Here is a 144179-nt window from a genome sequence, read left to right on the forward strand (position 1 = left end):
TAGCGAGGTTATAGAGATAAAGGATCACTTATACACCACTGTTTGGAGTGTAAATTAGTTCACTCATTGGGGAAGACAGTGTGGCAATTCCTCGAAGAGCGAAAGACAGAAATAATATTTGACTCAGCAATCCCATTCCTGGGTATATACCCGAAGGCGTAAAAATCATTCTGTTATAAGGACACATGCACACATATGCTCATTGCATCACTGTTTACAATAGCAAAGACATGGAATCAGCCTAAATGCTCATCAATAATAAACTGGATAAAGAAAATTTGGTACATATACATCATGGAATACTATGCAACCATAAAAAAGAACAAGATCATGCCCTTTGGAGGGACATGGAAGGAGCTGGAGGCCATTATCCTTAGCAAACTAATGCAGGAACAGAAGACTAAATACATGTTTTCACATATAAGTGGGAGCTAAATAATAAGAACACATGGGTACATAGAGGGAAACAACACATACTGGGGTCTATTGGATAGTGGAGGGTAGAAGGGTGAGAGGAGAGAGATCAGGAAAAATAACTAACAGGTACTAGGCTTAATACCTGGGTGATGAAATAATCTGTACAGCAGTCTTCCATGACACAAGTTTATCTGTGTAACAAATCTGCACATGTAACCCCAAACTTAAAAGATTAAAAAAAATAATAGGAGAAAAGGGTCACATACCAAAAAATGCAGGTAGCCTCTAGAAGCTGGAAAAGGCAAGGAACTACATTCCCCACAGATGCTCCAGAAGTGCAGTCCTGTTGGTTTTAGTCCAGTGAAGGCCATTTTCAATTTCTGGCTTTCAGAATTCTAAGAAAGACTGTGCTATAGTAAGCCACTACGTTTGTAGTATTTTGTTACAACACAATAGAAAATAATACAATATAGCCTCCTTTTCTGGTCTCTCTTAATATTGGAACATTTTAATAATCTATTAATTTTGCTTCCCTTCTCTTCCTTTTTCTCTCCTCTCTTCTATCCTCCCCTTCCTTGCCCTCCTCTCCTTCATTTTCATTCACTCTCTTGATGGCTGTGGGAAGTATCTAAGTGTCAATGACTTCTAAACCTCTATTCTCTGGCAGAATGCCACTCCTGCTCTTCAAATTTATATCTCCACCTGGTTGTAATACTCATCATAAAAATCAGAAATTTAAAAAATATTTAACCTCTTCCCATACACAGTCTTCCGTGTGTCCATTAATGGTATCTTTATTCTTTTAGTTCCTCAATCCAAAAACTCTGTAGTCATCTATGAACCTTTTCCTTTCTCACATCCCACATGCAACCTGTCAATAAATCCTGTTGGTTCTACCCTCAAAATATTTCTAAAATCACACTGTTCTCAACCAACATTGAAGCAATTTTCCCCCTACTATCAGATTTCCTGGATTTTTGCAAAAGTCTTCTACACTGATCTTCATGGCAATTCCTTTTTAATCTGAAGTTTAATTTCAACATTGTTGCCAGAGTGATTACTAAAACAAGCCACAAGCCTCCAAATGGCATTCTCCTGCTTTCTATAAAGTCCCATACTGACATGATGATGTACACACATCTATGTATCTACCTCCCCATCGTTTCTCAGATGTCATCTTCTTTTATTTTCATATTTGCTTTTATTAATTACAGGAAAAGGAACCCTCTTGCTTTTCCATGCTTTCTGGAGAAATGGTGCTAGAAAAGAACACTCTGCTGAGATTGCCCTTCTGTCAAACATCTATGGGACTTACTCCCGGACCTCCATTAAGTCTTTTTTCCAAAGACCAGCTCTTTCAGTGAGGCTCTTCTGTACCTTCACAGTATAAATCATAATGTTCTCAACCAGTCACTTCCTATCTACTTTTTCTACTTTATTTTCCTTGATAGTTGTTATCCTCATGTCATATTTTCTATAGTTTATGTGTGTGTTTGCTTCTTGTCTACTGCCATCCACTAGGATGCAACCTTCATTAGGCTTTAGATTTATCTGTAATTTCCTGCTATTTATTCAATGTCAAGAACAGTGTCTGGCACATAGTAGGGGCTTGATAAGTAATATTTGCTCATATTTAAATAAATACACTTTCTCTGTATAGCCTTCCAAGCACAAACATACTGAGAATAAGATGAAGCAGTATGTCTTCTTATAGATCAAGTTTCTATATCTTTTAGTAATAGATACATATTCTTTCATACATTTTTCATTCAAAAAGCATTTATTCAATATTCATTGTCATCAGGTTCCTCTGACAGGTATCATGAGAAACGCAACAAAGAGTAAGGCTCAATTTGAATTTTGAAAGATTATTCTCAAGTAGAGAGTTAAGAAAATCACAAAATGATGACAATACAGGGAAGACTGTGGTAAGAACCACAATAGATGCAAAAATGTGAGGAAATTTTTAGGTTGCGAATAATTTATTGAAAACACTTTAATCATAAAAATTATTCAAAAAATTAACATTGAACTCCTGTCTGAGTTACTGTAGAATCGGTCTCTAAATTAAGGGTTATGTTTACTCTCCACTTCTTTCCAAGGACAGTCTCATGGATAATATATTAGTTACTATTAGCTCCAGGAAAATTAGATTGTTCATGACCTTAAACATACACAAGGCATGCCAATTTATTTATATTTAACCATGATATAGATTAATCTTATTCCCTATAGTAAGGCAAGATGTGTCAAACACTGTACAACATAATTGTATTGTTATGTGGGTCTAAAAGCACTTTTTTTCTCCCAACAGATTAAATCACTTTCACATAATATTTTCTGTTGTTCCCCTAAGATAGATAGAGGCTGCTCACATCATAGATTTATCTTAGACTCATCAGGGCCAAAAATAATACTGCTTACTTAGACATCCCTCTTGTAAATATTCATCATCATGCCACAAGTTAAATCCAGGGACAGAGAGTACATGGACCGGGACAAATCCATCACTTTTACTCAAAGCAGCATACATCCTGTGTACTGCAAGTAGCAGCATTTTGTTTAGATATGAAGGTTGGCATTAGTATTATTGAAGCTCTCAGGATTATTGGAAGCATAATTTAACGTGGTTTATGTAGATTTCTTTTATAGTTTTTATGCCCCAAACTTCTAAATATCACATAAAATATATGGGTAATAGAAAAACATGCATTAAGTTAATAGTGAGAGTCTATAATTACCAGTAAAAGCAAATCAGTTACATTAAATGGTTACAATATAGTCATACAGAAAATTAATTCCAATAGTGATAATCATTATTATCTGAAATTCATCATCAGTGGAGAGGCATGTTGGAATATTAACAAAAATTCTGCATTATGTTCAAACTCAGTCTTCCCTATTTTCACCCCTATTACCCTAGTCCACCCTTAATGTGCTTCATCTTGCAGAGTGAAAGAGGTAATTGTCATAATTCCCATTAGTTAAGTGCACAAAGTAGGAAAATACTATGTTCTATTAAGCAGTATAGTAGAAACCGCATTGGGTTAGGAATATGACTCAGGTGTTTGTCCCATTTCTGTCATTTACTAGCTGTAAGATCTCTGGCAAATCTTTAAAGTTGATAGAGATTTTATTTCCTTGAACAGCAAATGATAAATATATTTTTCCTGTCCACCTTAAAAGATTGCAAAAATTCAATGAAATCAGATATTTAAAATTTGTTTTTACAGTCATAAAACTATTGAAATGTGAAGCATCTTTTATTACATCATTCTAAAATTTACTATTACCTGCCATTACTTTTCATATTAATGCAGTGTAGCTTAAAGGCTGCTACCAAAACCAACTTAGCAAATAGCTCTGATTCAGGGTCACATCTGAACACCCTCAATGAAATGCTGGTAGCCTAACAGCACAGTTACTTCTTCCTCATATTGACCCTTCATTAAAAATGACACCTTAATTTTGACTTTTAATACTTGAATTTCTGTTGTACTTTCTCTAATCCTCTTCTTGGGGATTTCATGTATGTCCGTATCTTCCACTATCAAATCTTATAAGGCAGCATTATAATCACCAATGTTTGACCTATGCAAAGCCAAATTCATTATTTTCCACTAATTTTGTCGTTTCTTTTTTTTGCTCAACATTACGAAATAAATTTGGCATTTCTTTCTCTATCACCTCTTCTACTTCACCAATCTCGTACACCCCTCATCGTATCCAGGTCTTACTCCCACAGTGGTACACTCTGGAAAGCACACTGGGATTACCTCCATCAATAAAATATATTGTCCAATTATAAATATGTGGCTTTACTTGCCTGTCTATTGGACTCTTCTTAACTAAAGAGAACTTTGTTTCTCCTGATGTTAGCACAAGGCTTGGTACAAGGTATCTACTCAGATGCCTGTTGAATTAGTGCACAAATGACTTGTTTCCTTCTAGTTTCTTTTTTAATAACTCATACATTTATCCGTCTTTCTTGTTTTTTTTTCTGTTTTGATTAAATCTTAGTTTTGCAGCCAAACTTTAGTTTGAATCTAGTGCAAGTGACAAATTCATTTTCCCCCTCAACCTTGCACTTTCTTTTTTCTTCTAGAAATACAACATCATGGAATGTTTTTCACAATCTCTTTTCCTCAGAGCTGATAGAATGTGCTTTGTTTGTGTTGGGGGAAAGCATAAAGTATCTATGTCAGATGATTTTTTCAATGTTAGAGAGTCAACTGTGAATCAAATCCAGGTCTTCTGAAACACACTCTAAAGTTCCATTCATTTGTCCACACACTCTATGTTTATTTTTAAATAAATTGTTTTAAGGTGTCATTTATACAAAATGAAATGCATACAACTTAGGTAAACAGTTTTATGAGCTTTGACACTTTTGTACAACCATGTAATCACCCTAATTCAATATATAGAACATTTTTATTACCCTGTAGTTTCTTTCACCACTTTGCAGTCAGTTCTATCCCCATTTTTGCCCCCAAGTAATCTGTGATCTATAGACAGACCCTTACCTTCTACTCAGGTGCAAGTGGGAAATTTCAAGAACCCTAGGTTCTTACAGTGTTTTACCAGCACTCTCTACTGAGAAAACTTGACATTGTACACACTTTAAAGGAAAAATCTTTAACAGTATCCAATTGTTTATCATAGAACATACATTGAAGGGTGCATTCAGAGCTGAGAAGTAATACATTGAATAAATGGCATACATGATATGTCTTTATAAGAAGCTGACAAATTATATGAGAGATCAAGTTTCAAACACATTCCATTCAACACTTAGTATGACAATTACTATAATTCTAGCCATTCTTATGTCTCTGTAGTGGTATCTCATTGTGTTTATAATTTGGATTTCTCTGATGTCTAATGCTAAACGTCTTTACATATTTCTGTGACCATTTGTCTATCTTATTTTGTTAAATGCCTTCTCAAGTATTTTGCTCAATTTTTAATCAGCTGTTTGTCTTATGCTTGAGTTTTAAGATTCAGATATTCTGGATATACCAAAAGTATTAGGTATAAATGTGCTTATTGAGTTTCAAAATCATTAAGGTTTTATCAACCACTTCTCAGAGAAAAAATTATGTGTGTGTATTTTATATATTTGTGTATATATAAGTACATAAACATACATACACACACACAAACCCATATATTTTGCCCAAGATGCAGAACCTGATTAATATGTATTTGCAGGAAATGAGAACGCATGTGCCAAAGTGGATGTTGATGTGCTGGACTGGGCTGAAGGAATGACTGAGACATACAGGACTGGTGTGGGGAGATTTTAATCACATGGAGCACTCACGTGTTACATAGGATTAAATATATTTGCAACAACACTTGCAGCCAGACCTAAAAGTCAGCTGGGATCACTACTGGAAATCTGAAAATAAAAATTACTTACAGCAAAAGAAATGGAAAAGTTTTTGATATAGTACTGAACAAGGGATCAGAAAACTCAGAAAAGTGGGACTATTGAGATGGATTATTTTTTCTTTGTAAGCACTAAAAATGCACCACCTGAACATGTTGCTCAGCAAGACCTTTCACTAGGCCAGTAAGAAATTAACTGATGAAGACAAAAGAATCTTTGAGAATTTTGATGGCAGCTATCCTTTGCAGGACAAGGTTTACAGTAGGAGATGCTTCTGTGGAACCAGGCTCCTTAATATATAAACTGGAGATGAGGAGATCCCAGAATGCCGGAAGCTAGATGTCAACACTTAATCCATGTATGCAGGTAGATACGATCATCATAAAAGGCAGCAAGTTTAGAGTGATAATAAAGATGCCTCACCACACAGGCATATATTGAAGAGCTATTAATGTTCCTCAGGAAGACAGACATATAAGATGTTGCTCATCTTGCAAAAAAAGAAATCCATTTTCAGCAATCAGAAAACTATCATCAAAAGCTACAATAGAAATTGTTCTCCCTCACTGAGTTTCAAGACCTAATTCTATTCACTGACTCAGAATTCCTTGAGAAGGGAACTGTCCTGCTAATGTAACATGTTTTAAAAAAATGCCTACAATTTTCCCCTGTATTTTGACTTGAACCAATTTCCATGGCACCTGTGCCCTAGAGAATGGGAAATATTTTGACTTTTCAAAGACAGGACATATAAGGTCTGAACCAAGCTTCATACTATGGAATGCAATAGTCCATGATTTCTGATTAGACTGGGGCTAATAGGTCAGATGATAAATGATTTGTTTGGCCAAAATGTGTAACACAGCATTTCCAGTGGATCCATAGACCCAGCCTGCAGTGAGTTGTCTGTTCTCCAGATATATAATGTGCAGATATACTTGATAACTTGGAAAATCCTTATTTACGTTTCATGACCTGTGAAGTAAGATGCAACATTCTAAGAAGGACCAAGTATAAGTACCCCTGGGTTCTGGAATAATTTTACCTGTTCTGCAACGGAACACTAGTCAATGTTTGAAACTCCGACAACAAATTATATTGTGACTGAAGCTGCTCATCATGAGGTGGCTATAATCAGTTTCCCCAAACAGAAAAATAGGCACAACTAAAACCATTTTATTTGAATGGCACATTTAAGTTACCAACAGAGCAGGTTCAAAAGGCATGAATTAAAAGGTGACCCAAATAGCCATGATACCTATATGTCTCACCAAAACCTCTTCAACTCATACCTGTGGTCTCATGTAATGATCTGTTCAACAGTCTTAATGAAAAAGAAATAATTTGAACTCAGTTCACAAATGTGACGGTGCTATCTATAACAAGACTGCATTCATTACTGTACCATTCCATTGTATACATACCTGGGCAAAAATGACATTAGTGTAAAGAAATATGATAAGCAGAGCATGAAGCAATATATCCATTCAGTTCATATAGAGGGAGAAGTACCTCATGTAGAAATGTGCGTGGACTTCTGAGCAGTGAAAACCACCGTGTCTGGCTGGTAAGGAGCTAGACATAAACTGATCTAGAGGATAAAAGACAAGGATGGGTGGGTAAGAATTATGTGGCTGGAATAATGAAATTGAACAGAAATCTTACAAATAGTCTAGCATTAATGTCCTCAGAGAGCATCCACTTCAGAGGGAATTCTCCAAAGCTGGATGGATAGAATCGCTGGTTCTGTGGATGCCAGTTAGCCTCTCTTCTTGGCCATACAAGTGTTGGCTCAATAGGGCAATGAACGTATATGTCATTGTAGCAGAATGGAAGTTACACATTTGTTTAACAGCCTGAGTTCCATCTTATCAAGGCTGATCTAGCTATTGCCGCTGCCAGCAGTTGAAAGAAAGATTGAGCCCTAGATGTGGCATAATTTGAGAAGACTTGTTATTTACCTGAAGATGTGACTCACCAGATCCCTTCCAACCTGGAGGGTGTAGGAATTCACTCTCACTCTGAAGTGCTACTTAGAGCAAAATGAGTTTTCCTTCCACCAGCAGAACATGTGGCTTTTTATAATAATTCATCTGTTGACATGTTATCCCATGCAATGTTGCCTCAGCCCAAAGGACAATTTCACAGCAAAGAAAATATTTCAATAGTTCCAAGTATTTGATTGTATACCTTATATTTAAGAAACAGGATGAATGATATGCCACAATGGTCTGTTAAAGTTCACTTAGGGTGTCAGCTTGAGGACAGCAATGTTTCAGAGTCAGGGTTTTATTCTTCAAGACGTGTTAAATATGCTGAAATACCAGCTAATGTGTGGTACTATGTCCTCAATAGCCAGGATTCACAGGTTTTTAAATTAAGAGGTAAAAGTTAGAGTGGCCTTCTCTAGTAGTTGCTGTTGGTGTATGTAATGAAGAGACTGAATTCATTTTTAATGTTTCATTCTTGTTAAAAGTTGTTTTGTCCAGAAATGCCTGGAAGGCTATGCTCTGTTCTTGAACTGTCCCCTCACCAATGACTGAATGAAATGGGGTTCAGAAGTCCAGCCTCATTTCTTCCAAGTGAGACAAAGTTGTGGTACCATAGAGTTTCTAATGGAGTCAGGCTAAGGCTAGACTTAAGCTAAACACACATCTTTTCCTAGCTTCTTTGACATACTCTTACTCCTTTACAGATTCTACACTAAGAGTATACATTCCAGAAATCTATCACATGATCATCTCATCTCAGGCTCTGCTTATTCAGGCTCTGAACTAAAACAGTTAATAACACAAAGGATCTTAAGAAACAGACTCCAAGAAGAGGATCCTAGAATTGATTCACTCTCTGGCCATGTAACAGTGAGGACCCCATTACTGGTGAAAGGTAAAATATTGATGATCCCTGGCATGACAAAGTACAGTTGCTAAAATGTTCACATTTAGGAACTGGAAGGGGATGCACAGTTTGATGCTGTAGCTCAGGCACTTGAGAAGTCGAGGAGAAAGAACAATTAGAGAGGCTGTGCCTGCTGCTGAGCATCATAAATGCTTTCCATAGAGAAAATACCTGACTCATATCAACTGTTGTGCTATATAATGTTCTTTGATAAAATTTGAAGAGATTCTTATTTCCTGGAGCCAGATGGCAGGATGAGCTGAATTTGGGGTGCATAATTAATTTGCAAGAATGGCTGAATTAAGAGGAGGTTAGGTTTTCAGCCAACGTTCACCCTGATATTACAAATGATTTAAATGAGTAGTCTCAAGAACACTGAAAGCTCTGATTACACTGAATTTCCTGGGTTTTCAGAAGGTTCCTACTCTCTTTGTTAGATGATAGTAGCCCCTGTTTTGATTGAAGACTAGACAGGTACCTTACAGACAATACTTTTCTCCCTTATAATTGACATCTCTCTTTTCTATTGGCCACTATCAAGCTGGCTAACAGTGCACTGGTTACTAACTTATCTGATATCAGTGACACAGAACATCTATTCATGCAGTAAGTTATATAAACTGGATGTATTATTTATACATAGGCAACAAGCAACAATGGAAGCATACGATTCTTATGAACTGGTCCCCCAGGCTCAGGTCAACTGCCCAGGCTGTCCCCTACTTTGTATACTCTACTTGCACCACTACTGAGGAATTCCAAAATGCATCCCACCCAGGTTATTTACCTCAGAGGAAACAAGACATGCTGGGTGAATGTATTGAAGGACATGCTGTTTCTAAGAGAGCAGAAAACAGCCCTGAGCTATTCTGACTAGTCCCTCCCCAATCTCAGGATGGGGTATTCCCAGCACAGTCAAGTTATTCTTGAAAACTGCGAGCAAGAAACAGGAGAGAATTGTGTCAGTTCAAGTATTAAGCCACCTGGAGAACTGTCCTGTAGCCACTAAACAAACAAATTGAGTCAAATCCAATCAAGTCCCAAGAAGGAAGCACCAAAGTTGCTAAGGGAGGAGAATAATTATATTCCACAAGTCATGCCAGGTTGTGGTTAACAACTACTGGGGGAAAAAAATGGGAGTTTGCCTACAAATAGATCCTGAGGGTGCTACAGAAGGGAGATTTTTTAGTGTGGGAGAACTCTCCCTTGCCACAAGATTTAACATCATTTTAAGGGCTCTGGGAGATAGTTCTAATGCCCTTCTCATATGACTGATGGAAGCTTGGAAAATGGCTAGTACTCTCATTAGATTAGATGCTAAAATTCTCATGGTAAACCACAAAAGATGAGACTAAGGGCTCAGAGAAGTGGGTACACTAAAATGGATTTATTATGAAAGAACAAGATATCAGAAGCTGACAGTATTCTTCAGGAGGGCTGGGAGGTTTTTTTGTTTACCAAGTGATAAGGTGCTGATATAGGCAGAACCAACTATGTTGAAAAATCTAGCGCCCGCTGTCCTCTATAGCAAATTGAATGCAATTTCTGCCTTTTTAAAATTTCCATAGCATTTGATTACACACTGTTCATATGAACCTAGCTAAATCAAACATGTTTTATTATTTGTGTTCTTGTCTTCCTTATTCTCCCATTCTCACCTGTTTGACGCTGAGTACCTAGCAGTATCGCTGTTACACAGTAACTATTAAACCCATCTTGGTCAAACTTTTAAACACAAAGTCAAATTACATCACCTGAAGCACTTAGCATATCATCATAAAAATGGTAGGTACTTTATAAATAATTGTGAGACTGGACTGAGGTTACATTACCAAATTAATCTTCCTATAATACATTATAACATGAGTATCCTACACAAATGTCTAAAACAGTTTTCTATTAAGTTAGAGAATAAAATTAAACTCGTGTTATAATCAGAGCCTTACAACATCTGTTCCTAACTTCTACATCTGCTACCAAACATTATATCTAGTCTCACTGTTTAATTCTACTCTACATTAACTTTGTACTTGAACCAATGAAACCTTTTTTACTCTCTCCCCACTCGTTCCCTGCCCTTTTCCCTTTCTTCAATTTTGTGCATATTTCTATTTTATTTTCATAACCAGTATCTAGTCTTGAAAAACAGTCAAGCAGGGAAATATTAGTAAAATACTTATTTTGTGCCACATACACAGTAAATTATCTCATGTGGCTCTATTGTGTGAGTGCATGTGTGTGTGTATGTTCCAAGGAGTTGGGAGGTAGGAAGAAGGAGCTGACAATTCCTACAGCATTTCATGGCTATAATCTTTGTCTTTATTCTCATTCCTACTTGATCTCTTGAGACTGTTCTAATGAAATGCCTCTCTGTCTCACTGCTGTGTCATTGGCTGAAAAATTCCAGAGGCACTGTAAGAACATACTCCATTCTCCATATTCACTAACTATGCTTCTGTTTCACTATACACTGGCAATTTTTATCTGAGTTATATTAGGCTATGCATTTCTAATGTTCTACATGGATATGGTTAATTATTCAATTTATAATATAAAAATATAAATATAAAAAATTTGAAATACACATTCAAAATATGTGTCATTCTTGCAACAATAATTAGACAAGAATTTCTCCTAGACATCCTTCTAATAAAGATACCACATGATGTAAGTAAAATGTCCATGAACATTATTCTTTAAAAATAAGCAGTGAGTTACCTCGAGTTGATAATTTAAATAAATATCAACATATCAGACTAATAATATTGCACCAAAATATAGTTTAGAATATGTAGCTCTTTTGGGGCCCAATGGAATGCATTCCAATTACCAGTTTTCTGTTCATCTAATTACACTTGGTACTCATACCTTTGTTGTTTATCCCTTAACCTCCTCCTGTGGTGTTACTGAAGTATCTATTACTGCCCATCTACTTGATATATTTAATTTCCAATAACATTTTTAGTTGAGTTTGGTAACTGCTTTTACAATGACTTTTCTTCAGGATCAACTCGAATCATCCATCATGATTCAGCCTAAATCTAATTTCTTTGGCAACTTTTCTTCTTCCAGGTATATTAATATATTTTTTTTAATTGTAATTAGGTCCGGCGCGGTGGCTCACACCTGTAATCCCAGCACTTTTGAGGCCGAGGCAGGCAGATCACGAGCTCAGGAGATCGAGACCATCGTGGCTAACACTGTGAAATCCCATCTCTACTAAAAATACAAAAAATTAGCCGGGCATGGTGGCAGGCGCCTGTAGTCCCAGCTACTCGGGAGACTGAGGCTGGAGAATGGCATGAGTTCGGGAGGCCGAGCTTGCAGTGAGCCGAGATCACGCCACTGTACTCGAGCCTGGGTGACAGAGTGAGACTCCATCTCAAAAAAAAAAAGAAAAAAAAATTTTTTAATTAGTATATACTATCTTAAGTCCTGAAAATTTGAAGTAGCAATTATTTATTGTCTTCTGAATTTCATTTTTTCAGTACCTTTTTCTCATTAAAATATTTTTATGCATGTCTGTATAACCCTATCTGTTTTTGAAAGTATATTTTAAGCCTTTACAGAGATAAATATTAATAACACTATTTTGATTGATTAGGGAAAGGTATGCATTTCCTCAAAAAGCAGCATATCACTAGGGAAATCTTCTTCCAACTATTATGCCTTTGGTGTTTTCAAACATTTTTATAAAAGTTTTTAAGACTTTACTTCTACTGCTAGTATTACCAGTAGTAGTAACAATACAGCATTAATAACATCTGCATTTAATACCTGCAAAGCGTCAGCACTATACTAAGAACTTTACATACATTATTTCATTTAATGTTTCAATAACTATTAGTTTTCTAATCTGATTTAATGCACCATTTTATAACTATGCCATATATAATATAAAAATAGAATTATTCAAAATATATATCATTCTTGGAATAATTAGACAAAAATTTCTCCTAGACATCCTTGTAATAAAGGATGCTTAATGCTCACTCATATAAGCCCCATAACAAACAGATGAGGTATCATCTCTCTTTTCCAGATGGGGACAACTAAGTCACAGAGAGGCTAAGTAACTTGCCTGACATCACATTTCTAAATATGAAATTAGACATATATATTATGTATAGCATAGTTATAAAATGGTGCATTCTATATTATATGCGTTAATATTATCTATAATATATAGACATGAATATATATGAACACCAAAATCTATTACTCCAGTTAAATATATATATATAGTCCAGTTGAGTATATATTTTCTATTTGAATAACATAAAGCTGAAATATACTATAGATTTACCTACTTTTATGTATTTTTTCTTAATTTTGGCTGTAATGAACACCATAGAAATTCACTCTCTTTTTTCTTTCTCTTTTTCCTTGTTTCATACTTCTCTTCCTTTTCTTCTCTCTTGCTTTTGGGGAAAAACTCACATCATCTCATTACTCAGAAAATAACCTACTGGAGTAAATTCTAAAAACTGTATACTACATCAGGATCATTTTTAATCACAGTTAAGGCACCTTTTTCTATTGTATTTGGCATAATTATATTTGCACACTTTTTAATTTTTAAACTAATTATGTAACAAAAATCCCATTAAATTTTATATTATTCTTTTTCAGATGCCACCTCCAAAAAAAATTCCCTACTTGCTTGGCAAGTTAGTTTGTACATATCCAATTTTAGATGTTGAGCATCAGCCAGTTTAATATGAGAGGAGACAGATATTTACATGCATTAAAAATATTTTTCCAGATGTGCCCTGATTGACCAAAAAAGTAACATTTCATTTGGAGAAAATGTGACAGACTGTGTTCAAACTGTTGGAATCCTTACCCATACTTCAATGGTTGCTACTTATTATTTAACGTCGAAGGGTAGAGTTATAAAATTATTGCCTACAATTGACAAATTGAATATATAGTTACAGAACATGGGGAATTTTATCTATATGTTAAGACACATTTACATTCATAGACAATTATCTGACAATAGTAATAGAAATCAGTCTTAGATCCAGGCCATATTGATATAAAAGGTTATTTAACAGCAAACAAATAAAGATAAGGAACTGAAATGAGGAGACTTTCCTAATAAGAAAACCATAATAGCCAATCTCAATTTTTTGCTTCCTACAATTTATTCTACTTAAACGTTTAAAATTAAAAGATAAATAATTCAGCACAATACGAATCAGTGATTTCATCAAGTACATTAACTGCCAGACAGAATCTGAGAAAACATATGGATCAAAAGGCAGATCAAACATTAAATGCAATTTTCTTACTCTTTCATTTAATACAATTAGTGAAATAAGTGTAAGATAATAAAAAACACACCTTGGATCTAAGCTTATAGTCAGCACTTTGCCCCTCTCAGGCTGGTTTATCTATAATCTAGTCACAAACCTCCAACATTCAACTACTCCAAATACTAAGTGGGGAATTTCTTGCCACATACACAAAGGTTCTGATGCTGGGCCAGATAGCTGATGTGAAGTGTTCTAATATGTTTAGAAGAAAAACGGTATAGAACATGATAAAAAAAAATACTAGCTAATGCATATAAAACCCTTCCTAGATACAAAACTTATTCTGTGTGCTTCAACAAATGCTCACTCACTTAAGCCCCATAACAAACATATGAGGTATTATCTCTCTTTTCCCAACTGGGGGCAACTAAGTCATAGAGAGGCTAAGTAACTCGCCCGACATCACACAGAAATATCAGGATCTAAGATCTGAACCCAGGAAGGCAGACTTTGAAGCCAGTACTCTTAAGTTATGCAAGACACAATTGTGATTGACTATAGTAGTTTATAAAAACAACACTTCAGGCCGGGCGCGGTGGCTCACGCCTGTAATCCCAACACTTTGGGAGACCGAGGCGGGTGGATCACGAGGTCAGGAGATCGAGACCATCCTGGCTAACACGGTGAAACCCCGTCTCTACTAAAAATAGAAAAAATTAGCCGGGTATGGTGGCGGGTGCCTGTAGTCCCAGTTACTGGGGAGGCTGAGGTAGAAGAATGGCGTGAACCTGGGAGGCGGAGCTTGCAGTGAGCCGAGATCGTGCCACTGCACTCCAGCCTGGGCGACAGAGCAACACTCCGTCTAAAAAAACAAAACAAAGCAAAACAAAACAAAAAAAAAACTTCAAACAAGTATCATTTATTTATATGTTCAGATGCCATAGCAAGTATTAATAGTCTGTTTTTCAGAGGTCTAGTTATCATGTTACAAGGAGATAAGGCAAAATCATCTAACTTTCCTTGAAGCCTGGTAATGGAACTACATTCACATTTAGCTCTACTTTGTTAAATATGATAAAGTTATGACCGATCCATTAGTACCAACAAAACACACACATTCACACACACACACACAATTAGATTTAGTGCTATCAAAATTGTGTTTGGGGCATTGATATCACCTTCCTTATGTAAATAAATTTAAAACTTAAACCTTGCCTGGCATGTGGTCATTCATTGGTGTACAAACACTCCCAACAGGTAGAAAAAAAGAAAGCAATGTTCAACTAATTGTTTGAAGCTAGCATGTCTTGTATACCCAAACCAAAATAGATACAGTACAAACAAGGAATGTTATAAGTCAATCTCACTAGTAAATATAGATACAAATGTTCTAAATAATTATTAGCAAACCACATCTAGTAAAAGATAATACATCATGTTCTAGTTGAGTTTATCTTAGGAAAAAAATTATTCTTAGAAGAATGCATGTGTGAATGTGTGTATGTATAATTTGTGTTATTAATACAGAATCACTAACGCAGAAAATTTTAATTCATCACCCATTTATTATAAAAACTCTTAGCATACTAAGAATAGGCCCTAGATTCTTAACCTTATAAAGGGCATATAATTAGAAGTTACAGCAAATATCTTAAATAGGAAGGAGTAAGAATTAAGAAATGTATTCATTTACTATGACTGCTGTAAGAAATTCCTACAAACTAGGTGGCTTAAAACAGTAGACATTTATTTTCTCGCAGTTCTGGAGTCCCTAAATTTGCAATCTTTATTACTGGACTAATACTACAAAGTCAGCAGGGCTATGCTCACTCCAGGTGCTCTAGGAAACAATGTTTCTTAGCTCTTTCAGCTTCTCATGGCCACTGGTATTCTTTGACTTATGATTGCATCACTCCCATCTCTGCCTCTTTGGTCACACTGCATTCCCCTCTTAGGTCTACGTCAGGTCTCAGTTTGCCTCTCTTTTATAAGGACATTTATGACAGCATTGAGGGCCCATACGGATAACACAAGATAATCTACCCATCTCCAAATCTTTAACTTAACCACAACTACAAAGAACCTATTTACCAAATAACATTCAGATTATGTACATATATGACTGGAGAACGGTGAACTTTTGAGAGGCCATTTTCAGCCTGAAATGTCTGGGGGAAAAAATAGCCTTCAAAAAGTAGCTCCCTAAATTCCCTTAAGAGCCTGTTTTATACCTGAGCACATCCCAGTTAGAATGCTGTCAAAATGCTGAATCTAACTTTTTCTACACAAGCTCTTCTGAAAAGATTGCTGTCTATAGAAACAATGGAATGCGTATCTATTACATTGTAAGTACTTTAATGTTGCTATCATATTGAGTATCTTGAGGAATAACATTTTAAAATACAATAATATAAATAAATAAAACAGAATACAAGTTCCATGAGGTTGTGTCCCAGTGCCTAGGAAAATATCTTCTTTTTAAATGTTTGTTGAAGGAATGAAATAAACACACACACAAATATGGCCCAAGTTATTGCAGCACGAACTATCAAAAACAGTGATTGTACACACACACACGTTAAGGGCTACATGAATGTTAAAACTAGTAATACTGAAATTCAAGATACCTGTGAGACCTGGAAGTGAGAGAAAAATGATTCATGGGCAAGATTATTGTTAGGCTGACTCTTAAAGAGAACATAAGGTTAAAATAGCTGGGTAGTGAAAGGGCATTCCAAGTAGAGGGATCAATATGAGCAATGATAAAGGCAAAGGACCCAGAGGATTCTATAGGAATGAGTAAGTTAGTCTGGCAGAAGAGATTTCATCTAAGCAATTGTAAGAAAGTAACATTGGGATGATAGACAGTATATACAATTTTCAACTGCTACTAATTGAGAATTAATGTCAAGCACCCCCATAATACTATCCTGAATTAAATTCCTATTTAATAAACATGTGATTCTCTCCCCAACTTGAGGTGTGTTTTGAGAGCAATCATACGTATTCCATGCACTCTAATGATGGTTTTTGCACTAACTTGCCTTCCTGTTATAGTCATGAAATAAGCATTCATTTTTAATTCATTTCACAAATATTTATTGAAGACTACACTGCCTGACACTATTGTAGAAAATGTTTATATGCTTAACAGAGATTATAAGTAATGAAATAATCTGTGGTCTTGACTCATCACCAAATTTATATGGCTTACACGATTTGAGGAAATATATTTTGGGTACATGACCACAAAGTGAGGCGTCGGATGCAGTAGCCAGGGGAAACACACAGCCTGAGATACATGCTGCTGCCCAGAACATCTTGCTCCCTTTTTCCCTGTAGGAATGTTGGTCACATTGTAGGGAATCCAAACAATCCTTTTAAATGGAGATCAACTAGATTAAGAATGCAACCCAATGGTTTAATACACTATTCGTGACTTTTTTCCCCTTTTTTCCTTGCTTCTTCTTTTCCTGATATAAAAGGCTCCACAGGCAGTGCATTACAAATACATAGTTCTACCTTGTCTTGCTGCCACCCAAGCTTCATCATAGGTCAGTTCCCCTTGAATAAATTTTTGACTACCTACCAACCTGGAGTGTCTGCCTCTTTGGTCTGAGCTTCTCTTTGCTTATGGAGGGTAGTTCTTAGTTCCCACAGCGATTTTCCCCAACAAACAGCAAGCCAGACAAGAGCCCACCCCAAAAAAATGGGCTTGGGGATTGAGGCATCCAAAGGGAAAATCCCAGGTTAGCTGGCAGCTTCCTTGTAGGGATCAGTGGCCCATATACTTAATACATGTAGATTTCCCTGGGAGTATGGGGACTCCCTGAAAATGTCCCAAGTTCTATTTGGGCAGGTGAAAATAGGGCATGGGGGTAAAAAAGAAAGGAAGATTGTGGTGGCTGCAGTAGGGCTGCCCCTATTGTTGGCAGTGCAAGAGCCAAAAGGCAGTTAGCAGTAGAAGCAAAAGAAAGACCCAAACCTCAGCACCACACAATATATTCAGATAATAAGCCTGCACATGTACCCCTTGAATCTAAAAGTTGAAAAATTATGATATGTAAGATAATGTATGTTAATTTGCTGATTTCATTATTCCACAATGTATACGTATTTCAAAACATACACAATAAGTACATACAATTTGTATTTGTCAATTTAAAAAATACAAAATATTTAAGTATGAAGGTGAACAATCAGAACTTGCTATACAAATTTGTGAGACTATTATAAAATTATACTCAATAAAACTCTGTAGATTAATTTTCTATGGTAATGAATATTGTCTGTTTTCTACAATATAAAAGGGTGGCTTTGAGAAGAATGTGTCCAGGTCTTTGACATCCCTCTCTGTCCCTTTCAGTATGAATATAAGAGTTCTAGGGTATGTCAGTAACACCTGCAGAGGTTGTTGTGATGGCCACTTCTAACTAGCTGGTGGAATTTGTATGGGAATGTCATCTGAAATTTGAAATAATGTCTATTGAATGTTTCTAGGTAATGTGTCTTATATCTTAGTTACATAAGAACATTGACAATAAAGTTATATTTCTGTCTAAAAAAGAGTAAGAGTAAGAAAACTGAGAAAGAAACTAAAATTACAAAAGAATATGCAAATGTCTACTACCCTGCTGGCCACAGGACTGGCCAAATAAGGTTGAGAATCAGGATAAAATATTTTAAACTGGCATGTAGGTATGTTAAATTATAGGGAAGAAAATTCCCCAAGGTGAAAGTCCATGCCCTCATAGGCAGATGGAGATGCAAAGACATGGAACCCATTAAAAAATAAAAATAAGAAAACTAAAGTAGTAATAAAAATAATTTTAAAAACATACAAGGCCCAAACTCCTATTAAGCATAAGATAAAGACTGATCAGATGTAGACACAGGTTGGAGGCCGACCACCTATATAGGTAACATGTGGTTCGCAGGAGTACACACCAGATGAACAGAGATTACAGTTCAGTTTCAACAGAAACCTAGAGAGAGCACTTCTGTGTGGCTAGTGAGGTTATAGGATAAGGGTGGAGATGACGTCTCTCTCAATGGCAAAAACAAAAAACAAAACAAAACAAAACCCTACCAGGAAAGATGAGTGACACAATCACCCATCCCAGGGGGAGAGAAGCACCTTGGGCACCTACTGACTCTTAAATTGGGTTATGAGCTCTGGTCAGATAGCAGGCACAATGAGGGGGACTTGCTGGGTGGCATATTCAACTGGAAATCTATAGCAGATCCTAAGGAATTTGAAACGCACCAAATGGCGTATGAGGCTTTCTTTGAGAGCACAAACAAGGCTACTTTTACTGCAGGAATTAGACATTGTAGTAGGTTGGTGCAAAAGTAACTGCGGTTTTTGTCATTACTTTTAAATGGCAAAGACTGTGGTTACTTTTGCGCCAACCTAACATTTGCAATCTGCTCCATCTGCTTTGTAGGAACCTTGATCACTATGCTTAGCCCTGTCCTAGGCCAGAAATTCTACGAAGTGGGACAGACTGTTATTGATCTGGGAAAAACTGACTCCAGGAAAAAGTAAATACATTAGCAAAGGAGAGTAGCTACCCCTAAAAAAGTGTGCTACTCCAGTGAAAGACGACACACAGGGACCCCATAGGGTGACACAAAAGCAAATGTGAGTGAATTTGGTAAAGGATGGGAGTCCAGTGGAAAAGATAGACACAAAACCCAACCTGTGTTGTTGGGGCTATGAATGGCCTTGAGTCTGGAACAGCTGTTCAGACTGCTTAGTGTCCCTGATTTTGTCAATCCCTCTGCCCTAACCAAGGAGACTTCCAGAATATAAACCTATGCAGGTTAAGTTCTTCTAACCCCTACGGTCTAGGATAGAGCCAAGGTCACCCTGAAATACTCATGATGGAAGGCAATTGGAGGCAACATGTTGTGGTAACAATACATTATCATCTTTAAAGAAGCAAAAAAACTTGGCTTTAGTATATTCCAGGACAGAATGTACTCTCATACATTGAAATCTTAGCTGCTTTATGGGGCCTCTCTGTGCTATAAATGGCTATGGAAGCACTGTTTAGTAAAACAAGTGGCTCTTGCTTTGCAAATTGGATGGAGTCCCTCCAAACAGTATCTGCTCTGTATCTTGCCTAACCCAGAAACGTGTTAGGTATTGACATCTTAAAAGGACACCCTGGGAAAATTTTGCCTACAGGTACAGATAATGAAACTTATCTCAGGTGGACATGTAGGCTGGGAGCCAGTCGCCCTTCCCACATCCTGCAGGGAGAACACTGACCACTAAGCATTGCACATTGCTGGTGGGGAAGGTGGAAGTTTTGGAGTTACAAAGGCCAAGGACAGTAAGACCAGCACAAAGCACCTTCAGTAGCTCTTTGTGGGCAGTAGGAAAGTGAATTCGGTCATGATAAATGACAATGGATTACAAAAAAATTGAACAAAATGGTGTCACCCATACATGCTGCTGTACTGAATAATACTTCTTTACTAGAACACTTAGTGTCTTCCTGAAGAAATTACCCATGCAAATCTGGATTTAGCTAATGCCGTTTTACTATTTTCCCAACTATGAATCACAGGATCAATTTGCTTTTATTGGAAAGGATGGAAATAGGCCTTTCAGGTGCTACTATGAGGATATATTCACAACCCTACAAATGTACCATAGGTTTCTGCCTGGGACTTGACTCTGTTTTCCACCCCCCATCACCATCTGGCCTTATATGGTCATTTTACATTGATGACACATTAATTTGTAAGGATTTTTCCCTCTTATAGATCACCGTGACCTCAATGATCAAACATCTCCATTCGCAAGGATAAGTAGTGAACCCCAACAAAGTGCAGGAACCAGTCCCATCACAAAGCTCTTAAAAGTCTTCTGGTCTGGTAAGAGTCAGGTAATGTCTAAATGGTTAATAGACAAGATTCAAGCCTACCCTGTTCCCACAACAGTGAAGGAAGTACAAGCTTCTGTGAGACTGTTAGGGTACTTAGAGAGCCTTACATCATGCCTTACTCAAGATCTTAATCCCAATATATCTCCGCAGTTGATAATATACAATATCATCTATTTTTTTTTTTTTTTTACTATTGTTAAAAAATTTGTTTCTTACAAGAGTCTACTATAGCTGTGTATGGTCTGTCATATTAGTTCTAAATTCCAATTGTTATTTAAATCTTTCAATCTAATATCACCTAATATGAATTATCTCCCCCACGAGGTTGGTTTCAAGTTATTTTTTCAATGGAGCCAGGGAGTACAAACCAGGTCTTAAACCTGTAAGTCCTAAAACAGGGTCTGCCTTAGGAAATCTAGGGCATCAAGTTCTTAGATGATAGGACCACACAAGCCAGGCAGTAGTTTCTTAGCTAAGCACCCTCTGAGCCAGTAAGCAGTTGGCTCCATTTAAATAAGTTAAAAATAGACTAACCAGCAGTTAAAATTTTCAGCACAGCAAAAAGCAGTGAGGACAAGGCTTATTCTTTGATCTCTAAAGGTTTGCTTCATTGAGTCTGATAATGGTGCATGACGTGAAGAATGTTAGCTATACTCTGGTCTCACATTACCTTGGTTTTACTTAGTCATCAGTGTAATTTATCTAAGGGCAACTTGCCGCTAAAAAAAGAGCTCAGCTTGAAGCCTTCTAGCTTACACAGCAGGAGTTTCTAGAAATTTTACCGCTGGTAAGGAAACTCTTATTTATGGAATCAGGGATCCTTGTTAACATTTTGACTGCTTGGCTTGCAGGCAGAAAACTTTTTTTTCTATTGCTAGATGTATCCTGTTTGCAAGAGGCTGAAATATATGCAGAATTAAGAATTGACCGTAAGTCCAGGAACTAAACCAAAACGAGCATTAAAAATTTTATAAATACAATTTATTTCTTGTTAATTTAAAGGCATTATGTGCTTTTTAGGAGAGATTTGTAGGTAGCAAGTATGATTAAAGATGTATAGTTTGTAGGCATGTCCATGCTGTAATATAGGAAGCTTAGTAATCATTCATGTAAGTTTCAATCACTCTAATTTTTTTAAGTTGACCAAAGAGAGTGAGTATACATACACTGTGAATAAGAACACTTGATTTTTAATGAGGTATAAATGAGAAAAAAAAGCTAAGTCCAGTATCAACTAGTAATATCTGTTTAAATAGTCCATGACTAACACGATGTGGTTTACTCTCACACATTTGATATGGGAGCTCCTAGACTGACTTAGGTACTGTCTGAAGGAAAATGGAAAATAAATGAATAGAGCTACTCCTACTGCATGGTAGCTACACAAAGAATAGTTGCCTTAATCAGTGAAGAACAGAAAGACAAAAGACGTATTGGTAAGAGGTATAGAGATCAAGAAATCAGAAACTTGAACTTAAAAATAGACTAATTTTTGAGTCCTAAGCTTATCATCTTCCTCTTCTTCTATCCACACATCCATCCATTTGCCTACCTATTAATAAGGATTTAAATATTAAACATAAATTACAAGCCAAGCACTACCTCTAAACAAAGAGGCTCACAATTTGAGAAATAAAATAAAACGTGAGAAAAATCCTCAATAAAAGATACACCACAACTCAGGAAATGCTATCACATTTAATAACATAAACAGAACAAGTGTTGTGAATTTGGAAGGGACCTCTCTGAGGATAGGCTCTTTGAGCTGGCTCTTAAAGACTCAGAGTTTGCCAGGAGAAAAACAGAAGTGAAGACATTTTAGGTAATCATAGTAGCATATAAAAGGGCTGAAAGTTGCAAAATTAAAATTAAAAATTAAAAACGACACTGATGTTGCTATGTAAAAGTAAAAGTTAAGCAGAAAGTTAGATGCATAGAAGGCACTTATGAGATAGAGTTTATGTGTGGATTTTGTGTGCTATAAATATTTTTAAATTTTTTAAACATAGGCAACGTGTAATTATAGAAAGCTTTTTGAATAAGAAAAGGGCTGGTCTTGTTCAACTCCCACTTATAAGTGAGAGCATGTGGTGTTTGGTTTTCTGTCCCTGTGTTAGTTTGCTGAGAATTATGGCTTCCAGCTTCATCCATGCCCCTACAAAGGACATGAACTAATTCTTTTTTATGGCTGCATAGTATTCCATGGTATTACATGTGCCACATTTTCTTTATCCAGTCTATCACTGATGGACATACAGGTTGGTTCCAAGTCTTTGCTATTGTGAAATGTGCTGCAAGAAACATACGTGTGCATGTGTCTTTAAAGTAGAATGATTTATAATCCTTTGGGTATACACCCAAGTAATGGGATTGCTGGGTCAAATGGTATTTCTTGTTCTAGATCCTTGAGGAATTGCCACACTGTATTCCAGAATGATTAAACTAATTTACACACCCACCAACAGTGTAAAAGTGTTCCTATTTCTCCACAGCCTCGCCAGCATCTGTTGTTTCCTGACTTAATAATTGCCATTCTAACTGGCATGAGATGGTATCTCATTGTGGTTTTGATTTGCATTTCTCCAATGACCAGTGATGATGAGCTTTTTTCATAATGTCTGTTGGCCACATAAATGTCTTCTTTTGAGAAGTGTCTGTTCATATCCTTTACCCATTTTATGATGGGGTTGTTTTTTTCCTTGTAAATTTGTTTGAGTTCCTTGTAGATTCTGGATATTAGATCTTTGTCAGATGAGTAGATTGCAAAATTTTCTCCCATTCTGTAGGTTGCCTGTTCACTCTGATGATAGTTTCTTTTGCTGTGCTCTTTAGTTTAATTAGATTCCATTTGTCAATTTTGGCTTTTGTTGCAATTGCTTTTGGTGTTTTAGTCATAAAGTCTTTGCCCATGCCTATGTCTTAAATGGTATTGCCTAGGTTTTCTTCTGGAGTTTTTACGGTTTTGGTTCTTATATTTAAGTCTTTAATTCACTTTGAGTTGAACAATGGGAACACGTGGACACAGGGAAACATCACACACAGGGGCCTGTCAGGGGATGGGTAGCAAGGTGAGGGAGAGCATTAGGACAAATACCTAATGCATGCAGGGCTAGATGATGGGTTGATGGGTGCAGCAAACCACCATGGCACATGTATACCTATGTAGCAAACCTGCACATTCTGCACATTATCCCAGAACTTAAAAAAAGAAAAAAGCAACTACACTACTCAAATTAATAATTTTTCATAAACCTTTTTTACTTTGACATCTTTCTTAAAATGGAAGAGGAAATGAGATGAGAAAAAACCCACATCAATCTGCTGTCAGCTCTTCTTGATAGCTTAATGCCTTTTACTGTTTCAGCACTTAGTAATTGATTATTTTTAATATTGATAAATACTTACAGAAAATACTGAAAAATAATTTACAGCATGCTAGGGTCAAACCTCTAATTACTTTTATCTTGCATGGAAGAATTAATGGCCTGATAAGACTTCATGTGTCATTTCCCAAAAAAAAAAAAAAAAAAAAAGGTAATACAGTAAGTTAGCCCACTTATACAGATCACCTCAGTTTCAAAGGAAATTTTACTTGACTTTTCTGTTTCACACTGGGGCTTTGTTTTACATATAGGGATTTGGCCTGAAAGCAAAAACGTACTGAAGTAGGAATCAGGACAATTGGTTCTGTTTCAAGTTCTGCCTTGGCCTAATCACCTGACTGTTCTGGGACTCAATTTCCTCAACTACAAAATGAAAATTCTGGATTGATTACTAAGGCTCCTGTCATCACTAAAATTCCATGGTTGTACAAAAAGGATAAAACATTCCCAAATTTTGAAAAGAATGAGAGTAAAACCATGACAAAATTGTGCCACTTGGATAAAATAATACAGCTTTCTAAGACATGTGCCCTAGTGTCCCAAGGCAGATGTTTTTTCAAAGGACCTACATTTACTGACCACCCACATCAATGGAAATGAGGGTGATGCTATCACAGTGTGCGCAGCTGAGAAACCCTCCCTTGTATACAGAAAGGACAGACTTAACTTGACCCAGTAAATAAGTCAAAAATGGGTACCAATTGTTACTAAACTGCAATTAACAAAACTTTGCAAACTTCTTTTTACAGTTTGATAGAAACAAGGAGAAGATTAAAAACAACAACAAGAACAACAAGAACAACAAAAACCAAAAAAAACTAGGTCTAGCAGAGAAGATTTAAACACACACACACACACAACCACCAACAAGACAATATTATCATTAGGAAGAACAGACGCCAGAACTTAACCAGAACATGAGTGACATAGAGAAGCTGAAAGAGACAATTACCAGATTCTCTTCTTTGGCCTTGCTTACCTTGTCTCCCTGGAAGGTCTGAAATCCAAAGGATAATTTTTTGAGTGTAGTTTAACTTTTTTTCCTGGTTCCGAAACAGCTAATAATTTCTATATATCTTCTCATTGTTTTTAACTACCAACTTCAAGACAGGGGCCAGATAATTTGTAAAGGCCAGTATTGTCTTCAGTGTTTCAGCAAAACTTTTAAGCTTCATTTAATTATAAAAACTAGATATATGATCATCCAGTGTTACTTAAAAACATTAATGATTCAGAATTTTTGATCATTGTGCTTTGATATCATCAATAAAGAAAGGGTTTACTAAGAAAAACAAAGAAAAAAGAAAAGAGCTAGTCTTACATTTTTATTTAAAGATAATAACTTGGAGAGAAATATTGATAATGATATAAAAGGTGACTTTAACAGCAACAGCTGAATAAAGGCATGGTGAAGTGCTGAATAAATGACCAGTAAGTCTGGAGAAAGGTGGCCCAACTTGAAAGATATACTTGAATAGCATTCTACAGGATGTTAAATGTGATATATTTAATTTTGAAAACTATCGATTTGATCATTACAATGAAATTTGAAATTTATGATATATTTGGCATTCTAGAGCACATTGTGTTTTTTTAAAGAAGACTTTTTATGTATTTTCTGTTTTATTGACATTGTTTGGTTCAGTTTCTTGTTACTCTGTCTTCCTACATGACTTGTCTTATCTATGTTTTTAAAAACTCTAGAACCCTTAACTATATTCACACTTTAATTATGACAAAGACATTTTAGATCCTGAGTAATATGATAATCCTAATAACATGTTATAATTATTTAGCACTTTTAAAATTTCTTTCATAGAACTTACTTCATGTGTTTCTCTTAACAAATCAGAGAAACATTACTTGAAAAGTATGGCACTTACAGAGTAAGTTTGGCCAATCTCATAAAAGGAAGTCAATATTCCAACACTGACCATTTGACTACAAATATGTAACCTATTATTCTACACTATACAACCTTTTTTTTTTAAAAAAATGGTAGATTTCTTAATGTTATCTGTATTTTCAAACCATATTTATTTTCTTAATTTTGGATCTCTACATTTTTACTAAAATTAATCACAGAACGATTAAAGTTACTAAAATTCTTACATAATTAAAATACTCTGGATGGAAAAAATAGAGTGCTGGGTGACCTAATCTTAAAGGGTTTATTTTTAATTCAATAAAAAAGGATCATCTGAAGTGTTCTATTCTGTAAAGTGACATTTGAGTGCTTAATAACTATAAAATATAATAACAATTACTAAATAAGCAGTGTCATGAACTAGCATTCAAAACAATTAAAATATCGTTAGGGTTATAAACTTCATGAAGTTTTACTCTTGGCTCTTTATGTAAAAGATATCACAGGTAGTCAATAAACCTAAAACTTTGCACAAAATACATTCCACAGAAATGCCTTTTTTAATACTTGTGCAAATAAAATTCTTGTGTGGTGCAGCGTCCTGCACAGATCAGCTTAAGAAACAAGTTAATTGTGAATAAAATTGTCATGGCTTAAGTACTAATCAATATTGATATGTCCTTACCAATGGCCAATGAGTCAACTCTCTAATTCAAAGTTATTCGGAACTCTTAAACTTTAGCACTAAAGGCATGTGCCCAGGTGGGCAGAACTACCATTCCCACAGCCTCCATCTCTCTTCCATTTGATTTGTATAGTCTTCTAGAGTTTTTCATATTTTCATTACTATAGACAAAATGAATCATACTGAGAATAAGACAATTCTGCTTCCCATAGGTTGCTTCCAGTCTTGACTATTGAAAACAGTGCTGCAACAAAACATAGGAATGCAGATATCTTTGAAGTCTTAGATTTAAGTCCTTAATCCATTTTGATTTCATTTTTGTGTAAGGCAGGAGACAGGGATCAAGTTCATTCTTCTGCTTATAAAAATCCAGTTTTCCCAGCACATTTAAGAGACTGTCTTTTCCTCAAGGTAAGTTCTCGGCACCTTTGTCAATAATGAGTTCACTATAGGTGTGTGGATTTGTTTCTGGGTTCTCTATTCTCTTCCATTGGTCTATTTTTCTGTTTTCATGCCAGTACCATGCTGTTCGGAACTATTTTCATGCCAGTACCATGCTGTTCAGGTTACTATAACACTGTAGAAGAACTGGAAGTCACGTAAATTGATTCCTCCATTTTTTTTTTTTTTTTTTTGCTTAGCATAGCTTGATCTACTCTGGGTCTTTTGTTGATTCATATAAATTTTGGAATTTACTTTTCTATTGTTGTGAAGAATGTTAATGGTAATTTGATAGAGATTACATTGACTCTGTAGATTGCTTTTGGTAGTATGGACATTTAAACAATATTGATTCTTCCAATTTATTAACATGGAATCTTTCAATTTTTGGTGTCCTCTTTATTTCATCAGTTTTTTATAGTTTTTATTATAGAGATCTTTCACTTATTTGGTTAATTCTTAGGTATTTAATTTTATTTGTACCTATTGTAAATGGGATTACCTTTTTGAGTTCAGGCTGTTTGCTACCGACATATAGAAATACTGACTTTTGTATGTAGATTTTGTATCTGGCACATTTACTGAATTTGTTTATCAGTTCTAATAGTTTTTTTGGTTGAGTATGCAAGTTGTTCCAAATATAAAATCTTATCACCAGATAATAAGGATAATTTCACTTCTCTCTTTCCAATATGGATGCGCTTTCTTTGTCTAGTTGCTCTAGATAACACCTCCAGTACTACATTGAATACTACTGGTGAAAGTGGGCATCTTTGTCATGTTGCAGTTCTAAGAGAAACGACTTGCAGTTTTTCCCTATTCAGTACAATACTGTTAGTCCATCATATATGGCTTTTATTATTTTGAGGTATGTTCCTTCTACATCCAGTTTTTGAGGGTTTTTTTCATGAAGGGATGTTGAAATTTACCAGATGATTTTTCAGCATTTGTTGAAATGATCATATGGTTCTTGCCCTTTATTCTGTTGGTATGTTTTACATTGACTGATTCACATGTTGAATGACCCTTGCATCCCTGGGATAAATCCCACTTGGTTATGATAAATCATCTTTCTAATATATTGTTGAATTTGGTTAGCTAGTATTTTGTTGGGAATCTTTGCATCAACATTCATCAGAGATATTGGCCCCTAGTTTTGTTTTTGTTTTTTTTTCCTTTGATGTGTCTCTGGTTTTGGTATCAGGATAATACCGGCCAGATAGAGTGAGTTTGCAAGTATTTCCACTTCTGCTATTTTTGGGGACAGTTTGAATGGGATTGGTATTAGGCGTTCTTTAAATGTTTGGTAGAATTCTGAAGTGAAGTTATTGGGTCTTGGGCTTTTCTATGTTGGGAGATTTTTATTATGGCTTTGATCTCCTTTCCTTACTTGCTCTTGGTCTGAACAGGTTTTGGATATTTTCCTGGTTCAGTCTTAGTAGGTTGTAAGTGTCTAGGAATGACCCATTTCCTCTAGATTATCCTATTTATTGGCATATACTTACCTGTGGTAGCCACTAGTGATTCTTTGAATCTCTGCAGCATCAGCTTTAATGTTTTCTTTTTACCTCTGGTTTTATTTATTTGGGTCTTTTTTTTTCTTGTCAGTCTGGCTACAAGTTTGTAATTTTGTTTATCTTTTCAGAAAACAATTTTTGCTTCATTTATTTTTTTTATTGTTTTCATTTCATTTGTTTCTGCTCTGATCTTTCTTCTTTTTTCTACTAACTTCTGTTCAGTTTGGTATTACTTTTCCAGTTCTTTAAGATGCATCATTAGGTTATTGAAGTTTGTATTCTTTTTTGATGTAGGCATTTATAGCTATAAATTTTCTTTTTAGTACTGTTTTCATTGTATTCCATAGGTTTTAGTATGTTGTGTTTCCATCATCATTTTTTTCCAAGAAATTTTTCAATTTCCTCATTAACCCACTGGTTACTCAGGATCATATTCATTTCCATATATTTGTATAGTTTCCAGAATTCTTTGTTATTGATTTGTAGCTTTATTCCATTGTGATCAGAGAAAATGCTTGATATTATTTCAATTTTTGAATATTTTATGACTTGCTTTACAATGTAACATACGGTCTGTCTTTGAGAATGAACAAAATGTATATTCTGCAACCATTTTATGAAATGTTCTGTAAATACCTATTAGGTCCATTGGTTCTATAGTGCAGATTATTTCCAATATTTCTTGATCTTCTGCCTGGAATACTTGTCCAATGCTTAAAGTAGGGTACTGAAATCTCCAGCTGTTATTGTACTGGGAGCTATCTCTCTTTTTACCTTTAATAGTATTTGCTTTATATATCTTGGTGTTCCATGGTTGTGTGGGTATATATTTATAGCTGTTATGCTGAATTGACCTTTTTATTATTATATAATTACCTTCTCTCTCTCTTCTTATAGTGTTGGTCTCAAAAATCTGTTTTCTCTGATACAAGTCCAACTACTCCTGCTGTTTTTGGTTTCCATTGTCATGTAATATTTTTTGCCATCCTTTTATTTTCAGTCTATGTACCTTTATAAGTGAAGCATGCTCCTTGTACCTTGTAGGCAAAAAAATCATTGGGCCTTGTTTTTTCATCCATTCAGCCACTCTGTCTTCTGATTGGAGAGTTTAGTACACTTACATTCAATGTTGTTATTAATAAGTAGGAACTTACTGCTGCCATTTTGTTATTTGATTTCTGATCGTTTTGTGTTCTTCTCTTGCCCTTTCCCCTTCTTTTCTGTCTTCCTTTTAGTGAAGGTAACTCTCTCTGGTAGTATGCTTGCATTTCTGGCTTTTTATTTTTTGCATATCTATCTTATGTTTTGTTTTTTTGGTTTGAGGTTACTATGCGGCTTGCAAATACTATCCTATAATGCATTATTTTCATGTTGCCACTCTTGGTTGTATGTTGGTTCTATGGTTGAAAATAAGAAATGATCCAGTAGCCTATGTTTTCAAAGTTTCCCTAGGCATTTATGGTTAGATGGCACTCATCCTTCAGTAGAATTCTCAGAAATAGTACTTGAACACAGTATACTCTGGTGTTCTTGAATATTGAAAATTGATTTTCTATGATCTTGATACTTGAAAGACAGTTTGGCTTGATCTAAAATCCCTGGCTCCTATTTTCTTCCTTTAAATTTCTTAAAAACATTGCTTCACTATTGCCTTACTTTGTGTATTTTTTTGAGAAAAATAATTAATTTTCCCTCATTAGTTATATAATCTTTTTGTCCGGAAGCCCTAAGGATTTTTTTTCATCTTTACATTTTAACAGTGTTAATAGAATATATCTCTGAATTGATTGCTCTTGTCAATATTATGAGGTACCCATGAGCCCTATCACTGCACAGCTTCTGCCTTCTTCTATTTCCAGGAAGCTTCCTTGGATTACACTTTGGACAGTTTCCCCCCCCCCCCTTTATTTATAGTTTGTTCTTCTATTCGGGCACTCCAATATTTGAATGCTGGATCTTCTTTATATGTCTGCTATTTCAACTTACTCCCTTTTAATCATTTCTTGAATTATTTTCATTCTTGTGTATTACTTATTAAATGTTCAGGCAAATGTATACTTCCTTGGACATCTTGGACTTTAATCTTCATTTCTCATATGATTTTGCCCTGTTGAAAACATTTTCTTCCTGTGTTTAACAACTATTACCTTTCTTCATATTTTTTACCACACAATTTTAATTTGTGAATTTCTAATTCAAGATTTCTTTTCATATCTAAAGTGGCTTCTATTACATGATACAATTCCATCTGAAGTGTTACTCTTTCTGACTAATAGTTGTTTCTTGAATAAAAACTATTAGCTGTAATATTTCTATCCATATTTTTAAAATTTTCTTTTTACAATAACTCTGTTAAGTATTAATTAATTTGTATCCCTATATTTAAGCATTTGTGAAAAAATTTCTAACTTACCTGTGCCTTCTTCCTTTGCTTAAAGGAACCATTTTCTTTAATGAAAGATATTTGGTGGGGACAGAATTAGGTATGTTTTCTTTTTAGTTTGTCCTTTGATCTCTTTAGAATTCTGATTTTTATTTTACCTTATTTCCTTATTTCCCTACAATGCTATGTCTCTAAGCCTACTTGTTTACAAGATTATATACAGAACCCATGCCTCCCTCAAAGACAATGCTTCTATTCCCCCTCAATTTCGAACCATCTCCTAATTATAAAAAGTGTGCTCATTAGGTTTATACTATTAGATTTTTGTTTCTAGTATTAAGAGTTTTATCCTTTGTTCCATGTCCCCCTCCTCTTTTTATTGGAGTCTTATATCCCTTCTTATGCTCTCCAGACACATTGGCTTGAAATGGTGGTGGCCACTTTGTTGTAATTAGTTGTATTTCTTTCTCTACTTTATAGGTAGTTTGAAGGTAGTAGTATTTCTCTGATTTCTAGGAGTGCTCCAGCTGTAGTTCATATATTTTTGTTTTTCTTATTGTGCAGCTTATGAATTCTAAAATCTATCAACAGAGCTCTTAGAATTTTTCTTTTTCTTGCTTCATGAAAATGTATTTCTGTTTCTCCAAGGCTTTAGAATAATTTGGCTTATTACATATTGATGTTGTATATATTTGAGGAATTAAGGAATAGGACTTATCCATAGTTGGGGGGAAATGTTGAAGTAGCAGCAGCAGTAGATTAGATACATGAAGCTACAAGACCACAGATATGCTTTGCAAGGCTCTGGAACCATGGTATTGGCCATTGTGATAGATGAAAACGAGGATAGATTTTTGAAGCATAAATGTTCATTAAGAAACAAAAAGTGGTCAAATATAAACAAGTTTTTTAAATATATTCATTAGAAGTTAGAGTTCAGGCTTCTCTTATCTGTAAATCACAAGGAAATGATATTTGCAGTCTAGATAATTTGTGAATATTTGATATTCATCTTAATCAGTCAGGACTCTGTGGTTCCAAGTAATTAAACCTGACTTCAGTTAGTTGAAGCAGAAACTAAAGAAGGTATTATCTTTTAGAACCTGGACACTTAAAGAATCAATACAGGTCTGGCCTAAAGTGCTCAGTTGAATGATATTAACTCAAACACTACGTATGTGTATTTGTGTGTGTGTATGTGTATGTGTGTGTATGTGTGTGTGCATGCTGTATAAAGGTAGATTATACATGTATGTATACATCTAATATTGTAAGTGTGTGTATTACCCATTGCGTACTACAACTATCTCAGATATTCAAAATTTGCAAAAAAGTTTTACCTTTTTCTTTGAAATTCTGCAGTCAATATATAATTTTTTTTTCGCACAATATACCAAGAAGCAAAACATTTGCATTAACTCAGATAGCAAGTAGGATATTACACCATAATGTATACTATCCTCCAAATTAGGCGGTCAAATAATATATTACATGTTTACAGATATCTTATGAATATCAAACAAATATAAGGAAATTCTATTTCTGGAATGGTATTATGAGAAGCTGAATAGGCCACTCAGTGAAATGAACATAACTGGTAATAATAATTAAAAGTAATGTCTCTGGAATTATTCTAAAGGCATACAGCAAAGATGACACATTTTTTTAAGAAAACCTACTAAAACTCAGTAAGAACAATGAGACTAGCATTTGAACCATGACCTCTCTCTCTGCACTCTCAGCATAATGTGATGGAAACTTCCCTCAGGCAAATGTAGCTAAGAACACAGCTATCCCACTAATGGAAAGGTATGATATCTTCTGAGGAGGAGCAAGTCAGTGGAATTTTTTTTAAAAATACTCCATTCAGCTACTTTGCAGAGGCTAAATTCCAGGCAAGTGCACTCAAGAGGTCAGTGGCTCCCTTTATCCACTGAGCCCCTCTCATGGGTGGGGGCCTTAGCTTACGGACAACATTCTGAGAACACCAGACCCCAGTGGCTTTCATACCAACTCATTTATAAGGAGGAGTTTCCCCACCTTATCTGTAGAAAAGAAGCATGCCTAGAAAACTAGGGATGTGCATGCCTTTCCAGCAGGGGTAGCTCAGAGAAAAGTGGTCCAACGTCCTGGACTACAGCTCCAGGAACTTGGTTTAGAAATTTTGTCCAGAGGCAGAGGCAAGTCGTAACAGAGAACTCTGAAGCTTTACTGAAAAGAACTGACTTCACTTAAGTAGAGTCTGGTGAAGTTCAAGCCTAACGGTGCTTTCTAAAACATTGAAGGTGTTAGTGAAGCAATTACATGGAGATAACTTCATGAGAAGAATAAGATCAGTCATACTCAAGTCACTTTAGGAGGGACAAGAGGGGAATGAGACAGCTAAGAAAGGCAATCCCGGAGTCATAAAAACCTCTTACAGTGGCCCCAAATACTATCTGGGCAAAGGGTCCTCAATTTAATTGGAACAGTCTATAGAACAATGTATGCCCCATAGAATTTTTGATAACAGAGTACCTAATTAGCAACTTGATGTGATCAGTGTACGAAACAGTTAAAGATAGCTCTGCTGAAACTACTGTCCTCCCGGGGTGACTGTGAACGTGTCCAGAGCTATAACCTCTGAGGAGCAACTTCAGAAACTTCATACCTCAGGGCAAATAGACTTCACTAAGATATTCCAGACAGTCACTAAACAAACAGAAAACAACTACTGCTACTCAGAAAAATCAATAAGGAAATAAAAGATGTGGACAATCTTATATACCAACCAGATTTAACAGACATCTATAGAATACTACACCCAACAACAGAATAGTGCACATGAGACATTCTCCAGGGTAGAGTATGTGTTAGGCCATAAAATAAGCCTCAATAAATTAAAGTAATTGAAATTCTACAAAGCATATTCTGCAGCCACAATTGAATAAAATTAGAAGTCAATAACACAAAGAAATTTGGGAAATTCACAAATACATGAAAATTAAACAACGTACTCCTAAGTAACCAAATAATCAAAAAAGAAATCACAAGGGAAATTAGAGAGTGCTTTGATATAAATTAAATGAAGACAAAACATACCAAAGCTTATCAGATGCAGTTAAAGCAAGTACTTAGAAATCTGTAGTTGTAAGTGCCTGTATTTTAAAAAGGGAAAGATCTGAAATCAATAATGTAACACTTCACCTTAAGACACTAGGAAAAAAAGATCAAATTTGGCCCAAAGATAAAAAAGCAAATAATTTTGAAATTAATAAAATACAGACTAGAAAAACAATAAGAAATATCAACAAATCCAAAAGTTGTTTTATTGAATAGCTTAAAATAATTATAAATACTTAGCTAGACCGAAAAAAGAGAAGCAAAATGCTCAAATTACTAAAATCAGGAATGAAAGAACACTACTAGACTTAAATAAATAAAGTATTGTCAGGGAATACTATGAAAATTGTGTGCTAATAAATTAGAAAACTTAGATCAAAGAACAAAATCCTAGAAAAACAAATTGCCAACACTGACTCATAAGGAAATAGGCGTTTCATATAGACTTAACAATGTTTAAAGTAATTGAATTGATATTTAGAGAAAAATAAACTACTCACAAAGAAAATGCAAAAGCTCAGACCCGATTACTTCAATGGTGAATTTTAACATTTAAAGAATTAATACCATGTTTTTACAGACACTTACAAAAAAATAGAGCAGGAGAAGTGAATACTCCCAGTTCTCTGAGTCCAGTATTACCCTGATACAAAACCAAAAAAAGAAATAACAGGGAAAAAAACCCACAGAACTATATCTATATCTCTATCTACAGAGAGAGGCAAATTTTCTTAAAAACCTAGCTCACCAGATCCATCCATCTATAAAAGATTAGACATCATAACAAAGTAAATTTTATCCCACAAATGCAACACTGATTTAACATGTAAAAAACTATTAATGTCTGCAACATGTTAATGCAATAATGGACAAATAAAATTTTTTCAATAGAACTACGAGTAGCATTTAACAAAATCCAACACCTCTCCATTATTAAAATACTCAACAAACTATGAATATAAGCAAACTTCTTCAATTTGATTTAAGGAATCTACCAAAAATTAGTGGACAGCAACATGCTCAGTGGGAAAACTATATTTTCTTTGTAAAATCAGGAACAAGGCAATAATGTTTTCTCTTACCAGTTCTATTCAATATTATACTGAAGTTTCTAGCAAGGGTAAAACAGCAAGAAAGTGAAATAAAAGACACCCAGGTTGGAAAAGAAGTAAAACTATGTATCTTTGTAGATTTTGTATGTAACACTCTTCTAAGACATTCACCTCAAAACAAATTCTGCAAGTTTGCAGCATATAAGATTGCTATACCAGTATCATTTGTATTTCTATACACTTTCAATGAAAAATCCAAACATGTAATTAAGAAAACAATTATATTTATAATAGCAGCAAAAAATGCTTAGAAATGTAACAAGTCAAAACTAATATTCTGTATCAGATGACTTAATTAACAATTAACACTAAGATAGTAACAAGCCTATATAAATCTACAGATTCAGTGCATTCTGTCAAAATTCCAGCTATGTATTTGTAGATATTAGTAAGTTGACCCAAACACTCAAATGGACATTCAAAATATCCAGATTGCCAAAAGAATCCTGATAAAGAACAAGACTATAGTATTCACACTTTCGAAACTTAAAACACACTACAAAGTTACAGAAACTGTGATAGTGTGGTATTGGCCAAAGACTATATGTATACATATGCTATGGTTTGGATGTTTGTCCCCCTCCAAACCTCATGTTGAAATTTGATTCCCTATGTTGGAGGTGGGGCCTAATGGGAGGTATTTGGGTCATCGAGGTGGATCCCTCATGAATAGTGTCCTTTCTTGAGGATAAGTGAGTTCTAACTCTATTAGATCCCACAAAAGCTAGTTGGTATAAAGTGCTTGGCACGTCTCCCTTCTCTCTCATGTGCTTACTCTCCTGCCATGTGATCTCTGCACATGCTGGCTACCCTTCACCTTCTGCAATAAGTGGAAACCCCCTGAAACCCTCACCAGATGCAGATGCCCAATCTTCAACTTTCCATAGCAGAATCAAGAGCCAAATAGACTTATTTCTTCATAAATTACCCAGTGTCAGTTATTCCTGTACTGTAATGTAACACAGAGACAGACACATACACACATACACATGCTAAACTACTCACAAAGAAACACACACATATTTATGAATGTAATAGAATTGGGAGTTTAAAACTAAACGTTTACATTAGTAGTCTATTTTTGAGAAGGGTGACAACTAAAATCTTTGCAACAAATGGTGCCGGTCCCACTGGATATCTACATGCAAAAGATTAAAATGGTCCCCTATTTTACATAATTTACAAAAATTACCTCAGTGAATCAAAGCCCTAAATACAAGTGGTAAAGAAATAAAAGTCTTAGAATAAAATGTAAATCATTACCACCTTGGACCAGGCAAATACAAGTGGTAAAGAAATAAAAGTCTTAGAATAAAATGTAAATCATTTATTAGTTAGGACATCAAAATCACAAGCAACAAAAAAAAAATATGTAAATTGTACTTCATCAAAATTCAAAACTTGTATGCTTCAAAGGACGCTATCAAGAAAGACAATAGCCTATAGAGTGAAAGAAAATATTTACAAATCTCCTATCTTTTAATAACTTGTATCTAGACAACATAAATAGCATTGACAACTCAATAATATCACAAATTATGCAACTAAAAAGTAACCAATTAAATTAATACGTTTTTAGAAAGAAGGTTTAAATGGCCAATAAACATATGAGAAAATGCTCAATAATATTACTGTTAGGGAAATGAAAATAAAAGTCACAATGAGGAACAACTTCACACTCAGTGAGAATTATAGTCACTAAGATGACTATAATTAACATGCAGGTAATGACAAATAAGAAGGATGTGGAAAAACTGAAACCCTCATACACTACTAGTGAAAATGTAAAATGAGGCATACACGTTGACAGTCTGCCAGTTCCTCACAAGTTTAAATGTACAGTTGCTACCCCTTCTCCAGAGATAAATGAAACCATATATCCTTCATGAATATTTTTAGCAGCCTCATTCAGAAAAGTCAAAAAGTGAAAACAATCTAAATGTCTATGGATTGATGAATGGATAAACAAGATATGGTATATCCACACAAGGGAAATTATTTGACAGTAAATAAAGTGCTGATGCTTGCACACTACAGATGATCCTTGAAAACATTTTTCTAAGTAAAAGAAGCCAGTAAATAGGAAGCCAGTAAATAGGATCATATATTATATAATGCAATTTAATTTTTTATTATATTTTATGTTCTAAGGTACATGGGCACAATGTGCAGGTTCGTTACATATGTATACATGTGCCATGTTGGTGTGCTGCACCCATTAACTCGTCACTTACATTAAGTATATCTCCTAATGCTATCCTTCCCCCCTCCCTCTCCCCAACAGGTCCCAGTGTGTAATGTTCCCCTTCCCGTGTCCAAGTGATCTCACTGTTCAATTCCCACCTATGAGTGAGAACATGCGGTATTTGGTTTTCGGTTCTTGTGATAGTTTGCTGAGAATGATGGTTTCCAGCTGCATCCATGTCCCTACAAAGGACACAAACTCATCCTTTTTCATGGCTGCATAGTACTCAAAAGAAGACATTTATGCAGCCAACAGACATATGAAAAAATGCTCAGCATCACTAGCCATCAGAGAAATGCAGATCAAAACCACAATGAGGTATCATCTCACACCAGTTAGAATGGCAATCATTATATAATGCGATTTATATGAAATGTCCAGGATGTGAAAATCAATAGAGAAAGTTAAATAGTGGTTGACTAGAGATAGAGGGAATGAGGATAATAGTATGCGACTATTAAAGGGCACAATGGTGGGATTTGGGTAGGATGATGAAAATGTTCTAAAATTGTGGTGATGGTTGCACAACTCTGAATAGACTAAAAACCATGGAACTGTACATTTTAAATATGAATTTATTTGTATATAAATTATATCCCAATGAAATTATTACTAAAAAAAAAAGGTGAATTATTTCCTTCAGGCATCATGTTTGATTCTTTTGGAACCAAGGAATAAAATCTTTGGTATACTCCAAATTAGGGGATGTTTGATATAAATTTAGGCAGAAATTTTGGTCATTTTTCCTGTCCTCATCAGAAATTGGGGAAGCCAAACACTTGTATGTCATAGGGGACTCAGAAACAGTAACCAAATTGACCTTTCCAAAGCTTTAAAAGCTTACCAGAGACTTATAAATGCTGTCAGCCTTTTGAAAGTCTGTTCAGAATACTAAGTAGCCTGACAATACAGGTTAGCTTATGCTTTTGGTGATAACATTCACTTAAGAACACAGCATTCTTGTTTATTTTCCATGTGTATCTTTTTGCTTCTTATTGAAATTAATTATTCTTCATTCTCTGGACCTACTTTTCAAATTTCAGACAGAAAATATTCTGATTGAATTTCAGTTTAGTCACCAGCAGTTTTTGCTAGTCTAATGCTTGACATGTGATTTTTATGAGTCTGCATAAAGCTCTGTCTCTCATGAACCAGATATATTTATAGCATAACCATGTAACAAAGTATGGGTCAATTGAATGAAAACTGCGTAAGAAAACAGGCTGAAAAACTCATTGCTATCGTTTGAATGCGTTCCCTCCAAAATTCAGGTGTTACCAATTGTGACAATGCTAAGAGGTGGGGCCTTCAAGAAGTAATTAGGCCATGAGGGCTCCTCTAGCAGGAACAGAAGTAAAGCGCTAATGAAGAGGCTTTGCACATTGTTCAGCTAGCTTGCCCTTCCACCTTTTGCCATCTGAGAACACAGCTTTTCTCCCCTCTGGAGTGTGCAGTCGTCATTAAACAACTGAAAATGCTGGCACCTTGATCTTGGACTTCCTAGTCACCAGAACTGTAAGAAAATTTATTTTGTTTTTATACTATCTAGTCTCAGGTAATTTTTTATAGCAGAACAGACACATTAAAATAGTACTTCCAGTAAATCACTTAGATTTTTCTTTACTAGTATCCTAGCATTCAAAAGAATATGACTGTTCTGTTAAACAAATACTGAAGGGCAGAATCATCAGGGACCACTTGGATTCTGAGACAAAATATGAATATAGTCTCTCTAGTCAGAGTTTAAGACAAAGAAATATCCATTGTAAATGTGTATGTAGAATTCCCCTAGTTGACATGTGTAGTCATGTGGAAACATGATCTTCCACATGAAACTCACCCTTCCATAAAGCCTCCTGTATCACCAGCCTTTCAAAAGAGTCATTCGAGTTAAAGTCAATGCCATCATTCCTACTAGTAAATCAGTAATTTGTTCCATAGCAAATATTTCCAGTGCTATTACTCAAGAACTATAACTAGAAATTATTCAAAGTCATTAATGTGGCCATTAGTGTTCCTGAACCTTGTTTTCAATGTAGCAAAGTCCAATTTCCATTTTAAATGCAAGCCTAAAATGTCCACATTGTATCACTGAAGCAGCAGATGTCAATTTGCTAAAAGCACTTTTTAATCCATCAAAGAGCTATGCCTAGGGTAACCATGAAGTCAAACTTGACTGCCTTGATTGCTTGGAGATGAGACTTTCAGGCCCCTTTAAAATATGAGGCCATGAAATAAACAATCTTTAAAATGGTCTTCTGCCTTCCAGTTTTCTAATTTCTAAATGAAATTGCTTACCACCTCGAGGGGGTGGGAAATAAGCATTAAAATAGACACTCAAAAGAAAATTTACTTTGCAGGAAGGGGCTGTGATGACAGAAGAAACTGAAAAGATCAGTGCTAACTACCAACTCGTATGGCTTTAGATATATGCTCCTTATGAGCCAGAAGTTCTTTGGATTACAGCAGTTATAAAGTAGGAGCTTATCCTGATTATGAAGAGATAGCTTCAAATCCTCTTAGAAATACTGTCAGTCTCCTCAATATTCAGCCCTTGGCACAACACTTACCTATTCGCAGAAAGAAGAACCAAATATCAATAATTAGCTGGACTCTCGACCAGAAACTAACTGAATTTTTATCGCCAGTATTTTAACCTTCAGTGCTTGAGTTACTTTGAAAATAGATCAGGTAATGTTAAACAGATGGTATGATAAAAGTAGAGGAAAAATGCAGGGTTTCTGATCAATAAAAACAGTTCATTACTTCTTTACAATAACACTGTCAAAGAGAGAGAACTATGTAGTTTAAATTATGTACTCAATGATGCAAAAATTAATGTAAAAAAAAAGCAGCTAGAAGAACATACTAACAGAAGTGAAAAGTGAGATGGGATAGCATACCAGTGAGAAAAAGGCAGACAGTTACAAACACAAACAAAAGTAAGTAGCAGAGTTCTCTGGGACTGTTTGGAATATTTCCAAATTGACAAAACCAGAGGCATGAACTATAACATATTATGTCAGTGTATGTACTACAATAATGACATATCAATCAAATATTTCATAACTTCAATTTAGTGTTTTAGGAGATAAAAGAATGGTGATGAAGTTTGGATTGCAGTTTTTAAGAACATTTAAATTATTTCTGATGAGGTAAACTTTAATTTTCTTGAAATTCATATATAAATAATGATTCTTTATCTACCACTACAAAGATAGTGAGATGTTACTGTGTTTGTATCTCTGTGAATGTGCATGCCCACATTTATACAGTTAAGTTCACGTAGACACAGACAAGAAATTACGTTCAATTCTTCCAGATTTGTTCAGTGAGGTTTATTATCAAGTGTGTCTGCAAACAGCAGGGGCTTGTATGCTTCCTTGAAATAAATGATAATATATGTGTAATAAAAATACTTCTCACATCTATACCTGCACTATAGCCTATATAGAAGTAAATACAAATAAAAAGATCTTGTTTTACTCTGCAGGGCATTTTTTTCTTTTTTCTTTTTTTTTTTTTTTACCTTAAAACACAGGTCCTGTTTTCATAGTTATGTATAACCTGGGTCAGCTTCACAATATGCAGCCAACTACAAATCAAAACTTAAGAGTAGTGGAGAGTTTATAAGGCCTCAAAGTCTCACCATTATTGCAAATGACACTGACTAAAAATAGTTCTTTTTCAGGCTATTTCTTTGGGGTTTAACATAGTTTGGTCTAGTAAGACACTCCTTATTGGAATGAAATACTCAAGGGACAGAAGCATTTCTTAAGCTGTTATCAGTGTCCTCATTAGTGGTGTTTAATTGACAGCTAGCAGAGGTGCCTGAGGGAAGATGGGGGCTGGAAGTCAGGGTACCACAGATGAGCAACCTTGGATTCACAGTTTGGGCCCAATACTGGCCTGAACTAACTCTATACCTCTAATAATACTTAGTTTTATGCTTATCTCCTTTGACTGGTTTAGGTTAAAATTTCCACTTTGTTGGTCTTTGACCTTGAGGTTTCTGTGAGACCAATCGTGATATATTTAAATGTACCAATTTAAAAATACATGGAAAGTAACTTTTTCTAATATTTTATAGGGTATTGAGCTCCCTGTAAGCTGTAAGTATGTGTATGTATGTGTGTATAGGTATGTATATATACATATATACATGCATGTATAGATATATACATATATACATATACATGTGAATGTGTATATAGGTGTATATACACGTATATGTGTATATATACGTAATATGTATACACATGTGTGCATACGTGTATATACATGTGTTTATATATGTATATATACGTGTATATATATACACACACACACATACCCCTAACAGTTTGGAGCCAGGAAAACAACTTAAAAACAAACTGCTTTCATATATTTATTTCTTTAATTGTTGGAAGTAATATATCTACAGGACTTAAAAAGTAATATAGTATTACAAGGCTTATTATGAAAAACAATTTCTCAACTCTATCCTTCCTCCTCCCTAGCCCTGCTACTGGAATAAATTAGCCCAACATTTCAATGTTTTTGCTGTTTTTGTATTTGCTTCCAGATTTCAGTTATAGAACCACTCTTAGACCAGGTAAGCAAGAATCTAGTTCCAAGAAACTGGCTTCATTACAAGTTAACTCCTGCTGGACGATACAAGTATTTCTCTCTGAAGATTGTGTAAGATTAAAGTGTCAAAATGATGCCATCTTGCTGATTTGCAGTGACTCTCTCTCATTTGTGTCAGACCCCGGATGAGTTCAGACCCTGAGCTATCCGTGGACCATGGCTGACCTTTGGCCTAAAGCCACATATCCAGGCCTATGCACTGGATTTCACCCATTTATGTTCTGATTACCCCATCACTGCACGCCTACAGCACGCAATGGTGGGGTGTGGTGGTCCTGATAACAGGTATCCTTTACCCTGCTGCCACTAGTACCATTCACTAGCTCCATGCCACTTGTTAAGCAGTCTCCAGAAGTGGCTGTGCCATTTCCTCCAAGGTTCTGAAGACTTGTTCCACAGGACAATGAGCCCTTCTAATCATTGTTCCCTATCACCTGCAATGGATGCAAAAACATGTTCCAGGGTCAGTTTTCGTTGTGCTAGACAAAAGACAGACAATCTTTCCTTGAATGGACCCACTCTTCTTTTTTCACACATCTCCTCTCACTTATCTTCCTGCTGGTGGTTGTAGATAGAAGGAAGAGATGTGGCCAACATCAAACAAGATTATGTCCTGGGAATTCAGAGATTATAGTCTGCAGAATTCAAGATAAAGTATGATGCTTCTAAACATATGAGTATCTCTCTACTCTATATCTTCAATAAATCAAATCCCTATATTTGACATGGGTCCATGAATTTTGTTACAAATCTTAATTCAAATTGTTTATGAAACAGAGGCCCCATCCAGGTATTATCCTGAGTTCCATATAGCCTAGGGGAGGTCCTGTTTAACAAAGTGATGCTATTTCTTGATTTCATAACTTTACCCATTATCTATTAAGTTCTTGCTGTAGAAGATCAGAAATAATCTTGTATTTTACCACCTTTGTGCGCCCTACCTCAATCCTAGCATTTTCACAGTTTTAATATTTCAGTTTGAATTTTCATGTTGTTTTTCCTAGAATTTGTTCACTGTAAAATGAGGATAACAAATTACCAAGGTTCTAAGGTTGCTAAGGTTATATATATTTAAAATCTCAGGGCAGTTACCTGGCACAATTTAGCACTCCAGAAATGCTTTCTACTGTAAATGCTTAGTTTACTTAGCATTTATTCTTTTTTCCAAACCTTTGGAAAAAGTTGAAAATCTCCTCTTAACATGGTCCAGTGATCAAGCAGTTACAGTATTTTTCTTTCCTTTGACTGTAACTCTGTTAAAATTTTCTATCTGTTTGCTGGACGATATTATCAAATAGAGAAATAGCAAGAAGAGACCCGGGGACTTTCTAGACTACTGCACAGTATTATCCTGATTTTTTTCTAAAAGCCTCATGAGTATTAGCCCATTTGTTGAATTATATAACTTTATCTTACTCTCGTTTTTGTGGAAGGAACATACATCAATAAACTGTATTAATATGCATGATACGCAAAACTTGTATGTTTTACCCATCTAAAGCTATCTTCATTTTATACTGCACTGGAATAATTTGAGTGTGGAATTTTAAGCTGAGAAATACTATTCTGATTCCTAATCCTTTGATGAAATTTTGTTGTTCTCTCTCAGATGGATGGGCACATACATATATACATATCTGCATGTAGAGGTCTGTAATAGATATTGTCCCCCTCAGAATGTTTAAAGTCTTTAAGAGTACTAAAATTGCACAGTAATTTGACTTGGTTTGTGTGACTTCTTATTAATTTCAGACTCCTCAATGACTGGTTCTTTCAATCTGGAATTACATGTCACTTTTTCTCAGGGAAAGTTTATTTCAAATTTTTGATAATATCTTCCAGTCTATTTTACCTTTTCTCATATTTTGAAACTCCCAGTTTAAACCTGATTTGCATGGCTTTACTCCCCATTTCTTCTTTCTATATTTTACCTCTACTTTTGAGACAGATCCTCAACTTTCTCCAGTAAGTCTTCAAAAAATGTTTCTACTAAAATGCAGTTTTCAAATTTTCAATATCTATATAATTCCCTAAATGTTCTGTTTTTTTAAAATAGCATTTATTCTTATTATTTTTTTTAGATGGAGTCTTGCTCTATTGCCCAGGCTGGAGTGCAGTGGTGTGAGTTCAACTCACTTCAACTTCCCCCTCCCAGGTTCAAGTGATTCTCCTGCCTCAGCTTCCTGAGTAGCTGAGATTACAGGCATGCATCACTATGCCCAGATAATTTTTGTATTTTTAGTAGAGACAGGGCTTCACCATTTTGGTCAGGCTGCCCTCCAACTCCTGCCCTCAGATGATCCGCCCGCCTCTGCCTCCCAAAGTGCTACTATTACAGGTGTGAGCCACCGCATCTGGCCAAATAGCATTTATTCTTATATTATTATGCCATATCTTGTCTTGATAATATAGTTGCTGTTAATGTTGTGTTTGTTGTTTTTGAAGTTTTCTTCCCTCTAAATTGTCCATATTTCCTCAGAGTGCTTTTTGTTTTGTTACACACACACACACGGCTTGGCATCTGTCTTTAAATTTTGTACGTTTCCTCAAAAGTGTAAGCTAGCCATTCCTATGTAAGATTGACTCATTTTATCATTAATCAGAATATCTGTACTGTGAGAAGTCCCAAAATATGAATGGGTTTGACTTGTTTGTTGGACACTAAACTGTTTTATTAATATATGCATTTATACTTTTTTTGGTTCATAACGTCCCTCCTAGTTGATAGTATAAGCCTGGCTTTCAGGATGCTAGAAGCTGAGTGAGAGAAGCAGGAGGATGTCTCAGCATTTAGTGAGAAGACATTTACCTAATCCTCCTGTTTTAATATACTCATCTACCCTCAAGGCCCCTTAACTTTGCTCAATGTGTACAAATCTAGAGCTTAGTAATTTTAATTTTTCAGAGTAGATTCTTTTCCTGATAAACTAGAGGAGGAATAGTCATCTTGCTGTGTGGGTTAACGTGGGTATGTTGGCCAAAGGACAATTTAAGTGCTTTTGAAACAGTTCAAAATACTCTTCCCTGCTTTCATTCCCATTTCTTATCCCCACTTTCAAGTGAACTGGTGTCTCCTCTTCCTGTGACTGGTTTTGCAGCATAAATAAGGTTACTTATCACTGTCTTCTGCCTCATCCAACTGAGGGATTTTAGTTTTGTCTACTGTGCTGGGTAGCCATTACTGTTAATTTCCCCATATTTTAATGCCATCTCTCATTGTATCTCTTCAGCTTTTCCTTTAGGTGTCTATAACTTTAAAAAATTTATGATACTCAGAGATTTTGGATAAAGCATACAAAAACTGAGGGTATTCTGCCTATGATGTTTAATAAACATGATTTTAACATTTTATAACTGAATAACTTTCTGTGCTTGACAGAGTTTGAGACATATGGTACACATTCCATTCCATCTGTGATATTATTGCTAATGTTGTGAATTCAATTATTGTTACTGGAAGTTTTGTTGTTTCTCTCACTATTGTTCTTTTCATGGTCACCAAGTTAGAGAATGGCAGAAGTGGAATGCAAACCTTAGCTTTCCAGTCAAACCTTAGCTTTTCAGCTTCCCTTCTTCATTCATTTCAGAAATAAGGCATTCTTCAAAACCTCTGACCTTCTCTTTGATTAAAACTGTCTCCTATAGAAACTCCTGAATTCAAGGCAGAACCTATGAAAGATATCAGTATGTAGATGACTTATTCCAGGTTTTAACCTGGAATAAAAGGTTATTTTGAGTTTATTTGCAAGTTGCTCCTTTTGTCTGGAAGTGCACATCTCCTTAGATTCCTGATTCTAGTTTGAAATGATTTTTTAAATATTTTTAAGTACCCACAAGGAGGTAAGCCATTTTTTAAGGAACTAAGGATATTAATTGTAGTCTTATTTTGAAGAAGGTTCACTTATTAGAACTTAAACAGATGAATTATAACATAATCAGATAACTGAGCTAATGGTTCATGAAAAAATAATTCAGAGATCAGACAAAGTAATTACCACTTTACCTGGAGAATCAGACTTCTCTATAATGGTGTGAAATGAGTTTGTATGGACAGTAAGGAGTAGGCATTAGATTCATATTTCAGGCAAAGGTAATTGGAGGAAGAAGCAAAAACGTTGTGAAGGTATATGCAGTGCTGTTCACAAAGTATGTTCACTGTGGTTTAGAGCAGGGTTTTATAATTTTTTCAGTCCAACTCTCACATAATCCAGTCAATTCTGATCTTACTTTGGCTTGTTGACTTAAATTTTTCATGCTAGAAACCAAATACTGATTTCCACATGTTGCATAAACAATTCAGCTCAACCTGCAGTTTGAAACAAAAATTTTAATGTTTGTCAAAATGATGAAGTATTTATGATTTATCAGAGTAGTGGTGGAAAAACCACAGATCTAGAAGATATGAGGAAAGGACTACTGGAAAGTAAGATGGGAGAGATAAAATGAGGCTTGAGTTTGATAGCACTGGCTATAAAAAGCCCTGAAAAAGGCATATTTAAAGCTGATGCTATTAAGCAACTTAGCAGCATCATTACATTTTCTCCATAGCATGGTATTTCTACTGTCAAAATGGGAGATGAAGTAGACTGAGGAAAGAGTTGGAAAACAGAAACCAGTGCTTTGACCTACTGAGTCTGTTTTACAGTCTATCAGTTAACCCCCTATAATGTGTATTTCAGATTTGCCCGCACCTTAACAAGAACTGCAATCTGGTTGGCCTTACACCTGATTATCATTCTCTACACTTCTATTAAACTTGGTTCATCCTATGATGCTGGTATGGTTTTGTGAGTGTGGTCTGCCTATCCCTTACCCATTCTAATGCCTTACTCCCTCACAGCATAGTCCACAAACCACACACTTAAATAGCATCATTCACTTGACCTGTTTGGGAAAAGAGTGTTTAGAAATTGTTAGAAATTGCCATTCTGAAAGTTGACATGAAGTAATGAGCACACCAAGCAAACGATTTTCAGAACATACACTCTGCCAGAACAATCTATTTTAGACAAACAATGGGAAGCTTAAAATAGCCACAGTGTCATGGCCACTTTGAAATGAATAAAATGTTTAAGTGACAAAGGGACATGTTTGCTCTCCTTCGCAAGGTCACGAGGGAGACTGAACAAGTTTCTGTGATGTGATACTATAAAAAGGAAAAAGAATAATGTATTCATGACTTCATGCGTATGAAAGTCATATTTGTACTTTCTAGATGCTTTGGGGTGTTATTTTTTAACTAATGATAAATTCTCAGCAACATTTTCCTATAATTACTCCTCCTTTAAAAATGTATTATTTGGCTGGGCACAGTGGCTCACTTCTGTAATCCCAGAACTCTGGGAGGCCAAGGCGGGCAGATCATGAGGTCAAGAGATCGAGACCATCCTGGACAACACTGTGAAACCTGTCTCTACTAAAAATACAAAAATTAACTGGGCATGGTGGTGTGCACCTGTAGTCCCAGGTACTCAGGAGGTTGAGTCAAGAGAACCGCTCGAATCCCGGAGGCGGAGTTTGCAGTGAGCCGAGATTGTGCCACACCAGCCTGGTGACAGAGTGAGACTCCATCTTAAAAAAAAAAAAAAAAAAAAAAAAAAAGTCTTTCTTTTCTAAGGTTATTGCTTTGCATTTCTCAGTATAAAATAAATCGAAATACTATGTGTAAAACAGCTAAATATCTGCAGCATTATAAAGAATGGCAATTTAAAATCAACAGTGTAGGGCATAGAATTAAATTGTGCCATATAAATTTCTAAAACCTCATTATATTTTATATCTACACTATATGAGAATTATCTCTGACCTATAGAAACTTAAAATATAAGAGTTGGAAGAAATTACAAATCCTGTTATATCAGTCACAGTACTGACATAAATCAATGGCACACTTAAAGATCTCCATGAACAGAAGTTAATAAAGGGGCACCTCACAGGGTTTGAAATCTACAATAAATTGCGAAGCACCCAAGGACTATCAATAATGGGAAGCCATTACTACCATTATCACCACTGACCTGATGGAACAAGCACTAAAGAAGAATTGTCAATGGCAGGAGCCAGGGAAGAGAGACTGACCCATATGAGTCATAACTGTAGAGTAAATATAGCAGTTGCCCAAACTATGGCCAACTACAGAGAGGCATGAAATAGCAAAGAAGAGTCATACCTTGATCTTTACTTTTATATATTTTCAACTGTTGTTTGTCTTTTTCCAGAAATCAATGGACTATAGCATTACATGTTGCAGTCTGCAGGGATTAATCTTTCTAGGCACGAAGCTAAAAATAATACGGTCTGAAACTTATGGGTACACCACTACTTTGGCCACCCAACATTCATCACCATCAACATTCCTGTAATTCATTCATGTAAAGAAATTCCCATTTCCCCAGGAACAAAATGTAATGTCTCATCAGCCAACATATACTAGCACGGCATGATTGTATCAATAACAATTAGCCACAACTGCTACTTATTTATACATTTTTAGAATAAAAGGAAGGAAGAAAAAAATGAACACTAAACAGAGCTGCTACAGTCCCCACTTTGTAGCTGGTAATAAGCCCCATGAGTAATCATAGCTTCCTTTATATCCTACACATTCTATCTTCTCCTGCCTTCTACCAACACTGCCAATAGTTGTTAAGTTTTTGTTTGTGTTTTTCTTTCCTGGAGGAATGACTCAAACTTCTATCGTTACAACTTCTAAGTCCCTATAGGACCTTTCTTCATGAGACTACTTCTGTTTTATTATTATTATTAATTACTACTATTGAAATGGGAATACTGAGCTACACCCAAGTGATTCTCCAGGTTCCACAAATAGTCCTACATGCTATATCATGCAGCCAAAATCTAGTTTACTCTAGGTTATAGGTATCAAGCATCTTTCCCAGTATACTGATTCAGAAGCATGCCAGTTTAGTAGTATAAAATTGTCAGGGTGCACTCTCAGCTTCTAACTGATAATAATCAAAGCTATGTTTCTAGAGGAATTAGGATTCTCTGAAGCACTTTTATGTCCAAACCCACCAAGTCCAAGACTGTGGGAATAGGAAGAAAAGTAATTTTAGTAGATTATTGAGTATAATTATGAGAAGAGCCACCACACCTTAACCTTTAGGTTTCTGGACCCTTGAAAACTGGGAAATTTGCAAAAGGTCACCCTAAATTGGCTTTAAGGCATACATTATGCCCTTTGAGAAGGCACACCAATATAATTAGTTGCTATTCTGCAGCTTGCTCTGTAATTGAGACTTCAGCAAACCTTTCTATAGTTCTAACAGCCCATATGCTTTTGAGTAATGCAGCCCATGAAACAACCTGAGAATATCATCAGTGGAAGCCCATTGCAAACTGCCAAAAGAGGCTTGCTTATGTGTAAAGAAGGCGTCACATTTTTAACCTGATTGTTGATAAGCTTCTCTGCCCTGGAAACTCTTCAGTGGGAATTTACATGAAATCAGATATAGTCATAGTATACCTATTCTCTACATGCCTCCTGGAAAACTCCCTTGTAACCAGACTTCAGTCTGTCCTTTCCAAGTCCTTGGGAAATTGGGCAACCCATTAATCACTTTTCATGGGTCTGTGAGGATCCCTATACTCCAAGCCATCTCTCATTCTAGACAGTAGAAACCCAGATATTTTGCCCAAATTTCTTCTCACTGGCAAATTTCCTTTTCATACAGTTTATTAGGGCTCTCTGTGAGGTTGTAGTGCAGCACTATATACTTCCAGCAGTGCTAAATGCCATGCAGACTTATTTAGATGTCTAGCCTAGACATGGTTAACTAGCCCCGCTGTTAACATAGGAAACTCCACATGAGGCCATTTATTTAGGTGTAAAGAGAAGTAGTAAAGTGTTTAGAACAGGGAGCAGGTAACGTATGTGTATGAGCAATATTTGTATCCAACTTTCTTGTGCCTTCAAGACTTCCTTCAGTACATTCATAATACATGACTTTGACTTAATAGAAAGTTTACCTTTCTATGTCCAACGTTCTGATTGAGTGGATCAAATTCACATTTTAATATTGGGCATCTTGGGTTTCACATTCATTTAATTTTCTCTGATCAGGCACTATGGCTCTCTCTTGGTCCAATGGTAAGATAGAAACTATTTTGCTAAACTATCACAAGAAGAGAAAACCAAACACCGCATGTTCTCACTCATAGGTGGGAACTGAACAATGAGATCACTTGGACTCAGGAAGGGGAACATCACACACCGGGGCCTGTCGTGGGGAGGGGGGAGGGGGGAGGGATTGCATTGGGAGTTATACCTGATGTAAATGACGAGTTGATGGGTGCAGCACAGCAACATGGCACAAGTATACATATGTAACAAACCTGCACGTTATGCACATGTACCCTACAACTTAAAGTATAATAATAATAAATAAATTTTTAAAAAAATACCTTAAAAAAAAAAAGAAACTATTTTGCTAAATGCAAAATTTTTGTCAGCGGAATACAGAATATACCATGACCTTATTTCAACATTTTTGGGTCTTCACTGTGGTTCTCCTATTGGGAGTTGCTGAAGGCTTCAGACTATATCTCTTTATGGTACAGACTGCTGAGGCACAATTTAGGCTGTTGGAACACATGATCCAAGTGGCATAGGTGCTTTCATCACAGTCTAGATGTGATACAGATCTTTTTTTTTTTTGCTCTGGCACTGATGAAACTGGCAGTATTACAGACTATCTGGTAAATGAATTAGAGGACTGCACCCCTTTTCCCTCAAAAATCTAAACATTTCTCTTTTCGACCTAGTAAGTGGCTCAAAAAACAGCAACTTGTCTTTCACTTTAAAGGAGATCTTATGATGTGCCCAGAAAACTGGACCCCTAGAATTTCCAAATATATGGCATACCCCTGACATTTCTCACAAATTAGAGTACTCTGTTTTCCAGTGTCTGAAGGATGTTTTCAGTTTCCTGCTCGCCAGGTTCAGTTTGCATAACAGCATCAATATGTTACACAAAGCTGACATTCTGAAGGATAACAAGGTGATCAAACTTCTTCAAACTAAGTCATGACAGAAAGCATGACAGTTGATATAACCCTGAGCTAAGATAGTATTAGTATACTATTATTCTTGAAGACATAAAAGCAAACTGTTTCTGATGTCTTTACCGACTGCACAGAGTATAAATCATTTCTTAGATCAATAGCTACATACCAGTATTTTGTTGATATCAGTATGGAATAGTAGCTATGACTAGTATAATTGATTGAATGAATTTAAAATTAGCTAGTCATTTTCCAAGAGTTATTTGACTTTCTCACTGGCCCCGGAAGGGAACAGTGGATATTGTAAGTTTCACTGGGGCAATACACTATGGACTACTAGAGGGCTGAAGGAGAGAGGTGGGCATGGGTTCTAAACTACCTGTTAGATACTGTACTCACTACCTGGGTGATGTGATCTGTACCCCAAACCTCAGCATCATTCAGTATACCCATGTAACAAATTTGCACAGGTACCCCCATATGTAAAATAAAAGTTGAAATTATTTAAAAGGGTGTAAAATAATAAAAAGAAGCAAAATGAAACAAAATGAAGAACTGAAACAATGATAATAGTTGCAAAAATATCACTACCCATGCTGTTTTGACACTGCTGGTGGAAGAATGTTCTCTAAAATTCCCCCAGGGATGCATTATTGCCTTTGGTTACTATATGGCTAAAATGACAGATAAGGTATGGCAGGTGACAATTCCAGATATCCTTCCTACGATGGTACCCCAATGATACACTAAGAAATCAACTGGAGATTCTGCAATTTAATATGTATTCCTACTCTACATTCTGTGGCATAGAAAATAACGACAGGATAGGTCCCTGGATCCACTGGACTTATCTTGAGATTTATGTAGACCAAGACTCCATCTATCACCTAATTACCGTGATCACAGAGGTGATTAGACAACTCCCAGCAACTTTATATACATGAAAATCAGTTTAAGACTAACTCTGTGTTTGTGTATACGTCTCTGGAAAGTTTTAAACCAATCCTTTCAAATTTCTATTTTTCATCACTTTACATAATCAAGCACTTCAGAAGAAAATACTGCCCTAGTGGTATGTCTACTTTCCTACCTCCAGGCAAATATTTTCTTAAAATAACTGAACAATGACTCTTGCATTCTACAAAATTGTGCCTTTCTCATTAATTTGTTCAACAAATATTTATTGAGCATATACTAAGAGCTCAAAAAAACAACTAGGCCTTAAGGATAAAAACAAGACATGCACCTCGCGCCAATGAAGCTTACATTGTAAGTTGAAGATAAACATACATAAATACTTAGTTGTGGTGTGAAAATAAAGACCAAGGAAAAGTAGAGCAGCAATAACACTTGTAAGGGAGACACTATTTGATCTGAGAGGCACCACAGACTTCCTGGGAAGCAGATTTTTGAGTTAAAAGCTGAAAGATACATAAGATATTAAATCAAGTTTAGAAATGTGAGAGAGAAGAAAGGTCTATGGGACTGGGGGATCAATTCCAAAATTACAGGCAGATAGAACACTATGACAATCGTAAGGAAAGCAGATGTAATGGAAGATTCTAGAAGTTATCTATCAAAGAACAGACTCATACAAGTTTCAGGTTATCAAATAAAAGTTTAGTTTAAAATGAATAAATTTATACATACCAAAACATATTTTACATGGTAGCAGGAAATTAAAACTGAAGCCTGGAGCAAGTAGCTCCTGTATTTGCCCGGTGTTGACAGATCTAGATTTCAGCAGTTAAAATGAATTAGGTTTCCTGTAATCCAAAGAGCTGGAGTTAATTTCAAGGTGCCCTCTTCAACCCTTCCCTGTATACAAAGTACACTTGAGAGGCGAGAACAACAGGATCACCAGAGAAGAGACAGCAAGCACCAGAAGCAAGGAAAGGGCTTGAGGCAGCTTGCCTGGGACAGGGACTGACTGAGGGCCAGGAGAGATTCTTGAATACAGGCAAATAGTGAGAGAGAAATTCCCAGGGCCCCACAATCCAAAACGGGCTTCTACAATCTTGGCTACAAGAGAAACCCTCCACTCATTAGGGCCTTGTCCCTGACATACAGAACTGCCTAAAGATTGCACAGAAGTGCTGCTGCAGAAAGGGAACCCACAAGGAATCCCACAGGCATCCAAGCCTAGAGCAGCCTCAACTTGGTGCCATTTGGGGAGCCTAAATACCAGAGATCTACAGACATGGCTGTTGCTGCTAAACTGCTCCAAGGAAGGAGAGAGGAGACTGGGTGCTCCCACACACCCCCGGGAGGGTCCCTACCACCCTGCTGCAGGCTGCTGTTAAGACTGAGAACTGAATACATCACACTATTCACAGCTTCTTGCGCATGCTGCTTGCCACATGGGAGGGACCCTGCCCTCTGTGGTCTCAGTCTCAAGGCACCATTTTGAGAGTTTATGGCTGGGTTACCCCCTGCCCTCAGGCGGAGTTCAGAATGATGTAGTTGCAGCCACAGCACCTGCCCAAGGAGAGACAGGAAACCAGATTGTCCTATACACATTTAGAACAATACCTATTTCCCTGCAATGGGTTTCTGTGAGACAGACTGCACTCCCTACAGCTTCCTGCTCACACTGCCTGCCTGGGAAGGGCCCTGGCTTCCCTGGTGACAAGATCAAGGCACCATTTTGAGACTTTAGTCCTGAGCTGCACCCTGTCCTTGGGTCAAGTTTGAGTTGATATGGCTGCAGCCACTGCCAGGCCAAAGAGGGACAGAAAACCAGGCTTTCCTATGCATACCTAGGACAAAATCCACTGCTCTGCTACTGGCTACTGTGAGACCAAGACTTGAGTGAACCACACTCCCCACATGCTTGCCCATGCTGCTCATCTGAGGGGGGCTCTGCCCTCTCTGGTCACAAGCTTACAACTGTTACTGTTTTGAGAGTTTAATCCTGTTATGTGCTTACTCTTGAGCCAAGTTCTACGTAGTGTGGCTACAGGTACCACCCATACAGGGGAGGCACAGGGGAACTGAGAACACTTAGGACAATACCCACTGCTCTTCTACAGGTAACTGTGGGACTAGGACTAGCCTGCCCAATTCATTTCAGCTCCCAGGAACAGGAACAGGAACCACTTCAGTCCCAGTGGGCTGCTCCGCCACCACTACTGCCATCACCCACATCATATGAGCTGCCCAGATACTGAGAACCTGCCCAAGCACCTGCCCCGCAACTCCCACTGCTGTATTTGAAGCAGGTTACCTGGAGGTTCAAGAATCAACCTTCCAGGACTCACTAACATCAGAGCAACGTAAACTGCTCTGGGACCTAAAATCAGGCACATTTGTCCCACTGCTGCTACCACTGGGGCCTAAAGACTGGCTCAGTTTGTATCCAACTGCTGAGCAAAACTTCAATGCAACCTCAAGAAATAACTATGCTCTGAGCCACTGAGGAAATCACAGATACCACTGACCCTTTTTGCAATGTGTACTGCTGAAGACATCATACAAAGATCACACTACCAAAGGAAGCCAAAATCAAAGCCAAAGTATCCTACTCAATCAACAACATGCACACATTTTCAGAAAAAAATTCTCCCCTACAAGAGCAATTTAAAAATTGGAAAAAGCAACTGTTACGCTAGATATGCACATATCAATGAAAAGACACATTGATATTGAAGAAAAAACAGGGAAATATGACACTACCCAATAACCACAACAATTGCCCAGCAACAGACCCCAATCAAAAAGAATTCCTCAAAACGCCAGATAAGGAATTTAAAATGTTGATTTCAAAGAAGCTTTGCCTTGGTTTTCAAATTACTCTTGCAATGAGATGCAAGATTTGAAAACCAAGGTAAAGAAATTAGAAAATCAATTCAGAATATGTATGAGAAACTTACCCAGGACACAGATATAATTTTTTTAAAAAAGCAGAAATTCTGGAACTAAAAAATTATTTGAAAGCCCTACATTTGGAAGCTTCAGTAATAAACTAGACCAAGCAGAAGAAAAAAATCTCAAAACTTGAAGTATTTTGAAATAATCTAGTCAGAAAATTATTTTAAAAATAGAATAAAAATGAACGAACAAAGGTTTTGAGACACGTAGGGCTACATAAAACCTCAGAACTTATGAGTTATTGATATTTCCAGGAAGAAAGAGCAATCAAAATGTTTAGAAAACATACTTAAGGAAATAATCAACGAAAACATCCCAAATCTAGCAAGAGTATCAGATATGAAGATACTGGAGGCTCAGTAATCCCCAGGGAAATATATTGCAGAAAGGACTTCATCATGGCATATTATAATCATAATGGCTAAAGTATAAAAAAGAATGAAATTAGCAAGAGAAAAGCATCTAGTCATCTAGAAAGGAAACCCCATCATACTAAGCAGACCTTTCAGGAGAACTCTTATACTCCAGAAGAGAATGAAATGAAATTTTCAAAGTGCTGAAAGAAAAAACTGTCAATCAAAAATTATACATCCTGCAAGAATAATTGTCATAAATAAAGGAGAAATATTATCCACACAGGCAAACATGGAAAGAATTTGTCACCATTACAGTAAAGAAAATGGTCAGAGGTCTTAAACAAGGAAACAAAAGACCAATATTCACTATCAGAAAAATACACAGAATTATAAAACTCACAGTATGTGTAAAACAACTGCACAAAAGCAGAAGAGAAAGTAATTAAATGGCAATATGTCAGAATTTCATCCATCCACAAAGACAAAAAGAGGGGAAAAAAGGAAAAAAGTTATAAAACAACTGGAAAACAGCAATGTAAAACAACTTCAAAACTAATAATTTATAAAACAACTGGAAAACAATTAACTATTAATATCAATATTATGAATGTAAATTGATTAAATATGCCATTAAAAGGTACGGATTGGCAGGATGGATTTTTAAAAAATCATCCAACTATATGCTTCTCACAAGAAAATCACCTTACATGTAAAGACATAGATTGAAATTAAAGGGGTAAAAAAGATATTCCATGCAAATGGTAAGCAAAATCAAGCAGGAATAGTACTTATATCACATAAAACAGACTTTAAATCAAAAACATTAATATAATATAAAAAGATAATTATTTAATAAGGGGATCATTTCAGCAAAAGGATATAATAGTCCTAAACATATATACGCCCAATGCTGGAGCACCCAAGTTCACCAGATAAATATTACTAGACCTAAAGAGAGAGAAATATTGGACTTCAATTGGACTTTAGATCAAATGCACTTAACAGATATTTACAAAACAGTTGCCAAACAAATACAGAATACAGTCTTTTTTTTTTTTTTTTTTTTTTTTTTTGAGACAGTCTCGCTCTGTCACCATGCTGGAGTGCAGTGAAGCAATCTCAGCTCACTGCAACTTCCCACTCCCGGGTTCCAGCGATTCTCCTGCCTCAGCCTCCCAAGTAGTTGGGACTACAGGCATGCACCACCATGCCCACCTAATTTTTTATTTTTAGTAGACAAGGGGTTTCACTATGTTGTCAGGGTGGTCTTGATCTCTTGACCTTGTGATCCACCCACCTCAGCCTCCCAAAGTGCTGGGATTACAAGTGTGAGCCATCACGCCCGGCCAACACGCAGTCTTTTTATCAGCACATGGAACATTCTCCAAGATAGACCACATATTAGGCCACAAAGAAAAGTCTTAAAAATTTTTTCTTAAAAATCGAAATCATATCAAGTATTTTATCAGACTACAGTGGAATAAAACTAGAAATCAATACCAAGGGAAATTTTCACAATTATACAAATACTTGGAAATTAAACAGCATATTCCTGAACTATCACTCAGTAGATTAATATGGAAATTTTTTTAAATTAAACAAATAAAAATGAAAACATATGAAAACCTGTGAGAGACAACAAGAGCAATGTTAACAGAAATGTCTACAGCATTAAATGCCTACATCAAAACATTATAAAGATCACAAATTAACCTAGAGTTACAACTCAAGGAATTGGAAAACAAGAACAAACCAAACCTAAAGTTAGCAGAAGAAAAGAAGTAAAAATCAGAACAGCACTGAATGAAATACAGACCAAAATAAATAAATAAATAAAAGATAATACAAATGATCGTTGAAACCAAAAGTTGGTTCTTCAAAAAGACAAACAAAATTGATAAACCACTAGTTACACTAACGAAGAGAGAAGATCAAACAAATACAATCAGCAATGTAAAATGAGACATTACAATAGCTATTACAGAAACAAAAAAGATTGACGATTATGAACAACTATATTCTCACAAACAAGAAAACCTGGAAGAAATGGATAAATTCCTGCAAACACACAACCTTCTGAGAATAAACCAGGAAGAAATAGAAGTTCCTGAAGAGGCCAATAATGATTAGCAAGATTGAATTAGTAATAAAAGAATCTCCCAACACACACAAAAAAATCCAGGACCAGATGAATTCACAGCTTATTCCACCAACCATGCAAAGAACACTAATATTCTCAAAACTATATATTTTAAATCAAGGGAAGAGGGAATTCTCCCAACTGAATCTGAGGCCAGTATTACCCTGATACTAAAACCAGAGAAGGACACACCCCACGAAAGAAAGAAAGAAAAGAAAGAAAGAAAGAAAAGAAAGAAAGAAAGAAAGAAGGAAAGAAGGAAAGAAGGAAAGAAAGGAAGAAAGGAAGAAAGGAAGAAAGGAAGAAAGGAAGGAAGGAAGGAAGGAAGGAAGGGAGAGAGAGAGAGAAAGGAAGGAAGGAAGGAAGGAAGGAAGGAAGGAAGGAAGGAAGGAAGGAAGGAAAGAAAGAAAGAAAGAAAGAAAGAAAGAAAGAAAGAAAGAAGAAAGAAAGAAAGAAAGAAAGAAAGAAGAAAGAGAGAAAGAGAGAAGGAGAGAAGGAGAGAAGGAGAGAAAGAGAGGAAGGAAGGAAGGAAGAGAAAGAAAGAAAGAAAAAAAAAAGAAAGAAAAGAAAGAAGGAAGGAAGGAAGAAAGGAAGGAAAGAAGGGAGGAAGGAAGGATATACAACTATAGACCAATATCCCTGATAAACATAGATGCAAAAATTCTCAAGAAAATACTAGCAAATCAAATCCATCAGCATATGAAATAATACATCATGATCAGGTGGGAATTATCCCAGGATCCCAGGGATGCCAGCATATTTTGATATATGTGAATAAATGTGATACATCACATAAAGATAAAAATCATATAATCATTTAAATAGATGCAGAAAAAGTATTACATAAAATGTGGCATCCCTCCTGATAAAAATCCTCAACAAACTAGGTATAGCAGGAACATACATTAACATAGTAGAGGATCAATATAGGACCAACTGTCAGCCAACATCATACCTATTGGAAAAAAGTTGAATGAGAACTGGAACAAGAGAAGTATGTCAACTTTCACTACTCTTATTACTGGAAGACCTTGCCAGAGCAATTGGGCAAGAGAAGAAAATAAAATGCATCCAAATTGGAAAAGAAGAAGTCAAATTACCCCTGTTCGCTGACTATATGATCTTATATCTAGAAAAACCACTTCAGGAAAGTTCCGTAAAGTTTCAGGATAAAAAAATTAAGGAACAGAAATCAGTAACATGTATATACACAAATAATGATCCAGCTGAAGACCAAATCAAGAAGGCAGTCTCATTTGCAATAGCTACAAAAAGGCAAAATACCTAGGAATAAGTTTAACCAGGGAAGTCAAAGATCCCTATAAGGAGAACCACAAATCACTAATAAAGAAAACCATAGATGGCACAAACAAATGGAAAAATATCCCATGATCATAGATTGGAAGAATCAATATTGGCAAAATGACCACATTGCCCAATGCAATCTATAGATTCAATGCAATCCCTATAAAATTACTAATGTCACATTTCACAGAATTAGAAAAAAATAATCCTAACATTCATATGGAACCAAATATGATTTCTTGCTCCTGAATAGCAAAAGAAATCCTAAGCAAAAAGAACAAAGCTGGAGTCTTTACGTTACCTGACTTCAAATTATACTACAAGGCTATAGTAATCAAAACAGTATGGCACTTGTACAAGAAACATACATAGATCAATGAAACGGAACAGAGATCCCAGGAACAATATCCACATACCTACAACCAAGTGACCTTTGACAAAGTCATAAAAAAATATGCACTGGGAAAAGCACACCTTGTTCAACAAATGGCACTGTAAAAATTGGGAAGTCATATGCTATATGCAGAAGGATAAAATTAGTCCTATACCTCTCATTATATGCAAAAATTAACCACAAAGAACCTAAATGTAAGACCTGAAACTATAAAATTTCTAGAAGAAAATCTAGGAAAATGTCCTGGACATTGGCCTAGGCAAAGAATATTACCAAATACTCAAATGCAAATGTAACAAAAACAAAAATAGGTGAATGAAGCTTAAAGAGATTAAACACAGTAAAAAAGAATCAACAGAGTTAAACAGACAACTCACAGAATTGGAAAAAAATATTTGCAAATTATATATCCATAAGAGGTCTAATAACTAGATTCTACAAGGAACTCAACAAGCAAAAATACATACATACATACATACATACATGAATAAATACAAAATAATCCCAGTAAAAAGTAGGCACTGTCCACCACTTCAGACATAAAAGTGGTCAACATGAAAAAAATACTCAACATCACTAAGTATTGAAAAAATGCAAATTAAGACCACAAATATAAACTGTCTTGCACAAGTCAGAATAGCTATTATTTTAAAAGTCAGAAAATCACAGTTGGTGAGGTTGAAGGGAAAAGGGAAGGATTATATACTGTGGGTAGCAATGTAAATTAGTACAGCATTATGAAAAACCATATGAAGATTTCTCAAAAAACTTAAAATAGAACTATAATTTGACCCAGCAATCCCACTACTGGGTATATACTCAAAGGGGAAAAAATAATTATACCAAAAGATACCTGTACTTACATGTTTATCACACCACTATTCCCAATAGCAAAGATATAGAATCAACCTATGTCCATTGACAGATAATTGGAGATATCACATTTTCTCATATATGCACACATACCTCCAACACACGCACCATGGAATATATTGTGCCATAAAACATAAAATTATGTATTTTGTAGCAACATGATGAAAGCGTAGGCCATTATCTTAAGTGAAATAACAAAGTCAAATACCGTTTGTTCTTACTTATAAGTTGGAGATGGTAATGGGTACACATGAACATACAGAACAGAATAATATACATCTGACTCCATAAAAGGTAGAATTGGAGGAGAGGGATAAGGATTGAAAGATTACCTGTTCAGTACAATGTTCACTATTTGGGTGATGAGTGCATTAAAAGCCCAAACTTCACCACTACCCATTTATATGCTAATGAGAAGTCTGCACTCACACCCCCTAAATGCAGACAAATTTAAAAAATTAAAAAATAGAAAAATCTTAAAAGGCAAGAGTATTAAATCATGATATCATTAAAAATTTAAAAATACAGACACAAAAAGTACCCTACATATTACTATAGATTCAGTGATACTAGATAGATCTAGATAGACTGATAGATGAAAAAATACAGAACATATTGAACAGTCTTCTATTGTGGCATAAAAATGGAAGAGAAAAAACAAAAAGAAGACATATGAGAAGTAATGAAGATGTATGTCATGAACTGAAGGGTATGATTAATTCAATCTTTGCACACTCCTCCACACAGGATAAAATTGAAAATTTCATACTCAATAGGATGTATCTGAATGTGACATACATGTGATATATATTTGTAATTTTAGATGGTTTTCCTTGAGGTATTTATTATCTAGTAGTTTTTGTATGTAAACTTCTACTATAAAGTATTACACTAAGAAGAGGCCAACTTATCTTAAATGGGCATTGGCAAAGTAAAGCTTCAGAAGGAGAAGGGAGCCCAATCAAGCAAGTGTTTTAAATTTATGTTGAAGATATTGGCTGTTTTTCTAAGAACCTGGAAAGAATTGGCATGATGGTATATAAATTTTAGGGGATGCAAAGGCAAGAGTGAGAAGGCAGTAGTTCAGCTGAGAGATGAATGTGGATTTGATAAAGTTGAAGGCTATGGAGACAGAGTAATGTCGATGGATTCCAAAAATATTTTTAAGGTTTATTTCACCCTGCACTATGATCATCAACTTTCTACAGATAGAATATGTAGACATTAATGTTCACATGGTAATAATTATTATACCTTTAACAGAACATAGCCCAGGAACCACTTCCCTGTTCTTGGAACTATGGCTGGCGGCATTGAGAACATCAACTTTCTAACAAAACCTCTAAGTTTCATTAGCATGGTGTAAATTGAACACCTTAGTATTGCCATATTCCAGTGTCACATCTTTAAGAGTTAGGTAAGGAAAAAGTATAAGAAGTTAGTTTCAATTTAAATGATTATTACTTAATTTATAAAGAAATTAGTGCTAAGAGATTTTTAGACATTAATAGAACATCATTATGCAGCAGAGTCACACAACATAAAACCTGTAATACAGAAAGCCATGAATTTTTTATTTAAGTACTTGGTCCCCTTTATGCTGAGAATAACGGGGAAGCAAAACTCAGAAACGTTGAATCAACCACTTTATACGTTCAAACAACCCTAATGAATTTCTATAATGGGCATTTTTTATACACTAAATTATAGAAAGTTATATAAACCTGTGCTATTAAATGATCTGGTTCATCTACCTGGGAAATTGCTCTGGGTCTGTTATTTAAACCTTCTGGACCTCTTATGCCAGATTTCCTTTTTCCTTCAAAATATAATTATGTGCACTAAATCAAATATTACAAACTATAGATATTTTCCTATAAGCAAAATACAGTATGGGGGTAGAGGGAAAAACCCTTACTCTAAGTCTTCATCAATCAAAACCCTTCAGCTAATGTTGGCAATGAAAATCTCCACATAAGGAAATGTGGAATAATACTTCTTGCTAAGCTTCAGTTTGGGGATTGTGAGGGTCAGGATTATGTGTCAGTTTGTCTAAGCTGTAGTCCTGTTATTCAAGCAAACACTAATCTAGGTGCAGATGTAAAGGTATTTGTGGATATGATTCAAATCCATAGTTAGTTGACTCTAAGAATATTATACTAAATAATCTTGGTAGGCCTAATTTAATCAATTGAAATACACTAAGAGCAGAACCAAGGCTTTTATGAGGATTAGATTCTGAGGATAGATAGCAGGTCAAGCCCTTGCTTTAGAGTTCTAGCCTGCCCTGACAGTCTTCTCTACAAATTTCAGTTGGCCTACAAATAAATACAAGTTGCTTTGCCAGCCTTCACAAATGTAAGCCAGTTTTTTGTAATAAATCTCTTAACATGTATTTTTTTTACTGGTTCTGTTTCAGTGGTTGAACCCTAGCTGATATAAGGTTACTTTGTAAGTATCAGTGACTATCCTGCTGGTTTAAGGAGGTTTGCAAGTCGCTTAACACTCTTACCCGTGTAGGAAAGCATTAGCCTCCCTTTTCTGTACCACTCCAATGAGGCAAGTTTCTGGGACATGGGGATGGTGGAAAGAATATAAAAATTGCTTTAAAAGTTACTAAACTAAGATGCAATCCTAGATTCTGATATCTGCCCTACCTCCCCTTCCTCCACATTTTGAGGGTATCAATTTCTAATGTTGTTTTCCCCTACTACTAGATTATTAAGTTATCCTCCAGATATTTTTAGGTAGACAATTTGGCAGCTACTGCATTATCCTCATGGGTGGGAAGTAGGGGAGAACTCAGATGGAAAATGAAAATAGCTTTGAAAGAATCAGAAACGACAATGAAAAAGCTTGCAGAAAGAAATTTAATATACCATGTCATCTAGTGTACAGGTATAGTTCATTTATCTAGTTTATTCATCTAGAACATGTGGTTCTTTGTCAGGCAGACACCCTTCCGAGTTACTAATTTGTCCTCTCCTGGGAACAAGTCCTTCTCTCCTCTGATTTCCAGTACTTTCTATACCACTTTGTTCTTCAACAACCAACCCCAAAGTACAGTGAAAGACAGGAATTTCTTCTCAGTTTCAGGATTTTGTCTGAGACCCTACATCTTTCCTCAATTAATGGTACATGAAATACCCAGCCCTGGATTGAAGATTCTCCAAGACAGTCTTACCTCAGAAAAACACAGCAACGATAATAATCACCCAAGAGATATACAAAGTGGCTATTAGGAAGACTAGAGTAAAGCAGCTGTACACTGTAATAAGGAACACCATTATGTATGTTAGAAAAATAGATCTGACTGCTATTCTCAATTTCAACAGTTAGTGATGTTTTCTGCAACAAGGTTTTCTGTAGTATTCCAGCTTCCCCAGTCCGTACTATAAATAAAGGTCCTTGTGACTACCTGCTGTCTACACAGGTCAAACCAGAAATTTAAATAGAATAAGCATCATCTGCCTACAACTTTCAATTTGGTGGTAACATTAGTATCTGCCACTCAACCAGTATCGAGTGGTGTTCTTTATTGTTTTCTAGGTACAGAGAGAGCTCCAGGGGCTTCCTCTTGGCTCTTCCTACTACAACAGGTATTATTACCCCATAGGTAGTGGAGGGAGAACAATGGAGATTCTGTATGATGTTGAGATATCAATTCCAAACATACACAAAGATATTGGGATAATAAATATGGTGCTGATTTGAGCACACACTTCAAAAACCGTACAAGTATTTGGAAACACTTGTTTTGGCTGACTCCATAAACATCCATAATACTAAAATTCTGCAATAGCATTCTGGGTTCCAAGTTGTAGAAAATTAGAAAAATTCCTAAAATGAGGCTACTTTAGAGCACATTTACCTTGGTGAATAGTGATAATGCCCCCTGAAGTGAGCTGCAAGGAAGATTCATTGAATATATTTATGATGTTATGACTGGTTCTATAATATTCAATATTCCTTTTTGTAGAGAATCAGAGCATGGGGTTTTGGTGCAATGCAACTTTTTTATTATGGTGAGTCAAAGCTGTCCAGTTTTGTTTAGGGGACATGTGTCATACAAATGAGGTAAAATTTCAGTCAACTTCTTAACTACTATGGTCCTAGAGATCCTATCAATTATCCACAAGTAATGTTCCCTATGGATGAAACTATTCTGGTGTCTGTGTGGGACCTGCCATACATGCAGATAATTGTGCCACTTTACATTTGCTAACTGAATGGGTTTCCCTTATGTCTGAAACAACAGAATCCTCCCATTGCTAACGAAATCAGATCTGAAGCATCTCTAGCCAGAATTTACAGCGTACAGAGAAAAGTGAGCAAGACATTTTGAAAGCATCTCAAGACTTTCTTTCACCACTGTATTTCTAAAAAAAAATAAAGTGTCTTCTAGCTGCTCTCAGGGAAAACAAATGTGGGCTATATACAGGTTGATCACCTGTAAAACACGTTCTGTAAACATTCCTATTACCAAGCATTTGATTGATCTCAAAGTTTGATCCTCTAACCGCATAATTCTCTGAAATGCTCATTAAAATGCCATTTCTAAACCTCAGTCTATTCTTAATAAATTAGATTTTCCCTAATAGATTCTGAGAATATCTATTAACAAAGATATTCTGAGGAACACTAAAATTTGTGAAATCAGTGCTAACTTTACTGAAATATTACTGGCATTTATCTTTAGTTAGCATAGTCTCTTTACCTCTAAACTACAATCCAGTTAAATGGTTAGAATTACTCCTTGAACATAATAGCAAATTATCTTAAAATTAAATTCTTATTTTGCAAGAAAAATAAATCACTCGGTATCCATTTCTAGATATTTCTCTGATATCTGCTGATATAAACTGGAAAGGTCCTGCAATTATTTTAATGTATAAGAATTCTCTGCAAGAGTTTGACTTTGTAACTGGAAATATAAAGCATGTTGAGTCCCAAGTAATTTAGGAAAAATGAGGACTTGAGGTCTGTAACATGAGAAAAAATCTACTCTCTTTTGTAAGAAACTTGCTAAAAGAAATTATAGCATCTGCTAGAAAGGAGATAAGAATCTGATGTGATAGGAGAGAAGGTACTGCTTCATTCAATAATGGATGCTCATACTGGTTAGAAAGGGAACTGAAAGTCCTTGAAATCTTTATTTCTGTCATAACTCTCAATGATGTACTCATTTATAATCAGTGTAATATTTTCACTTTAAATATCTGTGAGTTTATTAATCAGACATTAAAATTTGAAATTTTACAGAATTAATCTGTATTTTCAATGTAATAACCAGGTAAGAGGTTTTTTCTTATATTTTTCTTGTACAGTCATAGAAAAATCCTTCAGTTCTAGTCTCTACTGTAAATTGAGAATTTAGGCTCTTGTATTTATCATTTTATCTAACTCGTTTAATGCTATTTTAAAAAGGATTCTACTGCATAGTTTTTGTACTCTTCATGCCCTCATTCTCTTCTAAGGTCAAAAGTAACTTAAACCCTGAAAGTGACACCTTCATCAGGCATTTTATTCCAGCTGAGTAGAGGTGACAGCTCAATTATATATTTCATTCCTACATGCCATGGGATGCCAGATACGCTTGTCCCTGCTCTATCAACATTTTTAATTGATTCATGCTCAAATGAGGCCAGTTAACCCTACATCTTCCTTACCCACTGATATGGTTTGGCTGTGTCCCCACCCAAATCTCATGTCTTTGTTTTACCACTAATAATTTCTGTCAATTTCAAGTTGAATAAGGTTATCTTATCTGCGAATAAACTGTTGACTCATTAGAAGACACAAAAAATTAGTGACAGTAGTTTTTACCTTCATGGAGATTGGCATCTAAATACTCTGGAAAAATCCTATAACCATCCTAGAATCTGACTTTATTACCTACCAATTTAGGTGGTTTAATTATTTTGCAAACTACTGTCTCACCTTTCTACTCCAGGCCACTGGCAGTGAAGTTGAGGAACCAAGGTTGGAAGAGGAAGGAGTTATTAATATTTGCTTTTCCTTCCATAAAAGTGTAGGAATAATAAAATCAGCAGAGCAAGCCAAAATCCAGGTAGGAAGGTAAAAACTATTAAGTCAAATGTAGAAGACTGAAATTGTTGCTAAAATGTAAAGCAGATTTCGAAGCAAGAATCGGATCCAAAATTTGAAAGGGAGGGAGGTCAGAATCATTGAAATGCCTTGGGTGAAAATAGAGAATGGCCCAGGGCAATTTTCTAAACAGGGGCTGTATACTTGGCCTTTACATAGTGTATGGATAAACTAGCCAAAAGTAAATGGCTTGAGATAAGAAAAAATAAAGATTATTTTCTGTTTAAAATATAAAAATCGAAAAAATACTGTTTCTGCCTCTAAAATTGTTGCACTCATATGTATTTTTGAAACACTGTTGACACAGGCAAAGCTCTTGGTTAAAATTTGTCATCATTACCATCATCACTTTTCTTTAAACTATAGTAGAAATCTCAGTTTGAACCTTTGCTGGGCTGGCTGGCAAGCTGGCTGAGTGAACTGGCCAGAAGTTTATTTTCATGCAATATCAGTGGGTTTTCTTAGAATAAAATCAATCGGAGAAAAGAAAGTTTGACCAGAGAATAAAGGTCTATCCTCCAGGTGAAGCTAAAAACAGCCTGATGATTCTCAAGAGATTTATCTGACAAAATGCAGAGAAGTAGGAATGCAGACACAGAAATGAAGTGAAAACAAAAATCAAACTGAGGTTTTCCAAAACTTTAATATTTATTGTGGAACAAGCAGTACTTATTGATTAGCTCCCTAACTGAAGTGAAAGAAATTATGAGAGAGGAATTTCTGCCTACCTCATACTGGAACACAGTTCACCTTTAACATTTTGAAAGCTTCATGGCCTATGGTATAGCAAGAGAGGAAGGTGACAGGAGGACATGGAGATTTCACGTGGGTCCCCAGAGGAAGACAGGGAATCTGCAGCTGCAACCTGCAAGACATAAGATGCTTCCATGTACATGGAAGACACCCTCCAAGGCCTTTATAAATATTTGACATTCTACAAGAGCCACATAGGGAAATAACCAGTGGGATTTGCATTTTTATAATTACTGTAGCTTCATTTTTACCCATGACTACTTTACATGACCTCTAAAATTTAGAATTTGAAATATCCAGGAAACAAGGCATTGTGAATTTTTTTGTGAATGGGCATGTTTTCAAATAAGAGTGACTTAAGAGAAGTTGAGAGTAGCATGCTAAAATGTGTACCATTAATTGGCATACTTAAGACTCACAAAATACTTGATGCTAATTACAAGTCATACTTTAATCAATGTTAGATTTCTAAAAAATTCCAGATTCAAAATACATTTTAAAAGAGATTCCAAAATTAAATATTGAGTGACCTTTATTCAACAATTGCTAGCAGCATTTTTCTCAGGTAACCATTAAACTAAAAATACCAATTGATTCTAGGTCACATTTTTTATTTTAGGAATTCTCATCAGTGTCTTTGATAAGAGTCTTTACCTTCTCTTGCCCTCATTCTGCCATTTCCCTTTCACTCTGTTCTTTCTCTGAAATTAAACACTTTTTCACTGCTGCTTAACTCCTCATACTACTTGCTGGACTCCAGACCTTTTTAACTAACGCTAATTCCACTTTTCTGCCTTTTTCCCCTCTTGACCTTTTTCTCTTTCATCTACTTTCATAAACCTCACTCTTCTTTCTCTTTTCTATCCTGTTCTTTCTACCATACATGAGTATACCTGTGTCTTTCCTAATTCCTAAGATGCCAAAATAGTCACATTTTCTAACTCAGCTAAAGTGTTTACCCATAAAACTGGGTAAAGATACTTAGGTAAAAGCCCTTTAGAGGTGAGAGAAATTATAATAATTATATGGGACCAAGGTTCTACAATTCATTTTTCCTTTAATAGTATGGTTTCATGTGAGTATTTAAATGAATAAATGTTAAATGAATACAAATTCTCTAAACATTTAGGTTTCTATTTCTGTTCTTGTATGTTACTAAACCTTTTTGAAGTAAAATCTCATTATGACTGGTTTCTACTTCCCTCAAAAAGGAGAATATTTTGATATTTCATATGAATGGACATCACTGGCTCATCCTGCTAGTTTGTGATGCATGTTAAACAAACACAACTCTGATGCCCACCTCCATCGTTACTGCAAGCACTGAAGTGGATATTAAGTCCATATTACAGTTCCTGGCACACAGCCAACATAAAAAAAAAAAAAAAAAAAAAACACGTAACTTTTCTTCCATAATATTGGTCAAAGTTTTTAAATTATTTTATAATGTAAAACTGATGCTTAGAGAGGTTAGAAACTTAGAAAGGCTTGCTCGCAGCCAAAAAAAACTACTAAAAGCAGAAATGCCATTTAAAACCAGATGCATCCAACCTACAGCCAGTGTTCTTAACTATTATATACCTGCACTGATTTATCCACTCAATATTTTCTTTCCTCTGGGCTGCACTCTGGTTTTACTTGTCCTTCTAATGGCTAGGACAATTCTCAAGTGATATAGAAACAGAGTAAAGATGAATCAATATAATCACTTACCCTGGTTTGATTCTGCTTATAAGTCACTTATTGCTAATTAAATATTCACCTTGCATGATGGTAGAAAAATGGGTGTACTTGAGTGATTCATTTTTCCTCAGTTATGGGGTTGAAATTGGGGTGGGGGATGGCATAACTAGAGCTCTCTTTAGAGGTTACAGTGTATGGCTAGCATTTGGCGTATGGAAAATATGCATTAATATCTTCATTTTTAAATGAAGAGTGATCATATGCCTAAAGTATTATGAGTAGACTAGTTCTCAATAATTCTGTTTGGAAAGAACATCATGAGTCTTGAATATAAAGCTGAAGAATTGGAACTTTAGAACATAATCCAAAAAAGTGCTGCCAGGTGCAGCGTCTCACATCTGTAATCCAAGCACTTTGGGAGGCCAAGGCAGGTGAATCACTTGAGAGCAGGAGTTTGAGACCAGCCTTGGCAACATGACGAAACCCTGTCTCTACAAAAAGTACAAAAATTATCAGGGCATGGATAAAAACAGGCAGAGGAATGTGGAAGGACTAGACTGGCTGAGTCTTCCAGCCTTCATCTTTCTCTCACGCTGGGTGCTTCCCGCACTTGAACATTGGACTCCAAGTACTTCAGCTTTTGGACTCTTGGACTTAAAGGAGTGGTTTCCCAGGGGCTCTCGGGCCTTTCGCCACAGACTGAAGGCTGCAATGTAAGCTTCCCTGTCTTTGAGGTTTTGGTATTCGGACTGGTTTCCTTGCTCCTCAGCTTACAGATGGCCTATTGTGGGACTTCAACCTTGTGCTTGTGACAGCCAGTACTCCTTAAGAAATGCCCTTTCATATGTACCTCTATCCTATGAGTCCTATCCCTCTAGAAAACTCTGACCAATACAGTATATAAAGAGGAAGTTTTACATATTACAGTATGAATGAAAGTAGATTGCAAGAGAGGAGTGGTGAGACATAAACACGGGAATAGATCATGTGTTTAGAGCTTTCAGCCATTTTCTGTTAGCATTTGTGCCTTTGCCATTTCGCTTCCATTGCACAATATCCTCCTGTGACTTGTTTGCTAATTTGAAAATTTTCATAGCGTATACAGGAGACTTTTTTGCATAATGGGTACTTGGGAATGGTTATCAACTGACAAAGTTGAGGGTGGGTCTTCCTCTCCCAGTCCACTGACTCAAATATTAATCTCCTTTGGCAATACCCTTATAGACACCCAGGAACAATACTTTGCATCCTTCAATCCAATTAAGTTAATACTATAGATTAACCATCACATATGCCCTCTCATACTTCCACAACACTGCATATGCTTATGACTATAAATAATTTATCTTTTATTCACACTTTCTAACCCAGGCAGAGTAATTCTCCCTATAGAAACCCTCCCATTATCCTTCTCTTCACTGTAGTTGCTCCTCTGTCTTAACTCCGTTGCTTCCCTATTTAACTCTAGCAAAACTCTTGTCATACAGACTCAAAACTGTTATTCCTTCCCATTAGACCACAAACTCAAATGAGTTTGGGACCAAAATATTTCATAGTTCAGCTGCTAGCATAGTTTCTGGCATGGAATATGAGCTTTAATACTTTAATATGTTGAATTTGGAAAAAAATATGGAATTGACACTCAAAATGCACAAGCCTAAGCTCCACAAGTAATCTTAAGACAGGCAAGTCACATACCCAGTCCAAATCTGTAAGAATCACATCTAGTGTACAGATTTATAGTGTTATATAACATATGAGAAAGTGCTTTGTTAACTGTAAAATAACAGGGTATTTTAATTATTATTAATTTAACTTCAAATCTAATGAACAGATTATTTGAATTGATGCTTTGTACAACAGAAATGGAACGGACATCCTAAGTTAGAAATTAAGTAAAATAATAAACTCTTAAAATGAAAATAGATAGAAAAACGAAAATAGAGATCTCAAAGTGATTTTGTTTCAGAAAACTTACATTGGAAAAAATAAAGTTTCAGAGAACTCTTAGGAAAACGCAAGAAGCAAATCACAGTAAAAAAAAACATATTTGTCTAGACTACTATGAGATTTTAAAAGTTTCAGAGAAGAAAGGCTGCTAAATTTGGTCACAAGAAATTCACATCATAGATACATTTAATAAGATCTGTTTAACAGCTGCCATTTTACATTGAAATAGCATTTAATTTACATCAGCCACCAAGTAACTGGCCAATCCTTTTATTGGACTGATTTGAACTAAAGTCTCTAAGAAATAAGAATTCTTAATAATACCTTATAAATGTGACAGTTACAGATAGTGTAGAATGAGATCCATACCTCCTGGTCTTTGCCATTTTCCATCTCATTACTTTGGTTCAGTTACAAGATTACATTTTAAGCTCAGCTACTAAATTGTGTACACTTTACAGTCTGTTTTCCCAATCTATTTTGACCACATAAGGCAAAAATCACAGCTATCCAATTAATTCTCCTAATTAATAAACTTTATTTTCCCCTCAGCTGCTGATGGCATGCTCCATGCTGTTCATCTAACTGTCGGTCTTAAGCCTTCCCTCCGACCTACTTGCATGGATCCTTGATGATTTTGGGCGACATGCCAAGATTTTCACAGCTTTTACAAACACATTAAAAACATATTAAAACCCCTTCCGCAAATCTGTCCATATATACCACTGTGTCGCAGTTGCATCTCTGCTTAGCTTTTTATCCATACCTTTATTGCTTCTCTATTAAACTACTCAGTTCACTTTTGTAATAGCTTCTCAGGCTTGATATTTTATACATTCCACGATGTACCACATGAAGCTGATCTCAGAAGCTAGCACACCCACACCTGTACACACAACTGCCATTCCGTGCTCCTCCAGCAATCCTATTCACTATTTCTTCACTAAAGCATTTGATCCTAACATATATTTTCTTGCTTTTAAACTTGAGAGGGACTTCTTGTTGTTTTCCTGATGCAAATCTGTAATCTATAATTGTCTCTCATTCAATCCCAGCCCTCCACTAATTACTCTGATATTGGTAAATGGAATGTCTCTCCTGTAACTCCTGTTGTCTGAAATAGTCTTTCTTATTATTCTCCATCTCATTAGCTCTGTTTCCAAGCTCAACTGAAAGAAGAATATTTTTCTCATGTCTGGCTTTTATTTTCTCCTTCTCTCCTTCACTTTTATACAATTACAGAGGTAAATATCATCAATCCAATGAAAACAGTCATTTAATGTGACTCTCAAAAGACTAATAACAGATGCATCATAGCTCAAAGTGGTAAATATTGTCTGTCTCCATGTTAGACTGGCTCCAAAAGATTATTTCAAATGGAATTGTTACTACTTGCTTTGGAAATATTTGACATGCACAAATCTTTGAGAACTTTGTTATATAAAAAGGCTATCTCTCTATCTTTAATTTCTGTATCTATGACATGGTTAGCATAGCTGAGATTTCATATCAGGCAGCATTAAGCATTAAAGTATATTCATTGCCAAGACCATAGTTCAGCATATGGCAAATGCAGGATAATATTATAATTCCCTGGAATTTAATACTGTGTTGATACTTACATCTTTTCAATTTATAAGACAGAAGGCATATATGTTTTAAACTGTGGTGAAATACATTATAGTTATTCCTCATATATGTGAGGGATTGGATTCAGGTCCTTCCTTCCTATCCCTCGGGCCCCACAGATACCCAAATTGCAGAGGCTCAAGTCTTATAGTCAAGTACTATATTCAAAGTCCATAGTAGTTCCATATAACCTAGGTAATCTTCCTGTGTCCTCCAAATCATCTCTAGATTACTTATAAAATCTAATGCAATGCCTGTACATAACTTTATTCATGTGGATTCAACATATTACTCCATGTGCAGCAAATTCAAGTTTTGGTTTTTAGAACTTTGTGGAATGTTTTTCTGAATATTTTCCATGTATTGTTGGTTGAATCCACAGATGTGGAACCCATGGATATAAAAGCCTGACTTTATAGAGGAAAAAACATTCATACAACTATAATATTATTGGGCACTCATTTGGCAACCCACTCATTGCACAATATTTTAAAATACATTATCTCATGTTGTCCATGATATAATTACTACTGTTACTCTCATTTTCCTAAAAGAAAAAGATTCTGAAAGTCGAAGCAGGTTGCCCAAATTTGTACTGCTAATATAAGACCCAGCTTGATATTCAAACTTATGTCTTCTGACTTTATAATCTAAGTTCTTATTGCAAATCCATCTAATAAAGCTTCATGAGGTAATTTTAACTTGGATTAATAGAATTATGACACAAAGATAGTCAAATGTCCTTTTAAATTGGGAACAAAATGAGTGTCTCTTTAAAGGAAAAGGGAGAGTCCAAAGATATGCATCACCAGACTTCAAAGAGAATGTCTGTTACATTTTTCAGAAATGGTACAATTCTCAAAAAAAACAAACAATGGGGAAAGGACATCATATTTAATAAATGGCATTGAGAAAACTGGATAGCCATATGAAGAAAAATGAAACTGGACTCCAACCTCTCACCTTATACAAAAATTGACTCAAGATGGATTCAAGACTTCAACTTAAGACCCGAAACTTTACAAATCATAGAAGAAAACCTAGGAAAAACTCTTCTGGGAATTGGCCTAGAAAAAAAGTTTATGGAAAACAGTGTGGCGATTCCTCAAGGATCTAGAACTAGATGTACCATATGACCCAGCCATCCCATTACTGGGGATATACCCAGAGGATTATAAATCATGCTGCTATAAAGACACAGGCACACATGTTTATTGCGGCACTATTCACAATAGCAAAGACTTGGAATCAACCGAAATGTCCATCAGTGACAGACTGGATTAAGAAAATGTGGCACATATACACCATGGAATACTATGCAGCCATAAAAAAGGATGAGTTTGTGTCCTTTGTAGGGACATGGATGCAGCTGGAAACCATCATTCTTAGCAAACTATCACAAGAACAGAAAACCAAACACCGCATGTTCTCACTCATAGGTGGGAAGTGAACAATGAGATCACTTGGACTCGGGAAGGGGAACATCACACACCGGGGCCTATCACGGGGAGGGGGGAGGGGGGAGGGGGGAGGGATTGCATTGGGAGTTATATCTGATGTAAATGACGAGTTGATGGGTGCAGCACAGCAACATGGCACAAGTATACATATGTAACAAACCTGCACGTTATGCACATGTACCCTAGAACTTAAAGTATAATAATAATAAAAAAAGAAAAAGAAAAAGAAAAGAAAAAAAGTTTATGATTAAAACTTCAAAAGCAAATGCAACAGAAACAAAATTAGACAAATGAGCATTAACTAAACTACAGAGCTTGTACATAGTGAAAGAAACAGAGTAAATAGGCAACCACGCAGAATGGGAGAAAATAATTGCAAACTTTGCATCTGACAAAGGTCTAATACTCAGAATCGATAAGGAACTTAATTCAACAAGAGTAAAACAAAGTGATCAAAAGACATTAAAAAGTGGCCAACAGACATTAATGGATACTTGTCAAAAGATGACATATGAGCAGCCAAGAAACATATGAAAAAATGCTCAATATCATTAATCAAAGAAATACAAATTGAAATCACAATCAGATATATTTCACACCTTTCAGAATGGCTATTTTTTTAAAAATCAAAGAGAAATACCAACTGATGACAAAAATGATAAGAGGGAACGCCTATACACTGTTAATGGGAATGTAAATTAGTTCAACCCCTATGGAAAACAGCACAGAGATTTCTCACAAAACTAAAAATGTAACTACCATTTGACCCAGCAATCCTACTACAGGATATCCACCCAAAGGAAAAATAAAAGCATTTTTCCAATAGTCATCTGCACCTATGATGTTTATCATAGCACTATTTATAATATCAAAATCATGGAAACAACCTAAGCCTCCAACAGTGGATTAAAGAAAATGTGGTGTGTCTATACACACACACATAAATGGAATAGTATGCAACCATTAAAAGAAATGAAAACACATTTTTACAACCAAATGAATGCAGCTAGAGATCATTATCTTAAGTGAAATAATACAAACAGAAAATCAACTACAACATATTCTCACTTTCAAGTGGGAGCTCAACGATGTGTACCCACGGCTATAAAGATAGAAACAATAGACAATGTGCACTCAAAAAGGTGGAGGGAGGGAAGCAGGGAGAGAACCAAGGATTTAAAAACTATGTATTAGGTACTAAGTTCACTATTTGGGCAACTTATTTACTAGAAGCCCAAACCCTACCATTACTCAATATACCCATGTAACAAACCTGAATATGTACCCCCTGAAACTATAATAAACAAAAAAATTAGCTCAATTCCACAAAATATAAAGGCTAAAAAAATATAGAGATGAAGGAACAATGAGAACACATGGACATAGGGAGGGGAACATCACACACTGGGGCCTGTCAGCGGGCTGGGGACAAGGGCAGGGAGAGCATTTGGACAAATACCTAATGCATGTGGGGCTTAAAACCTAGATGACGGTTTGATAGGTACAGCAAACCACTATGGCACATGTATACCTGTATAACAAACCTGCACGCTCTGCACATGTATCCCAGAACTTTAAAATAAACAATAAAACATTCCTACAAAAGGAAAATATGTAGTCCATTGTTTTTACGGAGAATATAAAAGTAAGGGATGTTTTAAACTGAAGTTCAACAAACTATGTTAAGCACTATTTTGAGCACAACATAAACACAGGGAAAATGAAAGACGGTTGATTCATGACTAGATTAATAGATTGACAAAGAAAAAAAGTAGCTCTTTTGCTTGCAAAAATATTGAAAATGAGCTGGGACACATAATTTACAATAATTCCAAATATGTTTAAGTACAGCATTTTATGACTTATAAAATTTATAAACAATGAGGAAATACAGAGCCATTTTAGTAATTATCTCCGTTTCTGGAGGAGAAACTAAAGCTGAGAGTGACTTCCCTCAGTGAGTCAGTGACAGTCTGGGATGTGAGATCTGGTCATTTGATGCAAAGAGAAGTGTAACAGTAATACCATAATATGTGTGGAGATTACTATCTCTCACTGAAGGATATGCACTCATCATTTCCTTACAGCCAGTTCGTGCTCTGCAAGGGCCTAGGCAGAACTGTGCCCCACACAAAACTGTCTATCGTAAACTGGTCCTTTGGAACACAGGTTTACCAGGTCACATCCTGAAACATTCCAGATCATGCCCTTTTTTGCTCTTTTCTAACAACTTGAGAACCAATTGGCTCACTGAGGATGAGAGATGTGAAATTACCTAGCTAATGTACATTGTGCTGGCTCACATTCTCACACACAATCTGAAGTACAAAACACATTCATAACTAGGGAGACTTGAAAATCTCAGTAAGAAAAGACTTTCTACTGCTCCCTCCCCTTATCATGTGCCTTTTTTAGTTTTAGAGAAAGAATCTTGCTTTCTCGATTCTGTGGCTTACAATGCTAATAGCTATGAAGGGAAGGTTATGAAAATGAGACAATATGGAAACAAAGCCTGGGAGAAGCAAACTGAGGCTAGAGCCAGGTCTTGTACTCCTGAATGTCACTCCCTGGTCCATTTCATTGTACTTTGCCCTTTTCATTTCAGTCCTAACCACTGATCTCAGGATAGTCTGCATTCAGTCGGGACATAGCAATTACCCTTTATGAGACCCACATTCAGTTATTCAAGTCTTAATGTTCTGGACACCTTTAGGAGATCTTTTCATTACAGGCACACAGTATCGAAGCAAGAGAATAAAGAATTTCTTCTGTACAAAATGCTGTGCTAAAGGTTTCAAAACTTCAGAGACCTGCAAACTGTGGCTTAAATAATACTAAGGGTAAGCTCTTACAGGCATCTGAACCCTTGCTTCTGCCTAGGGAAAGGGCTCCTTTGTGTCTAACTCTTCTGTTAGTCATGCCATTCCTGTTGAGACTTTTTTATTAAATCAATGCCTTTTCCCTATGACTTTGATACAGACAGTGTCTCGTTATCTACACCTGAAGTCTCCAGAACTATTAATCACTTTAATTTGCTAACTAGGGTAGAGTACAGGATAAGTGGTTTGAGGGCTTCTGATTTGCAGTGATTACCTAGGCTAAAACAAAACTTTTTAGTCTCTTTTTCAAGCATTATTCCATTGCACTATAGAATATGCTATAGGGAACAATCCTCTACTGGCAGGCAATGAATGAGATGACCTTAATGGAGCTCTTTTCCATCTAATGTCTGTGACTCTTTAATTCAGTTATCCTTCAGGCATGGGAAGAGCTTTCCATCATTACCCCTAATTTGTCTAACTATCAACATTACTTCAAAAAAAAGCCTCCCAAGATATGTTCCACTTTTCTGTCTTGCTTGAACTTCTGTTTCATGTCACTGGCTGCCTCTGTTGATATAGGATTTCAGCCCTGCCAAAATCACTTTCTGGTTGTTCCTCCAGATTGTTATTGAGATACTTGATAAAATGTCTCTTTCCATGACAGATGTGAAAGCATTTGTCTCCCATTTTATGACAGGTACATTTCTAGCATCACTCATTGCTGCATATTTATATAGGTGAGTATTCCAGAGATAGACACCAAACAGTTTATATGTATAATTTATACACAATCTTCTGCTTCTCCTGTTGTTTGAAATTCAAGGTACTGTCTTATGAATGTTTATAATCTTGAATAAGCAGAGCTCTAGGCAAAACATACCCTGATGCTGTCTTCTCTGAATCAGTGGAGACTTGCCAGACAAGTGATTTTAGATAAAAGGAAAAGATTTAAAGAAACAAGGAAAGAATAAATACACTCATACAAGTATGCCTGTGACTAGTGGAGTATAGGTGGTATTAATATCTAGAATTTTGTATGTAGAGTTTACAATCTATACATGTGCGGTGAGGGACTTTACTGAGTTTATTTTTTAAAATTAGTTATTCTTTACATGGCAACTGGCTTCAGGAGTAAATCACCTGGCTTCAAAATACAATTCAACATGAGTGGATGGATTTTAAATAAAACTGAGTACAAATACAGAGGAAGATGCATATATTACAAAATTATTTTTAAAAATACTCTGAACAGGGCATTTCCAGGCTAGCTTACTAAAACATTCTTGAGGATGTTATGTTTTCCAGGGATATGTAATCAGCAAGTACTGATTTTCTCTCCAATCCTTCATCTTGTTAATGTGATGCTTTAATAAAAGATGTGGCCACTGATCCAGTAGGAAATGTGCATCTGGTTTCCATCACCAATTGATATGTATGGAACTGCATGATTCCATCAATTCCCTGTCTTGGTATTCCCACCCAAGGGCTCAAGATCACTCTCAAGTAACCAGCATACTCAAAAAAGCAGTTTCAATTTTCTCTTATAGATTATATTATGGAAGGAATATACTTGCTCAGTGTAAGAAGCACTATTTTAGTGTAATTCTAAGAACATAAATATAGACATTGATATAGGTTCAGCTGTTGATGTAGGCAGAGGCAGAGATGGCTTTGAAGTAGATTTTCTCCTTATGAGTCCCTCTCTTGTTTCCTACAAATTCTGTGACTTCAGTTAACTGATCTTGATAAATGTCCTCGTGGTAAAATGGAATTATATTAGACCCAGCCTCATAGGATTCTCCTCAGTAATAAATAGGTTCATGAAAGTGGGATCACTGGCAAAGAGTAACATACATGATTAATATTAATTATTGTTAAATAAGACACATTAATGGAAAGTGTAATCTTAGAATTAAACTTTTCATTTCTCTTCTTCTGAAAACCTTAATACAGATACAAATTCTCTTCCCCTGCCCACCTCTCAATACACACAAATACACCAAATTCAATGAATCCAGCATTTGTAAGTTACTTATCCACTCAGTCTTTATCACCAAACCATCACCACCACCACCACACCATAGGCACCACCACGTACCTTTGCTTATGTGTCTTTCTGAAATGCCTTCCTCTCCTTACTCATTACTTAGCTGGCTAATTCCTGTTATTCTCTGTGATTTACCTTAGGTATGACCTTCATTAGAGAACCTTCATATCATCTTGCCCTGCATGAAATGTATTAGAAGCCTTTTCTCTGGTCCTTCCTGATATTTTAAAAGGATATTATCATTTACAAAATGGAATTCCAATGGCTTTTCACAAGTGGTCTATCAACTAAGCATGTACTTATGTAAATATTTCCAGAGGATTTCATTAACCTCTGAGTGAATAGTTGAAAAAAAAATGAATGAAACAGATATATATAAGTCCATGTTTTTATTTGTAAATAAATGTATTGCCAAAAAGTTACATACAAATAATGTCTCGAATGACATGCAATAATCAAAATCCTCAAAAGAATACTAACATACTTTTCCGTTTAGTAGAGATTTTAATAAATGAACTACAATTTAAGGAGACTGTTGTATTTCTTTTGAGATAACCCCATAAGTTTTACATTCTGTATCAAGGCATCCATTTGCAGTAATAAAGATTCAAGGCTTATCCCTAAAAGGCAATGCCTATTCTTTACAGTCAATATGATCCTGCTAGCAAATAAAGCCTGAAGAAATAACAGATACTAGATTTAAAATCACTTTATTAAAATCAATCCATGGTGAAAATATGGAAGAAAACCACAAGAGTCTTGAGAAAATAAACTAGCTACTGTCTGGTTGATACCAGAAATAGAGACTGGTATAAGGAGAAGAATAAAAGAAGGAAGTATCACAAGAATGACTGATACTCATTAGAAACACATCTGGAAATAGATGGTTAGGAATATTAAAAATAAGAATGAAGAGGTATATATGATGCCACTGAAGAAACAAGCAAAATTCAAATGAGTAAAAGGTAAACAAGAAATCAGGAAATAAAAGTTTAATAAAATCTGAAAAGGGAAGAACGCACAAAGTAAGTATCAATAAAGAAACTATAATATGATTACTGCAAAGTAAGAGCTCAAAACATCATGGCTATAGAAACATTAAGGAGACTTTTTAAAATATATAATTTCTAAGAGGCCACAATATACAATAAGTTACAAATATAAAAATGTTTTAATATTTACAATTTAACATAGACATAGACAAAGTTATGGGTAAAGAAACAAAAGACAACAAAAGTAACATCCCTACTTATATACACTTAATATGCTTTCAGGGTACATACTTTTACTTTCCCAACCCTAACAATTACATAGCATTTCACACAATAAAATTTTATATAGCATACCTGAATTACTTCAAAGCTTAATGCGGATTTAAATAAAACTTTACTATTGGATCATAAATTAAGCAAATGGAACTACAATGACATTTTATTTTCAACTTAATGATTATTTAATAATCACTGCACTCCTTGGGTGTTAACATTGTAGAACTTGACAAATTAACAAGGTAGTTCTAGGTTGACTCTATTTTCTCTCAAATATTAAATTTATGATTTGTTAAAAACCTCTAATAAGGACACACGACTTAGAGTTTGCCAGTTTTGTGTTACAAGACCTTTCTAAACTGAGGCAGATATGAACACTAGTTATCACACTCCAAACGCTCTGCTTCCTGCACATACCATCTCCTGCATTGCCTATTTTTTCTAGCAAAGCATTTAAGAATCAATTGCATATGTTTAACTGTGGAAGTCTTAAAGCTGTAATAATTTATATTGTGTAAAATAGAAAGGAAGTCAATTCAGTACATCAAGGATGGAAAATGTGCTCTTACTCATTCTCCTGTGGTTGAGGTAGAAATCAGTAATATATATGTAAACCTTTTTTTCCTGAGTCTCAAAATTCCTCTCAATGCCCAGTTCCAGGCAACCATTATCAATTGCTAAGAGTTAGCATATGGGTGAAAATTGATGTGACATCTCTAGTTAAGAATATGAAATGCTGGCGTATAAATTATAGGTGAAGTGATCACTGGTATCTGGATAAGCAATATCATTCAGTTACAGAAGAAATGGTGGGCAGCGTTAATGTGAAATCTGAGAACTACTTAAGCCATTTGTCTGATATTAAAGCCATAATATAGCTACAATGTAGCCAAAACTGGCTGTGGAACTTAGAGAACATATAAGTGTTACTGTCTTAGATAGCTGGAACAGATGCTGGGACTACTCTTTTGTATGTTAACTCCTTAACTACTCACAGCAAACTTATACGTTGGGTACTATGACTACCATCTACCTATCCTCAATTTAAAAAAAACAGATCTTATTATCATCCAAGTTAAATTGGATAACAAAAGGTAGAGGTGGGATTTTTAACGAGTCTATCTTCAGAGTAAGTGTCTCTACTAACTTATATACTTCCTGTTGCCTATACAATTCTGTTAAAGCAATCAAATAAGAGCGTGGGTAAAAGTGAGTTTAAAGCACTAGCAGATGTAAGGAGTTGATATTAGTAATGAATCCATGAAACATGCAGGGTGGTTAAAGGTTGGGTTTGCAAATAAGAGGTGTTTGTTGGCGTTGGTGTTGGTGTTGTTGTTTTGAGATGGAGTCGCTCTGTCACCAGGCTGGAGTGCAGTGGTGCTTTATCAGTTTAGGGCAACCTCGTTCTCCCTGGTTCAAGCGATTCTCCTGCCTCAGCCTCCCGAGTAGCTGGGACTACAGGCAGGCGCCACCATGCCTGGCTAATTTTTTTAATTTATTGTACAGACAGGGTTTCACCGTGTTAGCCAGGTTCATCTTGATCTCTTGACCTTGTGATCCGCCCGCCTCAGCCTCGCAAAGTGCTGGGATTGCAGGCATGAGCCATGGTGCCTGACCTTTTTGTTGTGTTGTTTTGTTGTTTTGTTGAAACAGAGTCTTGCTCTGTTTTGTTTTGTTGAGACAGAGTCTCGCTGGAGTGCAGTGGCGTTATCTCTGCTCACTGCAACCTCTGCCTCCCGGGTTCAAGCGATCCTCCTGCCTCAGCCTCCCGAGTAGCTGAGACTACAGGCATGTGCCACCATGCTCAGCTAATTTTTTTTTATTTTTAGTAGAGACGGGGTTTCACGGTGTTAGCCAGGATGGTCTTGATCCCCTGACCTCGTGATCTGCCCGCCTTGGCCTCCCAAAGTGCTGGGATTACATACCTAAGCTACCGTGCCGGGCCGAAAGTCCATTTTAATATGTGGGTATGCTGTGGCCAATCAGTAAGTACTGAAAATATCAGAAGACTTTATTTCACTGGAGTAACATTTGAATGTTAACACTTTGTTACATTATCCTCAAGAAAGCAAACAGGGGAGTCGATGCAAACATCTCAGTGATTTTCTATTTATACTTGACTACCAATATTCTGTTGCTTCATCTGCCTTATACTTTACCAGGAACTCTTTGAAGGTAGGGACCATGATCTTTACAGTACGTATTGATAGAGCAGGTATTCTATAAATGGGTGTTAAATAAGTGAGTTAACTATAATTCTATTTACATTGGCTTTTACTCAGACAAAATGTCAGCATCATTATTGTCAGGCTTACCTTTAAACTTAAGTCTCTGAATTTGTGCTAGCAACATGTTTACATAAACAGAAGGCTGTAGATATCCAACCTCCATATCCCCAACACACATACACCTGACCCTTTCCCTGTAGTAGCTTTCATCACAATTCTGAGGGTGAAGAAAGCAGGGCTTAACTTGCATGTTCCTCAAAATATGCATCTCTACTGAGCAGAAGAGAAACTGGTATGACAGTTCTTAGAATACAAGGAAAGGGTCTATTTCTAGCTCAAAAGATGTCTAAACAATGTCTTGAATTTTAAAGAAACAGGCTCAATGCATCAATAAATTAAGGGCAAGCCAGTTGTAATACAGCAGTCAGTAAACAGTATAGAACTGCAAGACTGTTTTCTGGAAAATCAAAACTCAGTTATACATGTTTTTCCCTTGCTTTTGTAAGTATGTGTTTTGAAAAAAAAAAAAAATCATCCTTTTATCTGGGTTTTCAGTATATAAAATGCCCTCACGTGTTAAAAATTCCAGACAAGATATAAACAAAAAGTAGTTATTTTTTGCATTTTTTAAATTATTGGCAGCTTTAAAACTATTTCAATGTCAATGTCAACTGATTCAGAACTTTTATTTTAAAAACAATTCCATATACCTATTGGTGCACTATTAAATTGGGCAACAGATGGTAAAATACTTACAACAAAAAGGAGCTCATCTTGAAATTGAATCACAAATAGATACTGTCATTATTACTAAATTATAAACACACAACCATAATTAAAAGTAACACTTGAGATAAATCCTGTTGCCATATGCAAACATGTTTGTGGTTAGGAACTAACACATTCAAATACCCAACAGCAGATTCTGATGTATTCCTGAGTAAATTTCCAACTTTGACGGTGCCAATTGTTTCTTTCCTTGATATTTTTAATGTTTTTTTAAAGAATGACTATCGAGTGTATAACTGTATTTGAGATGTTGCTCAAAAATAAATAACTCCTGACATGGATTTATAGGCTTGAGTGTAGTATATTTTAACCTCACAGTTTGGTTATTTTTAATGCTGCTTTAGATGTTTCTGAAATTTTTAAGTGTCAAACCACATAAATTTCAAATGTCCCTTATAGCCATTTAGATGTTTTTCTCATTACTGATGATGAGTAAAAATCAGTTTTGGAGGCAGCAGTATAAGGGCTTCACTATCTCATTTACCCTAGATATGAGTTTGTTTCATTCCCATTTTTTATAGGCAATAATGCAGCTGTGCTAGGTATTTGCCAATTGTTACTCTTTTTTGTGTGCACACAGGAACTGATGGGGATTTAACAGTCCAATATTCAGGCAAACTATTCTCTCTATCCACAAATCCCCACAGGAAAAAGATACCAGATCCTTCTTAATATTTCTGTGTGCCAGTATTCTCCAGGACTTTGCTAGTTGTTCAACTATTTTCTGAGTCCACAGTAATAAGAAAGAACCTGGAGCAGAGATCGTCAAGCTTCCCACCCTAGACCCCTTACATAGCTCTTTCCTCAATGCACATAACCAAACAGAGCAGCTGATATACTAGAGAAACATGAATTTAGAAGCTTACATAACACCACCTTATACATTTGAAGACTACCATACTTCAAAAGGAAACTAGATAACATACACTATTTAAAACAGAACTAATGTAACAGAGGAATCATTTAGAATATTTATAATAAATATCAAAAAAGGATATTGGCATGATGCAAGAAAAACAAATCATAAACTATAAATTAGGTGTAAACTATATTGAAATAAGGAATACATAGGTAAGTATGCAGAGAAATCCAGCTTAGAATGGGGCAGGGAACAGTGAATTAAAAGACTAGATTGAATCTCTATGCTAGAAGACATCAGAAAAGAATGAAGGGAAAAGTATATTTCTATCTATACAGATAGAGATATGGATATATATAATGACAACTAAGATGTGGTAGAATGAAAATCGTTAGCATATACACTAGGTAGGCATAATAAAAGGAGAGAAAAATTTAAAAATATAAGAGCTGAAAGAATGGAGATAAAGCCAGTATTTAAAAAAAAAAAAAAAAAAAAAAAAAGACTTGAGACTGAACTGTTAAGGAGAAAAAAAAAAGGAAAAATTCAAATTTAGATTATGGAACATTTTAAGAATAAAGAAAATGAGAAAATTATAAATACTAAGAGAAAAAGCAGGTTACTTGTAATAGAACAAGAATCAATGTGAAAGGAGACTAATAATAATAGTGGGGGGAAGGAAGAAACTTTCAGAGGTAATGGAAATGTCTGTGGCCTTAGTGGTGATAATTTCTCGGTGGTACACTTATTCCCAAACTCATCAAGTTGTATACATTAAATATGTGTAGCACTTTACATACATTATACCTCAATAAAATGTTTTAAAAAATCAGTGACATCAAAGCTTTCATTAGTGACCCTTGATAAGGAAAAAAAATAAAACCCTTTTGTACTGAAGAAAAATAACTTTGAACCAAATTTTCAATCAAGTATCCGCTACGGTAAAAACATTTGCACACACAGAAAGTCACAAATAATTTGCTGCATAAAATGAAACACTTTTAGGAGGAAATGTGGAAGACTTGAGAATTAAGGGTATTCAAGTGTTTTGGTAAAATTTATTATTGTTCATAAAGGTAAAAACCAAAGAAACAGAAATAATATATACACAAAAAATTAAATACAAATAACTTTTGGTGACTGGAAATGGAGGGGTGAAATGGGGGACATAAGGAAGGACCAAAGTACTTGTCTTGTTGGGGGAGTATATAGAAAATGATATATTTAAGAAGGTAATTGCAAAAAGTAAACATGAATATAGGTCTTTAACAGCAACAACCTAAGAAATAAAATTAAAATTACCAATTCCTAAATCAGCCAAAGAAATTATTACTGATGAAATAAAAAGGGAAGATTACAATAGAATATATAAGTAAAATGTCTAATAAATTCTAATATTATAATAAAATGTGTTAAATCACTTAATAGATGCACTTTTAAATTTTTTTAAAGCAGTTTTAGGTTGAGCAGAAAGTACAGAGTTCCCATATATGCACTACTCCCACATATGCATAGCCTCCCATTATGAACATCCCTCACGAGAGTGGTACATGTTACAAATGATGAACCTACATTAACACATCATTACCCCAGAACCCCATAGTTAACATTAGGGCTCACTCTTGGTGTTCTATAATGACATGTATCCTTGTATCCACTATTATAGTATTATATAGGGTATTTCAATTGCTCTAAAAACCATCTGTGAGGCCAGGCGAGGTGGCTCAGGCCTGTAATCCTAGCACTTTGGGAGGCCGAGGCAGGCGGATCAAGAGGTCAGGAGATCAAGACCATCCTGGCTAACAAGGTGAAACCCTGTGCCTACTAAAAATACAACAACAACAACAAGAATAACAACAAAAAAGCCAGGCGTGGTGGCAGGTATCTGTAGTCCCAGCTATTTGGGAGGCTGGAACAGGAGAATGGCGTGAACCCGGAAGGTGGAGCTTGCAGTGAGTCGAGATCGTGCCACTGCACTCCAGCCTGGGTGACGACGTGAGACTCCGTCCCCACCTCCCCCTGCAAAACAAAAAAAAAAAACAAAAAAAAACCCCTCTGTGTTCTATATATTCCTCCCGATTCCCAAATCTTGGCAACTACTAATATTTTTACTATTTTACCATAGTGTTACCTTTTCCCAGAATGTCATATAGCTGGAATTATATAGTATGTAGCTTTTCAGATTGATCTTTCACTTACTAATGTGAATTTAAGATTCCTCCATGCTTTTCATGACTTGATGGTTCATTTCACTTCAGCACTGAATACTGCACTATTGTCTGCATGAACTGCAATTTATCCATTCACCCAACTCAACAACATTTTGGTTGCTTCCAAGTTGTGTCAAAAATGAGTGTAACAATCATTCTATAAACAACCATGTTCAGGTTTTTGTGTGACATGTTCAGGTTTTGTGTGTTTTGTTTTCAGTTCCTTTGGGTAAATACCAAGGAGCATAACTGCTGGATCACATGATAAGAATGTGTTGTTTTCTTAAAAAAAAAAAAAAAAAGTGACATTGCCTCATCCACACCCATGGGCAAATTCACTAAACATGAGACTTGCTGCAAAAAAGTTTTAGTTGTTATTGTCTCCCAGTTATTTGGCCAATAATTAAAACAAAGACATGCTTTCCTTGAGAATCTAAAAATATGTATATCTTAATACAAACTTTTAATGTTTAACATTGCTTTATTATTTTCCCAATTTATAAAAGCAATACTTAATTATTGTAATTATCTCAAAAGTTCAGTGAAACATTTTAAACCTTGGGTAAAATTTCCTCACAGTTCTACCACCAAATGTCAAGCTTCGCAAATACCCAAATTTATCTCCATCTCGTCCTTCCAGGTATTTCATTTAGAAGGCTGAGACTACATTTGTAAGCACAACTTTACAATAAACTTTTTTCTTAAATTATTAAAACCGTTTGCAGGATATGTATACCATGATTTACTTAATTGTTCTAATGTTGAAATATCTTTGTACATAAATATGTGTCTGACTTGGGATTATTTCTGTAGTTTAGGTTCTTAGAAGTGGCATCTCTTGATACATGTTGTCAATTTGATTTCCAGAAAGCTTATACTAATTTACACTTCCATTAGCATTATAGAAGAGTGCTTTTTCTTTTTTTCCCTCCATATATTCTGATGTGTTTCAGTAGCACCACTTAAACTGCTTGGCAATACTTATTTATTTATTTATTTATTTATTTATTTATTTATTTTATACTTCAAGTTCTAGGGTACATGTGCACAACGTGCAGGTTTGTTACATATGTATACATGTGCCACATTAGTGTGCTGCACCCATTAACTTGTCATTTACATAAGTGTATCTCCTAATGCTATCCTTCCTTCGTCTCCCTACCCCACAACAGGCCCCAGTGGCAATACTTATTTTTAATATCAATATTTTGTATTTACACATTATGCTACACTTTTAATGCACTTTTAAATACACCAATCTGAACTTTCTAATCAATACCATGTGGTAAATAAATATTACTACCAATTTCTAAATGATTTATTTCATTTGGTGGGTTATTATTTAAATAGGTAATTCCAAGATTTTAGCAACAATATGCAAGCCCATTGTCCACCTTGGGTTTTTGTGTATTAGGTTCCACCCTCACCCAAGCTTTATTGAATTATAATTGAAAAATCAAAAATTATATAATTAAGGTATACAATGTAGTATTTTGATATATGTATACCTCCTGTAATGATACCCACAATAAATCTAATTAACATATCCTTCGCTTCACATAGATACAGTACTTTTACAGAACAGAAAACAGTAAAACTGCTGAGTTCTAGTAGTGCTGACAGAAACTGAAGATTGTTGCTGCCCAATGAGAGGGGCAGCTTCTCAGACTGTGGTGGCCTATGGGCCAGTAGCAACAGCATTAGCACAATATAGGACCACTCCAAACCTACTGTTGCAGAGCCTTCAGCTAACAGGATTTGTAGGTAATCTGTAGGCACTTTAAATTTTGAAAGCAACTGGATATATTGAGCGTTCAGATACATGATCCCAGGAAACAGAATCAAGGCTGTAGGAGTAATCCAGGAGAAGAATGTGTGGTCTGAACTATAATAGTGATGGTAAGGATGGGGAGAGGAGAATGCGTTTGAAAATATTTTGGATTTATAATTCATGGGTCTTGGTAACTAAAGTTTAAACAAGTATAAAAAGGAACCATAATAATAAAAATATAAATGAAAACAGTGTTTTCTTACAACATTTCAGAGTTTTCCTCTCCTTCTTCCCCAAAAGAATGATGAGTTACTAAGTTCAGAGGACAGGGTGATTTGAAGTCATGGTCTAGCAAGTAAAACTACTGTTGTGATGAGTAAACAGGTTAAAAGATTAAATTCCATGTTACATAATGCCTCTTTTCTTGTCTCTGGTCAGTTAACTCTCTTTGCAATCAATTACCTTCATGTTGTTGAAATAATAAAATGTACCTGAAGTGGCCTATTCTCTATCCTTCTACCATAAAATGGCCTAATGTTGAGTTGCAACTACTCCGCTCAAGACTTTAGAAGAAACACTGTTTCCCCCCATTCTACTCCCATTCCATTAGGTTTTTCCTCACTTGCTTCTTCTTACCACTGAGAAGGCAAAATATCAAGGATCAGGATAATGGTGTGAGACTAAGTTGGGAGAAAAAGCAATCATTTAATTCTGCATTAGTTCAAAATAGTAAAATCTGACTACTTTTAGGCAAAACAACTTCTTAGTTGCTAGATATTTCACAAAAGGGTTTGCTGCCAAATCCTCCATTAATAATAGCCAGAGTGATTTTCTTTTCCTCCAGATCATCTCCTGTACACCTCTATAATTTGTGCTAAAAGTAAATAATGCTTTCTGCACTTGGGCATGAATAAATAGCTAGTACTATACCTGCCATCCCACTGTAAACAAAAAGAACATGGACATGACAGAGGAACAACAGCTTTAAGACAATAGGCAACAGGAGATGCTCAAGTGTGAGCTGAGAAAATAAAAAATAGCAAGGTAAGCCCTTTAACCTACAAGTTTTACACCTGGAAGCACTTTCCACTCTAAATACAAAGAGAATCTGAGTAGGACACAGTCATCTCATGATAAGTTTTCATACATACAGTATCATACTTATAAAACTAAGCACTTTCTCCGTAAGATCTGGTTTCGTCATGGATATTTACTGTTAGTTCAAGTCAATACTGTAATGATGTCCTAGTGATACAGCAGATAGAAAGAGAATACTCAGGCAGATAGTGAGGGTAAAATAAGTGCTTGGCAAGGCTTCCCTTTCAACAAAAAGCAGCCCCCAAATCATTTCTTTTATAACAAAGAGCAGCCTGAAAAATTGAGCTCCAAGCATATATAAGCAAGCTTGCAGCTTGCACAGGTGAATGCCAGCATCTGTGCCAATAGAAAAAGGTTACCTAAGGGCAAGGCATGTTCAACATGGAGGCTCCATTTTCCCTTTTCCTTGCCACCATGTGTGCAGTAAAGAACCAGGCAACATGGCACCAGCCAGGTAGAGAAGCCATCTGCATAATAAAAGATTGGGATGGGGAGGTGAGCTTCTTCAAGCATTATGCAAATAGGACACCCGGTCTGACCAATCTTTCGTGCCCTATGAAAATCAGACACTGCCTCAAGCTCATCTATAAAACCTTCTACGTTTCACTATAGAAGTGGCAACCCATTTTCTACAGGACCCTTCTCTGTAGCAAGAGAGCTTTTTCTCTTTCACCTATTAAACTTCAACTCTGAACCTTACTCTTGTTTGTCACTTTCTAGTTTTCTGTGGCCATGAGAAAACGAACCTCGGGTATTACCCTAGACAAACGATGTCAATTCACTAAGTAGTGCAATCTTAAATACAGACTGAAAAGGAAAAAATAAAATCTCTTTGCCAGTATCAATGTTAAAAGTATAATAGTAATTCATATGGATTTTTAAAAGTAATAAAAAGCCTGCTAAAATTAAGAAGTGAATTTAGCATGATCACAGGATACAAGGTCAATATAAAATATAAACTGTATTTGAATATACTCACAACTAATAATTGGAATTAAGTTAAAAATGCATTAGCAGCATTAAAAATCACAATGACTTAGGCATGAACTTCATATGTGCAAGATATCTTTACACTAAAATCTACAAAAGATGCCTGAGATAAATTAAAGACAACCAAAATAAATGAAGAAATGTACTATAGTCAAAGATTGGGAGACTTAATATTACTAAGAAGACAGTTCTAGGTTAGATCATAGAATTTCATATAAATTCTACTCAAAGCCAATTGTAAAAATTGATAAGCTGTTAGTAAATTTATAGAGGCAAGCAAAAAACAAAGGAAAGGCAAAATAACTTTGAAAAAGAAAATGGTTAGAGGATTGACACTATTTTCAAGACTTATTATAAAGCTATAATAATCAAGACAGTATGGTGTTGCTGTAAAAACAAAATATTAATTAGTGTAAAAGAACAGAGAATCCAGAAGGAGACCCACATATGTATGGTCAATTGAATTTTCAACAAAGTATAAAAGTAACTCAATGAGAACAGGTAGATTTTTCAACAAATGATTATAAATATTCAACCTTCAACAAATGGTAGATTTTATTTGTAAACAACAAATGCTGGATATGTGATCAAAATATAAATTGACTTTTAATCTCTCCTATCACACACAAAAAAATTATAGAAATGGATTATGTACCTAAATATAAACCTAAAGTTATAAAACTAAAAGAAAACAAAACAATTGTAAACAGGATTACTTGGAAAGGACATAAGAGAAAAAATGACAAGTTGAATTTATCAAACTTAAAATTTTCCCACTCTTCAAAAATTACCATTAAACAAAAGGAATGCAAGCCTCAGACTGGGTACAAATATTTGCAATCTGGCAAATGGATTTGTATCAAGAATATATAAACAATCCTTATGATTAAATAACATCAGTGACTCAATTCAAAAGGAAATAGAAGATTTGAACTGACACTACAAAAGACACATGTCCAGTAAACACAAAATGATATTCATCATAAAAAATTAAATTAAAACTAAAATGAGATTCCTCTAGTTCTCATTAAAACAGCTAATATTAGAGGACTGACCATACCGAGTTTTGGCAAGTTTATGTAGCAAGTGTAGTTCTCATGTATTGCTATTGGGATTATAAAATGTTACAACCACTTTGGAAAAATGTTTGGCAATCTCTTATATAATTAATGATGCATATTATATGTAGCAGACAGATGTGTATCTGAGATTTGCCTTCAAGACAAGACACATTACCCAGTTGCAAGGAGTGTGTTTAGCTGACATTTTCTAGCTGTAGCTCTGTAACAATCTGCCTCAACTTTCAAGATGAGGTCATGCTCTTCTCAGTGTAGAACCTATCCAAAGACTGAACAAGGATGTAATTAATAAGAGAGCCTGGCCATTTCTACATAACATAGGATTCCTTTGAGGATTTTTTATCTAGAGCTCTCTATTGGGGTGGCAGGGATCCTTTCAGGTTTATATTGCTGTCCGATATATTCCCCTATCCAATCCTGCTTCATTTATTTTCGTAGGTGTTACTCTCCGGTAAAACTTTGTACTCCTAACACCCTCCCAGTGTGCGAGTCCCAGAAAACCTAACCTATCCCAGTGGGAGCTAGATTAACTATCAACTAGCTGGGAATGAAGACTCCATTCCTCGTGGCACATGGTGTAAAGAGAGCTCCTGGCAGAAGATAATAGTCCAGTTTTTAACTTTCAGCTGTTGTGAGCTGGGCTGATGGTGGTAAAGGAGCATGTCCTAGTGACTGCGATGCTAAATATAAAGGAAATGGAACTGGATAATTATTACCAAATTGTCTTAATGCCTTATAGGCCAATAAATAAAAACCGAAGACAATTAACAAGCAATTGATAACTGAGTATGAGAGTGAGATAGTTCCTTTGGTAGCTTAGAAACCAGCCTTTATTTCATGTAGTGACTGAACATAAAAAATCTAAAGAGCCCGACAATTGAATGTAGGCGAAGGCAGACAGGAATACAGACCTGAAAAGATTTCTGCCAACCCAACAGGGAGCTCCATATCGATGATCCTCAATTAAGGAATCCCAGGTTGTACAGAGATGGCTAGGCCCTCCTATTACTTCTTTGGTCTGACAAAGTGGAAGTGTTATTCCGAAGTCAGAGCCGCAATTTTTAAAACAATGGATGCTGACACAGAATGGGAATATCTGAACAAAAGACCCCAAAAATGTTTACTCCCCGGACTTACTCCAGTTTCTAGGCCTACAAAAGTGGCCCGTTCTTGCCCAGTTAAACTAGTATGCTGTCTATGAAGAAAATATCTAATTATTTCACCCAAAAGGCAAATGCAAACACTTCAGAATCTCCTCTCTTGGCTGCCTGTATAACCTTATAGCTAGTGTTAGGTTAGAGTATAATCCATCCAGCTACAAGCTACGCCTGGTAAAGAGATATTAATGACTTTAACACCAAAAATGTTATTGCAGAGAATTCAACTCATAACATCATATGATTAAGTATTTCCACTCCTAGGTTTTTACCAAAGAAAATAAATAACTGAATTATCTGAGAAGCAAACATCAAGATGGGATATGTGCAAGAGACAAGAAGAAACACTAAAAGGTAAAGGGGGAGTTACATGGTGAGAAGTTTCAGGCCATAACACAGGTCTGACACCGTGAAAAAAGAAAGTGAAGCAAAGATTTGGTAGAAATAACCAAAGACTGGCGTTTTGAGAGGACACCTAAGCAAATGTTGCATGCTAGGGCAGTCCTACAATGGGTGAAAACAGCCAATGGTTCTACTCCTAGTCATTGGCTGGGAACAGCCAGGAATAGATGGGGGATTGATATCAACATGAATGCCACTACAGGAAATATAAAGGTAGGACATCAGGAAGTTGTCAGTCACCTGTGCTCCCTGGGGCATTCTGTCCTGAAAGGAGATCTGGGCTGTACAACTGCATGGCAATGAAAACAACTACCAACAGAATTGCAAACAAATGTTCATGGAAGTTTTATTCATAACCTGAAGCAGCAAGCAATTCAAGTGTCTATCAGCAGATAAATAGTTAAACACATTAGGTCATACCCTTACAATGAAATATTACTCAGAAATAAACTGGGACAAACTACTGTGCAAGAATATGCATGAATATCAACACTTACACTGGGTGAATGTAGCCAGGGAAATGAGAAATTGCATTATATTATTCCATTTACATGAAGTTCTAGAATACACAAAACTGATCTATAGCAGTAGATGTTGGATCAGTGATTGCTTACAGCAGGAATTGCAGGGGAATTCATTACAATGGGTCAGCAGAGAACTTTTGGGAGTGGTGAAATGTTCAAAATCATGAATGATACCATGATTACATGGATGTATACATTTGGTAAATTTATCAAGCTCTAAAAATGGATATGTCTTATTGTATGTAAATTATATGCCCATAAAGTATATTTTTAAGAAGTGGCTTTTTTTGTTTTTGTTTTTGTTTTTGAGGCGGAGTCTGGCTCTCTTGCCAAGGCTGGAGTGCAGTGGCCGGATCTCAGCTCACTGCAAGCTCCGCCTCCTGGGTTCACGCCATTCTCCTGCCTCAGCCTCCCGAGTAGCTGGGACTACAGGCGCTCGCCACCTCACCCGGCTAGTTTTTTTGTGTTTTTTAGTAGAGACGGGGTTTCACTGTGTTAGCCAGGATGGTCTCGATCTCCTGACCTCGTGATCCGCCCGTCTCGGCCTCCCAAAGTGCTGGGATTACAGGCTTGAGCCACCGCGCCCGGCCAGAAGCGGCTACTTGAACAGTTCTATATTAGGAACACAACTTATTTTTCTATTTCAATTAACCAAATTCAATTCAATAAGTATGGGGGTGCTAAATGTCAACCCTTCAAACAGAACACTTTTAAAGTATATGTCATTATTCTGTAAGTAAAGCATTGGAGACTCAACAATGTAAGTTATATCACATGAAATCACACAATTCCTGTAGGGTAGAGCCAAGTCAATATAAAGCAAATTCTAAGATCTTACAGTCCGCTCTATTACCTCATATTTTGATAGCATAATAGGAAGCCGGAAAATCCTTCCAACCATCAGTTGACATAAGGATCTTCAGTGTGGTTCAAAAAAGAAAATTAAATATGCTAATATCCTGAAATACTTATTTTGATGTCACCCCTGTAATTTAAGTGACACACTACTCAATTATATTAATAACACCCTACCCTAAATTGATGAAACTATTTTCCTTCAGAGTTGTTCATTAATAAATTCAGAATACAGCTCTCCTGAAATTTTGTTTCATCAGCTATTTACAAGATTCTTTAATACACTAAAGACAGTTACAAACTTACTAGAAATAAAATGTGCTTTCAAAGATAGTTAAGGCCATTGATTTAAGAAGACAAGTATTAAAATGGTCTTGAGGACATAAGAAATGGGATTCTTTGTACACACATGTCAAGAAGGCAAGCACTCAAAAGATAAATTATAGTAAGGAGGAAAATACAGATCAATACACTTGGAATTTAAAAAAAATCAAGAAGGCAATTTAAAAATGGATTTCAGGGTAAATAGGAATCAAGTGATTTGTATAAACCAGGATAATGTATTTGTTCTTAGTTACGGTGAAGAGGCAAGTAACACCATAAGTATTGTAGCCCATGAATAAAAAGAAAAAAAAAAACCTTCTATTTCAATACAGATAACTTTTAACAAGTGTTCCCAAATGTTAACATTCCCTTCTTTGATGTACAAATCCTACTTTATTTTTGTTATTTTTCAGTTATTACATCATTAGAGGGCCAAATCTATACAGTTGTCCCCTTGTATCCACGGGGATACCTTCCAAGAGACCCATCAATTGAAACACGTTTCTGTTCATGTCTTTCACCAGTAAATGTAATGACTCTTCCATCTCAACTAAGCATTTATCATGCACTATGGTCATAATTTTTGCAGTTTGAGGTATGCCAGCAAAACGAGCACAAATTTCTTTTCTTCTTCTTCATAGTTTTACACATAGTAGATTCGTTCTTACTATAGATCTTAACCTCAACATATGGTGTTTTTACTTTCCTGATTAAGTCAAGAACTTTCACCTTTTCACTTAAAGAAAGCACTTTATGGCTTATCTTTGACATATCCGAATTGGCAGCATCACTATTCTTGTGCTTTGGGGCCACCACTAAGTAAAATAAGTGTTACTTGAACGCAAGCACTGCAATAATGTGACAGTCAATCTGATAACTCACAAGGCTACTAAGTGATTAAAGGGTGGCGAGACTAGACAGCATGGAAACACTACTGGACAAGCGGGGTGATTCATGTCCTGGGCAGAATGAAGCAGAATGGCACTAGATTTTATCATGCTACTCAGAACAGCAGGCAACTTAAAACTTATGAAATGTTTATTTCTGGAATTTTCCATTTAATACTTTTGGACTGCAGTTGACCGTAGGTAACTAAAACTGTTGAAAATTAAACTGAGGATAAGGGGTGAACTACAGTATTACTTATCAGTGATTGCTGGTAAATTGTTTTGGCTAGGATTTCAAGCTCCAATTTTCCATTTGTATTTATTTATATATATATACTGAATTTATATTTAGTCACTCCTTATTTATATCTGGACATGAGACCCTATGAGAAGACAATTCCAGTTTCATTTTTCTTATTCAAAAAATAATTTATTTGGTATATAGCAAAGAGATACTTAATTATTTTGCCACTGAATGACACATTTGATGAACATACTATTGTTGATGCAGAAAACTTAGATAACACAGTCTTGATTATTGCTGCAGAAAGTATTTTACCAAAAGTAACAGGGGTTGTTTCACCTCCAGAGAAAGTCCTTAATCCCTCCACCCCTTTTATTTTACTCTAGAAAGAAGAATGTGTTAATACAATTGGCTTGAGTTTGAAATGCTCTTTGACCAAGTTTTTTCAGGTATAAGACCCCAGAGAAATCATTTGTCCAACATTGCATGACAGTACCCTATTACTTCTGTCAGTTCTAGAAGGTTTGGCTTTTCATTAAGCATGTGTTGTAAGGTCTGGAACTCATGCTTGGATGTTGGGTAATATCCAGTAAACTTTCTGAGCCCAGATTGGTTGCTGGTAGAAGCAGTATATGGAATACTATACAGCCATAAAAAGTGATGAGTTCATGTCCTTTGCAGGGACATGGATGAAGCTGGAAACCATCATTGTAAGCAAACTATCACAAGGACAGAAAACCAAACACCGCATGTTCTCACTTGTAGGTGGGAACTGAACATTGAGAACACTAGGACACAGGGCAGGGAACATCACATACCAGGGCCTGTTATGGGGCACAGGGAAAGGGATAGCATTGGGAGAAATGCCTAACGTAAACGACGAGTTGACGAGTGCAGCAAACCAACATGGCACATATATACCTATGTAACAAACCTGCACGTTGTGCACATGTACCCTAGAACTTAAAGTATAATTGGGAAAAAAAAAAGCAGCAGTTTATGCCTCAGTGGTCTCACAGTATGTTAGCGACACCCATCACCATGGCCAAACAATGTGAGAACAATTTTGCACCAGTATGTGAGGGTCAGTTCCTGAATACTTTAAAGTAATTAGATAGGATACTCTTAAAATTACATCTGGGGGGTCAGATTGAGGAGAATTAGTTTCAGCAATTAAGCCTGAATGGGATTCACCATTTATTGACTGACAGTTCCACAAAGCATCTAACAGTCTTGCACAGAATAGCAGCTAATTAAATACTAGAGACCTACTTGTTTCTACAACAGTGAACTGTGCTATTTCCTTAAAGCTTTGGAATTGGTAGCGGTGATGTTGCCAATAGTGATATTTTTAATTTCAATTTGAATCAAACTATTCATATAAAAATATACTATCTTTTATACTGACAGTAGGCAAAATTCTCTATATAACTTAACTTTATATTTGAAAGAGTTTTTACATTCATTATTTCATATAATCTTTGCAACAACTATGAAAAATTACATAGAAATGGCATTGGCAGTCTCACTTTATAGTTCAAGAACCAGAGATCTAAAGAGGATATGTAACATGCTACAGATAACCAGAAAAACTTTGGGATATAAAAGAATATACATATAATTGGTCTTTTGGCTCTATGAGATATATTTCCAATTTAGATTAAGAATTCCTCAGGTAGATCTAATATCATGAAATAGGATCAGAAAATAATCATAAACTCCATTTTAAATACTCTTTCGGTACAAAAAGTATCCTGCTTTATCACAAATGTGTTTAAAGTATCAGACATAGGAAAAATGATAAAACAAGAATAAAAGCAATGAGTCTGAGTGTGTTTGAAACATGGAGTTAACAACAAGAATATCTAAGCATATTATATTTTGTCTTATGTCTGACCCCCTGGAAAGCAGACCCTGAGATGGGATCATTTTATAAGCTATTTGTTGAGAAAATAAGGGAAGCGAGTTAGGCTGTGGGAAAAGCCAGGCAAAGATGTGCCACTGGGAGAAATCTAGTGTCTGTCTGATACTGGGTAGAGCTTAGGAGTGTGCATTGTGCCACAAAGGTTGTATCTCTTACAGGCAATATGACAGAGCCATTATATCCCTATGTCATTCCAGGCAAGCCGGCCCTCATCAGCCCCATCAAGTCTGAGAAGATGGTGCAGGTATAAAAAGTTAGCAGCCAACGTCTATGGCTGGGGGCAATAAAGGGATCTGGGAGGATCTTCAACAACAGCTGCCTCTGATTCTTGTGTTACCAGTCTATGAAAAATTCATTTAAATTTATTTAATGGAAGTTACAGCAGAAGCTCCTACTTTGTTTGAATATTGACATTTCCGTACTAAATTTTCAAGTGTTACACAAGTTTTATGTTGGAAGAATGACTATGGCACAATATCCATTGGAGAAATAAAGATATAATTTTAAAATATTTTGAAGATATTTTAAGAACCATCCTATTTTCCTATTTTTCATTTGTGATAATTCTTAAAACTTAACTTCATTCCAGCAAAAAGATATAAAATACAAGATTTAAACAATAGTTGTTTAAACATGCTTGATGTGATCAAGTAAAATCAGTAGTAGTTTCTGGGAAATATTTAAATAAAGTATTTTACTCTATTTAATAATATTAAATAAATTTTACTTATTTAATAATATTAAATAGTTCTGGGAAATATTAAATAAAGTATTTTCAGGGCATGTGCAGATGCTTATATTTGTAATTCATATTTAAATAATTTCAGAAAAATTAATATTCTTAAAGAATATTTAAAATTCAGGAATTTAAGAACTATTATTCAGAAAACACATTCATTTCAAAAACAAATCAAGAACTGATTATCACTTTTTTTTTAACAACATGATAGATCAGAGGCATTTTTAACATACCTCTTGCACTTGAAAAAACAAAATAGTGTGCAGATACTCATGCTGTCAACTTTTTTCCAAGAAGCACCCCACGAACTTAACAGGAAAACTGAAAGAAACCACAGACCCTCTGATAGAAGCAGTGGGCCACAGCCTACACTGTGAGTCAGTTGGAAAACTAATTCCCAGACTGTGGGGGTGGGGCAACTGCCTCTGGGATATACACTCTCACTGGGGAACCTGGTAATCTAAACCCTGGGGGAAGGTCTTATACATACCCAGCACTGGAGCCTATTTGGTGAGCAGTGGGGAGTATATGAGAAGGAACAGCATTGGGTCATGCTTTGTGTGCACTCCCAGACTACAGCAGTGATAGCAAGAAGCCATTCTTGAATCTAGCTCCCAGGTGACCTTACCGGAGTTTGCCAGCTAAAACAGGAGGTCACTGGTTGAGAGAAGCTCCCAACTGAGATTCGTAATATAATCTTGAGTGGGGATGAACCCCCTCAGCCACAACTGAGGGGCAAATGAGAAGTGCACTATAGACACGGGCACAGGTAACCCCTACAGTCCACTTCCCACTAGGACAGGGAGTGGTGTGTCCTGAAAGCTGCAGTTTCCATCTCAGCAGGAAAGGCTTATGGCCTCGGGCAGTTTCAAGTTCTGAGTGCAGACTTCCTAGAACCTAGCTAACTGCTGCTAGTAGAACACTGCAGATGTGAAATCTGACTCGCTAAATGTGTGGCAGCTGAGTGGGGCTTACTGCCACCTGCTACTTCCCATGCCCTCTGTGACCTCTTCCGTGCAAGAGAAGCAGTTGTGCTCCTCCCTGGAACATTACTCCAGTATCCAGAGAACTTCCCTTTGATTAGCACTGAGACTGCTGCTTATGCCCCATTTGGAGAGCCAGAGCACCGACCTGCCTGACCCAGTCCCAACCTGGCTTTGCCCCTCCACCTGCACTGGCAGCTCAACAAAAGGACATAAACTTTTGGGAGCTCTATGGCCCTGCCTATTGTGTAAGACACCAGAGTACCTCCGCCGGGTAACATAACACAAGCACACATCCCACTGCTACTACTGCAGCTGGTGAACTTTTGCAAGTACCACCTCCTGACTGGAGGCCAAGCTATACAGTCCTTTACAGCATCCGTAGATAGAATAACACAACACCCAGAAAGGAGAAAACTTGTGCATGACCTCAGCTATCACCATTGTCTGCATCACCCAGACTAAACAGCACGTTCTGAGTCTGTCCATGTTACTAGTTCATTACTACTACAAATGACATTTGAGAAAGCCAACACAATAAGACTATTTATAACAAAGTAAATCTCAGAGTCTGCGTCACTTCCCTGCCACCCCTATTAGAGCTCTGATATCCTCTTGGCATATCAAGCTTGGTATCCTCTGCTGGGAGACTTGAAGACAGGTCACATTATTGGATCCCTTACAGACATTCCCCCATCACAGGCCTGGAGTGTGGCAGCCTTACTGGGCAGCTAGACCCAGAAAAGCAGCATGAATAACAGTAGTCTGGTCCTCAGGTACTCCTGCTCCTAGGGGATGGAGAGTTGTATCATATCAAGGAAACATCTTGTGAAACAATCCAGAGTCTCAGAAAGTTCCACTTGCAGAAAGTTTTTCTTTGAGAGGCACAGGTGCAGTGCTGAGGTCAGTGGGGAAAGGGTGTGGCTCTACACCAACAGTCAGGCAGCCTCGCTCTGTGAAGGGCCTTGCAGAAGGGGACTTCTTCCCCTGACCACCATTGCAGAAAGAGCTGGGGCTTCTTGCCTGGGAACTTGGCATAGATACACCTGTAGACAGCCTTTCTGGAACACTTCAGGGTGACCGTATTCCCACAGAGGAGCATCCTCAAGGTTCTGGCTTGCGTGAAGGGTAGAGTCACAATCCCTCTATAATGAAATAATAGCATTCCTCCAGATGAAAAGAGGTTTCTGTCTGATCTGAATAGCCAGAACACGGAGTCAGGAGTGTGACTGGGAGGTGAATTGCTTCCCTGCTGATCTGGCAGGGTGAGCTGAGGTGGCTTCCTCACTTCCACTGATATTCCTCCAGCTACCTCTGTCAAGGCTGGGACATCTGCCCACTTTGGATATTACATTTACCAATCTGCTTTAGTTACAGCTGGTTTTTACCCATGGAAAATCCTACTGGCCTGAAGTCTAAACTGTTAAATCTAGTGAAAATACTGAAGGAAAAATAAAGAAAGAAAAAAGTTCACATCATTGGAGAAAGAGATAAGCTTAATGAGACCTTTGCCATTCCAACCTCACAGGACACAGTTGAAACTGCATACACACCAAGCACATTGTGACTATAAACAGCATCTAAGAAAGCCATTATAAAGAGACTCTCTATAACCAAAAAACACATACAAAGTCTTCACCCCTGAAAGCACCCATTGCTGAATTAGGTTGTGATTAACTATGAACATTAAAGTCATATCAAGAGGAATTCAAAAATTTAAAATACAGTTGAATCAAATATAAAATTAAAAATAATTATAATAGTCTACCAAATGAGAAGAAATCAGAAAAATATTTCTGGAAATATCAAAGAAACAATGTTCTATAACATCCCTCAAAATATCACACTAGCTGTCCAACAAGGAATCCAAACCAAGAGGAAATCTTTGAAGTACCAGATAAAGAATTCAAAAGATTGATTTTTAAGTTACTCACAAGTGAAAACAAAGAAATTTAAAAAAAAAAATTTAGTACACGAATGAAAGACTTTCTAAAGAGACAGATATTAAAAAGGAAAATCAGAACTTCCAGAAATGAAAGACACATCTGGGTAATTACTAGATGCAGTAGAAAGTTTTAACAATAGATTAGGCCAGGTAGAATAAATAATTTCAGAGCTTAAAGACAAGGCATTCAAATTAACCCAAATACAATTTTTAAAAAGAATTAAAATATACAAAGTCTCCAAAAATATGGAATTAGGTAAAATGGCCAAACCTAAGAATAATTGCTATTACTGAGGGAAAAGAAACAGCAAATGTTTGGAAAATTTATTTGAGGAAATCTTCCCTGGCCTTGCTAGAAATCTAGATATTCAAATACAAGAAGCTCAAAGAACTCCTAGGAGATTCGTTGCAAAAAGATATCACCAAGGCATATATTCATCACATCTAAAGTTAACATGAAGGAAAGAATTCTAAGACGAGTGAGACAAAAACATCAGATAACCTACAAAGGAAAACCTTTCAGACTAGCAGCAGATTTCTCAGCAGAGGCCTTCCAATCCAGAAAAGATTGGGGTCCTATCTTTATCTTTAGCATCTTTATGCAGAGAAAAAAAAGTCAGCCAATAATTTTTTATCTGTCAAAACTAAATTTCATAAATGAAGGAGAAATAAATTATTTTTCAGACAAGCAAATGCTGAGGGAATTTGCCAGTACCAGACCAACCCTAAATGAAATGCTTAAAGTAGTTCTAAATCTTGAAACAAAAGATCAGTATGCTCCAGAGTAGAACCACTTGGAAGTATAAAACTCACTGGTTCTATAAAACAGTAAGATAGTGAGTTAAACAAAATAGTTATCAACATAATGACTGAAATAGTATCTCACGTCTCAATATTAATTTTGAATGTAATTGGTCTAAATGCTCCACTTAAAAGATACAGATTGACAGAATTAATTTTTTAAAATCACAAATCAAATATCTGCACCTTCAAGAGACACACCTAACATGTAAGAGTTCTTACAGACTCAAAGTTAAGAAGTAGAAAATAATGAAAACCAAAACAAGCAGAAGTAGCTATTCTTGTATCAGATAAAACAGACTTTAGAGCAAAAACAGTAAAAGACAAATAAGGTCATTATATAATGATAAAATGATCAATCCAGCAAGAAGATATTACAATCCTAAATATATATGCAAGTAACTCTGGATTCATTAAACAATTACTACTAGACGTAATAAAATAGATAGACAGCAAAACCCATAATAGTCGAAGACTTCTAAACTCTACTGACTGCACTAGACAGATTAAGACAAAGCCGACAAAGAGAAAATGAAATTAAACTACACTCTAGAAGAAATGGACCTAACAAATATTTACAGAACATTCTTAGAGAACTGCAGAATACACATTCTTCTCATCAGCACGTGGAACATTCTCCAAGATATACCATATAATAGGCCACAAAACAAGTCTCAATAAATTTTTAAAAACTGAAATCGAATCAAGTATCTTCTCAGACCACAGTGGAATAAAATGAGGAATCAAATCCTAAAGGAACCCCAAAAGTACATGAATACATGAAAATTAAACAATCTGCTCCAGAATGATTTTTGGGTAACAATGAAATCATGATGGAAATCTAAAACTTCTTTGAAATGAATGTTAAGAGTGAAAGAAGTTATCAAAACCTCTGGGATACTGGGTTGCTTCCAAGATGGCCGAATAGGAACAACTTTGGTTGGCAGCTCCCTGGAAGATCGATGAAGACGACGGGTGATTTCTGCATTTCCAACTCAGATACCTGGTTCATCTCACTGGGACTGGATGGACAGTGGGTGCAGCCCAGAGGGTGAGCTACAGCAGGGCAGGGCATTGCCTTACCCAGGAAGCACAAGGGGTCACTGGATTTCCGTTTCCTAGCCAAAAGAAGCCATGACAGACTGTACCTGGAGAAATGACACACTCCTGACCAAATACTGCGCTTTTCCCAGTCTTAGCAACTGGCAGACCAGGAGATACCCTCCCATGCCTGGCTCAGTGGGTCCCATGCCAATGGAGCCTTGATCACTGCTAACACAGCAGTCTGAGGTCAACCTGGGATGCTGGAGCTTGACGGTGGGAGGGTCGTCTGCCACTGATGAGGCTTGCATAGCTCAAAGTGTTAACAAAGAGGCCAGGAAGCATGAACTGGGCAGAGCCTACCACAGCTCAGCAAGGCCTACTGCCTCTATAGATTCCACCTCTAGGGGCAGGGCATAGTAGAACAAAAGGCAGTAGATGGCCTCTGCAGAATTAAATGTCCCTGTCTGACAGCTCTGTAGAGAGCAGTGGTTCTCTCAGCATGGTGTTTGAGCTCTGAGCACAGAGTGCTTCCTCAAGCAGGTCTCTGACCCTTGTGCAGCCTGATTGGGAAACACCTCCCAGTAGGGGCCAACAGACACCTCAAACAGGTGGATGCCCCTCTGGGATGAAGCTTCCAGAGGAAGGATCAGGCAGCAATATTTGCTGTTCTGCAGCCTCCACTGGTGATACTTAGGCAAACAGGGTCTGGAGTGGACCTCCAGACCTGCAGCTGAGGGGTCTGTTAGAAGGAAAACTAACAGAAAGGAATAGCATCATGAAAAAGGACATCCGCACCAAAACACCATCTGTAGTTCACCAACATCAAAGACCAAAGGTAGATAAAACCACAAAGATGGGGAGAAACCAGAGCAGAAAAGCTGAAAATTCCAAAAAACAGAGTGCCTCTTCTCCTCTAAAGGATCATAGCTCTTCACCAGCAAGGGAACAAAACTGGATGGAGAATAAGTTTGAAGAGTTGACAGAAGTAGGCTTCAGAAGGTCATTAATAACAAACTTCTCCAAACTAAAGGAGCATGTTCTAACCCATCGCAAGGAAGCTTAAAACCTTGAAAAAATGTTAGAAGAATGGCTAACTAGAATAAATAGTGTAGAGAAGACCTTAAATGACCTGATGGAACTGAAAACCACAGCACAAAATCTTCATGACACATGCACAAGCTTCAATAGCTGATTTGATCAAGTGGAAGAAAGGATATCAGTGATTAAAGATCAAATTAATGAAATAAAGAGAGAAGTCAAGATGAGAGAAAGAAGAGTGAAAAGAAATGAACAAAGCCTTCAAAAAATATGGGACTATGTAAAAAGACCAAATATATGTTTGATTGGTGTACTAGAAAGTGATGGGGAGAATGGAAGGAAGTTAGAAAACACTCTTTGGGATATTATCCAGGAGAACTTCCCCAACCTAGCAAGGCAGGCCAACATCCAAACTCAGGAAATACAGAGAACACCACAAAGATACTCCTCAAGAAGAGCAACCCCAAGACACATAATTGTCAGATTCACCAAGGATGAGATGAAGGAAAAAATGTTAAGGGCAGCTGGAGAGAAAGGTCAGGTTACCCATGAAGGGAAGCCCATCAGACTAATAGCAGATCTCTCCGCAGAAACCCTACAAGCCAGAAGAGAGTGGGGGCCAATATTCATCATTCTTAAAGAAAAGAATTTTCAACCCAGAATCTCATATCTAGCCAAATTAAGTTTCATAAGTGAAGGAGAAATAAAATTCTTTACAGACAAGCAAATGCTAAGAGATTTTATCACCATCAGGTCTGCCTAAAAGAGCTCATGAAGGAAGCAATAAACATTGAAAAGAACAACTGGTACCAGCTACTGCAAACACATGCCAAATTGTAAAGACCGTCAATGCTATGAAGAAACTGCCTTAATTAACGCGCAAAATAATCAGCTAACATTATAACAGGATCAAATTCACACATAATATTAACCTTAAATATAAATGGACTAAATGCCCCAGTTAAAAGACACAGACTGACAAATTGGATAAAGAGTCAAGATCCATTAGTGTGCTGTATTCAGGAGACCCATCTCATGCGCAAAGATGCACATAGGCTCAAAATAAAGGGATGGAGGAAGATTTAACAAGCAAACAGAAAGCATAAAAAGCAGGGGTTGCAATACTATTCTTTGATAAAACAGATTTTAAAGCAACAAAGATCAAAAGAGACAAAGAGGCTATTACATAATGGTAAAGGGATCAATTCAACAAGAAGAGCTAACTATCCTAAATATATATGCACCCAATACAAGAGCACCCAGATTCATAAAGCAGGTCCTTAAAGACCTACAAAGAGACTTAGACTCCTACACAATAATAATGGGAGACTTTAACACCCCACTGTCAATAATAGACAGATCAATGAGACAGAAGGTTAACAAGGATATCCAGGACTTGAACTCAGTTCTGGACCAAGTGGACCTAATAGACATCTACAGAACTCTCCACCCCAAATCAACAGAATATACATTCCTCCTCTCAGCACCACATTCTAAAATTGACCACAAAATTGGTAGTAAAACACTCCTCAGCAGATGTAAAAGAACAGAAATCACAACAAACTGTATCTCAGACCACAGTGCAATCAAATTAGAACTCAGGAGCAGGAAACTCACTCAAACCGGCACAACTACATGGAAACTGAACAACCTGCTCCTGAATGACTATTGGATACATAGTGAAATGAAGGCAGAAATGAAGATGTTCTTTGAAACCAATGAGAACAAAGACACAACAGACCAGAATCTCTGAGACACATTTAAAGCAGTGTGTAGAGGGAAATTTATAGCACTAAATGCTCACAAGAGAAAGCAGGAAAGATCTGAAGTCAACAGCCTAACATCACAATTAAAACAACTAGAGAAGCCAGAGCAAACACATTCAAGAACTAGCAGAAGGCAAAAAATAACTAAGATCAGAGCAGAACTGAAGGAGATAAAGACACACACACACACACACACACACACACACACACAAACCTCCAAAAAAAAAAAAAAAAAATCAATGAATCCAGGAGCTGGTTTTTTGAAAAGATCAACAAAATAGATAGACCTCTAGCAAGACCAATAAAAAAAGAAAAAAGAGAAGACACAGTAAAAAAATGATAAAGGGGATATCACCACCGATCCCAGAGAAATAAAACCCAGCATTAGAGAATACTATAAAAACCTCTATGCAAATAGACTAGATAATCTACAATAAATGGATAAATTCCTGGACATATACACCCTCCCAAGACTAAACCAGGAAGAAGTTGAATCTCTGAATAGACCAATAAGAGATTGTGAAATTGAGGCAATAATAGCCTACCAACCAAAAAATGCCCAGGATCAGACCAGACGGATTCACAGCTGAATTCTACCAGAGGTACAAAGAGGAGCTGGTACCATTCCTTCTGAAACTATTTCATTCAAGAGCAAAAAAGGGAATCCTCCCTAACTCATTTTATGAGGCTAGCATCATCCTGATACCAAAACCTCAAAGAGACACACACAAAAAAAGAAAATTTTAGACCAATATCCCTGATGAACATCGATGCAAAAATCCTCAATAAAATATTGGCAAACCGGATTCAGCAGCACATCAAAAAGCTTATCCACCATGATCAAGTTGGCTTCATCCCTGCAATGCAAGGCTGGTTCAACATACATAAATCAATAAATGCAATCCAGCATATAAACAGAATCAAAGACAAAAACCACATGATTATCTCAATAGATGCAGAAAAGGCCTTCGACAAAATTCAACACTCCTTCATGCTAAAAACTCTCAATAAAATAGGTATTGATGGTACGTATTTCAAAATAATAAGAGTCATTTATGACAAACCCACAGCCAATATCATACTGAATGGGCAAAAACTGGAAGCATTCCCTTTGAAAACTGGCACAAGGCAAGGATGCTCTCTCTCATCACTCTTATTCAACATAGAGTTGGAAGTTCTGGCTAGGGCAATCAGGCAAGATAAAGGAATAAAGCATATTTAATTAGGAAGAGAGGAAGTCAAATTGTCTCTGTTTGCAGATGACTTGATTGTGTATTTGGAAAACCCCATCATCTCAGTCCAAAATCTCCTTAAGATAAGCAACTTCAGCAAAGTCTCAGGATAGAAAATCAATGTGCAAAAATCACAAGCATTCCTATACACCAATAATAGAGAGCCAAATCATTAGTGAACTCTTATTCACATTACTACAAAGACAATAAAAGACTTAGGAATCCAACTTACAAGGGATGTGAAAGACGTCTTCAAGGAGAACTACAAACCTCTGCTCAAGGAAATAAAAGAGGACACAAACAAATGAAAAAACATTCCATGCTCATGGATAGGAATAAATATCGTGAAAATGGTCATACCACCCAAGGTAATTTATAGATTCAATGCTATCCCCATCAAGCTACCAATGACTTTATTTACGTAATTGGAAAAAACTACTTTAAATTTCATATGGAACCAAAATGAGAGCCCGCATTGTCAAGACAATCCTAAGTAAAAAGAGCAAAGTTGGAGGCATCACATTAGTGACTTCAAACTATTCTACAAGGCTACAGTAACCAAAACATGGTACTGATACAGACACAGATATATAGACGAATGGAACAGAACAGAGGCCTCAGAAATACCACCACACATCTATAACCATCTGACCTTTGACAAACCTGACAAGAACAAGCAATGGGGAAAAGTTTCCCTGTTTAACAAATGGTGCTGGGAAAACTGGCTAGCCATATGTAGAAAGCTGAAACCAGATCCCTTCCCTACAGTGTATACAAAAATTAACTCAAGATGGATTAAAGACTTAAATGTAAGACCTAACACCATAAAAACCCTACAAGAAAATCTAGGTAATACCATTCAGGACATAGACATGGTCGAGGACTTCATGACTAAAACACCAAAAGCAATGGCAACAAAAGCCAAAATAGACAAATGACATCTAATTAAACTAAAGAGCTTTACACAGCAAAAGTAACTATCATCACATTTAACAGGCAACCTAGAGAATGGGAGAAAATATTTGCAATCTACCCATCTGACAAAGGGCTAATATCCAGAATCTACAAAGAACTTAAATTTACAAGAAAAAAAAATCCCATCAAAAAGTGGGAGAAGGATATATAGAGACACTTCTCAAAAGAAGACATATATGCAGCCAACAGACACATGAAGAAATGTTCATCATCACTGGTCAGCAGAGAAATGCAAATCAAAACCACAATGAGATACCATCTCATCCCAGTTAGAATAGTGATCATTAAAAGTCAGGAAAGAACAGATACTGGAGAGGATGTGGAGAAATAACACTTTTACACTGTTGTTGAGAGTGCAAATTAGTTCAACCATTGTGAAAGAGTGTGGCAATTCCTCAAGGATCTAGAACTAGAAATACCCTTTGACCCAGTGATCCCATTACTGGGAATATATCCAAAGGATTATAAGTCATGCTACTATAAAGACACATGCACACGTATGTTTATTGTGGCACTATACACAATAGCAAAGACTTGGAACCAATCCAAATGCCCATCAATGATAGACAGAATAAAGAAAGTGTGGCACATATACATCGTGGAATATTATGCAGCCATAAAAAAAGGATGAGTTCATGTCCTTTGCAGGGACATGGAAGGAGCTGTAAACCATCATTCTAATCAAACTATCACAAGGACAGAAAGCCAAACACTCCATGTGGAGTTTGGTTGAGTTAGGTGGGAGTTGAACAATGAGAACACATGGACACAGGGTGGGGAACATCACACACCAGGGCCTGTTGAGGGGTGGGGGGAGGGATAGCACTAGGAGAAATGCCTAATGTAAATGTGAGTTGATGGGTGCAGCAAACCAACATGGCATGTGTATACCTATGTAAAAACTTGCACATTTTGCACATGTACCCTAGAAATTAAACGGACAAAACCTCTTGGATATAGCAAAAACAGTGCTAAGAGAAAATTTTATAAGACTACATGCCTATATTAAAAAGTGTGAAAGATCAAGGCCGGGCACAGTGGCTCATGCCTGTAATCCCAGCACTTTGGGAGGCAGAGGGGACTGGATCACCTGAGGTTAGGAGTTCAAGACCAGCCTGGCCAACATAGTGAAACCCTGTCTCTACTAAAAATACAAAAATTTGCCTGGCATGGTGGTGCACATTTGTAATCACAGCTACTTGGGAAGCTGAGGCAGGGGAATTGCTGAAACTGGGAGGCAGAGGTTTCAGCGAGCGCAGATCATGCCACTGCACTTCAGCCTGTGCAAGAGAGCAAGACTGTCTCAAAAAAAAAAAAAGTGTGAAAGTTCAAACATTGAAAATCTAATGTCACACCTCAAAGAACTAGAGAAACAAGAACAAACCAAACCCCAAGCTAGCAGAAGAAAAGAAATAACAAAAATTATAGCACAACTCAATGAAATTGAAACAAAAAACAATCAAACATCAATTAAACAAAAAGTTGATTCTTTGAAAGGATAAATCAATAGACCATTAGCTAGATTCTCCAACAAGAGGGAATATTCAAATTATCTCAATTATATATCAAAATGGAGACATTGGCTTCATCCCTGGGATGCAAGGTTGTTTCAACATACTCAAATCAATAAATGTAATTCGTCACATAAACAGAACTAAAGACAAAAACACGTGATTATCTCAATAGACACAAAAAAGGTCTTCAATAAAATTCAACATCCCTTCATGTTAAAAACCCTCAGTAAACTAGGTACTGAAAAATAAATACCTCAAAATAATAAGAGCCATTTATGACAAACCCATAGCCAATACCATACTGAATGGGCAAAAGCTGGAAACATTCCCTTTGAAAATTTCCAGAAGACACGAATGCCCTGTCTCACCATTCTTAGTCAATGCAGGGTTGGAATTTCTGGCCAGGGCAATCACGCAAGAGAAAGAAATAAAGCATATCCAAGTAGGAAGAGAAGAAGTCAAACTGTCTTTGTTTGCAGATGACATAATCCTGTTATCTAGAAAACCCCATCAACTCAGCCCTAGATCTTAAGCTGATAAAAGCAACTTCTTTAAAGTCTCAGGATACAAAATCAATGTGCAGAAATCACAAGAATTCCAATGCGTGAACAACAGACAAGCAGAGATCCAAATCATGAAAGGACTCCCATTCACAATTGCCGCAATGAAATAAAATACCTAGGAATACAGCTAACAAGGGAAGTGAAGGACCTCTTCAAGGAGAACTACAAACCACTGCTCAAGGAAATCAGAGAAGACACAAGCAGATGGAACAACATTCCATGCTCATGGGTAGGAAGAATCAATATCGTAAAAATTACCATACTGTCCAGAGCAATTTATAAATTCAATGCTGTTCCCATTAAACTCCCATAGATATTCTTCACAAAATTAAGAAAAACTATTTTAAAATTCATATGGAGCCAAAAAAGAGCTCGCATAGTCAAGACAACCCTAAGCAAAAATGACAAAGCTGGAGGCATCATACTATCCTACTTCAAACTATACTACAAGGCTACAGTAAACAAAACAGCATGGTATTGGTACAAAAACAGTCACATAAACGATAGAACAGAATAAAAAACTCAGAAATCAAACCACACATCTACAATCATCTGATCTTTGATGAACCTGACAAAAAACAGGCAATGGGGAAAGGACTACCTGTTTAATAAATGGTGCAGGGAGAACTGGCTAGCCATATGCAGAAAATTGAAACTGGAACCCTTCCTTACACCTTATATAAAAATTAACTCAAGATGGATTAAAGACTTAAATGTAAAACCTAACACCATAATAACCCTAGAAGAAAACCTAGGCAATACCATTCAGGACATAGGCATGGGCAAGGACACCAAAAGCAATGGCAACAACTTAAATATAAAACCAACAAATCTAAACATCCTAGAAGAAAATCTAGGCAATATCATTCAGGACATAGGCATGGGCAAATATTTTATCATGAAATCACAAAAAACAACTGCAACAAAAGCAAAAATTGATAAATGTGATCTAATTAAACTAAAGACCTTCTGCAAAACAAAACTATCATCAGAGTGAACAGACAACCTATAGAATGGGAGAAAATTTTTGCAATCTATCCATCTGACAAAGGTCTAATATCTAGAATCTATAAGGAACTTAAATTTACAAGAAAAAAAAACAACCCCATTAAAAAGTGGGCAAAGTATACGAACAGACACTTCTCAAAGACATACGTGCAGCCAACAAACATGAAAAAAGCTCAACATCACTGATCATTAGAGAAATGCAAATCAAAACTACAATGAGATACCATCTCACATCAGTCAGAATGGCAATTATTAAAAAGTCAAGAAACAGATGCTGGCAAGGTTATGGAGAAACAGGAATGCTTTTACACTGTCAGTGGGAATGTAAATGAGTTTAACCATTGTGGAAGATAGTCTGGCGATTCCTCAAAGACTTAGAACAGGAAATACTATTTGACCTAGCAATTCCATTACTGGGTATATACCCAAAGGAATATAAATCATTGTATTATAAAGTTACACATACGTGTATGTTCATTGCAGCACTATTCACAATAGTAAAGACTTGGAACCAACTCAAATGACCATCAATGTTAGACTAGGTAAAGAAAATATGGTACATATACACCATAGAATACTATGCAGCCATAAAAAGGAATGAGGTCATGTCCTTTGCTGGGACATGGATGAAGCTGGAAGCCATTATCCTTAGCAAACTAATGCAGAAACAGAAAATCAAACACCACCATGTTGTTACTTATAATTGGGAGCTGAACAATGAGAACACATGAACGCATGGAGGAGAACAACACTTATTGGGGCCTGTCAGGAAGGGCAGGAGAGGGGAGAGCATTAGGGAAAAAGTTGATGCATGCTGGGCTTAATACCTAGGTGATGGGTTATTAGATACAGCCAATCACCATGGTACATGCTTACCTGTGTAACAAACCTGCACCTCCTGTACATGTACCCTGGAATTTATAAATTAATATTATGAACTAATAAAATAGTTTTTAAAAAAAGATGTTAGTATGGATGTGGTGAAAATGGAATGCTTATACACTGTTGGTGGGAATGAAAATTAGTACAATCTCTGTGGAAAATAGTGTGAAGATTTCTCACAGAACTAAAAGTAGATCTACCATTTGATCTAGCAATATCACTACTGGGTATCTACCCAAAAGAAAATAAGTCATTATATCAAAAAGACCTCTGCACATCTATGTTTATTGCAGCACAATTCACAATTGCAAAGATATGGAACCAACCTTATTGCCTATCATGTGATGAGTAGATAAAGAAAATGTGCATATATACATACCATGAAATACTACTCAGCCACAAAGAGAAAGATAATGTCTTTTACAGCAACTTGGATGGAGCTGGAGGCCACTATTCTAAATGAAGTAACACAGGATTGGAAAAGCAAATACCGTCTGTTCTCACTTATAATTGGGAGCTAAGTTATGAGTATGCAAAGGCATACAAAGTCGTATAACAAACATTGTACACTCTGAAAAGGGTGGGTGGGAGGTGGGTGAGATATAAAAAATTACATATTGGGTACAATGTATACCACTCTGGTGATGAGTGCACTAAAATCTCAGACATCACTACTCTACAATTCATCCATGTAACCAACAATCACTTGTACTCCTAAAACTTTTGAAATAAAAAGAACTGATCATTAAATTATTATATTTAATTCTCTATATAAAGTAAACCTAAAATAAAATGGAATTATGTAAATTCTATTATAGAATTAACATTAAAAACCCATATCTTACAGATTTCATAGAATCTTAAATCTTTCTTTTTAAAAATCTGACAAAGAAGTATGAGACTAAATTAATACATTCAAAATCTAAATTCTGGTTATTTGTTTAGAAGTGGGAAAAGAAACACAATTTCTAAACAGATGGGGAGAACTATAGAAATGAAGGTACAGATTCATGGAGAATCTTTCCTTTATTCATTCATTCATTCAACAAATAATCATGGACAATCTGCAATATGCCAGGCATTTTGCTAGACTGAGAAATGCATGAGTCACAAAACAAGCAATATTCCCTGCCCTTATAGAACTTATTTTTTTGAGTGTGCAGAATATGATACTGTAAATAACATAAGACATTTTAGTTGGTGACATAGCCTTGTGTCTATGATCATTTTAACAGTGATAAAAATGTTTTTGATGAGAAAAATGTTATTGAAATTGTGGGGTTTACCTTTTATAAGTAGGTTTACAGAAATAGCTACTCCTATGATAGTATTATTTTAGGATTTAATACTTAATTACTTAATTTAACTTTTCTGTTTAGAGAAACACTTTGTAAATGCCTATCAATAAGAAGGTCATAAGAAGGTTGCCCATTGTCATTGTTAGGGGTTAATATTATAAAACAAAACTCTACATTATTTATAGTTACTAAAAATCCCCACCTTTGAAACTTATGGGCGGCAGTTGTATCTCTACTACACATTCTATCCAATACTTCTGAAAAGTAATTTAGCTACATTGCATAGAGGCTATTCAGTTTGGTAAGTATTAGTTAGGGATCTGCAGAGCAAGACAACTAGTAGAATATATATTTGCAATGTAGTACACTGAAGTCAGAGGTACAGTCTTGACTTGGGGTCTTTAAATTTCCTAGACCCATTTTCTATTCCTCTCTCTTAATGCAGCTAAGCGTGAAGTAGTGGGAACTAGGTAGATGTTATGTATGTGATCAGAGTCCCTGGGTTAAAAAATGGGACCTTTTACATCTGCATATCCAGAAGTAAGTAATTATTGCCACGATTTCATGTGGTATTTAAAAGATAACAGACATAGAGCTATTTTAAAGGCTCACATGTCAGATAAATGTTGACCTGAGAATCAAAATTGGCAGCAAAAATGGAAATGAGTTTCCTAAGAAAATCAGTGTATAAAATATTTCCCCTTGACATATGGTCTTTGGGTTAAAAAAAATATATTTTTTTTTTAAATCTCAGAAATAAATTATGTATAGTTAAACATCTGCCAAGTCAACCAGCCTTTAAAAAGGCTGACACTAAAGGATGACATTTCTACTGTTTAAAACTTCGCCCTGGTAAAAACTGAAAGGGGAGAATTGAATTGCATCTTTGCATTTTATTTGCCTAAAGTGATTTTAATGACTAATTTGGTGTAGAATGGAGAGCTAGCAGTAACGTTCCATGTGTTTCTTATTAGAGCTGGATTACTCTAAAAAATAAAATAACCCTCCCCGCCTTTTTCCTGCCCTTAATGAAATGTCAGGAGGTGAGCTATTTAGCAGCACATTAAGCAGAGTAGTAACTACAAAGTTTCTCAAGAAAAGTGAAAAACACTGATTTGAAGAAAAAAAAAAAGAAGAAGAAGAAAATGTTACATGCACCTGGCCTAAGAAGATTACCAGTAGCCCAAAGCTAAATATTTGGCTTTTTAATTTTCAGTTAGAGTGAAAAAGAAAATGTATAACTTTTTAAAAGGGCTTTATGCTTAGTGATTAGTCAAATGGCCACTGTCCCATACTCCAGAGCATGGATTCTAAAGGCAATTTATCTATACATACCAAAGTTCATACAATTATAGAAACTGCTAGGGAGAAACTTTATGTTCTTTCTAAAATTCTGATGCTGAATTTGGGTCATTTCAGGAAAAAAAAAAGTCATCATTGATGCATCTATCATTTGTGTTCTGGAAGGCAACAGAATTCATTCCGGATGGTCCAAATGAGATTTAATGAAGGTACTACTTAGAGAGGTATGGGCAGTATGAGGTTTCTCTCTCTCTACATGTGTGTGTGTGTGTGTGTGTGTGTGTGTGAGAGAGAGAGAAGAGAGACTTCAGTCTCCTCTATTTGCCAGGCACAGAGTGCAATGGTGCAGCCTCGGAGGTTCAAGGGAGGCCCAAGGAATCTCTAAAGGGTATAGAGGCAACCAGTGACAAGCAACAGAAACACAGGATAAAAAAAGTAGTGAAAAATGGCGTGCCAGATCTTCTTGTGAGGCTGGAGTCTGAAGATGATGGGCTTGATAGGAGTTATAGAGAACAACTGAGGAGTACTTTCAAATATATGGGGCACTGAATCAGGAGGGAACAAGGAAGAAGAATCTCAAACTTTCCTGCACTGTCATCTCCTGCTGGCCAAACTAGGATTAGGCTTATAAACAAAATGTTTTACAAATAACTTTCAAAACAAAAACACGAACAAAAGCTTGATTTTAGAGTTTATCAGTACCTGTGGGGTAATCACTCTCACTATGGCTAACTTCAGCCTACCAATGTCTTAGCACGGAACAAGATGTGAGAAGAGATGCACAAAATTGACTGTTGCAAGCTAGTGAGTTGGCTACAGCACATCACTGGTTAGATGTAAACAAAAGCCAGCCTCCAAGAAGTCCAGAGGATGCATTATGCAGCAGATTTAGAGCAAGACAAAGACTGATGGAGAATGCAATGAAGGGGGGTGTGGCAGTTATCAAACAAGGTAACTACAAAATTGACAGGCTCCATGACTTGCCCAGAATTTTTCCATAGTTGATCCAGCTAGGACTGAAAGCTAATACAAATACAAATGAAAGTTTCTCTCCTACACTGATCTACCTCTTTAATGTCTAACTAGGAAAATAGAGTTCTATTATATACTTAGCCACCAATTTCATAAGAAAAAACTTTTGATCCAATCCAAATAAAGCTAAGATTCAGAGACGAAAAGTTATTTAGTTCGAAGTTTAGCTTCTGGATAGGTTTGCAAAGGGAAAATACATATTAGGCTTAGAAACTCAGCTTTTTGATTTTTGACTTTTTAAAATGGAGAGGGGCAGTTAAGAAAGGTTTCAGTAAAATTCAGTGATAGAAGAAAGAATTGCTGTTCTACTTCTAAAAATTTGTTCAGAGAGCAACAAAAAAACTCAGTCTTTTACAAGTTACCTCCTTGACAAGACTTTTTGAATCATCCAAATGGTAGAAGTTATAGTTAAGGTCTACAGATCTTTTTAAACTTGAGTGGATGTAGTTGAATAATCTGGCTGCAAAATATAATTTATTTCTATGAAATTATAATCACAAATTAAAGTATTTTCATTAAAAGTCTATTAGATATTAGGCACTTTTATTTGTAATATATATTGAGAGGTTAATATGGGACTTTCTCTGTCTCAGATTTGATTGAGGATGCAAAATGCCATGAAGAAACCAATTTGAGACATGTCCTCTCAAGTTGCAAATGAAAGATTTATGAGATTTTTTTAGGTGTCTTAAATTTTGCTTTTAGACCCTTATTCTAGTTCCTAACCAGGAGTTGAGTTTGAGAATTTGAGACAGATTACTTTTTTAAAGTATTGTAAATTTACATCTCCTTTGAAAGACTTCTCTCACTCAGTGGGTTAGGGGCATTTTAGGGAGCTCTGAGGAATTTCACTTAACAGATTTCGTGGCATTTTGGGTGGTGGGATCTGCTATTGATGGTAATCCAAAGTATTGTCTTAAGGGGACACAAACAAATGGAAACATACCATACTCTTGTGGGTAAAGGAGAAGAAGAATAAATATACATACTACCCCAAGGCAATTTATAGATTCAATGCCATCCCCATCAAGCTACCAATGAGTTTCTTCACAGAATTGGAAAAAAACTGGCTTTAAAGAGTTCCTGAGACAAAAAATTACTTGTTGCCAAGACAATCCTAAATTGAAAAAAGGAAGCTGGAAGCATCATGACACAAACTATACTACAAGGCTACAGTAACCAAAACAGCATGGGTACTGGTACCAAAACACAGATATATAGACCAATGAGAGTAAACAGAGCCCTCAGAAATATACCACACATCTACAGCCATCGATCTTTGACAAACCACAGAGAAACAAGAAATGGAAAGGATTCCTATTTAATAAGTGGTGCTGGGAAAAGTTATTTAGCCTAAGTAGAAAGCTGAAACTGGATCTTTCTTACTCATATATGAAAATTAGTTGAGATGGATTAGACTTAAATGTTAGACCTAATGCAAAACCTAGAAACCTAGGCAATACCATTCAGGACATGAGTGGGCGGGACTTCATGTCTAAATCACCAAAGCAATGGCAGCAAAGCCAAAATTGACAAATGGGATCTGAATTAAGCTAGGCTTCTTGCTGTAGAGCTACCATCCCAGGGTGGGCGGCGGCCTGCCAGGATGGGAGAAAGGTGCCGATCTGCTCATCTGACAAGGGTTTAATGTCTGGAGTGCAAAGGGCTCAGGCAAATTACAAAAGAAATAAACAAATAACCCATCAAAAAGTGGGCAAAGGATATGAACAATCATTTCTCAAAAAGACATAATAGACACATGAAAAAATGCTCATCATCACTGTATCCAGAGAAAATACAAATCAAAATACAATGAGATACCATCTCACACCAGTTAGAATAGTAATCATTAAAAAGTCAGGAAACAACAACAGGTGTTGGAGAGGATGTGGAGAAATAGGAACACTTTTACACACTGTTGGGATTGTAAACTAGTTCAATACATGGGAAAACAGTATGGCGATTCCTCCAAGGATCTAGAAACTAGATGTACTTATAGCGACATGCATCCCGTACTGGGTATATACCCAAAGGATTATAAATCATGCTGCTATAAAGACACATAAGCGTGTTTGTTGTACTATGCATAACAACAAAGACTTGGAATCAGCTAATGTCCATCAGTGACAGACTGGATTAAGAAAATGTGGCACACATATACACCATGGAACAGCAAAAAGGATGAGTTTGTGTCCTTTGGCAGGGACATGGATGCAGCTGGAAACCATCATTCTCAGCAAACTATCACAAGAACAGAAAGCCAAGCCACATGTTCTCACTCCTTAGGTGGGAACTGAACAATGAATCACTTGGACTGGGAAGGAAGCTTATCCCACACACCATAGGCCCTATCCTTGGGAGGGGGATGGGAGAGGATGCGTGGGAGTTATACCTGATGATGCATCAAATAGCGGAGTTGATGGGTGCTGGGTTGGTGAGTGCTTACACCAACAGCAACAAGTATACATCACGTAACAAACCTGCACATTATGCACATATACCTAGAACTTAAGGTATAATAATAAAAAAAAGAAAGGGCTTAATGTTGAAGGATGGGTCTATCAGCCTGTATTAGTCTTTTCTTACACTGCTGTTAAAGACATACTCAAGACTGGGTAATTTATAAAGAAAAAGAGGTTTAATGGACTCAGTTCCAAGTGGCTGAGGAGGCCTCACAATCATGGTGGAAGGTGAAAGCCACATCTTACATGGCCATAGATTAGAGAGGAATGAGAGCCAAGTAAAAGGGGAAACCCCTTATTAAACCATCAGATCTCATGAGGCTTATTCACCATGAGAACAGTATGGGAGAAAGCAGCTATGATTCAATTATCTCCCTGTTCCTCCCACAATATGTAGAATTATGGGAACTACAATTCAAAATGAGATTTGCGTGGGGACACAGCCAAAACCTATTACAGCTCGAGGCATGAAAGGAAGGGAGAGAGGATAACGAGATGAGTGAGCCGTATTTCTACCAATAGTGGGGACAAAAATGCATTATATTACTCACGGGTCAGAGTGGGCATTCAATAGATTAGGCTGAAGCCCTCAAGTTCTGCTTAAGGCAGCGATGTGATGGTGATGTGACCTTGGCAGAGAAGATGGACTGCCAGATGTCCAAGGACTGAGAGAAGAAACATAAGTGACCAGATCGAAAAAAGCAAAAACGAAAATATCACCTGAATCTTAGGAAGGACTGTTTAAGGCCACGAAAACACCAGAGAATGAGCGTTGAATATCTACAAACTCTAGAAAGTCCTGATATTAAATCAGGACAAAATCTGACAAGTAATTATTGTTCTTAAGTATTCTTATTTAGCTCCAACTTCAGTACACTCAAATAATGCAGCAGTCAGAAACCATGGATCCCAGCAGGTAAAGAAATACTGAAAGAAGAAAAGCCAGCCAATCCCTTTTCCAACTATAGTCTTCTCAAGCATAAAACAAGTTCAAAGTGGGAGAAGAAATTTTACGTTTTTACTGTTGCTTGAGAAAAAAATTAAATTTCTAAAGGCAAGACTATTTTGTGATTTGAAGTGACTAAGTATCAGAATAACTGAGAACAATTTAAAGGCATAGAAAGCACAAATCAGAAAATAAATATGACTGTTTTTAAAATAAGAAATTATCTTTATAAAACATAACTTCATACAAAATGAACTACCATAAATTTATAGGGAAACAGAATCAGCTAAATAGAAAAAAATGGGGAAATGCCATTAAAAGGCATTTTGCAGAAAATATGAGTATAAAATATTTGAAAGATGCTTAACCCCTGTGATGAGGAGGGATATACAAATTAATAAATGAAATGCTATTTTACACATACTGGATAGGCTAAAGAAAAGCCTGACAAATCAAGTGCTATTAAGAATGCAGAACAAGATAAATGTATAAATGTATATACTGCTGGTAGGAGGTATATTGATGCAACTTTGGAAAACTATGTGGAATTATCTAGTTAAATTGATGTAGTAGTATTATACTGTTTTATTATAAGCGTTGTGGAAATGTGAATCTCCAAATTCACTTATCTGGTTTCACGTTCCAGTTTGCAACTTGAGAAATTTACATGTCATTTGGTTAGAGTCCTTGAAGAGCAAAATCAATGGTGCCCAGTGGGTTCCGATTTTCTCTTCTTTTTACTTCAGTCTTCATCTACCCCAGCTGTTACCCATAGTGAATGTTTTTCTGCAAACTTACAGAGAAAATATCCATGAAAACTCAACCAAATTCCTGTGAAATCGAGTATCACAGTGATGAGAATAAATATGTATTTGGTCTCTGCCCTTGGTTCCTGGCACACAAAATCCTTGGCATCTACAAAGTAATAACTATTTTTTAATATGAAATGTTTGATGGCTAAGGGTCCTTTGGGTAGCTACGGGATGGGGGCTAGTTGCCAGGGGAAACAATCATGTAATTAGTAGGTTAGAACTTTCAGTCCCATCCCCTGACCTTCCAGGAGGGGAGAGTGACTAAAAGTTAAGTTAGTCACCAACGGCCAATAATTTAATCGAGCATGTCTACTTAATGAAGCCCACATAAAAAACAACAACAAAAACAAATCAGGAGAACCTCCAGATTCCTGAACATGTGGAAGTTCCTGAAGGGTGGTACACCCAGAGAAGGCACAAAAGCTTGGCTCCCATCCAGTGTGCCTTGTTCTATGCATGTCTTCCATCTGGGTCCTTTGTGATATCCTTTACAGTAAGTTTGTAAACATAAATATTACCCTGAAATCTGTGAGCTGCTCTAGCAAAATCAATCAAGTCCAAGGTGAGCATGATGGGAACCCCAATTTATAGCTGATTTGTCAGAAGCACAGATCACAACCTCGTGCTTGTAATTGTTATCTAAAGTCGGGAGCAGTCTTGGGGGGCTAGCTCTTGATATGGTTTGACTCTGTGTCCCCACCCAAATATCATCTCAAATTGTAATCCCTATGCATTGAGGGAGGGACCTGGTGGGAGGTGACAGGATCATGGGGGAAGTTTCCCCCATGCTTTTCTCATGTAAGTGAAAGAGTTCTCACAAGATCTGATGGTTTAAAAGTGGTAATTCTCCCTTGCTCTCTTCCTGCCATGTGAAGAAGGTTCTTGCTTCCCCTTTGCCTTCTGCCATGATTATGTTTCTTGCTGCCTCCCCAGCCGTGTGGAACTATAAGTCAATTAAACTTTTTCTTCATATATTACCGAGTCTCAGGTAGTCCTTTATAGCCATGTGAAAATGGACCGATACGGCTCTTATCCTGTGGGATGTAATGCTTTGTTATCTCCAAGAAGATAGTATCAGAATTAAGTTAAAATTGTAGGGCACCCAGCTGATGTCTATGAAAACCAGTTGCTTGGTGTTTGGAACACACACACACACACGGTGTGAGAATTGTGTTGAGTAACATCGTGAGTGGGGAAAACAAACAAAAAAACCCTTTTTCCTCTAATACTTCCATAGATTTTTATGCCAAATCCCTTTGCTATTCCACTCCAAAAGCTGGATGAGCCTAGCTTCCTTCAAGCTTCAGCTTTTTCAGCTACATTAGGAATAGTCAGTAACTTCTCTGAATGTTTTCTAGGTTTTCTTTCTCCGGAATTTCCTATATTTTAAAATTAATTCCTATGATAAATTCCATATTCCATTATATAGTTCTGATACACTGAATACAAACTGACATACATATATTTTATTTTGTAAATTAATTTTTAGTGTCTATTTAGGAGTATTTCCTGTCCCTGTAAACCAGGAAACACAAAGCATCTATTTGCATTTGGGAATTTCATTGCAGCACACTGTAATAAGACTGAATTCAACCCAAATGCCTATCAAATACAAAACAAATAAATGATGATATAGCTTTTAACAAAGAAAATTAACATGGTAAAATCCTAGGAAACATTGATAAAAGACAATTTAGTGATTCAATTTATAAAAAGTTAATTGTCTTTAAAATGTAAACAATACCTTTTTTGACTGTATCTACATAGTAAAATGGTAAGAAAAATAAGTGTAATGATGATCATTAAATTCAGGATCATTGTTCCCTCTGGAGCGAAAGATTGAAATGGAAACTAGGAAAGACTAAAAGACAGATGTTATAATTTGAATTGTATCCCCTGCCAAATTCATATGTTGAAGTCCTAAGCCCCTGTACCTCAGAATGCAACCCTATTTGGAGATAGAGTCTTTACCAACATGACCAAGTTAAAGTGAGACCATTAGGAGCTGCCCTAATCCAAGATGACTGACCTCTTTAGAAAAAGAGGAAATTTGGACATGGTGACATACACACAGGGAAAACAATGTGAAGACAGAAAGAAGATGGCCATTTCTAATCCAAAGAGAAAAGCCTGGAACACATTCTTACTCACAGCACTCAGAAAAAAAAAAAAAAAAAAAGCCCACCCTACCAACACCTTAATCTCACACTTCTAGCCTCCAAAACTGAGATGATACATTTATATTGTTTAAGCCATCCAAATAATACAGCTTAAACAACTATGATAGCCCTAGCAAACAAATGCAATAGGTAAATGATATTCATTTTCATATTATTCTTTATATCTTATTCTTACATTATCTATAGTTTTATAACTGTTCCATATTTGATAGAAGTTGAAAAATATAAAATGTTTAGATGAGAAATGTGATGATTTTGTGATCAATGAGGTGCCCATATATTTGGTTAAACATTCCTGGTATTTTTTTTATTATTTGAGGTTCAGGAGTACACATGCAGGTTTGTTATATAGGTAACCTCATGTCACAGGGTTTGCTGTACAGATTATTTTGATACCCAGGTACTAAGTATAATACCCAATTGTTATTTTTTGTAACCCCTTCTCTTCTCCCACTGTCAAGTAGGCCCCAGTGTCTGTTGTTCCCTTCTTTGGTCCATGTGTTCTCATCATTTAGCTCCCACTAAGTGAAAACATGCAGTATTTGGTTTTCTGTTCCTGTGTTAGTTTGCTGAGGACTATGGCCTTCAGCTCCATCAATGTCACCTCAAAGGACATGATCTCATTTTTTATGGCTGCATGGTATTCCATGGTGTATATGTACCACATTTTCTTTAGTCTACCATTTACGGGTATTTAGGTTGATTCTGTGTCTTTGCTATTGCAAATAGTGAGTGCTGCAATGAACATATGCGTGCAAGTGTCATTATGGTAGAATTATATTCCTTCAAGTATACCCAGTAATGGGATTGCTGTGTCAAATGGTAACACTGTTTTTAGCTCTTTAAGGAATCACCACACTGCTTTCCACAATGGTTGAACTAATTTACACTCCCACCAACAGTGGGATTGTGTTTGCATTTCTCTAATAATCAGTGATAAAGCTTTTTTTCATATAGTTGTTGGCCTCATATATGTCTTCTTTTGGACATGTCTGTTCATGTCCTTTGCCCAGCTTTTAATGGAGGTGTTTCTTTCTTGTAAATATAAGTTCCTTATAGATGCTAGATATTAGACTTCTGTCAGATGTATGGTTTGCAAATATTTTCTCCTATTCTGTAGGTTGTCTGTTCACTCTGTTGATAGTTTCTTTTCTTGTGCAGAAGATCTTTAGTTTAGATTCCATTTTTCAATTTCTGTTCCTGTTGTGATTACTTTTGGCATCTTCATCATGAAATCTTTGCCAGTTCTTACATCCAGAATGGTATTGCCCAGGTTGTCTTTCAGGGTTTTTATAGTTCAGGGTTTTACATTTAACTCTTTAGTCCATCTTGAATTATTTTTCTGATTGAGATTCACATTTGACTCAGTAAAATGAGTCGACTAAATTCCCCTCTCCAATGTAGGTGGGCCTCATTCAATCTTTTGAAGGCCTAAATTGAGCAGCAGCAGCAACACACACTGAGTAACAGGATTTGCTTTCTGCCTGACTGAACTGGATGCAAATCTTTTCCTGCTTTTAGATTTGGGCTTACACTGGAACTACGCCATCATCTCTTATTGGGTCTCCCAGCTTGCTAACTGCTGACTTAGCCTCCATAACTTCACGAACCAATGAATCTGAATTATCTGAAGAACCTAGACTAATCCTATATGTATGTGGGATACTATGTCTGAGGGACAGTTCACATAAACAAGCTGCAGCCACTAGACACCACTGTAACAAGCTACCTTTTCTTGAGCAATATCTGTACCAACTTTTCTTCCTTTTTAAGACTCCTCTCTCTACCTTGTTTTCTTCTTCCCTCTGCAGTTCATCTAGCACCTTGGAATGCCTCTGCCCGGGGACAGGAAGCCAGGAATTCTAGCAGCAGTGGTTTCCAAACTTGACTAATCAAAGTCCCTGGCAGGTCGGGGGTGGTGGTGGGGGGGCATTTTAAACAATAAAAAACGTTCCTAAATTTGTAAAATGCTGTTGGCCAATTTCTGAAATTCTGTGTGTGTTTCGCAATATTCTTTACCTGGCCAAATTTCCTAACGATAAGAGTATGTCTCTGAAATCCCATAGCACTTATGTAACCTTTTTTATACATATCAAATTCTGTCTTGCATCATAATTATCTACTTAATGTTTCCCCTAGATATGTTTCTTGAAATCAGCCTTCATATTTGTGTGAAATATTTTTTTTCCAAAATAACAAGATGTTTTACATACACTGGGTTCACAATAAATTATTGGATTTATAGGTTAGAGAACTACCGAGTAGTGGAATTTTTAAGAATAGTTAGAAGCAGAACAACGTAGATATGGAGGGGAAAAAGGAGAAAATGTATATAAACATGGCCTTAAAATTGTGTGATAAAAATGATAAAATACATAACTCTATAGAATCATAACTAGTGTTTTTGGATGTGAAAAAATATTCATCTCCACAAATCATGTATTTAATCTGAGACTAATAGTACTTCTCATTTATTGAGTCCATTCCAGGTATACTAGACAATGTTCTAGGTATTTTATATTATTATTTTCACAACCCTCCAACAAAAGTTAATAATTTCCATCTTATAGATGAAGAAACTGAGGGCTACAACAATATTCTAATCACACAGAACAATTTAATAGACCTGTATATGGTCCCTGGTACAGTCATGTGAGGACTAGTGGCTTAGAACAGTATACAGATTTTATCTATCATAATGCAAATCAGTTATGTACAAGGACCGATATTAGTCATTAAAATGCCAGAAGACTAGCCTTCAACTTCAAATTTCATTATTTCAAAAATGCATTCACTATAAAGATGTTCTGAGGTCAACTTCTCTGTACCAGATACTGTGCTAACCTGTTTATAGAAAGAGCTATCATGCATGTGTGCATTTATTACTTTGAAGAACTGCCTTAATAATAATCCTATATATTCATCTGTGAGATAGGAAACATCTTAGTCATCTCATATAATTGTGAAAAATAGTTTATAAAAACAAAAGCAGTTTAGAAAAAGCATAAACTACTAGGGGGAAAAACGCAAAAAGTCCCTGTAGTACTGGGTCCATACTTGAACTAGGCACATCTGCTTTAAAAGCATTTTTTCATAATCACAACTCTGTCTTTTAAAATAAACCTGTTAGCTTAAAACGAAGTCTGCATTAAAATAGTTTTTATATCAGAAATAAATGTGTGTTTTTCCCCAAAGTTTGATAAAATCCATTTAATTGTGCAGTCTTAACTTCCCATTATCGCATAACTGAAATTAGTAACGATAGGTGTTTAAAGAAGCAAATTCTAATTACTATTAACATAAGCAATTTGTTATTCCAAATGTAATCAATGTAGCTATTAAACTACTGTAAACAGAATCATTATCAATATGAATTATGTCACTATACCATAAACAGTCTATCAGATTTACTTTTGGTGAGTTTTTTGTACTTTGTATATTTACATATTACATATGCTATATATACATATTACATATGCTATATATGCATATGCAAATATGCCATTTGTGAACACTCACCTTTTTTACTTTCTTCCCTTTTCAAACTTAACAAAAGAGAACATTCTAGATTATAAGTAAGAAATGCCAAGAAAAAATTATTTTTATTTTACTCTGAAACCTGTTGATTCAATATAACTGGCAGTGGCTTTCACATCCAATTTTAAGTTCTATCTCATTTCTATGATTATTATTTTACTTTTATAAAGAAATATGACCTCATCATATTATCACTCAGATAAATGGAAGAATCTTTAAGTGAAGCATGGACTAAATTATGATTTAAAGTAAGATATTTCAGATAGTCTTTGATATGGTTTGGCTGTGTCCCTACCCAAATCTCATCCTGAATTGTAATAATCCACACATGTTAAGGGTGGGACCGGGTGGAGAAAATTGAATCATGGGAGCTGTTTCATTCCTACCGTTCTCATAGTAATGAATAAGTCTCATGAGATCTGATGGTTTTATAGTAGGAGTTCCCCTGCACAAGTTCTCTTGCCTGCTGCCATGTAAGACGTGATTTTGTTCCTCATTTGCCTTCTGCCATGATTGTGAGGCCTCCCCAGCCATGTGGAACTGTCAATTAAACCTCTTTCCTTTATAAGTTATCCAGTCTCGGGTATGTCTTTACCAGCAGTGTGAGAACAGACTGATCTAAGGCTGATCTGATCAGATTAAGACTGAACAGTCTTAATCTGCCAGTTCCACAGGAGATGGGAGTGGTAGTGGTGGGGCATGTGCGGAGGGGTGACATGCAGAGAAGAAATACAAGTTAAAACAATGGCACCACAGATCAAATCCAGGGCTTCCTAAGTCAAACCCAGAAGACTCCACACCAACACAAATGGATTAAGAGGGTATTAGGATTAAACAGTCAATAAGTACATTAGAAAGAGCAGGTATTATTATTTCTACTTTACAGAAGAGGAAGCTGATTCTGTAAACTGTTTATATATTTTTTTTAAAGCCGATTAGTTCATCCATGTAACAGCAAAATATCGAAGGTTTACCAGGCACTTCATTGATTATTAGAGATAAGGAAAGACAACATCATCGGAATGCCAAGCGGATATTATGAAAACAGATGTGAAATAATTTTCCAGTAAATGATTGGGTGAGCAAGATGATGCCAGAGCAGTTATTTTTGTCAAGTCTTGATGGTTAGAAAGGGAAGGAAACTGCTTAATTTTGTCAAACATTTTTCAATCTCTGTAAATGCAATCTGCCTTTTGTTTGCATAAAATTGTTAGATACTGATAAAGAAAAATCATATTCTGAAATGGGATTTTAATCCAATAAAGAGCCAAACTCGGCATAACAATGAAATTTGGCCTCATAGGTAGAGTGGCTTTTCCTATTTTGCAGAAAAAAATCTCTAAATACCCTTTTTCTTTTCTACGACCACCACTGACCAGAAGTTGAGGCTTAGATTCTATGGGAGAAAAAGAAAGCTCAGGCCCATTTCCTTGAGGCAATAAGGTTACAGACTGGCCCCTGCAAGTTAGCAACAGGATGGAAGAAGGAGAAAGGCCAGGAGCAAAGCCTCTGAAACACCTTGGACTGGTATCACATGATTTAACGTTTGCTGTTTCCATTGTCTGCAGTTGGTTCAAGTCTTCAGGTAAATTTTGTTAAATGGCCAAGCCTGGTACCAGCCATCGCTCTGGGAAAAATATAGAAAAATTCTATATCTTGCAAGTTGTAAAGTAACAAGGCATATAAGCAGGACTCACCTAGAGTATGGTTAGCAGGAGGTCGTCACAGAAAGAACAGGGAAATCAATGGTCTAGAGCCCTATTGGATAGTTAGCTGAGGCAGCAAGTAACCAGAATGCATTTATGAAATAAACAAAGACTCCTCATGGATTCCTAGAGACCTAAAGAAGAGACTCAATAAAACAGTAATTTCTTATAGCCAATTATGGGACTTGCACCTTAAGGACTTGTTATACTTTATTCTGGCATCATCAGCTGGATGTATTATATCCAAGTTCATAATTCAACACAACCATATAGCACAAGATCCAGGTTCAAAGTTTCCTTGCCTTGAAGCATAAATGATACCAGGGTTGCCACAGGTTGAAATTTGAAGCAGTCATTACTGAAATTTCATTCTGCATCTTGAACTAATTCATGTCACAGTTCTTATCAGTTAATAATCTAAGGCTGATACAGTGATCCCTTTTTGAGTATAGTGACTTAATAAAGAGGCCAAAATGTTTGGTCTACCATCTTTGGAACCTAAGTTTGAGATTACCAAGATTTAACATAGAAGTAGTTATCATGTACCCCTAGTCTTATCTCTTCTAACTTGTTTTATGGCCTATTAATATTCATAATATTTTCAACTTACTTTAAATTCCAACACTTTATAATTTGAATTATACTGGACTTTGACTGTAGCAGCCGAGCCTTCCTATATCTATCGATGTTTCATTTATTTTTAATTAAAAATTTAGTATGAGAAAATAACCAAATAAAACCAACATGGTACTATTCCGTATTAGAATCAGGTCGGCTAAGTAAGGACTCATCATCTGGTCCTACTCAGTGGGAACAAGGATTAAGTGGAGATCAGAGACTACCCAATTTCCGTTTGCTCTTGTAACAAATTGAGTGCTAGACATATGCAAGGTTAAAAATAGTAATTAACAAGCAGAGGGTGCTGGTACCAGGATTTAGGTGAATCTTAGCTTTCCCTTAGCTCAAGTGAATATAAGTAAGTCCATAGAAATTTAAATAGCTTGAAAACTGGGTTAATTTTCTCTTGTGCTTATAAATGCTTTGTACAGCAACGGCAGGCTGTTACAGGGCTCAACAATATTAGTGGGGAGAACAACTTTAAAAATGTGAGATTGCATTATCTTCCCAAGGACACAAGATGAGAATTGCCAGGCACATACAATGAAGTAAAAGTGGAGAGTAGAGAACTGGGACTGGGAAAGGTAGCTCATTAGAGAAATTATCTATTCATCTTTTAAAATGATGCTCTAAGGTATTATTATCTGTTATATAAATGGGAATTCAGGCTCGCGGAGGTTAAGAAACTTGACTAACATTTACATATTAAGTAGCGGAGTGCTGAGTTCAAACCTAGGTCTTTCTACTTTATGACCCATTCGTTTCCACTGTCCCACAGTGCCTTACGTTTTAGGGTGAGTATCTCTTCCTAATATTCCACCACCCCACCCGTTGAACCATCACTTTGTTACATCTTTTTGAGTTTTGTTTTTCAAAATCCAGTGAAAACAGAATTTAATTTGATGTCCTTGCTGTATTCAGATTATATCACATACACACAAAAAGGAACTCCAGGTAATGGGCATGATGTTTTAGAAATTGAAATAATTAGTATTAAGAATGAGATGTCATTAGAGGACTCACTTGGCTTATTAATTCAGTTAATATAACCTAAAAAGAACAAGCTGATTTTACTTTATGGCACACCTGGCTTTAAGCTGCATTTAAAAAAATGAAAAAAGAGGCATTGCTGTGAATCGAGTGAAGAAATTCTGTATCTCAAAAGAGAGTGAATTTTCCTTTGAGAGAGGCAATTATATTACATTTCCTATCCTAGCCCTCCTGTTTGTTGTTCACCAGGACTAAAATAGATTCATCTGCCCTAAAGGTAGACATTATTAGTTGCTCACTTGTGTCAAGGAAAGTTTGCCTCATTAACAGAAAGCTCCCCCATGCTGTGGTTAGTCATGGTTATGCATTAAGTAGAAAACTTCATTAAATCAGCACTTCAACATTCTTTTACCTTTACATCGGAATTTATGCAATGAGCTTACTCAACTCCCTCACTTTAGAGGAATGTACACAATTGATTAGATCATTAAATGCCATCCAATCCATGTGTATAGCTTTTCTTCATAAATATACTTAAGTCTATCATAAGAATCATATGCCTAATATTATATAATTGTACATTTATCATGGGTATGAAAGCTAGGCATCAATTGTTACTGGTACTTTAAAAGAGAAGACGTCTTCTGAGTCTTTTTAAGTTTCTCAAAAGCATGTTAGAGTCACTGCATCAATGTGTGCCTCAAAATATGCTCAGCTTTATCTAACCTTTTTGTTTTCTAAGCAGCATTATCTTATCCATAAAAGATAAAATGACCTTGGAGATATTTTGGAAGTAATTCAACTACAGGATTTTCTGAGCTTTGAACCAGATATTTGACTTGGAATCTTGCCACTGGTCTTTCAAACTGAATATTTAGCTGTTTGGGGTAATCCTTTAAATAAGTACCAGTTCCAGTAAATTAGTAGTATTCCGATAAGAGTTAGCATCACACGTCTCTTCCCTCAGTCTTGCGTAGACTCAGATTTAATTTTTAAAAATTTCTGGAAATGATTTCAAGGACAATTCATTGAATAATAAGCAATCAAATTAGTTTTTCACTAAATCCTTTTGCTAAAGTGATAGTTTTACAAAGCTTTTTTCTTGTTTTGACTGATATTTTGTCAAGTGAAAACTAGCTGAAGAAATTATGTAAACATGTGAGCTGTTAGAAATAGTCGGTAACAGAATGTGCTTTTAGAAAACAATTCAGTGCAAAAACCAAAGGCAATAGTAGCAATGTATATACTGCCTCAGGTTTATGTACCAGTCTTACTATGCTTCTTGTTGATGGTAGCGTATTGGGTCATTTAACCATCTCCTCTAGATAGCCTCCCAGCTTCATAAAAAGATCCTAATTGTGTCTATTTTATAGAATTATATAATAGGATTAAATGAATTAAGTTAGGTGATTTTTGTGCAAAGCGCAAGATACTATGCAAACATTAGCTACTTTTATTAATACATATTTTTTTGCTGTCATCTCCATGAAACATCCAAAATTTGACTTGCATTTTGTTCAGTTTACTCCTAAACATCTGCTTTCTCTAACTTCAAAAAAAAAAAAAAAAGAAAATCGTCATCTCAAATTGTATTTCCCCCTTTGCTTCCCACACAGTAGTCTTTTTGCCTATTCACAAAAAACGTATTTCTTTTTATTCACTTATCTTTCCTTTAGATGGGACTATCACTTTTTAGAAAGTTATTTTCTATCAATAGCTGAAGCATCTTTGATAATAGTCTAAACCCCTACCTCCAAAGTTAAGTTTCTCTTCACCTTTTCCCGAAAGTGCTACCTGAAGGACATGGTAAATTTGTAGAGCAGTTCATGTTTCCATTGGAATCTTGATTTTCCTGGTCATAGAAGACAGTGTTCCTATAATATATTCATGGGTGTCTACTGCATGCATACTGCTGTATATATAAGTGTGTATAAAATTGTAAAACCTAGTAAACTGGACAGAAAAAAAATTTATATAAAGCTGAAAATAGGAAGTAACAGTCTGGTAGAAACAGTGATACAACAGAGCCTGCAATACATGCATCTTGCTGGAGACCCACAAACTAGAGGCAGCAGGATGTGCTGCCAAATACCTTTTGGAATGTTCACTTTTGGAAAAGATCAACTGAAACTGGCAAGTTATTAAATTTCTACTTGAAAAAAAAAAATTGTCAGCTGGGCGTGGTGGCTCACGCCTGTAATCCCAGCAGTTTGGGAGGCCAAGGCGGGTTAATCACCTGAGGTCACAAGTTTGAGACCAGCCTGGCCAAGATGGCAAAACCCTGTCTCTACTAAAAATACAAAAATTAGCCAGGTGTGGTGGTGTGTGCCTGTAGTCTCAGGTATTCAGGAGGCTGAGACAGGAGAATCACTTGAACTAGTGAGACAGAGGTGGCAGTGAGCCGAGATCACGCCACTTCACTCTAGCCTGGGTGACAGAGAGACACTGTCTCAAAAATAAGTAAAATAAAACAAAATTAAGAAGTCAAGGCCAGGTGCGGTGGCTCAAGCCTGTAATCCACAGCACTTTGGGAGGCTGAGATGGGGCGGATCACGGGGTCAGGAGATCGAGACCACCCTGGCTAACACGGTGAAACCCCGTCTCTACTAAAAAGTACAAAAAACTAGCCAGGCGAGGTGGCGGGCGCCTGTAGTCCCAGCTACTCGGGAGGCTGAGGCAGGAGAATGAGTAGAATGGCATAAACCCGTGAGGCGGAGCTTGCAGTGAGCTGAGATGCGGCCACTGCACTCCAGCCTGGGTGACAGAGAGAGACTCCGTCTCAAAAAAAAAAAAAAGTCAAGTGGAAGATTAGTCAGTTTTTATCCTTGTTTATATTTGCAAACAACTGAAGACAATGGCATTGATTGAAGAACAATTAAGTCAGGCATTGCCCTTTTCATAGATGGATTTTTTTTTTTTTGGGGGGAGACTGAGTCCAGGCTGGAGTGCAGTGGCATGATCTCAGCTTACTGCAACGTCTGCCTCCGAGGTTCAAGCGATTCTCCTGCCTCAGCTTCCCGAGTAGCTGGGACTACAGGCTCATGCCACCACACCCAGCTAAGTTTTTGTATTTTTAGTAGAGATGGGGTTTCACCATGTTGGCCAGGATGGCCTAGATCTCTTTACTTCGTAATCTCCACACTCCCTCCCCCCACCACCCCACCTCGGCCTCCCAAAGTGCTGGGATTACAGGCGTGAGCCACCGTACCTGTCTGGACAGATTTCTTAATGTGGCCTGCAGTACCATTTTAAGTACCAAAATGGTTTTTCCTAAATTACTGTGTACGTCTTGTCCTAGGCCTGCCTAAATTAGACTTGATTTTGTTTCTTCAATTAAAATGAGAAGCAAAATGAAGATAATTTGAAAATGAGCATTATGAAAACATCTAACATTTTTCAAAAAAGGTATAAAAGATTTCTAACATCTGAGGAGAGATAAGACTAAGCTATATAGAAGACAGTGGATGTTTACAAAAACATCCATTCTCAAAGGTCTATTTGTTTTAGCAGCTTTATTGAGGTGTAATATACAAAGAACTGCACATATTTTATGTGCACAATTTAATGAGTGTGGACATATGCAAACACTCATGATACCATCACCACAATCAAAGTAATAGACACAGCCATCCCTCCCAAAGTTTCCTTGTGATCTTTCCCCCCATTCGCTTCTACTCCCCTGAACTCCAGAACCTATATCCAACTTCACCGTCAAGACCTTTAGATTTTAACAAGCATCTATCTCAAACTGAACATGTATACAAACTGAATACTTAATCTCCCCTCCCCCCCAACTCCCACTATTGCTTCAAATCTGCTCTTCCCCTGTTATTTCCAACTTGCTAAAAGCTAATTCTAATCTTCCAGTTTAGTTTAAAAACACTGGATTTTTTTCACATTCCACAGGGAATTCGTCAGTTCATCTCACTGTCTTTATTTTTAAACTATATCCAAAATCTAACAACTACCACCTGTATTGTTACCACCATGCTGGCCCCTGGCATTTCTCATCTGTTTTAGCATCTTTCTAACTGGACATGGTTGCCCTCCTACATATTATTCTCAATACGGTAATCACAGTAATTGTGCTCAAGGGAAGTAAATGTCATGTTATTCTTTCTGCTCAGATCTCTGAAGCCTTCTCATTTTACTTAAAATAAAAGCCAATGGCCTTACAGTAATCTGTCTGCCCCTACAGAACTTGGCTCCTGCTGTCTCCTTGACCTCATCTCCTACTCCTCATCCCTTACTCCACTCCAGCTACATTGTTTCACAGACTTCAGCCCTGTCCACCCAGGAACTCTGCACTTGTTTTTTGTTTTGTTTTGTTTTTTCCTGCTGCCTGAAAATTTCTTCCTAATATTCATGTCTTGTTCTCTCACCTTTCTCTAATCTTTACTCAGATATTCCTTTTTAGTGAAGCCATTGCTGACCACACATCAAATACAAAGTGAAGCCATTGCTGACCACACTATCAAATACAAATCTTCCAAGGCAGCCCTTCCTTCTACAATGGTTATCACCATTTGACTTACAATAGATTTTACTTCTTGATTGTTGCTCGTTATTAGAATCATTGTCATTATTACTAGAATGTGAGCTCAGTGAAAACAAGGATGATATTCTGATTTGTTTTGTGTTGTATCATAGAATTCAGACTTTCACCTGGTAAAAGAAGTAGCTAATTTGAATAGCATGTCCACAGAAAATGCAAGGAAAAAAAAAGTCAGACAAAAACCAGTCCTCATTTGGTAGTTCTTTCAGAATATCCTTAATACCAGGAGAAAATAATTTTGTGGATTAAAGGAATGACGTTCCAGTAAGGAATCAGAGAAAATGAATTTCAAAATGGATTAAAGAAATAGTGTTTAAGTAAGGACTTAGCATCATATGGGTCATGATAGCCAGATTTTTGCTCTTAAGGCTGAGAGAGGGAGAAAGGAATAAACGTGTATCATGTCCTTTGGGATAAAAGTGGAATCTCATCCTGATTTCCTTTGTAAGTATTTGTGCTCCACAAATTCCCCAGTTCGATGAGTTACTAAGAATTTAGTTCCTTTACCTCATATGGTCACACATCATGTGACTTTATATAAGATTCCAAATATCAGGAAAATAGGATACATCTAGAGTTTGAATTACTACATTTACTCCACTTTTTAAAAATGCAGCTGTAGTCAGCAATGAAAGAAAAAAAACTACAGAACAGACAAGGCTTAATAGCTCTTACCGGCATTTTTACTTTTGATGTTGCATCCCTCCTCACAGATTTCATGCCTTGTAAATGAAAATACTTGAAGCTTAATTTTAATGTTACCAGTGTCAATTTCTAGAATGAGTATTCAAAATATATTGACAACATGCTTGAAAAAATATTTGGAATGGCTTTTAATGGTTATATAATTTCTAAAACTATAAGCTAGCAGAGATTCCAAATGGTAAAATGTATTTTCTCTGATAATTTGAGTTTACATCATGGAAGTATAAGACTTATGTTACATCAGAAAATGTATATCCCTATATATACAAGCTTTAGCTATAAATTTAGTTTTCTGCACCTGTGGAAATCTCATTTGCCTTCTATATTACTTTCGTCTCTCTGCAACAAAGCTATGGCTGGTTGATGACAAAAACATCTGGGGTAAAGTTCAATATTTGAATATTTGTAGATATATTTACAATTTTGCTCCAAATTTAATCTATAGCCAAGTATTAAATCTTTAGGCTCTTTAGTATCCACTATTCTTTAATTTTTTTCTACACTCCCTTTACAACATAAATAGTTTTATATTTCTAGCTTTATTTGTGTGAAGCCACTTATTCAAGTATTTTTATTTAAGGCATTTATTTTCTCCCTGAATCCATTTTTATAGCAGCAAAGAGTATCATTTAGAGGTAAGTGAACATGTGGTTGTCAGAAGAATATATGTTATGGATAATGATGATTTGGGGGTGGCGACTGACTGAGTGCTGAGAAGTATGGAATCCGTACATATAAAGCACTTAACAGAGAGCCTGGAGAATAGAAAGCATTCTGTAACTGTTAGCTCCGCTGATGCTGTGACTGCTGAATTCTGGCCATATAGGATAGAGACCAGGGCGTTTCATCTGGAAATCAGTGGATTTCCAGATACAAATGTAGAAATAGCTTCAAATGTTTTCCCACTGAAACTTATAAGACAATTTTCCAAGTGCTGAAGATATGTAAACGTGAGCTCAGTTGTTCAATGTTTGTCCAAGATCTCCTAGGATATTAAAATAAAATACAGCCAAATAAATCCTGCTCTCTGGCACTGTTGAGGAAAGGGATTTCATAGAATTGACATGATTCTTAACGATTTGGTTAAACATTTCTATTTGATGCATCTTAATTATTAAGTCACTGGTTACACTGTGCTACTTTAAACTTTCATAATAAATAGTCTGAACATATAATCTGGTACTTATGGTTAACCCGTAAGACTTTAAAGTAGTGCAGGCAGTAAAAAAAAAAAAAAAAGTACAAATGTCATGGATGGCTTCACAGCATTAGAGGATTGCTCTATTATTTGTGAGCTCTTGACATCAACGAACAGATAAGATATTCTACAACTGGAGTTTGCAGTAGAAGCCCCAATATCTACACTACATCACTGTTACATAATCTCTGGACTTCAGTGTTCTCATTCACACAGTGATCAATATTGAGCAGAATAATTCAGTCAACAAACATTTATTTAATGGCTGTCTTGTCTGACAATGGGCTAGCTGCTGAGATGATATTGGAGTTTAGAATCTACTGCAAAACAGACATGAAAACAAAACCACTTAATATGGTAAGATGATGGCTGTAAGCCTTGCAAGTTAAAAGGACCTATAGGAACAAAGGCGTTGCTGAGTAAAGTATTTCAGTATGATTGGGGATTATTGCTTTGCCAAGCAAGCAGAAAAATTAAAGGAAAGAAGGGAGAGAAGGTGGGCAGAAAAGGAACTAAGGGAGAGAAATATGAAAGAAGTGAACGAAGGAAAGGAAAAAAGATTCTAAATTTTAGAAAGAACAAGATGCGCAAAACACATTGGAGGCATCAAAAGTCTTGTTTTATCTGGGAAACTTTCAGTGAGTGAGAGAGGATGAATTAGGAGCATCGGAAAGCAATGCCGCACAAGGAAGGAAGGACGTGAGAGACTAATTTATCTTCCAATATATTTAGAGTTCTTATAATTCATTTAAACAATTGAAGTCTGAGAATTGAATGAGATTATAAGGTTAGATTTTCAAACTGATAATTTCTATGATATACATGGGAAATATGTTAGAAGATAACAAGATTCAAAGCTTAGAGAAACCAGAGAGGACAGTATTACAAAGATCCAAATGATAGGTGCCAAGGGGCAAATGAGTAAGAATATTTTTTAGTACTATTTTGCATGTGTTAAAACAACTCCTTTATTCAATAAAGTAAGCCTAAAATGCTTGTCATTAATATTGTCATCTCCATGTTATGGAAAAGAAAACTGAGGTAGCAAGGTTAAGTACCACAGTAGGGTAGGACGTAAACCTAGGCATTTCGGCTGCTAAATCTGTATTCTGAACCACTATAATTTACTACCTTAAAGACAATACTGTGATGATACAGGATGGTAATGAAGAGGGTAAGAGGAAAGGTGGTTGTTCATTAAGTATTCTTTGGGAATATACTAAATAGATATGAAAATTGACTCCTGGATTTCAGGCTTGAGATGGTGCCATTTAAAGTTATATATTACAATAGAAACCATTTTTGGCAGAAGACAGTGAAATCAGGTTTGGATATATACATTTCAGAAAATTTAGGCAAATGTTTGTCAAGAATCTTCCAGGTGGAGGAAACATGACTAATTCTCTATAGATATAAGCCTGAAATAGAAAACTGGATTGCAGAAGGACCAGTCCCAGGCTACTCCTACCCCCATCCCCATTTAATATTCTGTTCAGAAACACTGTCCAGAAAAACACTGCTTTTACTTACCATTGTTTTACTAACCTCACAAACTTACGTCTCATCCCCATAAATCTCACAAAGGATGAGTTTGATCACATGATCTTAATTAACAGTGGGGCAAGTTTCCACCACTTTTTCTTTCCCTTAAATTCATCTATTCCACAACTTTATAATTGGCTCAAAGATAACATTTGTCATTACTTCTGTCTAAATGAAGAAAAAGTACTTATAACCTGAGTCTTTTGTCCTTTCACTTAGAACGTTCTTAGAAGAACAAGGTATAGTACCCCTGCAACAAGAGTATACTCCTATGAGTGTAATAATAATTTAATCATTACTAACACTGAATTGGAAAATCAAATACATATTTTGATTGATTACTACTTCAGATTTACCTGTGTTCTTTGAATTGACTTCCTTATTTTAAAATTGGAGATAATACCTTTTACCCAACAAGGTAGCTGCGTGAATGATATGAGAAAACAAATTGAGAGCACAACATAGTTCCTGGCATGAAGGAAATAGAAGTTAAAAAGAAATTCCAGTCATTTTCACTTTGAGTCTCACAGCATTTTCCTTATTGCCCACTCTTCCATAACATGATCTGTCCTGCTTAACAAGCTATTCTCCTCAGTTGTCCCCACCTTCATTTATCAATAAACTCACCTAAAAACATTTCTGCATTTCATCTATGTTTTAATTCAATAAACCTTTTCCAGTAGCGTACTCATCTTCTTTGGAGCTCGCAAACTCTGACTAAAAATATGTTCTTTAATGTGATCTGATCATGACTGCTACCAGTTGAAAGATCTTTCTAGGTTTCTGGTACTTATAGAATCCTGGCTATGCTCTTTAGTATAGGCTTTAACCATTCCATTTACTTCTTCCTTTCTATCCTACCGAAGTCAACTGAAGATACAGCTCCAAACACCACTTCCCATACTCAAATGCATATCTAAACACCTTATCTTCTTCTCCTGAATTTATTTCCTTATTTTAGAAACCTCTTTTTCAAGATACAGATATTACCTCCTCTGAAATGCAGATAGAGTTGGACAATTCCTCTACCCTTTCACAGACCCTCTTTGGGCTTCTACAATACCACCTGCTATTATGTTTCAATTAAAGATTAAAGGGAAATTAGGGTTCAAATAGCTTCACCTGTAACATTGGGTAAAAACAAACCTCTCTGGATCCCTAGACAATTACAGCCAGTATCTATGTACCTTTTTTAGAAATTAGCCATATGTTTTTGCTCTGACATCTCTTCAATATTTTAGGGACTTTGTTATTATTTAAAACATTTTATGTGTATCTATTGCTGCTTTAAGAGAATCTTTTCCCCTGCTTCTAATTTCCTATTCTGCTTACCAGTTTGAATTTCTACTTCTTAAGCATAGACTGTACCCCGAGTTTGACAATTCTGCTTGCAGATGTTGAAATATGTCCTTGAATATCGTCTCTAGCCACAGATTATAGCTAGAGCCCTATTATCACTTAGACCACCCCTGCCATCTTCCTGAACATTTAATATTATGCTTCCTGGGTTCCTAATCTCTACAGAATAAAGCAGAATTTCATTTTGAACTCCCAGTTGATAGCATTTCGTCTGGACAATATCCAGAGAATACAATAATCCTGAAGCATAGTGCTTGTCAAGTAGACTAAAATACCACTCTCCACACCTGTAGCTAGGTCAGCACCCACATATTTTCCACCTATTGGATGCATCTTATTCAGGTTCTACTCCCTATTTGCTTTATTTATATCTTCTGAGTCCCCACAGGTGACAGGTGTAAGTGATGGTTTCTATGGGAAGGAATAAAAGTCTTTTAAGAAAAAAAAACTCTTCACTATTTTTTTAAATAATGGTGGGGGAAGATGTGGTTATTTAGGAAGAATGGAATTTGCTGAGTCTTTTGTTATTTCTCTGTAAATAAACACTCATACTATAAAGGTGTTTAAAAGACACACTGAATACTGTGTTCTCTTTTCTAACCCCTTACACTTTGGGAAATTGAGTGTGAAGAAACAAAAAAAACAAGCTTTCAGATCCAATCTCTCACATGTATTGATTTCTTCCATTTTGGTGATTTGTATGGAGAGTCTACCATGAACTCCAACAGAGCTTGCCCTTCTTTGCACAAGGTTACTAACATAAGGCATTTTCACTGTATTACTTCTCTTATCCCATCCAATTTAATGCTTTTAATTTAACCACTCCCTTTTTTTCAAGAATTCATGCTTCTCCCTTGCGTAGTGCAAAATATCTATGGCTCTTCTTTGAGAAAGGCCTACAGGATTGCAAAGGTCTAATAGACTCGTCAGATACGGTTTTCAAATGTTAAATGCCATACTGACATTCAAAAATTCATCTTGGGTCCCACACAAGGGAAAAAAAAAAAGTTGTGCCACTTAAGAGTTCAGAAAAGCACATCATCTACTGAGTGAGGGCATGAAAGCTGGTTCTCAGCAGCATTTTCAAATACCTGTCAAAGAACAAGGAATGCAGCATATTCTGTGGTAAAAATTATATTGTATTTTGTTTTGCAAGAATTGTGAAGAAAAACGTTTTTGAAAATCTTTGCATATAATCACAATTTATACATGCATTTAATTCTCAAAATCAATTTCTCTTTGGCATATATTTATTATGGATTATAGGATTACAGCACTAGGAAGAAACTTAGAAGTAACAGTGACCCTATTCACTTAGGTGTTATTAAATAATAGAGAGCTGATATTCTAATTTTAAATTTACTCTGCTATATGCAGAGTACATGTCTTTACAGAAAAGGAACTGATGTGCTAAACTCTTTGTTTACATGGCAATTACTCCCAAGACAATGAGAATTTTTTTTTTTTTTTTTTTAAAGACAGTCTCACTCTGTCCCCCAGGCTGGAGTGCAGTGGCAGGATCTCAGCTCACTGCAAGCTCTGCTTCCTGGGTTCACATCATTCTCCTGCCTCAGCCTCCCGAGTAGCTGGGACTACAGGCGCCTGCCACCATGCCCAGCTAATTTTTTTTGTATTTTTAGTACAGACGGGGTTTCACCGTGTTAGCCAGGATGGTCTCAATCTCCTGACCTCATGATCCGCCCGTCTCAGACTCCCAAAGTGCTGGGATTACAGACGTGAGCCACCGCACCTGGCGCAATGAGAACTTTTAAAGACAGAGCTAGGCCCTATTCATCTTTGTATTGCTGATGCCTAGTACATGTTGTAGTTTATTTTAGGTATTTTTTTTTTGAAAGAATGAATCAAAACAACCTTGAACACAGAGGGTCCAAACATATAGGAGTCTTTCTTCCTTGAAATACACAGCGACACTGAAAACCTCTTATTATTCCTTTTGCATCAGCTTGCCTCACAAAGGCATACACATTGAGAGCTGTTGTTAGGTTTTTATTGTTATGTTTTTCCTATTTCTCTGGCCTTGAAGTCTTTCTGTAGAGTGGCCATAAGCCTAGGTAGACACTCTTTAGAAAAGCCCTGATTCAGAGTTGGGGCGGGCAGCAGAGGGGAGGGTGGTGACTGGGGGAAGAAATTAGCTTCCATGTGTGAGTCAGATGAGACAGAATGAGGAGATGAAACCAAAATGCATAAAACAAAGGAAATTTAATACTTACAAATCCCAAAGAAGGTAGGGGTGTCGTGCAAATGGGTGGCTGACAGGAAGGATGTAGGCAGCAGGAAGCCCAGCCGGTGAGGAAGGAGCAGGAGACAGAACCTGTTGGATTGGGCCTCTCTTAAGGTTAGTGAGCTTTTATCCCTTAGTCTTTTCCACAGGGGTTGTGGATTGACTAGTCTAAAGGAAACACATGTGAATGGGGAAACTTACTTATAGGACTCAGGTGTTGACCATTTTCTCACTAGCAGCAGCTGTAGGGTGTGTTGGGTTTCCTATGGGCAGGATGAGAAACAAGTGAACCCTATCACAAACACTAACACAGGGAGAAGTCTTAACTAGGCCAAAGGTAATGGGATACAACGAGGTTTCTAAAGACCTGTCTGGCCTAGAAATGGATGCCAAGGCAGCAACTATATTAACCAAATTTATGACAAGGTTATTGATATTTTGATACAGCTTGTATCAAGCTTGACATACATTTACTCTTTGATACAGTAAATATTCATTAAGTCTCTACTATATGCCATGAGAGTGGTACTCAACCACTGCTTCTCCAAACACAGTGTTGAAACTTTATCATGTGAGGTCAAGATACAGATTGTATCATGCTCAATTTTGCATAGAACATAAGCCTTTTCTTTAAGGCAGTATATAATCTGATTGTAGCATAATTAAGGCTGGGAAAAACTGTGCTATTGACTTTGGGTGATCCTAATAAATACACTGGAGGATCTACTATGCCTAAAATATATTTTTTAAGTAGTTTATATTTTAGTAATTTCCCCCTTCACACCTACCACACAGGTTTTCACATTAATAACTCCAACCCACTTGTCCCATTTTACTCTCTTTGAACCTTACTGTAACTAACAGGTGAAGTCACAATCTTCATTGGGTTTTATATATTTAGGTTGGGCTAATATAGAGCCAAAATGTATCCCTTGAGAAGTCTTTTTCTTCCACAGTTCAACTCTTAAATCCTATAAATGTTATTGCAGCTGTAACCCTATCCTGAACGGGAAACAGGTTTGACTTGAAAGATTTATTCTTGTCATATAAGATGGCTTTATAGCTATGCATACCATTTATTGACCTGACACTGTGGTTATATTTTTTCTTTGGGGGAAAACAAATTAAAAGCTTTTTAGGGAATTTGATAAGGAAAACTGATGCTTACATCCAGCAGCATCCCTTGTTTAGTGGGTAACTGACAAGAGACTTCCGGCAGGGAAATCTCACCATAGCTCTCCTTTGTTTCTTCTTTTACTCTTAATTTCTCTTTTAGCCCTAAAAGAGAAATCCTGATCTTCATGGTGACACCATATGAAAACCTATTATCAAAAATTCTCTAACTAAAGCCATACTTCTCCTACCAGAGATTACAACTTTACAGAAATCAACATCTCAAGCTAAAGGAATCAACTACCTAGCTAGAATTTCAAGCATGTTAAATGTACCAATTAGCCTCCTAGAGGAGTTTTGTTAAAGAATTTTTTTTTTTTTTTTTTTTTTAACTTATGCCCTGGAAGAAAGTAAGAGAGAATAGAAACAGTAAGATTAAGACTTTGAGTTTCTTAAGGCTAAGACTTTCTAATGTAGTATGCAGGGCATAGACTGACCTTAGCTATTAAAAGAAATAGTGCAGAAATGGACAATAGCAACTTGGGGTTTTCAGATATCTTTTTTGCACTTTTGTTGTTGTTGTTGTTCTACCTAGAGATTCTTTGTCTGCTCTGTTAATTCTTTAACTGCATCCCACACCAGGTTTTGCCAAACACTTGAGGTAGATGAACTTTTTTTTTTTTTTTTTTTTTTTTTTGAGACGGAGTCTCGCTCTGTCGCCCAGGCTGGAGTGCAGTGGCCGGATCTTGGCCCACTGCAAGCTCCGCCTCCCAGGTTTACGCCGTTCTCCTGCCTCAGTCTCCCGAGTAGCTGGGACTACAGGTGCCCGCCACTACGCCCGGCTAATTTTTGTGTATGTTTAGTAGAGACGGGGTTTCACTGTATTAGCCAGGATGGTCTTGATCTCCTGACCTCCTGATCTCCCCGCCTTGGCCTCCCAAAGTGCTGGGATTACAGGCACGAGCCGGTGGCAAGGTAGCTGAATTCTTATCCAGCCATGATCCAAAGATTCTTTGGAGAAGTTTTTTTTTTATTCATTATCTCTTCTCTGAGTTTCCACTAACTTCTTACTCTAGGACACCCATAATTCAGAAGAAGAAATGAAAGTTATTCAGCTTAAGGAGTTTAAAATTAGACTTTTCATATATTAGGGCTACAAAGACTGCTATTTATCTTTTAATCTAAAAAATATGTTAATACAGATGAATAAACTAACCTCTGGAGAGGTTAAGTGGTTGATGACAGTTCAAATGGCTACTTATTGCAGAGTTGGGTCATGTCAATATTTTGTTGTTATTTACATGAATAAAACAATTCTAGTTTTGATTGCACTGCTTTTCCTGATCAGATGTTCTATTCTTGTCTGAGCCAGTCTTGTAATTCACCAATTTTCTACCACGAAGTCCCAAAATGGTTGGTTGTCTTTACTTGTAAGAATCAGTAAATTGTAGTTAATATACCCTGCAGAAAGCTAAGCCAGATATCAAAATCTGGTCCACACCATTGCATTATCACACATGTGAGCATAAGTGAGGTAGAATAAAGTTCACAAACTACTGAATTGAATACATTTCCATCTTCCACAGTGTTCAGCAGTGTGCTATTAATAGCAGACAAGATAGTAGACAAGATTAAAAACAGTCAGGGGAGTAAAGATTTTAGATAATATCAAGCTTCAAAATCTGCAAGCCCTACCTTGACCCAGCTGCCCTTTTTCCTTTTGTTTCATTAAGAAGTAAATGCATGAGACATCATCAAAGGAGAAAAAAATATTTATTATGTTATCTAGGTTTATATTCCAACTTTTTATTTGGTTTTTAAGATTGGAGAGGTTACATAGGCCTATGAGATTTCTTTTTAACCCTTATTTCTAAACTTGAATTTACAGATTTAACTACTCCCTGACTGGCTTAATGGAAAGAGAGAATAGAACACTGGAAGGATGGTCAAATCAGCTTACCTTTTCTGCAGAAGCCGTACAGTTTTACTCCTTAGTAAGACAGAAACAAAAAGATGACAGTGTCTCTTACTATACAGACCAAAGGCTTGACCCTAACTGTATGAAAGAAAGAAAAGAGAGTATATATGTGTGCTATATTAGCATGCAGTAACTCTGTGCAATAGTTTATATGAGCAAGTCAACATATAGACTCAAACCAATCAGAATAGACTTCTTCATGGAAATTATGGAAGTGGAGTTGAAGACATTCAGAAGGAAGAGAAAGAACTAACCCCTTCTAAATGTCTACAAGTATGTGTTTATTTCTTGAAGATATAAATCATAGTCCTAATCTTCAATATCCATGTCTTGGCAGAAATAATTAACATTCATTTAGAGTGATTTATCTGCTGGGATTCAATATAAAATATGTGATTTGATGCAAACTTCCTTTATATTACAAAATTTCCTTTTCTATAAAATACCCTTGTCATGGAGGTGTATAATATATATATATATATTCAGTTTAACATTTACTAGGCTAGTTCTACTCTATGCAGACTAGAACTGGAAATTCAGACTCCAACTCTAAGGCCTTTTCTTTCCCACAGAAGTGTGGTTTTCAGGCAATAAACCGAGGTCAACCAGTGTCCATGGTTTTTATTTTTAGCATAGGTCAAACAGTAACCTCAAAGCCCCTTTAATGCCAAACATATAATGAAAGAGTTCAGGGTCCAATCATTTACATTTCAGCAAGAACTATGTTTTCCTTTGATATGTTGGCAGTGGTTCAGTGCAAATGACCTGCTTTCACACATTGACGTTTTTCAAGGTTTGGAGCAATTGGCTTGAAATTTGAAACACTTATGTCTGACTTTCATGCCTCTGATATA

The sequence above is a fragment of the Papio anubis genome, chromosome 12 (genome assembly GCF_008728515.1).
Source record: "Papio anubis isolate 15944 chromosome 12, Panubis1.0, whole genome shotgun sequence".
Taxonomy (NCBI): Eukaryota; Metazoa; Chordata; class Mammalia; order Primates; family Cercopithecidae; genus Papio; species Papio anubis.